This window comes from Neovison vison, chromosome 10, assembly GCF_020171115.1.
Source record: "Neovison vison isolate M4711 chromosome 10, ASM_NN_V1, whole genome shotgun sequence".
NCBI lineage: Eukaryota > Metazoa > Chordata > Mammalia > Carnivora > Mustelidae > Neogale > Neogale vison.
This window is the reverse complement of record NC_058100.1, coordinates 71,647,410-71,756,361: the sequence shown is the minus strand read 5'-3', so window position 1 is coordinate 71,756,361 and position 108,952 is coordinate 71,647,410. Positions and strand designations below refer to the sequence as shown.

Sequence of the window (108,952 nt, the reverse complement as noted above, 5' to 3'; positions counted from 1 at the left end):
ACTGAGCCGAAGGCAAAAGCCTAACAGACTGAGCCACCCAGGCATCCCAGAGTAAACTTTTCTTACCTAGTTGCCTTAAGCCAGGACAAGTGGCTTAAGTCAGTTAGGTGATTCACATACAAACCACTTGATGTCAAAGAGATCAGCTTCTTTCCTCCAAAACATAAATACAAAGATACATATTGAATTAAAAGGCTTTACAATGACAGCTGAAGGAGTTCACGGCCATAGCCATAGCCCGTTCTCCTCGGCTCCTCCTGGGTCACCTACCAATCGCAGCCGGAGGACCACTCTCCTGTAGTCCTCTGAGTTCCACAGACTTCTGGAAGAGGCAGGAGAGAGAGGAAAAGAGAGCTGGGGTGCAGAGGACCAGTCACTGCAGGCACAATGACAAGAGAGGGTGAGGTCAGCAAAGCAAGTCTTCTAGCTTTGAGCTAAGCCCCCTCTGTGATGTTACTCTTGTGTCCCCTTCACCTACAGCCCCACCATTCAGAGCAGGCACAGGACTCACCAGGGCACAGGTGTACATTTCAGAGCTGGTAGCTGGTATGATGCATTCCAAAGACCAGCACCAGCATCTTTCAACAAAGAGATGCCAAGAACTACAAACATTCCCACCACCGTGCCCTCTACTTCCCTGAACCTCAATGCCATACTCACCCCTTCTAGTGGTTGTGCCCTGACTTCCACCCCCTTCTCACCGTCTCAGATGCTTCACCCCTGCAACGAACCCTTTCTCTTCTGTGTTACTCTCTTTCTCTCTGCTCTGCCATTCCTGTCATCTTGACAAGGAGCTCTACTATATCCAGGTGGGAACGGAGGCAAAAAGCAAAATCCCTCTCAAAATTCATGGTCTCTCTGAATCCTGCCCATTCCTCTGCTACCCTAACACAGCAAAACTCCTCGAAAGCCTTGCCTCTGTTATGTCGTCCCACTTCATGTCACATTTTCTCTCTTCTTACTCAACCTCTCCGCAACTTTTCACGTGGTTGACTACTGCCTCCTCCTTGAAATACTTGCTTCCCTGACATCATTCTTGCCACACTGATTGTTCTGTTTCTTTCCTGGCTCATCCTCTTCCCAAACTGTCAATGTAGGAGTGTTCCAGGGCTCTGTCCTTGACTCTTTTCTTCCTACATGCTCTCCCTGCTGATCTTATCCAGTCCCATGGCTTTAAGTACAAAATATTATATATGTGTAACTATATATGTATATACAGTACATGTATGCATATTTATAGATGTGTATACATTATATCTACAGGCTTATATATATATAAGCCTGTGGATATATACATATATATACAGATAACCCAGAGCTGATCACATACCTTGATCAGAAAGTGATTCTGTTAGAGCTGATCTTTCTTTTTTTTTTAAATGTAATACTGTTTATTTAACTTCAAAAACATTTCAGCATTCTAAACATACAAAAAAAATAACAGAACGTTGCAAATCTTATTTAGTACAGAAGGTTCTTGAACTTTCATTGATGCAGTGGCTCTTTCGCTTTGCTGACAATGAAGAGTTCCACAGTTTGTTTCAAAACAAACAGTTTAAAACTACCGCACTTAACTAAAAAGGATCCAAACACTTCTCATGCCAGCTGACCCCTCCTTCTCCACAGCTACGAATGGCAGCAAAATGCTAGGTCACTATATACAGAAACAAGACAACCTGAAGCTAAATGGATGCCCACTGCAATGTCCACAGGTCCAGCCTCACAGTGCACGCCCTGAGCTACAGCCCCTCCAAAAGGCATCTTCCCCACAGCCTCAACGCCAAGCAAGGAGCATCAAGAGTTTGTCTCGGTTGTTTTGTTCTTTTTTTTACAAACTATAGATATGTACAGTTGATAACTCAGGATTTCTAGCCAATAACCATATAGTTAACACCACCTTACAAATCAAAAAAAGAAAATGCCAGGAACATCTTTAAATGCCTTGTCACACCAACAGCAAAGTGCACAGAGTGAGGAGAACACGAGAGCCTTTTCATTTTAAAAATGTTTGGAAATATGTACAACTTTGATACAGTTTCAGGGTGCTCTGGACACCCATGGCCACTTCATGTAAACCACTGACAATTTCTAGAGCACTTTGAGAAACTACAATATGACCATGACCCAATTGTGTGATTAAACCTAACGAGGGCAACAGACACGCCTCCAATAAGAGGGGTGTCAATGTCAATGATGGCGCTCCCTACTCTAAGGTATTCACAAGGAGACAGATCAACAGTTTCTTTTATTCATCCTCCTCCTCCTCCTCTTCCTCTTCCTCCTCCTCGTCGTCTTCATCATCTTCTTCCACCTTTTTCCGGGCAACTTTGGCGGGACCCTTCGCGCCATCAAACTTTCCTTTAGACTTCTAGTCGGCGACATCCTTCTCGTACTTCTCCTTCAGCTTCGCTGCCTTATTGTTGTAAGGTTGCTTCTCACCATCACTTAAGTTATTCCACATCTCGCCCAGCTTCTTTGCCACATCTCCAATGGAGATACCAGGGTTTGTAGATTTGATCTTGGGGCGGAATTCTGAACAGAACAGGAAGAATCCAGACGGTGGCCTTTTGGGGGCATTAGGGTCCTTCTTCTTCTTGCCTCCCTTAGCTGGTCCATAATCCTTCATTTCCCGGTCATAACGCACTTTGTCTGCCTTTGCCATTTCATCGAATTTAGATTTCTCCTTCCCAGACATAGTCTTCCACCTCTCAGAGCACTTCTTAGAAAATTCTGCAAAATTGACAGGGACTTCTGGGTTTTTCTTCTTGTGTTCCTCTCTGCATGTCTGCACGAAGAAGGCATAAGCAGACATCTTGCCCTTTGGTTTCTTGGGATCACCTTTAGCCATCCTGACTGTATTGTTCGCTAGTCTCTGTTAGAGCTGATCTTACCTGCAACCCTGACCCCTTATCCTGAGCTCCAGATTACCTGACTATTGCACACCTCCATCCGGGTGAACAAGAGGTATCTGAGCTTTAACAGAACCAAAATAGAAACACAGATTCGACAAACCTCCCCAGTGTCTTCCTCCCCAAGTTTTCTGCATCTCGTAAACAGTACTACCCTTTGCCCATTCACTCAGGGGAAGAATGTACAAGTCATCCTTGATAGCTCTCTCTAACAGTCTACATTCAGTTGAATTAGCCCTGTTACCTTTTCCTTCAAAACGTATCCCCATCATGAGCTTTTCTCACCCATCTCTACTGCTACAACGTGAGTCTGGTCCACCGTCATCGCCTGCCTGGATTATTGTAACTGCCTTCTAATTGATTTCTCACTCCATCCCCATTCTCCTGCAATCTACTCTCCATGTGGCAGAGAGATCTTTTATTTATTTGTTTGTTTTTAAAAGATTTATTTATTTTAGAGACAGTGTGGTGGGTGGGTAGGAGGGCAGAGGAAGAGGGAGAGAGAATCCCAAGCAGAGTCCCTGCTGAGCCAAGAGCATGACTTAGGGCTCTATCCTACCATCCTGAGATCATGGCCTGAGCCAAAATCAAGAGTTGGACACATAACTCATAACACATAACACATGAAGATGATGTCTATTCTTAAGAGTTTGTATGAGGATTTTAAGAGACCATTCACCCAAGCACTCCCAGAAAGACCTTTTAAAATTGTAAATCAAATGCTATCCCTTCCTGGACTACATTCTCCAAAGGCTTACCATTGGAAGATGAGATCCAAACTCCAAAATCCAAACTCCAGACCATATCCTACAAGATCGTGCCTGATCCAGCCCTCTACGTGCCTCTTTGACTCCATCTCCCTCTACCCACTGGTTTTTTCTGGGGAAGGGGCATCATCCCTTGGATAGTCTAAGCCTTTTCTCTCTGTGTATGGTACTCTTCTTCTTGGAGCTATTCTCTGTAGACTTTCCAAGAGCCATCTTCTTCCCAACATTCAAATTTGAGCCCAGATGTTTTTCTTCCTGCCTCAGGTCACTGTGCCTAAAGCAGCCACTCACTCACCAGCCTCCTATCCCTCTGTCACGTATTCTCTTTTCTTTAGCATCGGTTTCTATCAGAAACCATATGTGTTTATTGCCTGTCTCTGTCCACTGGACTAGAGCATAATCTCTTAAAGGGTAGGACTTTGTTTTATTCAATGCTATGTCTACAGTGCTTTGCTTGGTAGTTGGCCCAGAGAACATGCTCTGCAGCTAGTTATCAGCTCATTAATTATCAGGCATTATGTGATAATGGTGAATGATCATATATGTCTTCAACAGGCACTGTGCTAGGTGCTGGGACCGTGCAGTATGCCAGAGAAAGGCAATGTGTGGCCAATGGATAGAGAGAGCAGATGCTAGACTCCGCCTAGGCAGAATCTGGGTTCTGCTAAACTTATTGGCTATGTGTCCGTAGCTAAATGACTCAGCCTCTCTGAACCCCAGTTCCTCATCCAGAAAATGAAGATGATGTCTATTCTTAAGAGTTCATATGAGGATTTTAAGAGATCATTCACACAAAAATGCCTAGCATTCAGTAAATTGAACAACTATCGTTTTCACCCATGACAGCACAGTCATTATATGTTTATGTATCTACAGAGTGGGGAAAGGGCAGAGGGAGAGAGAGAATCCTAAGCAGGCTCCATGCCCAGTGCCGAGCCTGACGTGGGGCTCGATCTTACGACCAAGATCATGAACAGAGACAAAATCAAGAGTTGGATGCTTAACTGACTGAGCCCCCTAGGCATCTCAGCATGGTCCTCTTTTCTCTCACCCTTGGGAGAGCGTCTTACTTTAATTCCTAAACCTTCACCCCAGTTTTCCTTTGAGATTCTTACACTGATGCACGACACTTTGAGGACCCTTCCATGTCTTGTCATTTGATTTCCACTTCTCTGAGAGCTTTAGAGGAGACAGAAAATAGAGGGAGGGGGGAAGTAAATACTGAAAAGCACCGACACCCCCCAGGTCCCTCGTTAGCATTGCATTTATGAGGAGACCAACTCTGACACCAGGCCTGCTGCCACGGTATGTCCTGGGTGTGGGCTCCAGACTTGGCTGAAAATCAGAGTTCTCCTTTAAGCCTGGGCACGTGAGCCTGTCCCACAGGATAGGGATGGGGCAGGAGCCCACCCCCATTCCAGCATTTCTCTCTGGGTGCCTCAGTGAGTGATCCCCCTGGTAACCATTGTTCTTTCAGAAGGTCTGAAGTTCATCATCCCTCTGGCCTCTCCAGGATAGGTGGCCCCACACAGCTCACAGCAATCACACAAGCCCATTTGATTGGCCCACACACTGTTTTTTATTTTTTATTTTTTAAAAATTTTTTCAAAGATTTTATTTATTTGACAGACAGACATCACAAGTAGGCAGAGAGGCAGGGAGAGAGAGAGGAGGAAGCAGGCTCCCTGCTGAGCAGAGAGCCCAATGTGGGGCTTGATCCCAGTACCCCTGGGATCATGAACCCAGCTGAAGGCAGAGGCTTTAACCTACTGAGCCACCCAGGTGCCCCTGGCCCACACACTGTTTTTTAAAAAAATCTGTTTGAAGATTGAATATTTCAACACAAGGGGAGCTTGTATAAAAACCTAGACTTTTGGCTTCTCTTGAAAAATTGCAGCTTTCTGCCCCCCCTGGCCTGATGGGTGATGGTCCCTGGTGACTGGACATGCATTCTCCCTGTTTGAGACACCACCTGCTTGACTTTCCTGTTACTTCTGCCCCTTGAAGCATGTCTTTGGCCACTGCTCTCAGTCAGGCCTTGGGAGACTGGAAGACGATGTTAGATCCTGGTCTTATACTGGGCACCCATTTGGGATAAGGTGCTAAAAAGATGAGGCACAGAATCATCCCTGGGGTTGAAGTGCCATGGTCAAGGGTAGGAAGAAAACAAATAGAGGGTTGCAGACAAGTGAATGATAAACAATGAAAAACAAAAATGAGGAGGGAAGAGATGATGACCAATTTTGTATGTGATGTGGATAACATTCTGGAGCGCTTACAGAAGACGTGAGGTGGGGCGGGGGAAAGGGCAGTGCCCAAAATTCAATATTAGACGGGTATGGGTAGGGAAAACTCACTGCTTGATCTGTATCATCTTGAAAGCTTCCCAAACAGCAGGAAAAACAAATCGCCCTTGTTCAAATGGAGGGCCACAGTCCATTAATGGTTTATACAACCAGCTTCCGTGGATCTTAATTAGCAAGGAAGTACGTCACTGTGTGAGGGCAAGTGCTATTTTGTGAAACTTGTATTGTTTTGTGAAACTCTTGGGATATAAACAAAAGTCCTGGAGATCACAGTCAAAGTGTGAAGCCACTGTGGCTTAGGGGAGAAAATGGCTGCGTGTTGGCCCAGGAAGGGCTGGATAGGGGTGACAATCTGTGATCCCTGTCCTCAGCTTTAGAGAAATCAGCTTGGTGTTTGGGAAAGATCAAAGGCTCTAGGATCGCCATTCCTGTCCTGGCTCTGTTATTATCTGTGTGACTTTGGCTCATTAACCTTGCTGAGTCTCATTTTCCCCCTCTGAAAAGCAATGCCACTAATAGCCACCTACTTCACCTTGTTGATGTGTCTGAGAGACTCTGAATTACTCCCTGCCGCTGGCCCTGTCTCGTTCATGCTAGGGCAGAATTTCTCGCTGTTCACATATCACCACTTCCGGCCAGGGGAGAGAAGGAAGGGAATTAGCATTTAGTGTGTGAGACCCTGTGCGGGTCACTCAACAGGATTCGGCAGAACACTGCGCATTTCCAAGGAGCATGGCAGATTTGGTAGTGCTCCCTGAAGTTCTGACATAATTCCTGTAGAAGTCATCTTCTTCCTGTTGGAAGACTTTCATCCCGGATATAGGGAATTCCAAACATTCCAGCTATCCAAGGCCATACAGTGTGCTGAGAGGGACGCCTCTGTCCCCAGACCTTAGCTGGGGCAGTCTTGCTGCAGAATGAACGGAGAGGGCGTGTCCCTCTCCGCCTCTCCACTTCTCTCCTCAGCACAGGGTTGTTCCACAGGAGTCCTGGGCCTCTAAAGTGGTCCAACCAGAAAGGGAGGAAACACCCTGAAGCCCTAGTGCCAGTGACTCTGGCCCTCCCCACCCCTACGGGCAGGGCTGGCCACACCGTGGGAACTGCCCCACTTGCCAGTGTCTGTTGGAGGCTCCGTTGGGAGGGGGCCAGGAGGAGGGTCTAGCCCTTTAGGCCCCACACCCAGGCCAACCAAAACCCTGAATCCTGGATCCCCTTGGGTTGAATCAGTAGAGAAGGGATCCCAGGACTGGAGAGGAAGAGGAGGTGGGGAGGGGGAAGAGATATTTACTTATTAGGTAAATAATCCAGAATCCAGACCCAGCTTCCCAGGAAAGAAGCCCAGAGATGAGACCCTTGCCCTGGGGTGGTGAGCTGATGTGAAGAGACAGTCCCCTTAGCTGGGGGTAGGGAAGAGGATTGAGCAAAGAAGCCCCATGGGAGAGACAAGCCAGTAGAGGAAACAGTATTGCTGGTTCCAGGAAAATGAACAGGGCAGGGAATGGGGGAAATGGATTTATCCCATTATGTGGGCCCCCCCGCCCGGCACATACTGATCTATTGTGGAGGCCAGATTCTTTTCCTCTCCAGCCCAAAGTTGCATCCTCAGCCAGCAGGAGCCACAGAAGCTCAAGGCCTTTTTCCGTCCCCTTCAACAAATATTTCTGGGGTTTCTACCACGTGCCTGCTGCCAGGGCTAGCGGCTTCCAGTCTGGAGGAGAGCCATGTATAGGGGAAGAAGGCAATGTTAAAGACAATTACCGAGTTATGAGTGCAGGAAGAGAGTAGTAACGAGACGCTGTGGGAGTACACAGAATAAACAAAACAGGGAGGCCGAAGAGTCTGCAGCTCATCTCGAGATCTCAGGGTTTGTGAGTTCCCACAGGGAACATCTGACACAAAACACTCCAGGACACCCAGAGTGGGGGCGGGGGGCACAGGGAGAGAGAGGATGGCATTGAATTGGCGGAGGCGCTGAGACCGACTGTGAAGACGACTGTGAAGAGGAGGGAAGGGCCCGTGCACCGGGGAACTTGGGGGAAAGGAGAAAGAGCAGAGGATCACCAGGGCTGGGAAGGGAAGGGAAGGGTGGTGTTCGAAGAAGTGCAGCACTCGGAGGGCGCAGACACCGGAGGTCAGGGCGGAAGGCAGGCGCACCGCCGACACCCGGAGCTCTGGAAAGTGGTCGGAGGCGGCGGGCGGCAGACGGGGTGGAGAGCGGCCCCTACACGTGCGCTACGTGCTGCGCGGGCCGCCGCCCCCTCCCTGGCTGCTGGGGAGTCGGGCCGCCCCTCATCCTGGAGTCCAGTCCCCCCGCAATGAGCTGGGGACTGGCGGAGGGGGGAGGGGGTGGGGGTTGGGGAAGGAGAAAATCGCTCCCCCGGCTTGCAACCCTGGAGCTTGGCCGTCCTGTAGAAGCGACCGGAAGGAACGCGGGGAGCGCCTCATCACTAGGCGGGCGGATCTAGGGGCGAAGGCTGCAGGTCTGGGGCGCAGGCCGGGGGCGGAGTAGGATCGCGCAGGTTCGGGGAGTGAGGTCTGGAGACCAAGGGAGCCCGATGAGGATGGAGACCGTTAGGAATGTGACCGAAGCACTTGGGGCTGCACAAACAGGGGTGGTTTGGGGGACGGAGGCCCGGGTGGGGCGGAGTGTTGTCCAAGAGTAAGGAGGGGGTTCCTGGAGACGTGGCACTCCGAGCGGGGCTTGGTTCCGCTTCGGGCGCCTGGGCTCCAACCCCGCTCTCCCTCGGAAAGCCGGACCGGACCCGCCCAGGCCTCGCACCCAGGCCTCCGGGAGCTCCAGCCCTGGGACCTCCGGACCGGGGTTACCCAGGTCCGGCCTCTGGGGCGTCCGGCCAGCCCCAGACGAGACAATGCGGCCCGGGCCCCGCCCCCGGAGGCTGATGCGGACGCGGCCGCGGCCAATCAGCGCCTGTGGCTAGGCTCTTTAAAAAAAGAAGAGCCGGCCGCGGTGTGGCTGTCAGCTGGCGAGGGATCCCTCCGCCCATGTAAACACACATCATAAAGGGCAAGGGAAGCGTCTGGTGCGAGGTGGGGGAGTTGTCGCCTTGCGGGAGAGCCCTTTGGGTCCCTAGGTTCCCCTCACTACCCTGGCAACCGCCCCCTCCCTCAACGTCACATCGGGTCCGTGGGGAGCCAAACAGCTGCTGCCAGATCTGGGAGCAACAAAATCTCATCACTTAGGGTCACTACCGGAAATGGAGAGAGCTTGGGAGTTGGGAGCGTGAGGGAGTCCTAGTACACAGCCGAGGGTTGGGAAAGCTTTTCCTAGACTCCTTCCAGTGCCCCTCAGTTAAGTATTAGTCATTACTGATATGTCCCTAGAATTGTCCCCGAAGTTACACCTATCCGGATTGAAGGATGCCGTGTTAAGTGTGAAAATCGTCTTAACGCTCTCCCAGGAAAGAGCACATGACAGGAAATAACTGCAGCGAGACCCTCAAAAGCATACATACTCTCGGCAAAGAGCAACAGTGATTCTTCTCCCCCAACATTTTATTATGAAACATTTTCAAATATTCTGCAAAGTTAAAAGAATTTTGCAGCGAATTCCTCTAGACCCACTACCTAGGTTCTACCGTTAGCATTTTATTAGAACTTACTGTAGGTCGCATCTATCTTGCACTGAAGACTTTTTCTCCAGCAGGATGCCAGCTGCCCCCTGGCTTAAGTGTCTGTTGCAGAGTGGAGCCAAACAGGCTCACCTAGGTCTGAAGCCCTAGAGAGCTAAGACAAGCAGTACCTTCTGTAAAGGACCTTTCTGAACTCTTCTGGGGCCAAGTACTTCTGGGAAGAGTTTATTGAAGAGGAGTCTTCTCTCCTCCCCTCTTTTAAATTGAAGACTCCTTAAGGATAAGAGAGATTTCTTTCTTCTAATGAATCTGAAAGCAGAACTAGGACTATGTTGACCCAAACAGTACTTTCATGGGTTTGGCTGATTTCTGGATAAGAGAGATCTTTTTTTGTGTTGAGGTCCTACTGGTTGGATAAGAGAGATCTTTTTTGTGTTGACGTCCTACTTGTTGAATTTCCTCTTTTCTGGGCAGGACACTAGGCACTCAACCTGTCCCCCCACCCCGATGCCTCAAAAGTGTTCATATCTCTTAAAGTTATTTAACCTCTCTGTGCCTCCATTGCTTCCTCTGCAAAATGGACATAATAGGGGGATGCCTGGGTGGCTCAGTCAGTTAAGTGTCTGGCATCGGCTCAGGTCATGATCACAGGGTTCTGGAATCGAGTCCCACATCCGGCTCCTTGCTCAGTGGACATCCTTCTCGCTCTCGCTCTGCCGCTCCCCCTGCTCCTGTGCTCTCTGTGTCTCTCTCCCTCTCTGACAAATAAATAAAATAACATCTTTTTAAAAAATGGACATAATAGTACCAACCCAACAGAATGGTTCTGTAGATTCAATGAGCAAATATACTAACACACTCAAAGCATTTACAACAATGCTTTACACACAGTAAGCATTAGATAATGGCTATCATCATATGCAAAAACTCCAGACTTACACCTCCACTTCAGATTAATACTATTCAGCCTGTTAAATATTTCCAGCTATACCAAAGACACCTCAAACTCAACGATATCCAAAACGCATCCAGAAGTGAACATATTATCTCCCTCCTCATATTGATTTCTCCTGTATGTAATCTAGGGGAATGTCTCAGCAATGCCAATGGGCAGAGCAACCATTCAGGCACGTACCTTGGACACCTTAATCATCCTCCATACCTTACTGTCCCTCCCCAATTTATCACTGAGTCCTAATTTTGTCTCCTACATTTGCATCCCTTCTTCCTAATGAATAGCACCACTGCCTTAATTTAGGCACCATCGTTTCTCATCTAGATTATTTTTAAAGTCTTCTGCTTCTCTCACCACCGCCTCCTTGTTCTGTTGCTCAAGGATCACTCTTTTCCCTGCCTCTTTCCAAGGACAGAGTCTCTTTTCCTTATGAGCTGTATGAATTTGTGTAAACTTTGAACCTGTGCCTCACTTTCCATCTGTAAAATGGAAATAACAGTACTTACCTCATAGGGCTGCTTAAATGATTACTCAGACAAAGCACTCAGAACGGTTCCCAGGATAGCAAGTGCTCAAGAGTTGGCTTATTATTAACATTAAAACGATTGTTTTCTCCCCTCCATTTTGTTCTTGCTTTCAAGCCGCTCCCCCTACCTAGAAGATCCTTCTCCATTATGCCGGATACTTTCTGCCCCTCCCCAGGTTTTACTAAGTGTATACACTTCTATCATGGCACCTACCAGAGTATGCCGACATGATTGAATAACCCACTCAAGTGTCTGATCTTCTCCACCAGAGTATTAACTTCTTGAGGGAAGGGACTCTGGCACGTAGTAAATGGTCAATAAATGCTGGCCTGACTGGACTGTAACGATCAACTCCATCCCCAGGCTAAAGGCCCCGGCCCCGCCCGATTCAGGGGCGGGGCCGAGAGCTCGGCGCGGGGGGGTGGGGGAATGAGTGGGGGTGGGGGTGGGACTCTTTTTCCTCGCCGTGGCGGCGGAGGCGCACGGCGTGGGTTAGCGGCAAGACGTCGTCGGAGGAAGGCTGAAAAAGCCCAAGGTGCTGCCGTTGCTAGTACAAGTCGGATTTGCTGTCGCCGGAGTAGCGTCCGTACACGTCTCGGACCGAGCGCAGCCCGTCGCCGCGGTCCCGGAACCCAGCCAGTCCTCACCCGTCTCCGACCCGCGGTGATGGAGCCGGCCACCGCGCTGCCCCCGGGCCCGCGCCCGGCGCTGCCCCTCGGGGGCCCGGGCCCACTGGGCGAGTTCCTGCCTCCCCCCGAGTGCCCGGTCTTCGAGCCTAGCTGGGAAGAGTTCGCGGACCCCTTCGCTTTCATCCACAAGATCCGGCCCATAGCCGAGCAGACTGGGATCTGTAAGGTGCGGCCGCCGCCGGTGAGTCACGCCGGCACCCCAGATCCTGCTTGCGGCTGGGGGAGGGAGCGGGGACTCGCGGGCCGGGGAGGCCCGAAACGCGGTGGGGCGGGGAGCGGGGTCGCCCTAGATGCCGCGTCAAGTTTGGGGCTGCCCCAGGGTCGGAGTTGAGGCCGGGGGAGGAGGACGGGGCTTCTGCAGGATTGGAGAAGAGGAGCGTGGGAGAGCGGGCGCTTCGGTGGTGCCACCCCGAGGGCCTGGGCGACGCGCGGCCCGGGCGGACGGGTGTGCAGCCCGGCCCGGGGTTCGGGTTCGGTTCCGGATGGAGTGGCGGCCGGGGTGGGCGCGGGGGTGCTTCCTGCCGGAGGCCGGCGGCGTCGCGGGCGAGGAGGGCGGGCGCCGGGCCCGGCGCGGCTCCGCGGGCTGGGGCTCGCCTCCTCCCCCGGGGTGCGGGGGTGTGTGCTGGGTGGGGGTGGGGGACTTGCGAGTTGTCGTGCGCGGAGGAAAGTTTTCAATATGGCGGCGGGAGCCCCTGGTCCTTTGTGTGGTGGCGGCGTCGGCCCGGAGCGGCCCTCACCTGGGCGCCCCACCCTGCAGGCGGGGGCACCCCCCTGCCCCCCGGGCCCCGGGCCTCCTGCTGTCCCCTGGGCAGAGCTTGAGGAGGGGGCGTCCAGCGCTGCCGGGGGGCGGGGAGGAGCCGCGGGGCCGGCCCCGGAGCCGAGGTGGTGGTGTGGGGGGCGTAAGTGTGTGTGGGGGCGCTTGGGGCGCAGGACCGGCGGCGGAGGGCCGGGTGCCCGCCCGCGCGCCCGGCTGCGCACACACCCGACTTTGGGCCGGGCCGCTCGGCTCCCCAGGGAGGTCTGGGCTGTGTCGGTGGGGTGGGGGCGAGGTCGTGCAGTAGGGGGACGTGTCAGACCAGAAGACCTTCGGAGGCTTCACGCGCACTTCCCGCGCCCCGCAGCCCGCGGAGGTTGAAATGCAGCCCCACTTCAGCCCTCTGAGCCCCGTTTGAAGCGCTTCGGGCCTGGGGGCTGTGTGTGTGAGGGGTGGGGTGTTGCTGAAGTCATCCCTAACGGCTCCAACGTTCGCTGAGCAGAGCCGGGCCAGCCCTTCCTTGTCCCCCACCTCCGCCTCCACCCCCACCCCCACCCCCACCCGGAACTGGGTGCGCGCCTGCACCCCTGTTTTTTTGCCCACCTTGCGGCTGGTCCGAGTCCGAGTTGGCCTGAACCGTTGGGATGGGCCTGGACGGGCTGGAACCGTTGGGAAGGATGTTTAACTGCTTTTCCTACAGTTGAAGAATCTTCTCCCCACTATCCTCCCCACCCCCCCCCACCCCCACTCCTACCCCAGCTCCCACACCCGCTGGAGGAAGATTCCGCCCCCCCCCCCATTCCTTTCTTTCTTAAGCTTGCTCTTTGTAATGACATTTGGAGTTGCAGGGGTTCTGTATGTAATCCTTCTGGTTTGGAAAAGCAGTTTTGAGGGAGATCTCTGTATGTCTCCTTTCTCGGATCTCCCATCTCCTTCCCCCCAAAATTAAAACACAGACACCACACTTTGGTTTTTCTTGGACAAGTTTGAAGGTGGAGATGAGACCTATGCTTCAGAAAATAACTGCTCAGCTAGAATGGGGGAAATGTTTGAAAATAGAACCATTTGTTTCAAGAAGTGGATAAGGTGGGTTCTTGTTGCTTAAGGGAAGTGCATTTCTTCTAGAGTGCAAAGAGGCCTGCAGAAGTTATAGCCGGGGCATATTAGAGCTAAGGTTTTAATTCTTAAAGAATAGGTCATGTTTCAAACATTTAGCAGTTTGGCTTTATGTCATATGCTAGGGAGGGTGAATGTGAGTATTGTTCATTTGCATTAGTGAGATTTTATTCAGAAATCCGGCAACTTGATTAAGTTCTTGGTAACCAAAATGTGTGGAGTCGGGTTCCTAGGAGTGAGAGTTGTCCTCCATGTTGGTATTGTGGTATACTAAGGCTGGGGTAAACCCTTTATTTTACTTTATTATTCTGTGCCTTTTATAGGGCCCTTTCCCAGAAAGATAGTGTTGGCTCTGGTTAGGTTTGGCTACCCATTTCTTCATCTTGGCTAGGGTATTAATGGTAAGCTTTGCAAAATGTGTGATCATACTGCCTTTTCCCATTCTGAATGCCAGACAGACATGATGGCCACCATTTTGTAATGAGAGTAGTACATTCTACAGCCTGAGAAAGGGTGTTAAGTAGGCACAAATAATCTACAAACATCACCAGTGCTCTGTTTTGGAGACCTCCTTTGTGTGAGGGGGGCTTTCTTCCTCCTTTGTTTAACAAACTCCTGTGCCAAATGGAAAGAGTTTGTTGTTGTTATAACCACAAAAAGGGAAATCTTTCCAGAAGTTGTAGCTCTTGAAGAAGGGTCTTGTTGGAACAAAGGTTTCTTAAGGGATGTAAACAGTCTTTGTTTTAGAAACTGTTCTGTTTTAGAAAGCTGTGAACAAGTGGTTTCATATAGTTGAAATAAAGCAAAAAAAAATCCAGGAGGTATGAAATATTGTCCCTGGTATAGCTATATAATTCCTATGTTTCTAGATGGTTTTTGTTCTCTAGTTTTTTGGAATACAAGTGGCTGTATTAAAATGGAGATTGGGTCTGTTGGTATTTGTTGTTGGGAGAGTAGGGGAAGAATTATAAAGCATTTCTATTTCCTTTGTTGTTCTTTTTGTATCTTTAATTAATGTTACTTACATAGTTTCAGTTTATAGCTGCGTTCTGTGAGGGTCCTAAACTGTTTTGCTTCTGAAAGCTTGGGGTTCACAGAAATTTGTGAAATTTTAATAAATGTGATATAAGGTAATAAATTAAGAAGGCTGTTAAATCCTGAGTTAAAAGTTTAAAGAAGGAAATAAATGTCTCTCAAATGAAGTATGTAGGATAACAAGGCTTATTTCCTGGGCTTCAGTTTTTTTAACTTTACAATTAATCTGACTTCTGGTTTGCTACCTGAAAAATGCACATTTTCATTTCCTCCTTGATGTGCTTAGATGTCTTTTTAAGGGCAGATTTTCCATGTTGCTTTGTGGTATTTGGAATTGATTAATTTTAGGAGTGTTAACTATTAAGCAAAAAATAGGTTGGCTGCTCAGTGATACTTACCAAGTCTCCCAAGTTTGATTGGAATATATTTGATGGCTTTAATAACTTTGTTGCCCTCAAATGTCTAACATTTGGCCATAGATAGTCAGATTCCACATATTTTTTTGGCAGTGTCCAAAAATCAGGGATTTAAATCAAACCCCAGATGGCACAACAGACACATTTTTTTCAACTTTAACTTCCCGTGGGTCATTAGTTTGATCCCTTCATCTTTATAGGCAAAGTGTAAAACTTCTGAGTATTTTAATGCAGTCAGCATCTTTGAGTGAGCCTGCTGGTTCTACCATTAGGAGCATGGAGGAATTTAAATACACATTTCTTTGTATGGTTAGAGGTGTTAATGATATGGAGCTCATTTACTCTCATTCCAACCTATCAATCTCCCTAATTTTAGGTTTGATTGACTTTGGCCTAACTCTCTGTTTTCCCAGTTCCTTTGGTGTCTCGGAATTTTTCTCTGGTTGGGATTCTTTAGCCACCTTAGACCCCTTACCATTTGGAGAAAAGGCTTATCAATAAAAACATCCTTGAGTGAAAGAAAAACTTATAATTACTTTTTAAAAAATAACAGCTTTATTGAGATATGATTCATATATACCATGTAATTCATCAACTTAAAATGTAACACGTAGTAGTTTTAAGTAGTTTCAGGGCTCTAAGACCATCATCACAACCAATGTTAGAACATTTTCATCACTCCCAAAAGAAACTCTGTGCCCACTTGTAACTGCCTTTTAAGACAAATTTAGGACTGTACTGCTCAGAAGAAAAACTTTTTTCTCACTAAGTAGGAGACTGGATTAAGTCCTTCAGGTAGTTTGAAAGTGTCTGCCTTAACAACATAAAAACAAACTTCATTTGTTATTAGTCTTTGAATGGGTGTTTAGCTGAATTTGACTTTGCTAGTAGTAAATGTAAATTGGTTACACTGGGAGCCACGAACCTATCCACCTAGTTGTGACTTTTAGTGAACTGATCAACAAAATTGATAGATTTTTAGAATAGAATGTGAGTGGTGTTATAAATACATGAGCCAGCTCATCTTAAGATTCATACCTCACTGGAAAAATTTCCCTACCATTGATTATAGGATTTGTTTAAACATGCAACCTAAACCTTTTTCAAGAGCAAAATGAACTGAGAATTACCTTTGAAAAGTGTTAATGTTGTGTTAAAGCCGGGGTTAAAGCTTTCATTATTGAGATATACTGATAAGAAAAAATTTGGAAAAATTTATTTAGCCCTCAATTTCCAATCTTTGTCTCTGAGGTACTTAATTTTCTTTATGATGTGTTAGCCTAAGTTTAAGAGTATTTCTGTTTGATCAGCAGAACTTAATTATTTGTTTAATTTGAGGGACAGAAAATTCAGGATGTTTAGGATACTTTTTTTTTTTTTTTTAAAGACACTTCTTATCTTTTTTTTTTTTTTTTAAAGATTTTATTTATTTGACAGAGAGAGATCACAGTAGGCAGAGAGGCAGGCAGAGAGGGGGAAAGGGAAGCAGGCCCCCTGCTGAGCAGAGAGCCCGACGCGGGACTCGATCCCAGGACCCTGAGATCATGACCTGAGCCGAAGGCAGCGGCTTAACCCACTGAGCCACCCAGGCGCCCTGTTTAGGATACTTTAATATGCAGGTAGAAATCTTCCAGGGAGAGAGTTTTCTTTCAGAAAGGAAAAAAAGGGGTTCCTGGGTAGCTCAGCCTTTAAGCATTTGCCTTTGGTTCAGGCCATGATCCTAGGGTCCTGGGATGGACCCCTGCATCAGGCTTCTTGCTCAGCACGGAACCAGCTTCTCCCTCTCACTCTACCTGCTTCTGTTCCCTCTCTTGCTCTCTCTCTCTTTCTGTCAAATGAATTCTTTAAAAAAAAAAAAAAACCGTGGTGGGGTGTGGTGGGGGGGAGGTGCGCCTGGGTGGCTCAGTGGGTTAAGCCTCTGCCTTTGGCTGAGGTCATGGTCCTGGGGTCTTGGGATTGGGGCTGAGCCCTGCATTGGGCTCTCTGCTCAGCAGGGAGCCTGCTTCCTCCTCTTCTCTCTGCCTGCCTCTCTGTCTACTTACTTTCTGATCTCTGTCTGTCAAATAAATAAAATCTTAAAAAAAAAAAATCGTTGCAAACTACTGGATTAAAAAAAAATCGAATCTGGTTTATGTGCTTCTGGTTTATGTGCTGTAAATGGGATATTTTTCTAGACTTTTGTAACTTCTTGTTTTAATTGGACGATATTAAAGGTTGGCTATGGAAAGGGATAAAGGGAGAACTTATGTACACCACCCCGCCATGAAACTGCTAATTAGGTTCCTGGATTTTGGTTCCAGGAAGCCTACTTGTGTTACCTCTTTCCAAAGGCTATATACAGGCTGTATATAGGTTTAAAAAACCAGGAACCTAGAAAATCCTTGCTTTCCTCATTGTACAGATCTTTCAGCTTGATTTGTGTTAATAGTGTGATTTTTTTTCCTTCCTAAGAGAATTAGATATTCTGTAGAGATTCTGTAGAGATGCTAATAATATAATTAAAGTATAGAACAACCCCCAAAAAACCTTTTTTTTAAAAACCAATCAAAAAAAAAAAAAAAAAAGGTTAAGTGGGATAAGTGTTGGGAATTGAAAGGCTCTCTGTACTTTCTGAAATTTTGAGTCACTTGAAGAGGCATTACCAGAGGCTAACTGATGAGTTTAGGGTAAGTGGGTGAGTAGAGTGATACTTTGGGAAAACCTAACACTTGGGCTTCTCCCATTTTGTTTTATATTAAAGTTGAGAGGGGTGCCTGGGTGGTTCAGATGGTTAAGCGGCTGTCTTGGGATTAGGGTCCTGGGATGGCGGAGCCCGCTTCTCTCTCTCCCTTTGCTGTTCTTCCTGCTTGTGCGCGCGCTCTCTGTCTCTCCCTCTGAAATAAAATCTTTTAAAAAAAATAAAGTTCGAGAAACTTATGACTGGATTTTAAAATGTAATTTGTGAGAAACTTGTTGGAAACCTGAGAATTGTATGTAGCATACCAAGGACTTTTTTGTTAACTGCTGTGTCTTAGCATGGAAAAAAGTTAAATGAGATGCTACCTTCATACACCTCCAAAAATTCTTCCAAAAGTGCTGCTTTTTCTGTCATTAACTATTAGGTGATTTCTGTGGTGAATGTGCTTTTTATACAATCCCCGTGTTTATGAACCAGAGTAATGAGGAAAAGCCGCCACCAGGGCACTGAGACATTTCTGTTCCATAATTGTGCCATGTTTGGAATTTGACTAAATGCATTCTTAAAAGTCCTTTTTTTTTTTTTTAAACATTTCATTGTAGACCATTCCTCTTAAAAGTTTCTATCATTGTCTTGTTCCTTAGACACTGTCTACAGTCATCCCATCTGTTTTTTTGTGTGTGTTTTTGTTTTGTTTTGTTTTTCTCATTTACCTTTCTTTCTGGACAGAAAGATTACTTTGTTCTGCCAGAGCTATCACTTCCAGTGTATAAAGTCAAAGATTTGTATTATGAAAATACTCCACCATACACAAAAGCACAGAGAATGTAGTCCCTTTTAGCTATTTTCCTGGATATAGAAGAACAGAAAGCAGATTAGTAGCATTGGGATTGAGAGTAAACTAGTGCCTTCAGTTCGTTATAAAGAACAGTTTTGCTGGGGCGCCTGGGTGGCTCAGTGGGTTAAGCCACTGCCTTCGGCTCAGGTCATGATCTCAGGGTCCTCGGATCGAGTCCCGCATCGGGCTCTCTGCTCAGCAGGGAGCCTGCTTCCTCCTCTCTCTCTCTGCCTGCCTCTCTGCCTACTTGTGATCTCTCTCTGTCAAATAAATAAATAAATAAAATCTTTAAAAAAAAAAAAAAACAGTTTTGCTTACGTTTTGTCTTATGAAGGGTGTGAGAGAGATTTGGGCAGTTAGGAAGGGGTTTCTAGCCTTTAGTGAGTGATGGTTTCTTTACCTAATTAGAATGGGGATTGTATTTCTCAAATTTTTTTTTTAAGATTTTATTTTTAAGTAATCTCTGTATCCAGTGTGGGACTTGAACCTACAACCTAGAGATCAAGACTCTCACGCTCCACTGACTGAGCCAGCCAGGCACCCTGCATTTCTCAGTTTTAAGCAGTGGCTTTGTTGCTTTATTACACATTATTGGAACCTGTGCAGAAATTTGACCATCTTCGGTCAACTCTTGGCACCCAGAAGTGTGGTCGTGGTGGTGGTGGTGGTTGGAGTAGGTTGGAGTAGGTTGGAGGGCATTCTCTGCAAGCATCCTTCCATTCTTTCTCTGTCCATTTCTGTCTGCCAGGCTAGCTCAACTGTTCCCTCCCTTGGGGGACAAACGGTGGCAGTGTAGCTACTTCCTTATAACATGGCTTGGGATAAGCATGTTTAAAATACTATTTGCACCAATTACAATTGCTATAGTGGAAAAGAATCTGAAATTTCTCCTGGAAAAGGAGTTTTAAGAACATGAGAAGCAAAGGGGGCTAATGAGTTGTTGCTTAGGCTGTTAGGTTCACTTTTCTGTGAAGAGGGGTAGTTTGGCCTTCAGCTTCCGTGCAGTTTCTGTTTCAGCAGAATTGCTGATAAACATTTCTGTGGTGTCAAAAGTTGAAAAGGGACAGTTTGAAAATCAGGTCATTGAAAAATATTTTCTGTCATAAGCCCTTAAAATTTTATTGCTTTCCCCGTCAAAATAATAACTTAATTTCTCAGTAGGAAACTAGTTAACACCAGGCAGAAGATCACATAATTAATGTTTGTATTTATTTATTTATCTATAAAGATTTTATTTACTTGACAGAGATCACAAGTAGGCATAGAGGCAGGCAGAGAGAGAGAGGGAAGCAGGGGAGCGAGAGCCTGATGCGGGACTCAGTCCCAGGACCCTGAGACCATGACCTAGGCTGAAGGCAGAGGCTCAACTCTCTGAGCCACCCAGGTGTCCCATGAATGGTTTTTTTTTTTTTTTTAAAATATTTTATTTATTTATTTGAGAGAGAGACAGTGAGAGAGAGCATGAGCGAGGAGAAGGTCAGAGGGAGAAGCAGACTCCCCATGGAGCTGGGAGCCCGATGCGGGACTCGATCCCATGAATCCAGGATCCTGACCTGAGCCGAGGGCAGTCGTCCAACCAACTGAGCCACCCAGGCGTCCCCCATGAATGGTTTTTTAGAACTTACTGATATCATTTCACTTGGTAATATGTTATTTTACAATAGATGTAAAAATAAAGGAATATTTTGCATGGGTAAAAGTAAGCTTTATCAAGGGGAGTGTATGTGGAATTTTTCTTTTTTTTTTTTAAGGAAGATTTTTTTTTTGACAGAGAAAGACACAGTGAGAGTAGGAACACAAGCAGGGAGAGTGGGAGAGGGAGAAACAGGCTTTTTGCTGAGCAGAGGCTTGACCCTAGGAACCTGGGATCACGACCTGAGCCAAAGGCAGATGCCCAACTACTGAGCCACCCAGTGACCCTGGATTATTATTTTTTAAGTCTGTTCCTTTATTTTTTTAAAAGATTTTATTTATTTGAGAGAGAGAGTAAGAGAGAGAGAGTGAGAGAGAGAGAGTGTGTGTGTGTGAGAACGAGCAGGGGAGGGGCAGAGGGAGAGGGGAAAGCAGACTCCCTACTGAGCAGGGAGCCCAACTGGGGCTTGATACCAGGACTCCAGGACCATAGCACTTAATCAAATGAGCCACCCAGGAGCCCCTAAAGACTGTTCCTTTATTATGTAAAAGAAGGAGTCGTGTGTTTCTAGATTTTAGAGCATAGGTGGGTAGAGTTCTGAGTCTAATTCTGTCATGACCTTGGACAATGTCATTTTTCTCCAGTGTGTGCCTTCTCATCTGCTTTAAGGGGATCTGACACTGACCTAGGGCTGCTGTCCAGATTAATTAATTGATGGATTGCAAGGAGCTTAAATCCTAAAGCTTTATTTGTTCACTGCTAGGAAGAGTCTGGGAACAGATTTAGTGAGGCAAGAGTTAGTACAAATATGTATCCCTCCTATGCCCCTACAGTGAAAGAAAGGATTTTTAAAAAGTGAAACTTGAAAAGTAAAAAACCCAGCATCAAAACTATGATGTACAGAATGTAATTCTTCTTTTGGTCTAGATGAAGCTTGTCTATTCCTAGATATTTTTAAAAATTAGGTTAAAATTAGATTAAAATCATTTTTTAGGGGCACTTGGGTGGTTCAGTGGGTTAAAGCCTCTGCCTTTGGCTCAGGTCATGATCCCATAGTCCTGGGATCAAGCCTCACATCAGGCTCTATGCTCAGCAGGGAGCCTGTTTTCCTCCTCTCTCTCTGCCTGCCTCTCTGCGTACTTGTAATCTTTGTCTGTCAAATAAATGAATGAATAAAATCTTTTAAAAAATAAAATCTTTTTTTAAGTAGAACTGTTATAAACTATTTCAGAAAATTTGCAGGTGCATATGTTATGTGTGTCTTGTGTAGTATGCATATTCAGGCAAGAGTTTGTATTAGGTGAGCTTTGAGTTAAGAAATGTTTAAAATCATTTAAATCTCTCCTAGTATGAGATGGCTGTGATATTGTAAAAGCCCTGTAAATGGAGGGCATTTTATCTTACCTAACAATTTAAATAATCCCAGTTTTTCCTAAGTAGGAAATTGAGTTATTAGATTGAGTCTTTAATGTAATATTCCACAGTAATTCTTCTTGTAAAATGGGGAGAAAGAAAAGTAAAAGGCGGCAGGGAAGATGTTTATTTTGATCCTCAGGACAGAGCCAGATTGTATTTTTTTCCTTTAGTAACAGGCGAACTTAAAAAAAAAAAAAAAAGCTGCTGAGAATTCCCATACAAACCTGGATTCCCCAGTCTTTTGTCCGGATATATCTTGTTACTGGACCTCATAACATTGTCTCTCACGTAGACTCATATATACTGTTTGTACTAGTGGGTTTTTGTTTGTTTGTTTTTTTGGGTTTTTTTTGGTTTGTTTTTGTTTCAAGAGAGAAAGTGCTCAAGTGTGGGAGCGGCAGTGGGTGAGGGAGAGAAAATTTCAAGCGTACTCTGCACTGAGTGTGGAGCCTACTGTGGGCCTTGATCCCACGACCCTGAGATCACCACCTGAGCTGAAACCAAGAGTCAGAGGCTCGACAGACTGTGCCATCTAGGTGCCCGTTTCTTTTTTGTTTGTTTGTTTTTATCTTGAATCAAGCAGTTTATTCAGTATTGCTTCCTAGATGTATTAAAAACACTTTCCAGTATGTTTAAACAACTTTTAAGTCTTCAAACGTTGAGTATTTTAGTTAGGGAACATGCAGCTAGCCTAAGAGTTCTCTTCTGAGCTATGCTCCTTATGTGGCCGTAGGCAGATTTTTGTGCATTCCTGTGCTAATTCTTGCCATCTCACTGGCTTGACCAGATTGTAATGTTCAGAGAACTGAAAGTTGAAAGCTTAGTGTGTGTTGAGCACTTGGTTGGGGCTTTCATTAAGCTCATATTCCTATGTGGCATACATACTCCAGACTAGATACTGAAATGTTACCAATTTACTCTAATCTCATAACTCTGAAACAAAGAACAAATCCTTATCAAACCCACCCATTTACAAGGTCTTTTTTTTTTTTTTAAAGATTTTATTTATTTATTTGACAGACAGAGATCACAAGTAGGCAGAGAGGCAGACAGAAAGGAGGAAGCAGGCTCCCTGCTGAGCAGAGAGCCCGATGCGGGGCTTGATCCCAGGACCCTGGGATCACGACCTGAGCCGAAAGCAGAGGCTTTAACCCACTGAGCCACCCAGGCGCCCCACATTTACAAGGTCTTTAAGGCAAGATCCTCCCAGGGCACCTGGGTGGCTCAGTCGTTAAGCTTCTGCCTTCAGCTCAGGTCACGATCCCAGGGTTCTGGGATGGAGCCCACATCCGGCTCCCTGCTCAGTGGGAAACGTGTTTTTCTCCCTTTCCCACCCCCCTTGCTTGTATTCCCTCTCTCCCTGTTCCTTTCTCTCTCTGTGTCAAATAAATAAAATCTTAAAAAAAAAAAAATCCCCCCAATTTTCTGTGTGGTTGTACCAACTCATCATTTGGTGATACTTAAACCAGATGGTAATGTCTCATCTTTGCCAGTCTCTAACTTGGAGGGAAGAGATGGGGAGAGCAGGATCTCTTAGGATTTGTATTATGGTATCTTAGTTGTGGGACGGGGTGAGGGAGTGGAGATGAGAGAGGTCTACAAAGACAGACTTCGGAGTATAATTTCCATTTTGTAAAATTTCAGATATTCACATATTCAAAGCTTTTTCTTCTCCCAGAGAGGCTCTTATCCAGTGATATGATATATTATGGATAAATTGAGACTAGCCACCAGATTTTCCAGGAGGAGGCTGGCTTCAGGGATTTGTGTATGATGTGGATTTAGGGTTTTTAAAAACTGTGCTTCATGAACTTGGGTGGCTCAGTTGTTAAGCATTTGCCTTTAACTCAGGTCATGATCCCAGTGTCCTGATACCTAGCCCCATATAGGCTCCCTGCTCAGTGGGGAGCCTGCTTCTCCTTGTCCAGCTCCCCTGTGCTTGTGTTCCCTCTCTCACTATCTCTCTGTCATAAATAAATAAAATCTTTAAAAACAGAAAGAAAAATTGTCATTAAAGGAAAAATTGTACTTCATGGCAGTCCATTCTACTGGGTTCCTTTCACCCCTTTTTTTCTCTGCTAATCTGTGGCTTTTCTTAGGATCCAAGTTCATTTGTTTTTGGAGGTTGGTATTATTAGCTAGGAAGTGAAAACTTGAAGAGAGCAGATTCATGGAAAGAATACTAGAGTAGGAAACAAAACATTTGCCTTCTGGTGTGTGTTCCATTGTTAATGTGTTATCCTTGAGCTGTTAGCTTTAAGAGGATCCTGACTATTTTCAGAGTTTCTTATACCATTGAACTTGCATATAAAAGGGGATGATGCTGGCCCTGCTTTACATAGTGAGTCCTAAAAGAGGTAAGTAAACTTACTCAAAGTCACCTGACCAGTATGTGATGGAGTAAGGATTTGAACCTAGAGTTAGTGCACTTAACCACTACTTAGGGGCTCTTGGGTGGCTCAGTGGGTTAAAGCCTCTGCCCTTCGGCTCAGGTCATGATCCTGGGATTCGGGGGATCGAGCCCCGCATCAGGCTCTCTGCTCTGTGGAGAGCCTGCTTCCTCCTCTCTCTCTCTCTCTCTCTCTGCCTACTTGTGATCTCTGTTTGTCAAATAAATAAATGAAATCTTTAAAAAAAAACACCCCACTACTTATATTGCCTCATATATCCATTGTAAAGATACAGTTATGATTAGATGAGACAGTTGATGGAAAATTATGAATCTTTTATTATTTTATTATTGGCTGTTTTATTATCTGTTTGTATTATTCTTTTGCTTATACATTCCTGTCCTGGTATACGCTATCCTTTTTTTTTCCTGATGTACTCAGCAGAAAACATTTTTGTTACTTAGTTCTTTCTGCTAGCATATGACAGTTTCATAGATAAGGAAACTGCTGAGAGAAGTTAAGTGACTTGTCTAAGGTGAAAAAGCCTTTTTTTAAGGTTTTAAGTATTTGAGAGAGAGAGGGTGTGTGTGTGTGTGAGTGGAGTTGGGGCAGAGGGCGAGGGAGAATCTCATGCTGATTCCCAACCGAGTGTATTTTTTTTTTTTTAAGATTTTATTTATTTATTTGACAGACCGAGGTCACAAGTAGGCAGAGAGGCAGGCAGGGAGAGAGAGGAGGAAGCAGGCTCCCTGCTGATCAGAGAGCCCTATGCGGGGCTCGATCCTAGGACCCCAGGATCATGACCCGAGCCAAAGGCAGAGAGGCTTTAACCCCACTGAGCCACCCAGGCGCCCCCGACTGAGTGTAGAAGCCAATGCTGGACTCGATCGATCTCAGGATCCTGAGATCATGACCTAAGCCAAAATCAAGAGTCAGATGGTCAATCAAATGAGCCACCCAGGTGTACCCCCTAAGGTGACACAGCTTTTAAAGGACAGATTAGAAACTTCCAAACCATGGCTTTACTTCCAAGTTCACTGTTCTTCCTTATTATATACAGTGGCTCCCTTAATAAGTCCCACGAATTAGCTAGCTCTTCTCATTTCCTCTCATAGGCTTTTTGGGGAGAAGAGTGGTTTTCCCTAGCTTCCTTCTCACCATCCAAACACAACTGAAGGGACATCAGTGAAATTAGTAGTGATACCAAATGATACTAAAATACCATTTCATTTTTAGTCTGTCTCTCAAATTTGTTTATGAAAATTTAAATAAATTCTGTATTCTTATTCTTTGTTTTAATCTTCATTTAGTTTATTAATATGTATGAGCTTTGTACTTCATATACTATCGGTTTTTAAGCTCATTTGTATGGAAACTCCTGGCTCATCAATTTCAGTAACCACCCAGGTTTAATGGAAGAGTATCCATTAAGCCTTAGGCACCCTGAATGTAGCCCTAACTCCCATCAAAATCATCCTGGACTCCACTGCAGAATTGAATTAGAATCTCATGGGATGCCCACGTTTGAATTTTAAGGCATTCCTCTGGCCTCGGGTCATATTTACTTGTTTATTTATTAAAAGATTTTACTTATTTTTGGGAGAGAGAAAAAATGGCGGGGCGGGGGCATGGCTGTGTTAGAGGGAGAAGCGGACTTCCCACTGAACAGGGATCCTGGGAGAAGGGGTCGACTCATTCCCAGGAGCTTGGATTCATGACCTGAGCAGATGCTTGACTGACTGAGCCACTCAGGCGCCCTCCTCTGGTCATTTTAAAAGCCTTGGGGGGTGGGTGTGGGGGGGTGGGGTGTGTGTGTGTGTGTGTGTGTGTGTGTGTGTGTGTGACAGGGAGAGGGAGAGAACACAAGTAGGCAGCGCGGCATGTAGAGGGAGAGGGAGAAGCAGCCTCTCCACTGAGCAGGGACCCCAATGTGGGACTCGATCCCAGGACCCTTGAGAAGATGATGTGAGCTGAAGCCAGATGCTTAACCGACTGAGTCACCCAGGTGCCCCCCCATCTAGGTTTAAGAAATGATTTTAGATAGTTCCCTGATAAGGTTTAGGCAGCTGTTAATATAAGGAATTCTCTATCTGTTGACTTTGAATTAGCAGGATTTCTCAACTATAGGACCAGAAACTAGGGACTCCTTTTTTTTCAGCTCTGGTGAATGAAGAAATGAATTGGGTCCACAGCTGCAAAATCCTTTATTTAAAACCTGCAAAAATAGAAGAGCTTTATGGAGTTTGTCCCTTTGATACCCGGTAGCCATTCAGATGAGGACCAATTTTATTAGGCTGCAATTTCTGAGTATTTTACATTAAAGTGGGTTTCTTGTAAATCAAATTATTATTAAATGTGGCAGTAAATGTGAAATAAATAAGGCCATTGATGGTGCTGTCTCTACAATAATACCAGCATGGTTTGAGATATATCCCAGGATAAATTTAAGACCTTTGGAGGTAAGACCTGTTTATCTGCCATTTTAAGTTGAGCATGCCTATGTGTTAGTGCATCTTTCTCTCTTTCAAATAGGAGATCTAGCTAGCCTTGAAACATGGTCAGAATTATAGCATATTGAGTAGAATTGCATGTTGCCCTAAAAATACTAAGTGATCTGGCAGTGGGATGTATAGAGCAGCTTCCTATCAATTCCTGTTCAAGTCCAGACTTCAGTCTTTTACTTCAGATGTGGCTGTTAGGGATCATACAGGTTCTAAAATTATTTCTACTTTTTTTTTTTTAAGATTTTATTTATTTATTTGACAGAGAGAGATCACAAGTAGGCAGAGAGGCAGGCAGAGAGAAAGGGGAGAAAGCAGGCTCCCTGCCAAGCAGAGAGCCCGATGTGGGACTCGATCCCAGGACTCTGAGATCATGACCTGAGCCAAAGGCAGAGGCTTAACCCACTGAGCCACCCAGGCGCCCCTTATTTCTACTTTTAACGTTAGGCTTGCAGCTAATTGTAGCTGGGCTAAATAACTGTTAAATATTTGCATCTAGTGAAATGAATGGCGTATTATTTATGTTTCTCTTTTTTAGTACGATTGCCAAATATGTCTTGATGTGGAACATCAAGCAAAAACAAAGATTTTGTAGTCTTTTAGTATCTTCTTAGAGACCTAGGCCATTTGGTAGTGTAGTTACTGTCCCTTTCATGACCTTGATTTTGAATCTTGGAGTGTCCAGTTTGTAAAGTACTAAAGTTGTAGAACATATGTTTACAGATACAGCAAGGCCTTCAAGGTAGGGTGTGGGCTGTTTACCTTTCCCTCCCCTCCGTATCCAGGTGGGTTTGGGTGTTGCTGAGGGGAAGGTTGTAGGGGCCGAGTCCAACCTTTTTCCTCAAGCCCTTCCCCTCACAGATCATTTCTGGAACCTTTCTCTGAAGCATGTTATTTTTTCTTAACCTTGGTAGCCTCAATTTTCTCTCAGAATTTGTCTTTTCCTCACTGGGATCCTACTTGGGAAAAAAAAGAAAAACAGAATCAAAACTACTTAATTAAATTTCCTTGGCGGAGAAACTCTGGCAGTATAGCTACTTGATTGTATTGAAGCAATATTTATGCCAGTTATAATTGCTGTAGGGGAGAAGAATCTGACATTTCTTCTGGTTTTATTTGGTGACTTTTGTGTCATGAGGTGTCAATGAATGATCCAAGAGAAATAATGCTCTCCTCTTAAATTTTCATGAGTGATCTATCATGTCAACCTATTTGAGTGGAAGATGATTTATACTAGGGATTTAGCTTTCTTATGATCCTTCCGGGTGATTTTTAAAAGGATGCTTCTAAATAGAAGCATATAAATAAGACTTTTGGGAATATGCCAAAAATTTGTATGAATCACCTCAGTACGTAACTTTTTGGTAGGGGTAGACATCTGTTAGGGACTTTTTTTTTTTAAGATTTTATTTATTTATTTGACAGAGACACAGAGAGCACAAGTAAGCAGAGTGGCAGGCAGAGGGAGAGAGAGAAGCAGACTCTCTGCTGAGCAGGGAGCCCGATGTGGGGCTCAATCCCAAGACCCTGGGATCATGACCTGAGCTGAAGGCAGCTGCTTAATCGACTGAGCCACCAGGCGCCTCTGTTAGGGACGTTTTGAAAGAGTAAGGTCTTGACGTGATCTTGTTATTCTATTGCTCTTACTGTTTATAAACAAGGTGGTACTTACTTAGCTTGCTCCTGTAACTGGCCAGGAAAGGAAACCATCTTTTTGAAGTTTTGGAAGGACTATTTTCCATGGTATTTCCACATGGTTTTGACAATAATAAATTTAAGTCATTTAGGGGTCCTACAAATACAGATCATTGTTACCAAGTTTTATTATAAGTGGTCAAGATGGGGTACCTGGGTGGCTCAGTCGTTAAGACTCTACCTTCAGCTCAGGTCATGTTCTCATGATCTTGGGATCTAGTTCCGCATTAGACTCCCTGCCCCATGGGAGGCCTGCTTCTGCCTCTCCAACTCCCCCTACTTCTGTTCTCTCTCTCTGTATATAAATAAATAAATCTATAAATAAATAAAATCTTAAAAAAAAAAAAAGTGGTGGACGAGAGGGGCACCTGGGTGGCTCAGTCGGCTAAGATCTACCTTTGGTTTTCATTTGCATCATGATCCCAGAGTCCTGGGAGTGTGGGCTCCCTGCTCAGTGGGCAGTCCACTTCTCCCTCTGTCCCTCTGCCCCAACACATGCTCTCTCTCTCTTCTCTCCCTCTCCTGAATAAATAAATAAAATTTTTAAAAAGTGGTGAAAGAGGACCTTATTGGGACTGATGCTTAAAAAGTACATGGGGTGTCCCTTTTATACCAGTGTGTTTTCATTTACTAATAAATTCTCCTCCATAGAAATAGTGCTTGGACACTTAATATTCTTGTAAAGAGTCTGTGAAGATGTCTGTAAAATGTAAATTGACAGCTTTTACCAGGTCCTGTCAATTATAGGCATTATAATTTTAACAAAGGTCCTTAATATTTTAGTACAAGTGGTGTTTTTTGTTTTTAGTTTATTCATTTGAGAGAGAATGGGCAAGAAAGAACACTAGCAGGAGTAAGGACAGAGTGAGAGCAAACTCCCGTACTGAGCAGGGAGCCCAACTGGGGGCTGCATCCTAAGACCCTGGGATCATGACCTGAGCTGAAAGCAGACCCTTAACTGACTGAGCCACCCTGGTGCCCCTTTAGTACCTCCGTTAATCGTTTCTTTATGTTTGCATATGATTAAGTTGGTAGTTTCAGGATCTTTTCGGTGGTGGGGTTTTTAGGGAAGACTGGGCTGACACTGGTATACCTTTTCTAAAAAGGTTGGCAGTACACATATAGGTCAAGAAATCATTGCTAGTGAATAGAGAAAACACTTAAAGGGACCATTTTAAAAATCTGGATGGATAGAGTTCCTTGGAGGGACAGACTGTTGGGAATTCTGCCCTGCTGAGCAGAGAGCCTGATGCGGGACTCGATCCGAGGACCCTGAGATCATGACCTGAGCCGAAGGCAGCGGCTTAATCCACTGAGCCACCCAGGCGCCCCAAGATTTTATTTATTTGACGGAGATCACAAGTAGGCAGAGAGGCAGGCAGGAGAGAGGGGGAAGCAGGCTACCCACTGAGCAGAGAGCCCCCTGCAGGGCTCGACCCCAGGGCCCTGAAATCCTGACCCAAGCCAAATGCAGAGGCTTAACCCACTGAGCTACCCGCGTGCCCCTGTTTCCAGGGTTTGGATTGAGGAAATGACTCTTGGAGTGTTCTTGAGACCTTTTCAGCAGGTCCAAAAGAACTACCTCTTTTCAACTAAATATATGTAACCAGATTTTCTTAATAGGCTTTAAACCAAAACAATATACTACAGCTGATTGACTATAGAAGAAAATATGACTAGCTTTTTTTTTTTTTTTTTAGTATTTTATTTATTTGACTGGGACAGCCTCTCTCAGAGGAACACAAGCAGGGGGAGTGGGAAGGCACACACCCAACGACTTACTTCAATTAGCCAGACATTAAAGAGACTTGTAAAATATATGCAACATAAAACAATGCCATTCTTTTACTTTTTGATTATTATTAAATGAATTTTTTGAAACTTTTTTTTTTTTTAAGTTTTAATTTATTTGAGTAATCTCTACACCCAAAGTAGGGCTCAAACTCTGGACCCCAAGATCGAGAGTAGCATGCTCTTCCAAATGAGCCAGCCAGGTGCACATAAAATATTTTAAATTTCTGTTGCCACCAGAGTGAATAGATACAAGCTAAATAGACTAAAGCTCTTTGAGGGCCTCAGTTTCTAAGAGTTTTCAGAGGTCCATGGGACACTTGGGTGGCTCAGTAGGTGAAGCATCTGCCTTCAGCTCAGGTCATGCTCCCAGGGTCCTGGGATCGAGTCCCACATCAGGCTTTTTGATCAGCTGGGAACCTGCCTTTCTCTCTTTCTCTCTCTCTCTCTCTGACAAATAAATGAATAAAAGCTTTTTAAAAAAATAGGGGCGTCCTAAGACCAAAAGTTTGAGAGTTGTAGTCATAAGAGAAACAGTTCTGCAAAGGCCTGACTCAGGAGAACTAAATCTAGGATCTGTGCATGTGTAAGACGTACACTGGTTGCAAAGGACATTTAAACCAGTAGTAAGAGGGTTTGGTAAGAACTTCAACTATCTGTGCTTCTGTGAAGTGAAATGAAAATTTAAATGTGTTTCCTAAAGGGAAAACAATAAACTTCCCTTATAGTATCAACTAAAATGTGAGAAAGTGGGCCTTGTTGGTCTTATTTTGTCATTTTATTAGGTTTTTTTTTTAAGATTTAAATTAAGATTTAAGATTTTATTTATTCATTTGACAGAGAGAGAGATATCACAAGTAGGCAGAGAAGCAAGCAGAGAGGGGGAGGCAGGCTCGATGAGCAGAGACCCCCCAACGCGGGGCTCAATTCCAGGACCCTGGGATAATGACCTGAGCTGAAGGTAGAGGCTTTAACCCACTGAGCCACCCAGGTGCCCCTGACTTGGTATTTTATTTTTATTTTTTATTTTTTAAAGATTTTATTTATTTATTTGTCAGAGAGAGAGAGGGAGAGAGAGCGAGCACAGGCAGACAGAATGGCAGGCAGAGACAGAGGGAGAAGCACGTTCCCTGCCCAGCAAGGAGCCCGATGTGGGACTTGATCCCAGGATGCCGGGATCATGACCTGACCCAAAGGCAGCTGCTTAACCAACTGAGTGAGCCACCCAGGCGTCCCTGACTTGGTATTTTAAAGAACTATTAGACTTATAGAAAAATTGTGTAGAGTTCCCATGTATTCCTTCACCTAGTTTTCTCTTTTATTAATACCTTACATTATTATGACATCTTTGCTATAATTAATGAATGGACATTGTTATTAACTAAAGTCCATGCATTTTATTTATATTTCCTTAGTTTTATAGCTAATACCCTTCTTTTGTTTCAGGATCTCATCCAGGGTACCACATGCTTGGCTGTCATGTCTCTTTAGGCTCCCCCCCCAAAGATTTTATTTATTTATTTGGCAGAGAGAGAGAGGTCAAGTAGGCCGAGAGGTAGGGAGAGAGGGTGGAGGAAGCAGGCTCCCTGCTGAGAGAGAGCCTGATGGCGGGCTCGATCCCAGGACCGTGAGATCATGACCAGAGCCGAAGGCAGAGGCTTAACTCACTGAACGACCCAGGCACCCCTCTTTAGGCTTTTTTAAGCTGTTGCAGTTTCTCAGACTATTTCTGATGAACTTGACGATTTTGAGGAGTACTGACTGGGAATTTTGTAGGCTGTCCCACTATTGGAATTTATCTCTTGTTTTTCTCATGGTAAGACTACGTATATTGGCAACTCATTTTTTTAAAAAAAATATTGTTTATTTATTTTTAAGATTTTATTTTTCAGTAATCTCTGCACTCAGTGTGGGGCTCAAACTCACGACCCTGAGATCAAGAGTCGCATGCTCCAATGGCTGAGCCAGACAGGCACCTCTGATTTTTTTTTTTTTTTTTAAAGGGGATACCTATTCTTGCAGTCTTGTCTATGGAAGGACTTAAAACTGAGAATTTTTGTATCATCATAATGAGCATAAACCCTGTGCCACAACATGAGCCTCACCTCCCTTGATAGACTAACCCATATCTCAGTAAGGAGCAGATGTGTTTTTACAAAACTGTTTTCTTCGTTTACGAAGTCTTGTCATCAAGTTTTCTTCATTGGCATTTTTTTACCAGTCAGACCTTTTGATTTTATACCTTTTAGCTTTGTAGAAATGTTAGCACTAACTTTCATGACTGGAATTTTTACTTGTTCAATAGCATTTGTTGAACATCCTCAGTACTGTTCTGTGAAGGTAGTCTTAATTTTAAATTAAATAATTAAATAATTTTAATACTTAGATTTAGCTGATAATCTGTAGAGCCAGAATAACTGTCATTTTTTTTTTAAAGTTTTATTCATTTATTTGAGAGAAAGAGAGAGCGTGCGCACACGCAAGTGAGCACGAGCAAGGGGAGAGGCAGACTCAATGTGGGACTCTATCCCAGGACCCTGGAATCATGACCTGAGCCAAAGGCAGATGCTTAACTGACTGAGTGAGCCACCCGGGCGAGCTCCTCTTTTAGCAGATCCATTAAGTGCCTCTACCCTTGAATTACATACCTAAAACAATCTTAGAAAAAGCTCTTTTTAAGCATGGAAACCTAACAGTATATTCTCGTTTAAGAATCAAGGTTTCAGGGGCACCTGGGTGACTCAGTGGGTTAAAGCCTCTGCCTTCGGCTCAGGTCATGATCCCAGGGTTCTGGGATTGAGCCCCGCGTAGGGCTCTCTGCTCAGTGGGGAGCCTACTCCCTCCTCTCTCTCTCTGCCTGCCTCTCTGCCTACTTGTGATCTCTGTCAAATAAGTAAATAAAATCTTAAAAAAAAAAAAAAAGAAGAAGAAGAAGAAGAAGCAAGATTACATAGGGGTTCCTGGGTGGCTCAGTCAGTTAGATGTCTGCTTACCGTGGGGGTTGTTATCCCAACCAGGACCTGTTATCCCAAGGTCCTGGTATCAAGCCCCACACCCAGCTCCCTGCTCAGCTAGATGTCTGCCTCTCCCTCTGCCCTCTCTGCCCTCTGCTTGTGCATTCTCTCTCTCTCAAATAAATAAGACCTTAAGAAAAAAAAAGCACAATTGTATATATTTCAATAAAGCTGAAAAAAATCCAGCAAAAAATTAGACTAATGGGCCTTGAATATTATATATTAATTTTTTAAAAAAGTATTTATTTATTTAAAGATTTTATTTATTTATTTGACAGACAGAGATCTGAAGTAGGCAGAGAGGCAGGCAGAGAGAGGGAGGAGGAAGCAGGCTCCCCACTGAGCAGAGAACCCGATGCGGGGCTCAATCCCAGGACTCTGGGATCATGACCAGAGCCGAAGGCAGAGGCTTTAACCCACTGAGCCACACTATATATTAATTTTTGAATGCCATTTTATATAATTCTGTGATCAAGATTTGAGAATTGAAGCCATTGTGTTAAACATAACCAATCATAAAACACAGTTGTTTTAGGCTTCCTGGGAACTAAAGCTTTGCAGCATAAACATTTCCTCATGACTAACATGTTTTTTTCTTTTTTTTAAAGATTTTATTTATTTATTTGACAGACAGAGATTACAAATAGGCAGAGATGCAGGCAGAGAGGAGGAAGCAGGCTCACTGCTGAGCAGAGAGCCCGATGCGGGGCTCAATCCCAGGGCACACTGGGATCATGACCTGAGCCGAAGGCAGAGACTTTAACCTACTGAGCCACCCAGGCGCCCCCTAACATTTTTTTTTTTTAAAAGGTTCTTTTTTTTTCTTAAGATTTTATTTATTTATTTGACAGATCACAAGTAGGCAGAGAGGCAGGCAGAGAGAGAGAGAGAGGATGAAGCAGGCTCCCCACTGAGCAGAGAGCCCTATTCAGGGCTCAATCCCAGGACCCTGGGATCATGACCTGAGCGGAAGGCAGAGGCTTTAACCCACTGAGTCACCCAGGCGTCCCGTGACTAACATTTTTGACCATTTACTTTGTAAATACCAGGACCTGTCTAAAGGCTTTTTACGTGTATTTAAGCCTCATAGTTTCCCCTTTATACATGCACCTGAGCTACAGGGAGATTAGTACAAAGCCACACGGTCAGGATTTGAACCCAGGCATTGTGACTCCAGAGTGTATCCTCTTTCACATCTATTTTACTCTACAAGGATAAAGGAAATGATGTAATTGTGTTTAAAAAATGAGCATTGAAGAAGTAACTGGGTGGCGGTGGAAATATAAGGTAGTCTTTTAACCTGGGTTGAAATTTCCCTGATGCCCACTAGAGTTAGGCTGGAAGGATAAAGTCCTTAAAGATAAAGCTTAGATGTCTGATGGTCCTTGAAAGTTGAGACTGCAGTGACTTTTTTTTTTAAGATTTTATTTATTTATTTGACAGATCACAAGTAGGCAGAGAGGCAGGCACAGAGAGAGAGGGAGAAGCAGGCTTCCTGCTGAGCAGAAAGCCGGATTCGGGGCTTTATCCCAAGTCCCTGGGACCATGACCTCAGCCGAAGGTAGAGGCCTTAACCCACTGAGCCACCCAGGAGCCCCTGCAGTGACTTTTTTTTTTAAAGATTTTTTTTATTTATTTGACAGATGGAGGTCACAAGTGGGCAGAGAGGGAAACAAAGAGAGAGGCAAAGCTGGCTCCCCGCCGAGCAGAGAGCTCGATGCAGGGCTCGAGCCCATGACCCTGGGATCATGACCCGAACCGAAGGCAGAGGCTTTAACCCACTGAGCCACCCAGGTGCCCCCCTGCAGTGACTTTTTGCTAGAAGAAATGATATTTCAGTGATCAGAACTTAATGTAAATATAGTACTTTCTATTTTTGTTTTAACAATAAACAGTGCTTTATATTTGTCGTTTTAATTTTCGCCATAGTTCTGAAGGTGGCTCTTGTTTGTACATTTCAAATTGAAAAGTTAAGATCCTTCTAGTGGCGTTTAAAGAACCAAAATGCAAATCCAGGTCTTCTGACTTCTAAATGCATTGCTCTTTGTGTCCTGTACTATAATATCTACAACCTCCTGACATTCTGAGGAGCCACGCATCTTACCCATTATCATGTCTTGGTTAAGTACAAGAAGGGACTGAAAAAAGTAAGTTGGGGTAGTGAGAAAGAACTTGGAGGTACAAAAATTTATGAAAGCCAAACATACTCCCAGGACTTTTTTTCTTTCTTTTTTGAGGTTACATACCCCTTTGAAACCCTGGTGAAAGCTGTGAACTGGCTGGCAAAAATCCACATACACTCAATTCTATACAATGTAAGAACCTCTGATTTAAGGAAGAAAGTGTGATTCTAAAGTCTAAAAAGAAAATTCTCAGTGTTTTTGTTTTTTATTAGTGGCTCACTAAGGATGGGAGGTCTTAAACAGACTTTGAACAAATGGGTGGCTAGCTAAAGCTGCTTAGTGCCAAGCCTATCCAGAAGGAATTAAGAAAAAAGGGAGAAGTTAGTCATATCTAACACCTTTTATTTCTTTTGGGAAGACACCGAAGTCTTGTATTACAGAACTTTCCTGGTAGACTGCCCATCAGTGAGTGGTCAGTGGATTCCACTGAGGGACTCACAAATAGTAACTCTGCTTGTTTTTTAATTTATAAATGGGGATTTATAATGATTATGCTCTTCCCAGTTCTTCCTCCTTGAATTTGTCTTAAGGACATCGTGTTGACATAAAACGTTTAATGTATGAGAAAGTAGTCTTTTAAATTGTACTTCATACATACTTCCATATGTGCTACTCAGATTTTTATTAAGTTTGAAGGGCGCCTGGGGGCCCTTAAGGGGCCAAGGGGGGGGCCCTTGGCTTAACCAGCTGAGCCCCTGGATTTCTGCTGGGGTCAATTCCTTTGGGATTGTGGGATTGAGCCCCATGTTGGGCTTCATGCTGTGTGCTGCATGTGGTGCCTGCTTGGGATTCTCTGTCTCCCTCTCCTCCTCTGCTTCCTCAACAACACCATTCCTCCCACCACTGAGCTCTCAAATAAACAGCTCAAAAAAATCTTTATTCAGGTTGATAAATCTTGGTGGCTTAACTGAAAAATTTTCTGACTTGACTTAAAACACTAACAGATTCTTTGTTCAGTTCCTTAAAATTTTGCACTATCATTTTGTGTTACTGTGTGGATAACCTAGAAACAGACTCTGGATTCAGGCACAAAGTTTAGCTCTGCTGCACTGGATTAAAAATCCTTTGAATGCGTTTATTCTGTCATGACTGGCTTTCATAGAACACATGCAGTTATAAAATACAGTGGTCCTTAGTTAATGTTACTCTTTGTGAACTAACCAGAATGAGCTTTTGACATTGATTTTTTTTTTTAAGATTTTATTTATATATTTGAGAGTGAGAGCGCAAACCGGAGCAGGGGGAGGGGCAGAGGCAGGAGGAAGAAGCAGACTCCCTGCTGTGTAGGGGGCCTGATATGGGACTTGATCCCATCCCAGGACCCTGAGATCATGACCTGAGCTGAAGACAGATGTCCAGCGGACTGAGCCACTCAGGCGCCCTTTGACATTAATTTTTAAAAGTTCGTTTGTCTGCCAGAGTCTGAGAACCAACTTCTGGAAAAGCCTCTTGTAAAGTATGTACTTTCTAATTTTTCTTAGTGTTAGATCTCAAAATGGTGATAGCTTCTCTGTATTTAGAAAGATTAAGACAGTATTCTGGTATGTGGATGCTAGTTGGGGATGATTCGCAGAGTGAATTTTCATGGAGTTTTTGAAAAATTCTTAGCATCCTATGAAAGTTAAGTTAATCTCCCACTGGTCAATTTTATTGCACATTTCTCAGTTAAATGTACTGTAAGTTGTTGCTCAGTTAATGCTGAGACTAAGGAAAATGTTTTGCTTGATGTGTCCCAGGCCTCTGACGATTTTGAAGCTTCAACTTCCTATTTAATTGCCTTGCAAGGAATATATTTTTTTAGTGCTTAGGAAAATAATTGAACGTTTAAATAATAGTTAAATAATAATAATTAATAATAATAATAAATAAGCCTTTCAAAATGAAGGCTTTAAAAAGACTTATTTATTTCAGTGAGAGAGAGAGAGAGAGAGAGAGAGAGAGAGAGAGGGCTGAGGAAGAAGGAGAGAGAAACTCAAGCAAGACTTTGCACTGAGTTTGGAGCCTGACATGGGGCTCAATCCCATGACCCTGAGATCATGACCTGAGCCTAAATCAAGAGTTGTTCCCTTAACTGACTGAGCCACCCAGGCACCTCTAAAAGACATTTGAAGTTTTAAAAGTGAGTGAATCTTAGCAGGAAATTTATATGGGATGCCTTGCAATCTATGAACCCTTAGAACACCTAGTTAGTATGGAAATACTCTTTTTATGCTAGAAAAATATTTGTGAATCATTTTATTGTTCGGGACTAAAAGTTTTGGTTAGATTATATGGTATCCCCTTTAGATACTTAAGTGTCAAACCCAAAATTATCACACTGTTATTTAATGGTTTCTTTCCTTCTTTGCTGGCTTTTTTTCCCCATTTAAAAATTAGAGCTCATTGAGGTGAGACTCAGCCAATGATATTTCAATGTGAGCATTGCAAATAATATGTAATTCTTTTATTGTAGTAAAGCTTTGCAGCTGACAGTGAAAGTCTTGAAACTAAATGGCATCCCATTTTCCCTCATTCTCTGTAACTAGAAGAAGTGATAGTTTTCAGCGATCTGTATTTAATGAAGGAATGATCTTCTGAGTTTTAGTTTTTAGCTTATTATCCCTGCTGTGTGAACTTCCTTAGTGATAGATATGTTCTGTTTTCCTCCTGATGCTTTATTTTTAGGATTCATTTTATTTGAAAAAGCTTCAGTATAGAATAAGTATATATTATATAATACATACATATATATATATATACATACATACGTACATACGTACATACAAAGACATAACTCACTATAGTATTAAAATTTTAATATATAGATAAGATGAAATTAATTTCCTGTCATTGTGTTTGGGATTAGAAGGCCTATTTGGAAAAGAAAAAAGCCAACTTGATTAATCAGGGGATGTCCTACATTACCCATAAGTCTTAGTTTATAAAATTTTTAGGCCATGTGGACAGTATGTTAATCATTTACTTGTATATTCTTACATATTATCTTGGATACGTTTTTGGTGTAACCTTCAACCCAGATCAGTTCATTTCAGAAAGCCTACAGCTTTTATGAGATATTAGAGAGCAAAGCTCTGAACAACATGAAGTCTTCCTCTTAGCCTGTGATAGGATATTGAGCAATGTGATTGTTTTCCACTACATTGTGTTCTATATAATTAAACACGTTGCTTTCTTTATCTTTAGTTATCAAGCCAAACAAAAATAAATGAGTTGCACCTTTCCAACCCAGGTTGTAGTAGGTAATATTTTTCTTTTTCTTTCTTTTTTTTTTTTTAGATTTTATTTATTTATTTCACAGAGAGAGATCACAAGTAGACAGAGAGGCAGGCAGAGAGAGAGAGAGAGAGAGAGAGAGAAGCAGGCTCCCTGCTGAGCAGAGAGCCCGATGTGGGACTCGATCCCAGGACCCTGAGATCATGACCTGAGCCGAAGGCAGCGGCTTAACACACTGAGCCACCCAGGCACCCAGAGTAGGTAATATTTTTAAGTTGATTAACAAAGTATAGTATTTCTTTAAATGACAGCTGACATTGAAACAAGAGCCATAGTCTTTGTGGAAGAGGCAGTGTGACAACATAAAATACTTGAAATCCTTATCTGTGATGACCTTTTTAAACACGTAGTGCTTCCACTTTTGTTTTTTTTTTTTACTTTTTCCTTTCCTTTCTTTCTTTCTTTTTTTTTTTCTTTTTAAAGATTTTATTTATTTATTTGACATAGACACAGCGAGAGAGGGAACACAAGCAGGGGGAGTGGAAGAGGGAGAAACAGGCCTCTGGCAGAACAGGAACACCCCCCCCCCCCCCCCCCCACCACCCCCACCCCCCGCCCTGGACTCCATCCCAGGACCCTGGGATCATGACCCAAGTTGGAGGCAGACGCCTAACAACTGAGCCACCCAGGCCCCCCTCTTTTTGGTATTCTAATAGTAAATAGCTTTGTACCAATTTCTGATCTGCATTTTCCTTATTAAAAGAAATTGTGGTAAGATGTAATCTTTTTAACATAATAGTTTATCAGGCATCGCTGGTGGGCACTTTACTGAAGGCTTCTAATCACTAAAACAAAACCTTCTTTTACTTATTTATTTATTTATTTTTTGTCTAAAGTAAGCTCTGTGCCCATTGTGGGATCTGAATTAAGGACCCAAAGATCAAGAATTGTATTCTCCACGAACTGAGGCAGAATCAGCCAGGTGCACCAGACCCTTGTTTTACTTGTGAAGATTTTATTTATTTATTTATTTATTTGACAGACAGAGATCACAAGTAGGCAGAGAGGCAGGCAGTGAGAGAGAGAGGGGGAAGCAGGCTCCCCGCTGAGCAGAGAGCCCAATGCGGGCCTGGATCCCAGGACCCTGGGATCATGACCTGAGCTGAAGGCAGAGGCTTAACCCACTGAGCCACCCATTCACTCCCCTTGTTTTATACTTTTAAACTAAAACTAACCAATAGTAATAAAAATTCTAATAATATAGATTTGAAATAATAATAATAATCTCTTTTGGGGTGCCTGGGTGGCTTAGTGGGTTAAAGCCTCTGCCTTCAGCTCAGGTCATGATGCCAGAGTCCTGGGATCGAGCCCCACATTGGGCTCGCTGCTCAGCAGGGAGCCTGCTTCCTCCTCTCTCTCTCTCTCTCTCTCTCTCTGACTGCCTCTCTGCCCAATTGTGATCTGTGTGTCAAATAATCTCTTTCCCCCTCCTATTATGAAAGTCTTTAAAATTTACATACATGTAATACTGTTTGCATGATTTTACATGTTTGAGGGTTTTTTACTCATTCAGTCTTGGCTGTCTACATGTATTTAGAACATGTAGATTTTTTTTCTTATTGCAGTTGCAGAGTATTTTATTGCTATTTACAGATGTGTCAACATTTACTTACCTTATTCTTCACTGATAGATACTACGGTTTGTTTGTTTGGTTTTCTTTTTAGGTTTTTTTTTTTTTAAGTACTCTCCACACCCAATGTGGGCTCAAACTGAGATCAAGAGCCTCATGTTCCACCCACTGAGCCAGCCAGATTCCCCATTAGTAAGGTCTTAAGTTAAAACAATTCTGCAGTTAATTTTTTTTTCTCTATTTTGGTGTTGTGAATGTTAACAAATATTTGTAAATTCTAATCTGAGGAATTGCTGGGTCAATAGACCTTTAAAAATTTGATGTTTCTAATTGACCTCCAGAAACAGAATACTAGGGACACCTGGGTGGCTCAGTGGGTTAAAGCCTCTGCCTTTGGCTCAGGTCCTGATCCCAGGATCCTGGGATCCAGCCCGGAATGGGGCGCTCTGCTCAGCAGGGAGCCTGCTTCCCCCACTCTCTGCCTGCCTCTCTGCCTACTTGTGATTTCTGTTTGTCAAATAAATAGGTGAAATCTTTTAAAAAATAAATAAATAAAAATTAAAAACAGAAACAGCGTACTAATCACCAGGATTCACATTTCCTCACATATTGCTAATACTGGTGGTGTGTATATTTTAAATCATTGGTAACCTCGTAGGTAAAAACATGAGAATCTTGTGTATTTTTAAAATTTTTTTTAAAAATATTATTTATTTATTTATTTGACAGAGAGAGAGAGAGATCACAAATAGGCAGAGAGGCAGGCAGAAAGAGAGAGGAGGAAGCAGGCTCCCTGCTGAGCAGGGAGCCCAATGCGGGACTCGATCCCAGGACCCTGAGATCATGACCTGAGCCGAAGGCAGCGGCTTAACCCACTGAGCCACCCAGGCGCCCGTATTTTTAAAATTTTGAGTAAAGTTGGACAACAGTCTTTTTAAAGCTAGCCATTTTTTCTTGGTAATTACTAACACAATTTGTCCATTTTTCTGTTTCCTTATTTATTGGTATGAGTTCTTCATAAATCTAGAATTTTAAAATGCTGTATAATATTCAGTGTTGTTATATATCAGTCATCTTTCTAACATTATACTGTAGTTAATTTCATGTATGTTGATTCCGGGTGAATTATTTAATTAGAACAAACTTCTGGGTATGAAATAGGGTAAAAAGACTGTGAACTTCCTTGTATTGTTTTCTTAATCCAAAGTAATTTAATATGTAAGAAATGTTATTTAATGTATGTAACATATTTCAGATTGTATTTGAAATGGCTAACGAAGTAAAAGAAAATCATCTGTAATCCTACCACCAAAGACAACCACTACTAATTGTTTTTGCTGTATATCTTTCCAATGTTATACTTTTATATTGCATAGTCTGTACTTCTTTTCCTCCTTAACAAATATAAGGAACATCTTTCAGTGTCAATAAATAGAGCTCTACCACTGCATAATTTTTTGTCTTTTTGCTTTTTTAAATGTGTTAAAATATTATAATATGCATAATAAAGAATTTACCATTGTAATAATTTTAAGGGTACAGTTCATTAACGCCAGGCACCTGAGTGGCTCAGTTGTTAAGAGTCTGCCTTTAGCTCAGATCATGATCCAGGGGTCCTGGGATTGAGCCCTGCATCCAGCTCCTTGCTTTGTGGGAAGCCTGCTTCTCCCTCTCCCACTCCCCCGCTTGTGGGCGCTCTCCCCGCCCTCCCCCCCACTGTCTCTCTCTCTGTCAAATAAATAAATAAAATCTTTTAAAAAAATAACTATTTACACTAATATATCTTCAGAACTTGTTCATTATTCCAAACTGAACTCTGTACTCATTAATGCCACATAATTTTTTTCTTTTCTTTTTTAAAGATTTTGTTTATTGGGGCGCCTGGGTGGCTCAGTGGGTTAAAGCCTCTGCCTTTGGCTCAGGTCATGATCCCAGGGTCCTGGGATTGAGCCCCACATTGGGCTCTCTGCTCAGCAGGGAGCCTGCTTCCTCCTCTCCCTCTGCCTGCTTCTCTGCCTACTTGTGATCTCTGTCTGTCAAATAAATAAATAAAATCTTAAAAAAAAAAAAAAGATTTTGTTTATTTGACAGAGATCACAAGTAGACAGAGAGAGGCAGGCAGAGGGTGAGGGGGGAGGCAGGCTCCCTGCCAAGCGGAGAGCCCAATGTGGGACTTGGTGCCAGGACCCTGAGATCATGACCTGAGCTGAAAGCAGAGACACAACCCACTGAGCCACCCAGGTGCCCCATAATTTTTCTTTTTAAAGATTTATTTATATACTTATTAGAGAGAGAGTGTGTGCGCATGTCGGAACACAAAGGGGGAGCAGCAGGCAAAGGGAGAGGGAGCAAGGAGCCAGATGTGGGACCACTGAGATTGTGACCTGAGCCGAAGGCAGCTGCTTAACCAACTGCGCCACCCAAGCGCCCCCATTAATACAGCATAATTTTTATTCCTTTAAATATTCTCCTACTGTGGACATTTAAGTTGTTTGCAGTTTTCTCTACTTAGAGGTAGCATAATACTTTTCCTTGTCTGATTATTTCCTCATGATAGCAGTTCTTCTAAGAATCTGTGGCAGTAGATATGTTAAGGACGATTTTTTTAGTATATGTGCTGCTGAAGCGAGCACTAAGGACGATTTTTAAAAATTAGTCTTGAATGGCAGTCTTCAACACCACCCCCAAACTTAACTTTAATTTTATAATAAAAGTTAAGGTAGCTAGGAAGTTACATATAAAAATTTAGTTTATGGATGTTTTGACGTTAATACAGCTATTTTGTAAAAAGATAGCTTTTATGGAATAGAGGAATTTTGATTTTTTTCAAAGTCAGTGATTTTTGCAGGGGGCTCCTGTCTGTCTCAGTCCAAAAAGCCCATGTGATTCTTGATCTTGGGGTGGTGAGTTGGAGCCCTATGTTGGGTGTAGAGATTACTAAAAATAAATGAACTTTATTTTATTTATTTAATTTTAAAAAATAACTTGTTTTTGTCTTTTTTTTTTTTCCTTTAATTTAATTTATTTGTTTGACAGAGAGAGACACAGCGAGAGAGGGAACACAAACAGGGGAAGTGGGAGAAGGGGAAGCAGGCTTCTCGTCAAGCAGGGAGCCTGATGCAGGGCTCATTGCAGGACTTGATCCCAGGACCCTGGGATCATGACCCAAGCTGAAGGCAGCTGCTTAAGGACTGAGCTACCCAGGGGCGCCATGAATAAACTTTAAAGGCAGGGGTTTTTCAACAGCTTGCGGTTAAGTAACTACTCATTTGAAAGGTGTGAAGAGGGGTGTGCACAGGCTGCATCATTTGTATGGGGAAGGGTAATCATACATATTCTGCTGTTCTGGTGGAAAAAAGGTTAAGCTATTATCCATGTTCTGTTTTATTTAACTGGTTAGACATAGTGTGTTTTACTCACCTGGGGTTTTAACAGAATTTTTAAAAAATGTCAGAATGACAAATTCTTCTAATCAAAGCGTTTGCTTCTCCCCTAGGATTGGCAGCCACCATTTGCATGTGATGTTGACAAACTTCATTTTACTCCACGTATCCAGAGGCTGAATGAATTGGAGGTAATATCTTAACTGTTGTTCTGGTGGACTCTATACCAGAGGGACTTTCTTTGAAGAATCTCTGTCACAAATCTGGTGGTTTTAGTGAAGCTAAATTATGGCCAATCATTGATAATCATGGTAAAACAAATGGCAGTAAGGCCCTTGTAGCAATCAAGATTTCATTAAAAACACCAATTTTAGTCTGTCATTGTTGGCCTCTTAATTCATACACATCTTTCTAAATTTAGGTGACAGCCACAAGAATTTAGATTTTGAAAGGAATGTACTTTGGAACCATCTAATGGAAAAGATTTCCAGCTCTAATTTTCTTCCAAATACACATCTTTACTTAGACTTAATAACACACTTTAATTTCCTAAGAAGGGATGAGGAATACTTATTTGGGTATTCTCTAGAGAAGAGATGATGTTTCTTCAATCTCTTTGCTACTGAAACCCTAAAGTATGGGGTGGATGAGAGTTGGGTGTTGATAACCCAGAAATAATGTTTCATTAACCTTTTTCTAATCTGATTTTTTTAAAAAAGATTTTTATTTATTTGAGAGAGAGCATGAGGGGGGGGTAGGTCAGAGGGAGAAACAGACTCCCTGTGGAGCCGGGAGCCCGATGCAGGACTTGATCTTGAAACCCTGGCTGGGGTCATGACTGGAGCCGAAGGCAGCCGTCCAACCAACTGAGCCATCCAGGTGCCTTCTAATCTGATTTTAACATTGAATCATGTTTTGCTTTTTTATTAGAAAAACCAAGCCTTTTTAACTTAAATGGAGCTCATGTTTGCTGGGATTCTGTGGTAGTGGCATGGATTTGGTGGTAGTAGAATCTAGTGTCTGTATTTTTAAGTTGAGCTCCAAAGATAGGAAATGGGTACTAATTCTGAGGTCTTGGACTGTGTTTGGGAACATCTGAACATTCATCTCAGTTTTGCCCTTGAGCAAGATAAAACTCCTAAAACTGTCTGACTTAAACTTCATTTATTTTCAAGGAGGAGAAAGAAAAATGACAAAAAAAATTTTTAATAACTTACAGACAACAGTAATAAAAATAATTAAGAAAGTGTCTCCTGGGGCACCTTGGTGGCTCAGTTGGTTAAGGGTCTGCTTTCAGCTCAGGTCATGGTCCCAGGGTCCTGTGATCGAGTCCCGAATTGGGCCCCTTGCTCCGCGGGGAGCCTGCTTCATAAAAATCTTTAAAAAAACATTTTTTTTAAGTTTAAAAAAGAAAAAAGTGTCTCCTTGGAGCGCCTGGTGGCTCAGTTGGTTAAGCAGCTGCCTTCAAGCTCAGGTCATGATCTCAGGGTCCTGGGATCAAGGCCCACATCAGGCTCTCTGCTCAACAGGGAGCATGCTTCTCCCTCTCTCTCTGCTTGCCTCTCTGCCTACATATGCCTACTTGTGATTTTTCTGTCAAATAAATAAATAAATCTTAAAAAAATTGTCTCCTAGTTTTCTGTTACCTTATCAGGACTCATTAAAATTGATATGGAATCACTGTTGTAAAATCTGTTTTTAGATTTGTGTTTGAGAAAATAAGAAAATTTGTGCTTGGAAAGAACAGACCTTCAAAATACCCCAATTAAGGTGCCTCCTTAGCACAGTAGGCAGTGTGTCAAGTCTCATAAAATACCCAAATTATAAAAAGACCTAGAGGGGCATATAGAAACTTACTTGTCATATAATTTTAACCAATAACAAAACTGTGCTTTAGTCCTCCATAAGTGAAGCCCTTTTCAGAGTGCCTACTTAAGGGAGGCTTGCTTTGTTTAATTCTTTGCTTACACATGGTAGGCACTGAATTAAATTTTTGTCGAGTTAATGTATAATTATTCAACCAGCTTTATTTAGTATATTTTTTTGCAGTTTCTCTATTGGATTTAGGAGTGATACTTTACTTAAATATCTTTTTTTTTTTTTTTTTAAGATTTTTTTGTTTTAGAGAGAGAAAGACAGCATGAGTAGGGACACAGAGGGAGAGAGTTCAAGCAGTCTCTGCACTGAGCACAGAGACCCATGTGGGGTTCAGTCTCAGGACCCTGAAATGACCTGAGCCGGAAGGAGAAGTTGGAGGCTCAACCCACAGTGCCACCCAGGCACACCTCACTTAACTATTCTAACAGTGAAAATACCACACACAGGATTTTTAAAATAAGCTAGGTGAGATTAAAATTCATTTCTTTGTCATTTAGGCTCAAACTCGAGTAAAACTGAATTTCTTGGACCAGATTGCAAAGTACTGGGAGTTACAGGGAAGTACTCTGAAAATTCCACATGTGGAGAGGAAGATCTTGGACTTGTTTCAGCTCAATAAGGTAAGAGGCCAACGGCAGTCTCCCTCATTTTAGTGCTTTTCTGCCAGCTTGATCTTCCTAATCTTAAAAAAAAAAAGTTATTGTTTGAATTGTAAAATGAAATTCTCCGTTCCCTTGAGTGATAATTAGGCTCTATTTGTCAGGTCTGAAAGCCTTGTGAAATATTTTCCTGCCACCTTTTGTGGGTATCATTTTAAAACTTAACAATATTTCTGTAAGATATTCCTTTCTGTTTTATTATAGTTAAAAGAACTGGGGCTTAGGGAGAAAATTGACTGAGCTCCAAAGGCTGATACCTGAAATTCAGGTTTACTTCAGCGTAAAGCCTATGTTCTTTTCCCCAAAATGGTGCCATCTCTCCCACTCCTTAGTTTATGGAGAATTTTGAGGGTCTCTGCGTTAGACCAAGTGCTAGGATTTGTTCTTTGTTACAGATTTAATTGTTGAACTAGTTCTTCCTCCCAGAAAGTCTAGACTGCTCTGGGGAGCTGAGAAGTAGCTTTTGAGGGGTACAAAATGTTTATGGACTGTATTGTCAAAAGTGATTTTCTAATTTTCCAGCTTGAAGTAAGTAGTGCATATATATTTTCGTCTGACTTGGGAAATGTTTTTTTAAAAATTACCACAGCCAAGAACATTCTGTTCTTGGAGTTGTACCTAGGTAAGAGGGAATTAGAAGTGATTTCTATATAGACATTTCTGATTTCTTTTGCTGTTAACAGTTAGTTGCAGAAGAAGGTGGATTTACAGTTGTTTGCAAGGACAGAAAATGGACCAAAATTGCCACCAAGATGGGATTTGCTCCTGGCAAAGCTGTGGGGTCCCATATCAGAGGGCATTATGAACGCATCCTCAATCCCTACAACTTGTTCCTGTCAGGAGATAGTTTGAGGGTGAGTATTCAGGTCAACTTTAACCTGGTGTTTTTGTTTTTGTTTTTTTGTTTTTTTAAGATTTTATTTATTTGACAGAGAGAGAGATCACAAGTAGGGAGAAAGGCAGGCAGAGAGAGATGGGGAAGCAGGCTCCCTGCTGAGCAGAGAGTCCGATGCAGGCCTCGATCCCAGGACCCTGAGATCATGATCTGAGCCAAAGGCAGAGGCCTAACCCACTGAGCCACCCAGGCACCTCAAATTTAACCTGTTTATTTCACAGCTTATTGGTATGTTGTCTTTCAGGGTGAATGAAGAGGCCTTATTTAATTCTCTGTGGAAGACTTTGTTTTGTGAATTGTTGAGAAGATTTTGTTTTGTGAATTTTTCCTCCAGTGTTTGTGGTGTTCTGTTTTGAGAGCAGCCATACTTAGAAGTTTGTTTCTGGAATGGATATGTTTGTGGAGGAAATAGCCTTTTGCTGTTCGAGGCTGAAGTCTGTGTTTAACTTAACAAAAACTGTGTCTTCCTTATGACAGGTTGATTATTATCTTGTTATGGTTCATGCTTTTGCATTCACTTATGTTGGCGATCGTATTCCTAATTGTCACATGAAAGTACGACCTGTGAAATAACTTGCCTACTTGTTATCTGGTCAGCCGAAATCTCCAAGGAGATTTTCAGATACAGTGCAGATGCGGTAAAAGGTAGGGGACTTAATAATGGCTAGATAGCTAATGGATCCCTCTTCTAATAGTTCCTGGGTATCCATGTTTGTTCTTACAAAGATGATATCTGCCAACTTATTGAAATAGGAACTTTTTGTTGTAATTAAAGTATAACTGTATTATAAAATCTTTCTACTTATTTCAAGACACTGATGGAAAGAGTAGTGTCATAATCTGTTTATACCCTTTGAGTTATTATAAGGCAAGAACTGTAAGCCCTGTAATTTTAAGAATTGTTACTGTGCTGTAGTGAAGTTAGAAAGTTAATAACATAGTTTCAGAGGGTAAACTACTTATCAGAACTCTGTCTTGATATTATAGAGGTACCATCTGTAATGTTCAAATCCTATAGATTTTTATAGCATTGCATTTTTCTTTCCTTTCTCCCTTCTCCATTCCAGGAGAGCTTTCTTTTCAGCTTAGAAGAACATGATCAATTTGATATTCAGAAAGTTGTTGTTTTTAAATATACACATGTGAATGTTTAATGAATCCAGGGATGAAATTATTTAGAACGTTGTATTTGGAATCTATGTCTCTGTTTTATTGTCCGATCTATATACAGTTGCCTACAGTAGATTTTCTCCTTCATAACCTTTCTGTTTCAGTGTGGAAGTCACAATGAGTAAGAGGAAAGAGACTGCCTGCTTTATGGGTTGGCAACATTTTAAGAATATCTGTAAACTTTTAGGTAGTGTAAGTTTCGTAGTTGAAAAGCATGTAAGCATTTATTCAGTTGTAGTTTGAAGGGGAGTGGGTATTTAAAGATCCCTTTTACAAACATTACGTTTACAACACAGATAAATACTTATTGAGGGGCCCGTTGTGTGCCAGGTGTGTTCTAGTCACTGAAAGGTGTCCATTGCAGAAAGCTTAAAAACAAAGGAAAGTGCGATAAAAGTAAAATCACTCTTTAATCCTTTCACTTGTTTTTTCTTTCAAGGCTCTTTTTATGCATATATATACACACACTGGGATAGTATTTTTCATTTACAATATTATAATCTGCTTTTCCTCTGCTTAATATATCATGAGCATTTGCCATGTCCTTGAATATTTTTGAAAGTCTAGTTGAATGTCTCTGGCATTCCATTTTTGTAGCTAGACTTGATTTCTCTATTATTGAATGTTATATTATACCGAGATGGCCAGTTTTTGTACCTAATTTTTGGCTCATTTCTGATTTTTAAAAATAATTCTTAGAAAAAGGATGAATAGAATACATATATTTTAAAAGAATGGAGAAAGCAGTAGCACAACACACCTATTAGAATGGCCAAATTCAGAACACTGACAGCACAAAGGCTGGCAAAGACAACAGAAGTTTTCATTCATTGCTGGCTGGAATGTTAAAATGACACAGCCATTCTGGAAGACACTTGACCATTTCTTAGGCAACTAAACATACTTTGTTACCGTACAGTCCAGCAGTCATGTTCTTTGGTATTTACAAAAAGGAGTTGAAAACTTATGTCCACACAAAACCTGCATATAGATGTGTTTTAGCAACTTTATTACTCTTAAGTGCCAAGAGTTGAATGCAGCCAAGAGTTGAATGTAGTCCTTCAGTAGGTAAGTGGATAAATGAATGATGGTGTATCCGGACGATGGAGTATTATATTATTAGGCATTAAAAGGAGATGTAAAAAGAAAGAAAAAAGAAAAAGATCTCAAGCCATGATAAGACAAGGAGAGGAGGCTTAAATATATATCACTAAGTGAATGAACCAACATGAGAAGACTACATATATTGTGTGATTCCAAACACAGTATTTTAGAAAAGGCAAAACTATAGAAACAGTAAAAAGATCAGTGGTCGCCAGGGGTTTTGGGGCAAGAGGGAGGGCAGGGGTGGGGGAATATTCAGAGCCCAGAGGATTGTTAGAGCAATAAAAATATCCTCCTTGGCATTATACATTTGTCCAAACCTGTAAAATGTACACCACAAGTGAACCCTAATGTCACCTATGGACATCATAGGTTCATCACTTGTAACAAATGTACCACTACTCTGGTGGGGGTGGGGACCATGGGGGAGGCTGTGTGGCGGGGGGGAGCGGGGTGTATAGTAAATTTCCACCTTCATCTCAACTATGCTATAAACCTAAAACTTCTCTAAAAAAAAAAAATAAATAAAGGCTCAATATTAAGAGAAAAAAATGATGCCCAACAAAGGAATTGTTGCAAAAGGGTGAACCGAAGCAAGTTTTGGGAAACTTAAGAAAAGTTGAGTAGAGATGTACTGGTGCAGTGGCGCAGAGGCTCCACTCCTGTAGTCCTGTTTTCTTCTGTTTCTCATTTTCTTTTTTTTTTTTTTTTTTTAAGATTTTATTTATTTATTTGACAGAGAGAGATCACAAGCAGGCTCCCTGCTGAGCAGAGAGCCCGATGCAGGACTCAATCCCAGGATCCTGAGATCATGACCTGAGCCGAAGGCAGCGGTTTAACCCACTGAGCCACCCAGGCGCCCTCTCATTTTCATTTTCACTTTCTTTTCTTTCCTTTCCTTTCCTTTCCTCTTTCTTTCTTTCAAGGCCTATTTATTTTAGAGAGAGAGAAGTGGGAGAGAGAGAAGGAAAGAGAAACTCTAAGACTCTGCCCTGAGCATGGAGCCCAATGCCAGGCTTGATCTCACGACCATGAGGTCACAACCTGAGCCAAAAGCAAGAGTTGGATGTTGAACCGACTGTGCCACCCGGGTGCCCCTCTTGTATTTCTGTGTTTTGTAAATGTCTCTGACTCTGTAGCATGGTGTCCTCATGCTATGGTATCAGTCACCTCTCAGTCCCGCTTTCTCAAAGGTTAAAATTAGTCTGATGTACTAGCAGTGGATACAGAGCATATACACATCAGTTGTGTGTTGGGAATTGTGGTTTGGAACAAAATAATAAAACTCTTTGGGTACCTGGATGACTCTGTCGGTTAAGGATCTGCCTTCAGCTCAGGTATGATCCCCGGGTCCAGAAATCGAGTCCCACCTAGGACTCCCTGCTCAGCGGGGAGTCTGCTTGTCTCTCTTCCTTTGCCCCTCCGCTAGCTTATGCTCTTTCTTGCTCACTCTCTCTCAAATAAATAAAATATTTAAAAGGGATACCTCAGGGCGCCTGCGTGGCTCAGTGGGTTAAAGCCACTGCCTTCGGCTCAGGTCATGATCCCAGGGTCCTGGGATCGAGGCCTGCATCGGACTCTCTGCTCAGCGGGGAGCCTGCTTCCCTTCCTCTCTCTCTGCCTGCCTCTCTGCCTACTTGTGATCTCTGTCTGTCAAATAAATAAATAAATAAAACCTTTAAAAAAAAAGGGGGATACCTCAGTGGCTCAGTTGGCTGAGTTGAGTGCCTGCCTTTGGCTCAGGTCTGCTTCTCCTCTCTGCCTCCTGTTCCCTCTGCTTGTGCTCTCTCTGTCAAGTAAGTCTTATAAAATATATAAAAATAAAACCTTAAAAAAATAATAAGGATCTTCATATATATTCTGAAAATTTCAGAGCTTGATTTTACCTTCAATCTCTGAAGTCCTTATAGAACAAAACAGACCATTGTTTATGGGACTATATAGACTTTGTGAGAGATAGGGACCACATTTATAATCTCTTAATTTCCTTTAAAAAAAAAAAGATTGATTTATTTTCGGGAGAGAGAGAGCATGTGAGTGGGGAAGGGGAGAGGGAAAGAAACAGACTCCCTGCTGAGTGTGGAGCCCTATGTGGGGCTCAGTCTCAGGACCCTGAGGTCATGACCTGAGCTGAAATCTCCCAGGTGCTCCTAATCTCTGAGTATCTGATCATCTACTTTATAAAAGTTCCTTGATTTAGTTCAGTTTGTTACCTGGATGATCACATGTACGGTTAGGTATCACATAGAAAGTTTATAAAATACGTAAAAGGTTAATTTAGATGATAGGTTTTATTCCCATCTGCATGCTTGCATTAAATATACTCTTAAGTACTTACTTTGAGAACTTGCTATGGAATGGAGGGTGGTAGTCCATACAAATTTTGTTAACATTTCCAGACAAGTCAATATATTAGTTTAATAAAAATGAGCATTCGTATATATATATACATACACACACACACATATACATGTATATATACACACACGCATATATATGTTTGTTGTATCTGTGGTAGATTATTTACTTGTTTAGAATATCAAGAAATCTGTATCAGCTTTTTTATAGTGTATTATATTTTTAAAATATTTTTAAAATAAGTTTTGTTAGATGATTCTTCAGCTTTTGTTATTCTTTTTTTTTTTTTTTTAAAGATTTTATTTATTTATTTGACAGACAGAGATCACAAGCAGGCAGAGATGCAGGCAGAGAGAGAGGAGAAAGCAGGCTCCCCCATGGAACAGAGAGCCCGATTTGGGGCTCAATCCCAGGACCCTGGGATCATGACCTGAGCTGAAGGCAGAGGCTTTAACCCACTGAGCCATCCAGGCTCCCCAACTTTTGTTATTCTTGTACTTCCCACCATTCACTGAATTCTTTCTGCAAACATTAGGAGGAAGGAGCCAATAGTGAGACTGTATAGTAGTAATGTACCCATGGAGCCAGGAGTTCTGGAAGAGTATTAATTTACTGTGTCTTACACTAGCATAGATGATATACCTAAAGTGGTTACAATTTGGAACCTGCTTTTTAAAGTGCTTCTTGTGATACTCGTGGGTCCTATTACAAAGGAGTGTTACTTGAAATTCATATTAGATTTCGTGGTAATATTTTGATGTTACTGTGTTTTGTTGTGTTGGCATTAAATACCCTCCATCAGCAAGTTTAGAAACAAACTAAAAAACAATCAAAGCAAGAAGAAACTCTTGTCTGATCAGAACCAGAAGTTATTGCTGTGAGCTACCTATTAGCCTTTGTCTTGGGAGTTAGACCTTGTAGGATATGTTGAAGTAAGTAAAACTACTAATAAGGGAGAACATTTCAGTCTTACTGCCTGTTTTTTTCAGTTCAGGTGATATCTTTGATCACAACATTGTTAGTTATATTTGAAACTGCAGGATTCTAAAATGTAGAAAACCTATTAGGTTCCATATTTTATGACTCTAAACACTATAAAAAATCAAATATTCTTAATATGGAAAGTTATTTTGGAAACTTAAAAGAAGCCTATCTAACAGTTTGAGCCTTCAATTAATTGACAGTTGCAAGCAGGGATAATTGCAATGGTTCATTGGGAATGCCTTGAGCCTGCTGTGGCCTGGTATAACCTGATGTCATGAGCAGTTACATGAGTTAAAGCAACACCATTCACCTACTAAATTTTTTTTAAAGCTCTTACGTGTGTGTGTGTATATGATTGTAACTGCAGACTTGTGTTTGTTTAGATCTTAAAAATTGCAGACTTTTTATGTATCTATGCAAACAACTATAAAATATGCCTTGCAAAAATACATTGAAATTCTTAAAAAAGGAGGGGAAATTCATTAATAAATTGTGTTTTATTTCTAGTGTCTGCAGAAGCCAAACCTGAGCACAGACACAAAGGACAAGGAATACAAACCTCATGACATTCCCCAGAGGCAGTCTGTGCAGCCCTCAGAAACATGCCCCCCAGCCCGACGAGCAAAACGCATGAGAGCAGAGGTGAGAGCCTCATGAGGTCGATCAGACAGAATTCTTGAGCCCTTGTACCAATGTCTGTCTGACACTGGATTTCTCTCATGCGTGTGCTCTTCATAGTTTTGAACCTTGTTAACCTCAGAGAAGGATGCTGTTTGTATTCTAGGTTTTACACTTGGGGAGACTGTACTGTCAAAGCGATAAGGGATTGAAGAATTTCTTTCTGGGTTTCTTTTTTTTTTTTATTTTTTTCCCCCAATTTATTTATTTTCAGAAAAACAGTATTCATTATTTTTTCACCACACCCAGTGCTCCATGCAAGTTGTGCCCTCTATAATACCCACCACCTGGTACCCCAACCTCCCACCCACCCGCCACTTCAAACCCCTCAGATTGTTTTTCAGAGTCCATAGTCTCTCATGGTTCATCTCCCCTTCCAATTTACCCAAAAGCACATACCCTCCCCAATGTCCATAACCCTACCCCCCTTCTCCCAACCCTCTTTCTGGGTTTCTGCTGCCTGAACAGACAGCTGCTTTATTGACAGAGTTTGGAAGAATAGGCGTTCATTGTGATGGTGTTTGGTTTGCCTGTTACCGTGATGAAATTAGGCAGTGTTTATTGAGGTTTGAGACTAGGGAATAGATAACTGGAAACTTTCCTTTTTTCTTGAACAGAGAGGTTAGAGGATAGTGAAAACTGTTTTTCTCAGGCTTCCTGAAAAGGAGTATGGAATCTATGGGAGACACTTACACTAATACAGGAAATAATTAGGCAGCATGGGGGTGGAGGCTTTGACTATATAAGATGAAAGAACGTGAGGGATGATCAGGAGGAATGAATGGATAAGAAAGCCAGTTTGCGTCGATATTTTTCTGCTATGAAAGGTATATTTTGCTGGTTACCTTATTTCCATACAGAGGTGTGAAGGTTAAGGGTTTTTGCCTACCTTAATTGGACATGTAAATGTTAGGAATCAGTGATAATGTATTAGGAACATCTTAGAACTGGGAAGCCTTGTTGCATTAATCAGGTATTTAAATCAGTCCCTGGTTATTAGTAATTATTGGTCAAGATGGGAAAAAAAAAAGGAAAAAGAAAATACCTATTTTCTTTCTTGAAGAAATGGATATAAATAAGGGGATTGTTTTTAACTTAGGTAAGTTAGAGATAGGAAAAAATTTAGTAACTCCATTTTTCTGAATTAAGATTGCCTCAGAATAGGAAAATAGGGTAATTTGAAACCCGTAAACATGCTTACATTTCATTAGTCTAAAATATTCTTGTTTGAGCACGTCTTGATCATTAAATATAGAAGACATGCCCTAGTGCTGTGGGTGTCTAGGTTTGCCTTGATGAGAGATGCAGAGGGTGGTAATAGCACCCTGGGAGGAATTTGGTCAGCAGTGGACACCCTGAGTACATAGAAATGAACACGGGCAAAAATGATCAAGTGTAGTTCTGCAAACTTCACAAAAGTTGTTTTGCTTTATTAGTAAGTCTTACCACTTTGGGAAACGTTGGAAATTTAGACTGACTTAATGATAGGGGAATCCTTAATACTTTAGTGATGTTAGAAGAGTAGCTTGTGTTAACGCTTTAACAGAAGAATTTATAGAAAATTATTATGGAAGCCGTTTTCTGTAAATGCGAGCCAGCTTTGGAAGAAGCCAGCAAACTTTTCAAGGCTAAATGAAATTATATGATATTTATATAACTAATAAGGATTTGGCTTAGTGATGACTGAATCAAGCATAAGGTGAGTAGATAAGAACTGGGAAGCTTCTAGGCGGAAAATCAGAGCTGATCCCAGTGGGGTAATCATTCTCCCCCGAATTTGTTCCTGATCCTTTGATTCTTCCCTATTTTTATCTTTCCCTATTCTTTTCTGACCTGTCAAAGTGTAGATACTCTTCTAACTTACTAGATTTTTTCCTTTCCTTAAATAATTGTAATTTTAAGGGTACATCACACCTCTGTGGGGAGAAAGAAGCAGGTTTTGAATGTCTGTTTATAAGATTATAGTCACCTGGAGATTTCAGTTGAATTTTAGATTTGTTTTTTAAAAGGAAATATTTATGTATGTGACAACTTTTTTAAAGGCCATGAATATTAAAATAGAACCAGAAGAGACAGCAGAAGCCAGAACTCATAACCTGAGACGACGAATGGGCTGTCCAACTCCAAAATGTGAAAATGGTAAGAAAGTTTATCCACGAGTAGGAAAGAAGTAAAAAGTAAATTAGTAAAAATAAGTATTCCTTTTTTTTTTTTTTTAAAGATTTTATGTATTTATTTGACAGAGAGAAATCACAAGTAGATGGAGAGGCAGGCAGAGAGGGAAGCAGGCTCCCTGCTGAGCAGAGAGCCCGATGCGGGACTCGATCCCAGGACCCTGAGATCATGACCTGAGCCGAAGGCAGCGGCTTAACCCACTGAGCCACCCAGGCGCCCCAAGTATTCCTTTTTTAAGAAAACATTACAACAACTGTTGAATACTAGTCAGTGGGTTGGGTCTTGAAATAAAATCTTAGTACGTTAATGTCCCAGTTCTCATAGTGACCAGTAGAAGTAAACAGATCTGCATATTAGAAATACGACTGAGTTTCTCAGCTGTCACTAATTGTTACTTTGGAATTAGGTTAAATGGCATTCATTGAAAAAAGTGATTTATGCGTAGCATAGGTGCTTTTGACTGGATATCTGGTAAGTTTATTTCAGGCATGGCAGGCAGACATGGTTTTTAAATCTGAATTTTAGTTGATAATTGCTTAGCTGGCTGTTGCTTGATGTTACTCACTGAGAGGTAAGTTCAAGACTCTAGAAAGAGAAGTCCTCAACCCTATATGGGCAGGCACATACAAATGAAGAAGTTAATAAAATTGCTGCTTCTTAGTGATTGGTGAATTTATTTATTTATTTTTTAAAAGATTTTATTTATTCATTTGACAGAGATAGATCACAAGTAGGCAGAGAGGCAGGCAGAGAGAGAGAGAGGGAAGCAGGCTCCCCGCTGAGCAGAGAACCCGATGCAGGACTCGATCCCAGGACCCTGAGATCATGACCTGAGCCGAAGGCAGCAGCTTAACCCACTGAGCCACCCAGGTGCCCACCCCCCCCGTGATTGGTGAATTTAGTGGAAAGGCTGCACATTGTAGTGGAAAGTAGATGGATTTTTAAAAATACAGATCTGAATCTGAATCCTGGCCTAACCAATAAGTATGGCTGTAGATATTTCTTGATTTTTTTTTAATGTCCCTTTTCTTGTCTTTGAAATGGATTTGTTGCAAAAGGTAATCTATGGATAGCATATAGCACAGCACCTACCTATGATAGGATAGTTCATTAATTGATAGTTAACTTTTATAGCTGAAATTGTCAGTCTTTGGAAGCAGGATATTCGGGTAGTAAGTAAATAGTCATAGGTTATGGAGGGATACTCTGTAATGTGGAGGAGGTACAGTTAAGGTCAGGAGGAACCTGCTTTCATCAATATATGTCATGCTAAGTATATATGTCAGTATAATATATGTTGGTAACATGTTAAGAAGACTGTATCTTCAGCTCGTATTTTATTAAAAGCCTACAGACCTGAGCAACATCTCCAGAAGTACTCATATCTATATTTATTACCACATTTAAATGGTGTGAGAGTTTTCATTTTATCACAAGGGATCAGCACCTAGCCCTTGAACATGGTAACATTGGGTGCTGCTCCTGCACTGAAAAGAAACAAGGAAATAGTGTTTGTGTCCTGTGTGTGCTTGGGGGAGGGAGAAGTGAGGGAACAAGGTGAGCCAAGTGTAGTACATGAAGCTCTAACTCAGATTGCCTCTTACAGAGAAAGAAATGAAAGGCATCGTCAAGCAAGAAACCATTGAGAAGAAAGAATACATTGTAGAAAACGAGAAGGAAAAACCCAAAAGCCGATCTAAAAAAGCCACCAATGCTGTGAGTTGACATGTTTAAACACTTTAACCACTTTTGTGCCTTACTTAGGACTGCTAGTTTAGAGTGTGACAATTAAAAGAACTTTTCCTGTCCATTTATATTATCAGTTTTTAATTGAAGAAATACACAAATGCATTGTGAAGATAATAGTAACATACGGGGGAGGAGGACATTCACAGCCATTTTTCTGGAGTACATGCAGTTTAAAGACAAATAATGTGAGCTGGATTGTATATGGAATGTTCCTAAGTCACTAGATCACGTCCAGATGATCTGAGAGCTAGATCAGAAATCGGGTTGATGTTTTCCAACTTTACAACAGGGTAGGAAGAGAAAAGGAAAGGAGTTGGGGGAATAGGACTTGAGCATCCAACAAGAATTGTAGGACTAGGTAGCCACTTACTCAAATGGAAACTTAAAGCTTGAGGACTTTACAGAGGATCTGGTTGCTTTTCTTCTTCTCTGCCCCTTCTGAGAGCTCAGTGAATAGCTTGACTACAGTGCTTTTTATCTTGGAATTTGAAATTATTCTAATTACGTGTTTTTCTATTCATAAATATCATCCCCACCCTACCACCAAAAGAAAAAAAAAATACAATCAGAAAATGATCAGAGCCCAGGTTTTTATTTGCTACAACAGAAAGACTGAGAAGATTCCCTGAGTAGTTGAATTCTTAGCTTTCCGTATTACTGGGTGATGTATTAGTTTTTAGGGGCTGTGGTAGCAAAGTATCACAAACTGGCCTAAACAACAATTTATTTTCTCATGGTTCTGGTGGCTGGAAGTCTAAGATCAATTTGTCTAGAGGGTTGGTTTTTCTGAGGCCCCTCTCCTTGGCTTGTAGATGGTTGTCTCCTTCTTGTCTTCACATGGCTTTCCTCTGTACCTGTCTATGCCCTAATTTCTTCTTGAATACTAGTCATACTGAATTAGAGCCCACTCATTATGAATTCATTTTATCTTAACCTCTTTATAAAGACCCATTTCCAAATATAGTCATATTCTGAGGTACTGGGGGTTAAAACATCAAGATACAGGAAAAAAAAAAAAGACATCAAGATATGAATTTTGGGGCTCAGTCCATTAACAGATAATAACTATGTATTTTTATCACTGTGTTTGGGGGGAACTTCTTAACCATGAATCCTTAATTAGAATATACAGTGATGTATTTTATTCATTTTTTTACTTTTATTTTTATTTATTTATTTATTTTATTTAACAGAGATCACAAGTAGGCAGAGAGGCAAGCAGAGGGGGCAGGGTGGGGAAGCACGCTTTCTACTGAGCAGAGCCCAATGTGGGGCTCGATCCCAAGACCCTGAGATCATGACCTGAGCCGAAGGCAGAGGTTTTAATCCACTGAGCCACCCAGGCACCCAATTTATTTATTTATTTATTTATTTTAATTTTATTTATTTGACAGAGAGATCACAAGTAGGCAGAGAGGCAGGCAGAGTGGGCGGGGCGGGGGTGGGGGAAGCAGGCTTCCCGCTGAGCAGAGAGCCCGATACAGGGCTCGATCCCATGACCCTGAAATCCTGACTTGACCTGAAGGCAGAGGCTTAACCCACTGAGCCACCTGGGCACCCCAATATAAAGCAATTTAATGTGGTTAATGAACTTAAACATTTTTCTTTTCTTTTAAGCATGGCAAAATGGAAATTTTTTTTTTAATTCTATTTTTGGTTAAGCTGATAATTCATTACTGAACATGTTCTTCTTCTAGAAGATTAGCATTCTCTAAGCCACTGGAAGCTAGATATCCTAGTAATAAACTTTAAAACACACAGCTGAGGGGTACCTGGGCAGCATAGTCGGTTGAGTGTCTGACTCTTTTTAAAGATTTTATTTATTTATTTGACAGCGAACGATCACAAGTAGGCAAAGAGGCAGGCAGAGAGAGAGGAGGAAGCAGGCTCCCTGCCGAGCAGAGAGCCCGATGCGGGACTCGATCCCATGACCTGAGCCGAAGGCAGCGGCCCAACCCACTGAGCCACCCAGGCACCCGAGTGTCTGACTCTTGATTTTGGCTCGGGTCATGATCTCATGGGCTGTGGGATGGATCTCCACTTCTGGCTCCCTGCCCAGCCAGAGTCTGCTGGGGATTTTCTCTTCTTTGCCTCTGCCCTTCCCATGTCTCAAATAAATAAATCTATTTTTATTTTATTTTATTTATTTTTTTCAAAAAAAGGGAAAGGGGCATGAGATCTGAGAACATGATCTGAGCCAAAATCAAGAGTTGGATGCTTAACTGACTGAGCCACCCAGGTGCCCTAAATTTAAAAAAAAAACTTTAGGGAGCCTGGGTGGCTCAGTGGGTTAAGCCGCTGCCTTCGGCTCAGGTCATGATCTCAGGGTCCTGGGATCGAGTCCCGCATCGGGCTCTCTGCTCAGCAGGGAGCCTGCTTCCCTCTCTCTCTCTCTGTGACTGCCTCTCTCTCTGTCTACTTGTGATCTCTCTCTGTCAAATGAATAAATAAAATCTTTAAAAAAAAATATTATTTATTTATTTATTTATTTATTTTTAGTTTATTTATTTTTTAAGATTTTATTTATTTATTTGACAACACAAGCAGGGGGAGCAGCAGGGAGAGGTAGAGGGAGAAGCAGGCTCCCTACTGAGCAGGAAGCCCAGCCTGATGAGGGGCTTGATCGCAGAACCCTGGGATCATGACTTGAGCTGAAGGCAGAGGCCTAAACGAATGAGCCACCTGGGCACCACAGAGAAATCTTTAGAAACACACACACACACACACACCTGAAAAAGTTCTGACATTAGATTTTAGTGTTGAGAATGCATTAAGCATTATAAAACATCTCTTATAAAAAAGGTGAAGTATTTTTATTTAAAATACCTCTCATGGGAGGTGAATCATTTTCATTTGAAGGACAGGAATACTAGATTACGCCGCTATCCATTTTCTTAGAATTTCACAAAATCAAATGTAGCTCATGCTCCTTTGTTCTATGCCTGTTTGCACTGCTGCAGGTGGATCTATATGTCTGCCTCTTATGTGGCAGTGGCAATGATGAAGACCGGCTGCTTTTGTGTGACGGGTGTGACGACAGTTACCACACCTTTTGCTTGATCCCCCCTCTCCATGATGTTCCCAAGGGAGACTGGAGGTGTCCTAAGTGTTTGGCTCAGGTAAGAATTAATAGCAGAGATAGTATTAGAAAATTTCCTTCACAGTAATTTTTTTGTTTGCTTTTGGGTTTTAGATTTAGCAGTTGATAACAGTGAGCCTCATGATAAAGAGTGGGCTGGACCTGACTAGGAAGGAGGTCTTGGCAGTGTGTCCCACAGCAATGCAACAAGCTAAGAGGCAGAAAAAATTTTCTAACTACACTTAAAATTCTTTTTTTCCATTTAAAAAAGCATTACATGTTCTTTGCAAAAATTCTTAAGAGAGTATGATTTCGCAGTTGATAGACAAGTTATTTTGTTGTATATCCATCCAGACTTTTTTTATATTTTAAACACTACATAAGTAATTTTACTGATCTGTTTTTAAAAAATAAATAAATAAAATATAACTGTGTGTATATAAATAAAAATATTCTTTTTTACCTTTTTTATTTTTGGCAGGAGTGTAGCAAGCCACAAGAAGCATTTGGCTTTGAACAAGCAGCCAGGGACTATACCCTCCGTACTTTTGGGGAAATGGCAGATGCATTCAAATCTGATTATTTCAACATGCCAGTCCATGTATGTACATACATACTTCTTTGATTTGGAATTTTAATAACTGTTATAAAAAAGTGTATCAAGACCATTTCACTTGGCATTTATTTTTAACTTGTTTGATGGTGTTAAAAATGATACTAAAAATTAAAATGTTAAAATGCATTCTCATTTTTCACTTGATTTCTCTACAGGTAGTCTTTTTCCACACACATCATACAGTAGCAGTAACAGGATGTTAATAAAGGAAATTATCAGGAATCCTTTCAGTTCAACAAATGTAACTTAAAGAAAATTTCATAATTTATTGAATGACTCTTATGTGCCAGTCATCATGCTCTGCATTGGGAACACATTTATATATTGTTATGTTGTAAGTTAGTATCGTAAACTTTAGGATGAGTTCATTTATGCTCTTAGAAGCATAAGCATATTTCATTCAGCATTTAACATTCTGTCAAGGAGTGCAGCAGAATTAAATGGTTTTCTGCCCTAATTCTGGACACTTGAGCTGTGTTTTTCTCACTTATCAACAAAGTGCTGTACCAGACACTTCACACATCTATATCTCTCTAGTTGGATTATTTTCTTGGGGTTCTTACTGAGGTCAAATGAGAATATTTATCCATCTCCCCCGCCCCCTTTAACGGCTGTATCATTTATGGGAACCCAGCAACGTGTGTGTGAACTTGTTTTTCTCTGATAGCACTAGCATAAGCTGTTAGTTACTTAAAATGTTTGCTTACTTGAAGGGCTTATAAATTCAAGTTATACTCCATTTGAGTTTCAGTTCTTTTGACGTCTCATAACGTTGTATGATGTCCCGGTATGTTTGCTTAGCCAGTCTTGGTGGTGCGCAAATTTAAGGCATTTAAGTTACCTTTCTCTAGATTTGCATCAGATTAACAACAGATCCTGGACACGCTGTCTGGTGGCTCTTTGTACTGCTGGAGGCTTCTGCAAAGGAATTGTTCTTTCTGTTCATATTTTGCACTCTGTCTTTTTCATCATGGTTGTCTGCTTTACTCTCAGCCAGGTCAAGGGCAAGGAGTGAAATGATGGACTCAGGTAGTGTGTTTGAACACGTCTGGAAGGATGAAGCGTCATTCAGACACAGCAGTTCGTAGTGTATAATGGTCTACCAAGTTATAGGTTACATTTCTCACACACAAAAACATCTCCATTTTGATTCAGAATTTTGCTTTCCTTGACTTCCTTTTAGTATAGTGGCCAGATCAGTGATAGAGGAACATGAATTGTTAATCAGTACTTACTTTTTTAGTTACAAAAGTGCTTTTAGAAAATAGTCTGTGTCTAAACTTCTCGGGATCGATTGTGGAATATTATGGGTGTGATTTTCCTTAGGGTGTGTTGTCCTGTGACTCCTGTCACTTAGCTAATCTCTTCAGATTGGTCATGGGTAGTTAGTGAGTGTCTGAAAATTCAGTTTTTTGTCTTCCTCATTGTTCTGCTTCCAGATGGTTCCCACAGAGCTAGTAGAGAAAGAATTTTGGCGACTGGTAAGCACTATTGAAGAGGATGTCACAGTAGAATATGGAGCCGATATTGCCTCTAAGGAATTTGGCAGTGGCTTCCCTGTCCGAGATGGAAAAATCAAACTTTCGCCTGAGGAGGAGGTAGGCTCTCACCAGGAGGCACTTCTAGTTCAAGCAGAGACCTGTGTTTAAACCTAATAGTAACGCGTATCCTTATGTAAAGTGCTTAATACAGGATTAATTGCCTTAGTGCAAACATGCATGTATTTGGAACTTGAATTATTAATTAAAATTCTGTTAGGTTTGCTTAAAATAATTTATGATCACTTTCAGTACATTTTTGATTACCAGATTTTTAAAAATATTTATTTGAGAGAGAGTGAGTAAGCGTGAGCTGGGAGAGAGGCAGAGGGAGAAAGATAATCAGACTCCCTGCTGAGCAGGGAGGCCTGACATGACTCTTGTCAGGATCCCAGGACCCTGAGATCATGACCTGAGCCAAAACAAGTGCCAGACACTTAACCGAATGAGCCACACAGGCACCCATGATTATTAGATTTTTTTTAAAAAATATTTTATTTATTAATTTGACAGAAATCACAAGTAGGCGGAGAGGCAGGCAGAGAGAGAGAGCAGGAAGCGGGCTCCCCGCTGAGCGGAGAGCCCGACACAGGGCTCAATCCCAGAACTCTGGGATCATGACCTGAGCCGAAGGCAGAGGCTTTAACCCACTGAGCCACCCAGGTGCCCCTAGATTTTTTTTTTTAAAGATTTTATTTATTTATTTGACACACAAAGATCACAAGTAGGCAGAGAGACCTGCAGAGAGAGAGGGGGAAGCAGGTTCCCTGCTGAGCAGAGATCCCGATTCGGGGCTCGATCCCAGTACCCTAAGATCATGACCTGAGCCGAAGGCAGAGGCTTAACCCACTGAGCCACCCAGGCACCCTGATTACTAGATTTTTAATGATTTCAAGAAAAGCAGAAAGAGCCCATAGAGGAATTCTAGTCCCAGCTGTTCAAGTACATTGTGATTATACGGGAAGATTACTTAACCTCCCTTTGCCTTCAGTCTATAACTATGATACTACCTTCTGAAGAAAATGTGAGGTATTGGGACCAGACCTCAATTTATCTTTGAACTTTAGTGTTTATGAGTCTATTATTTTCCACAATAGCAAACGTCTAGGAGGGTTTCTATTCCTATTCTAGTAGGAATAGTAGATTTTTAAAGATTTTATTTATTTGGCAGATATCACAAGTAGGCAGAGAAGCAGACAGAAAGAGAGAGAGGGAATTAGGTCCCCTGCTGAGCAGAGAGCCTGATGCAGGCTCGATCCCAAGACCCTGGGATCATTACCTGAGCTGAAGGCAGAGGCTTGACCCACTGAACCACCCAGGTGCCCGGAAGTCAGATTTTTAAAAATATTTTTCAAATGTAACATACACACAGGAAAGTACATAATCATATGCACACTGAATTTTCACAAATTGAGTACATGCTTGTAACTAGCACTAGAACAGGAATTAGGACATAACCAGTTATTACCAGTTATTACCAGACCTTACCCCAGAAGTTCCCCTTTTGTCCTCCCTCTTTCGCTACCTTCCCTGTCTCAGGTAAACCACTTCTCCCACCCTCAGGACAATCACTATCCTGAGTTACAACACCATAAGTTAGTTTGCCTGTTTTTGGACTTGATATAAACAGACTCATTACTATCTTATTTCCTCTATAGCCAACACAAGGGGGTGGCTATACAGATACAGAAGTATATACTATGTGAATCTATTTATATTAAGCTCAAAACTGAGCAGAAGTGGGCATCTAAGAAGTTAGCATAGTGGTCTCCCCTCCTTTTCTCCAACCCTTACCCTTTAATTTTGAGGGAGACTATTTTCAGCCAGCTTTTTGAAACATTGAGAATCTAAAATGTTTAGCATGCATAGCTAATCCTTTATACCTTTTTTGTTTCCTTTTTAGGAGTACCTTGATAGTGGCTGGAATTTGAATAATATGCCGGTGATGGAGCAGTCTGTCCTTGCTCACATTACTGCTGATATATGTGGCATGAAACTTCCTTGGTTGTATGTAGGAATGTGCTTTTCTTCATTCTGTTGGCATATTGAAGATCACTGGAGCTATTCAATTAACTACCTGCACTGGTAAGAAGTTCCACATAACCTTTGAATCCTATGTGAGCTAGGCTGGAAACTTTTTAAAATGTGTCTGAACAGTAACGAACTATTTTTTCACTTTTGTTGAATCCAGACATCTTAATAAGGCAGTGGTTCTTAATGATCCTAGGAAATCTAATCAATCCCCTGAAATGGCATATATACTATTTTTCAAGTATAACATGTTTCTGGGGAGGGGATAAACAGCTGTTAGTGAAAGCTTTTGCTCATGGAAAGATTAAAAAGCACTGAACATTACTTTTCCTATGGAGAAATCCCATTCTGTGGCAGGGACAGCCCAGATATCCTTTGGGTAGTGGAATATAGGTCCCAAAGTGCCCTCCAGCTCCTTGGGCCTGCCAGCTTCTGTTTTGTTGCACTGAGTTTTGGCATCATTACAAACAGTAGAATGGACTTCATCAGTGCACGATCGCGTGGAGGCGGGGTGCAGATACTCAGACATTTTTTACTTTTTATTTTAAACTCTTCTTCCAAAGCCGTGTCTTTTTTCACATCTGTTTTTACCCTCCCCGTTTCCTTTGCTTTTCTAAGTACAGAAATATCTGAAGCTCTGTAACTCACTTAAATCCCCACACGAGGAATTTGAGTATGTACCACAAAAAAGAGAGAGTTGGGAAATAAATGTGGAGCATCAGTTCTGCCTCCCTAGGCAATTGCTCCCAGCTGTAAAATGAAGATTGTATTTACCATATCTCACAGGGATGTTACAGATTAATTGGTTGACAGTTTAAAGTGCTTTGAAGAATAAGAGCTCTTTGGAAATGCTAATTGCCTTATTAGTGTTTGATTTACCCTCGCCTGTCAGAATGGACAAGGGAAAAGGAAGATGGAGAGTTGCCATCCCTTGTCAGTTGCTGTAAGAGACTGTGGTAACCACATATCCTGTAGCTAACATATGATGCCTCGTATTTTTAGAAATTCTAGATACTTACATTTTCTAAAGAGTCAGATAAAAATGGGAGGGAGGAGGGGAGCCTCAGATGGAAAGTCTCTCATTTAAACTCTTTATGTGAAGGGGGAAAATGCATCACATATGTTCAGATACCATTTCTAATGACACTCAGTTTGAACATTTTCTTTGTGGCATAATCTTACAAAGCAGGGTCTGAAAAACATGACTTGTTAACCATTTTGTTTGTGTTAGTGCTGCAGACTGATTTTTTTCTAATGAAATTTGATGTTTATGTATTTCTTGAGATTGATTTATTTTTACAATCTGTTTCCAGGGGTGAGCCAAAAACCTGGTATGGAGTCCCGGGGTATGCTGCGGAGCAGCTAGAAAATGTAATGAAGAAACTAGCTCCAGAGCTCTTTGTGTCCCAGCCAGATCTTCTCCATCAGCTTGTGACCATCATGAACCCCAATACCCTGATGACTCACGAAGTGCCTGTACGTTCTGGGTCAATTCTCCTGTACTTAGGCTTAACCCACCACTTCTCTTCCCTGTTACTCAGTTTTTTTTATGAAGTTGATTTAGTTATGTGTGTTCCATACTATAACTGGATAGAAAAAATAGCTGTTTGGTGGAATTTGATACTATATTGCAATAAGCCAGTAGGACTGGATCCTCAGACAACATAAAAACTAATTTGTTGCAGCTAATAACTAGGTTGCTAGCAGCCATATTTTGCAACTAATAAGTATGGTGCTTTCTTTTTTATTCAGTGTCTATTTTAGGGTTTCTAAACTATAATTTTTCCATAGAACTTCTGTCTTTAAATGCAACAAAACAAAAACCTTAATGTTATTTGTCTGTATAAATTACCGTGAAAATGTCTGGGTTCTGTTACAATTAGATCTAAACTCTAGTGTCAGAATCCTTCATACTCTATCCATACTTATAAAAAATAATGTATGAAATTTACATGAACTTAATTCTAAATGATAAACTGAAATAATTTACATGCTCAGTAGATATTAAACCTCCACCCCTAATTAAGCTTGCTTGCTTGGTTATTTAATTTTTAAGATTTTATTTCTTTGAGAGAGAGCTCATGCACAAGTTGGGGGGAAAGGGCAGTGGGAGAGGGAGAAACAGACTCCTGATGAGTGGGGAGCCCCAACATGGGGGCTCCATCCTAGGACCCTGAGACTGACGTACCCAGGTGCCCCTCAAGAAAAAATTAATTTTAAGCTCCTGGGCTTGGATTTAAGGGTGTCTCTTCTAGACTGAAAGTTGTTGTTGGTGATACTACCTCTGCAGTTGATATACAAAGTGACACTTACTTATATACTGATTTCCTGCTGGAGAATGCTCTGAAGATATGTTGGGAGGCCAGATTTGAAATGTATGAAATTGAGGGGGTCCATCTTAGTTTGCTAAGTCATATGTAAATGATATATTTACTGTGCTAACGTGAATTCCTAATGCTGCTGTGACCTAAATTTCATGCTTTTGGGGTTCACAGGCTAGTAAATGGGGGCAGATGGAAAGGATTTTTCTTTGAGGGATTATAAATTATTCATGGACAATAGCTTAGAAAATTATGACCAGTAAAATGCTGGTCTCCTCATTGGTATTTTCCACATTGATTTTTTTCCCCCTCATATTGATTGATCTTTCTGATTTGTTATAAGTAACTTGCCCTAAATGGGACTTCTGGCCATGGTTCTCGGTTATTAAATTGAAGAACACTTGAGACTTGATTCTGGACCACAGAGATGGATGAGCGATCTGTGCATTTGGGGACTCAGAGAGCCTGATGCGGGGCTGGATACCAGGACCCTGGAATCATAACCTATCAGAAAAGGCAGATAGTGTTTACACAGATAATGGCATTGTGGTGTGGTTTGATGGTGGTGTCGAGGAGGCTGACCCATTAACTCTATAGAGAATTAGAAAGGACCCAAAATGACCATTTGAACTAAAACTTGGATCTCTGAGAAGGAATATTTTTGTCAGATTTGGGGTGGAGGGAAGGAAGTACTAGCAGTAAGAGGGATTGTGTTCATGTGGTGGGTAGTGGTCTTCAAACTGCTAACTATATTTGAACCCTGAATGGCAGGTTACAGTACACATGGCGAGGGGCGCCTGGGTGGCTCAGTGGGTCAGGCCTCTGCCTTTGGCTCAGGTTGTGATCTCAGGGTCCTGGGATCAAGCCCCGCATCGGGCTCTCTGCTCAGCGGGGAGCCTGCTTTTCCCCCTGCCTCTCTGCCTACTTGTGATCTCTGTCAAATAAATAAATAAAATGTTTAAAAAATATATATACACCTTAGCTTTAAAAAAAAAAAAAATACACATGGCTGATCCTCACCCCCAGTTTCTTGTTCTGCTGGTCTGGGTGGTGCTCAAGAATTTACATTTTCAACAAGTTCCCCTTTCAGTCCAGGAACTACATTTTGGACAACCACTGATGGAGAAAGATACATTGAAAAGCTATTTAATTTTCTTATTTTGTAAGTTCAGTCTGAGGGTTTGGTGCCTAGAGCAATATAGGTTTTTTAAATTAAAACTTTATTGAAGGGGGTGCCAGGGTGTCTCAGTCATTAAGCGTCTGCCTTCCGCTCAGGTCATGATCCCAGGGTCCTGGGATCGAGCCCCGCATTGGGCTCCCTGCTTGGCAGGGAGCCTGCCTCTCCCTCTCCTGCTTCCCCTGCTTGTGTTCTCTCTCGGGCGGTGTTTCTGTCAAATAAATAAAACCTTAAAAAAAAAACTTAATTGAAGTTTAGTTGATACATCATTAGTTTCAGTTGTACATCATAGTGTTCTGACAGTTCTATACATGGCAAAATGCTCACCACAGTAATTGTAGTTACCATTTGTCACCATACAGAGTTATTATTGATTATATTCCCTATGCTGTGCTTTCATCCTTGCGACTTACTTATTTTTATTATTTTTTATAACCGGAAGTTTGTACCTCTTAATTCCCTTCTGCCTATGCCCCCACCCCCCTACCCTCTGACAACCACCAGTTTATTCTGTGTCTGTTTCTGGTTTTATTTTTGTCTTTTAGATTCCACATAAAAATGACATCATTGTATTTTTCTTTCTCTGACTTATTTCACTTAGCATAATATTCTCTGAGTCCATCCATGTTGTTGTGAATGGCAAGATTATGGTCGAGTAATATTCCATTCTGTATTTATACCACATCATTATTCATTCATCTATTGATGGTCACTTAACGTTGCTTCTGTATCTTGACCATTATAAGTAATGCTGTATTGAACACAGAGGTTCACATACTTCCACGGTGGCTGCACCGATTTCCATTCCAAAGGTTCCCTTTTCTCCACATCCTTGCCAAGACTTCTTATTTCTTTGTCTTTTTGATATTAGCCATTCTAATAGATGTGAAATGATCTCTCATTGTGGTTTTGATTTGCATATTCCTGATGGTTAGTGATGTTGAGCCTCTTTTCATGTACCTGTTGGCCATCTGTATATCTTCTTTGGCAAAATATATATTCAGGTCTATTTTTTAATTGTATTATTGTTATTATTTGGTATGAAGTTGTAGGAGTTCTTTATATATCCTGGATATTAACCCCTTATTGGATGCATCATTTGCAGATGTCTTCTTCCACTGAGTAGCTTGCCTTTTCATTTTTATTGATGGTTTCCTTTGCTGTTCAACAGCTTTTTAGCTTGCTGTAGTCTCAGTAGTGTATTTTTACTTACTTCCCTTACCTGAGACCTATCCAGAAAAACGTTGCTAAGGCTCGTGTCCAGGAGATTGCTACCTTACTACAGGTGGTTTTTGAGTGGGTGGTGGGAAAAGGGAAATTGTTGGAGGGAGATGTGTGAGGCCTAAATCAAGATCTCTTTATGGGATGAGATACTTGAAAAATAATGCAATTTCATTAATTGGTGACAGGAGAGTCTATATTGGTATAATAATAATAGAATATTCTTTTTTTTTTTTTTTAAGATTTTATTTATTTATTTGACAGAGAACACAAGTAGGCAGAGAGAGGGAAGCAGCTCCCTGCTGAGCAGAGCCTGACGCGGGACTGGATCCCAGGGCCCTGGGATCATGACCTGAGCCAAAGGCACTGAGCCACCCAGGCGCCCCTAGAATATTCTTTTTTTTTTTCTTTTTTTTTCTTTTTTTTAATTTTATTTATTTTTTTGACAGAGATCACAAGTAGGCGGAGAGGCAGGCAGAAGAGGGGTTCTGCCAGGGAAAATAGAGTCCCTGCTGAGCAGAGAGCCAGGTGCGGGATCATGACCTGAGCCAAAGGCAGAAACTTAACCAACTGAGCCACCCAGGTGCCCCTACCCCTAGAATATTCTTAATTGTAGTTCTATTTAGGTATGTCCTAATCCTGGATGTAGCTAAATTTTTGTAGTCAAAGCCTAGTGAAAGCTATGTTTTCCTTTCAGATACTAATCAGCCCTCATAATCTGGGATACTACTCCCATCTTGTGGCAGAATTGAGTATCTCTCTGATTATTTTACCGTAATTCTTTCTGTTACATTCTGTTGTGGTGTTTTTTTGGGTTCTGTTTTTTGGTTTTTGTTTTGGAAAAAAGCCTCCCTTTCTGGAGAATCATCTGATAGTCTGTGTCCAGATTATCTTTCATGATTGTCACTAAAAATCCCCAATTTCTGTCTCTCTAGGTTTACCGAACTAATCAGTGTGCTGGGGAGTTTGTGATTACATTTCCAAGAGCCTACCACAGTGGTTTTAATCAAGGTTTTAATTTTGCTGAGGCCGTTAACTTCTGTACTGTTGATTGGGTATGTAATCATGATGTAGTGCGCCTTTTCAAATGTATCGTTTTCCTGCAGAAATGGCATATAATACTTAAGAAGCTTTCAGGTGTGGTTGCTTAAACCTGTTGCTCCTCAAATGGCTGGTCTTACAAATTATTTACCATCCACAGTGGGATAAAGCATTTGGCACCACACTGTAAACCAAGCCTTTACTAACTCAACACACTGCTCAGTTCAGCTGACAAGTTTTTCTTCTGTAAAAGTGAGGCTTGATGAATAAATGAGTGTTGATTTACACTGGGGGCAAAATTCAGTCTCAGTGCAAACTCCTAACAAAGAGTTCTGTCTTAAGACTATACAACGCTATCTTAGATCGTCTACAACACAACTTTTTTTAATGATGCACTTGCTTTCAGTTTAAAGTAGAATTTTTATATTAGTATTAATACTTTTCATTTACGTAAAAAGATCTCGTTTAAAGTATGTGATGTTAAATCTAATAAAGAGCCTTGTTTCTGTGCTTTACTGAGTAATAGTACTACCTATATCTAAAATTATTTTCCATTTTGTAGTTTGGAGCATCATTTTCCCTGAAGTAGGTTTAACCACACCAGTTCGGCATAGTTGTTTCAGGGAATGTGTAAATTCACATGTCCATTTAGATTGTACATTGTTCTGGACATTAACTACATTGTTAATACGTTGGGCTTTTTTAAATGTGTCTTTAATTAATCTCTGTACCCAACATGGGGCTGGAACTCACGACCCCACGATGAAGAGTTGCATGCTCTTTTGCCCGAGCTGGCCAGGTACCACTGTATGTTGGCTTTTTCAAACTGCTTTTTAATTAAGGTATCTAATATGCCTGATCTTTAAGATGCAAAGATTAAGAAAGGCCCAAGGCCTCTTAGAGTCTGGCTGTAGGGTTGATGTATGTATTATGACCTGGAATATGATCTTTGGTAATTTGATAATGGTCAGAAGTCTTTGTAAATAGGAAGGAAAAAGATGAATGTCACATATAATCCTCTGTCTTTTGACACAGCTGCCATTAGGCCGACAGTGTGTGGAGCATTACCGCTTGCTTCACCGCTACTGTGTATTTTCCCATGATGAGATGATTTGCAAGATGGCTTCCAAGGCTGATGTACTAGATGTTGTGGTCGCTTCAACTGTTCAGAAAGACATGGCCATTATGATTGAGGATGAGAAGGCTTTAAGAGAAACTGTCCGTAAATTGGTAAGGTTTCTGGAATCCCAATTGCATGGCTCTGGGTATAACTTAGTAAAATTCTTACATGTTAATACCATTTTAAGAAGTCTTTTCTTAGGCTACTTTCCTCTAAGACCCATTCTGATAGATGTGTATTAATATCTCATTGTGGTTTTAATTTTCTCTAATGGCCATTGATTTACTGAACATCCTATCGTGTATAAACATATTTATTCTTTGTATATTATCTCCTTGGTTAACTGTTCAGATATTTTCCCCCCACCCCTTTTTTTATTGGATTGTTGTGAGATATCCATTCATCCTATATATCAGTCCTTTATCAGATAAGTGTTCTGCAAATATTTTTTCCAGTCAGTGGCTTAACTTTTCATTCTCAGAGCACTTTCTAAAGCAGAAGTTTATTATTTTGATGAAGTTAAGCAGTTGTTTCTTTTATGGATCTTTTTGGCAAGGGTGGGAAGGGCAGAGGGAAAGGGAGAGAATCTGAAGCAGATTCCCCACTGAGGTGGGCCTCGAGCTCACCACCCTGAGATCACAACCTGAGCCTACCAGAGCTGAAATCAAGAGTCAAATGCTTGGGCACCTGGGTGGCTCAGTGGGTTAAGCCACTGCCTTAGGCTCAGGTCATGATCTCAGGGTCCTGGGATCGAGTCCCGAATCGGGCTCTCTGCTCAGCAGGGGGCCTGCTTCCCTTCCTCTCTCTCTGCCTGCCTCTCTGCCTACCTGTGACCTCTCTCTGTCAAATAAATAAATAAAATCTTTAAAAAAAAAAAAAAAAGAGTCAAATGCTTAACCGACTTAAGCCACCCCTTATCTTTTTTTATGTCTTTAAGAAATCTTACCTGGGGCGCCTGGATGGCTCAGTGGGTTAAGCCGCTGCCTTCAGCTCAGGTCATGATCTCAGGGTCCTGGGATCGAGTCCCACATCGGGCTCTCTGCTCAGAAGGAAGCCTGCTTCCCTCTCTCTCTCTCTGCCTGCCTCTCCGTCTACTTGTGATTTCTTCTCGGCCTTTTGGCTAAGATCAAGTGTAGTATCTGTTCTTATCAGTTTAATAAAATCTTTAAAAAAAAAAAAAAAAAAAAAAAAAAGAAAAGAAATCTTACCTAACCCAAAGTCATAAAGGCCTTTTCCTGTTAGTCATCTAGAATTTTTAGTTTTTTTTTTTTTTCCAATTTATTTATTTTCAGAAAAACAGTATTCATTATTTTTTCACCACACCCAGTGCTCCATGCAAGCTGTGCCCTCTATAATACCCACCACCTGGTACCCCAACCTCCCAACCCCCCGCCACTTCAAACCCCTCAGATTGTTTTTCAGAGTCCATAGTCTCTCATGGTTCATCTCCCCTTCCTAGAATTTTTAGTTTTAGGTTTTACAAGTAAATCTCTAATCCATCTCAAGTAATTTTTATTTATGGTACAAGGTGTAGGTTGAAATTACCCTTTTTTACATATGGATTTCTCATCATTTCAGCACCATTTCTTGCATATACCTTTCCTTTTCTGTTGAAATGCCCTGGCACCTTTGTTTTGAAATCAGTTTGTATGTGGGTCTATTGCTAGACTGTTTAACTCTCTTAACCTATGCATTTATTCTCTTGCTATTACCATATGGTCTTGATTACTGTAACTTTGTAATAAGTCTTGAAATTAAGTAGTGTGAGTCCTCCAGCTTTGTTCATTTTAAAAACTGGTTTGGCTGTTTTAGTTCCTTTGCTTTCCATATGTATTTGAGAATTGGCTTATTGATTTCTACCAAAAATCCTGTGATGGTTTCATTAGGACTCCATTAAATCCTTTAATATAGTTGGGAGAATTGATATCTTTAACAATGTTGAGTCTTCCAATTCATGGATATAGTAGATCCACCATTTATTTAACTCTTTTTTTTTTTTTTTTCCATTTATTTAACTCTTGAGTTCTTTCTTATTTTGCAGATTGCAACACATATCTTTCACATATTTTCTTGGGTTTAAAAATCACATACTTGGGCTTCTGGGTGGCTCAGTTGGTTAAGTGACTGCCTTTAGCTGAGGTCATGATCCCAGCATCCTGGGATCAGGCCCTGAATTGGACTCCCTGCTCTTTGGGGAGCCCTGTTTCTCCTTCTCCTTCTCCCTCTCTGCTGCTCTGCCTTCTTGAGCTCTCTTCAAATGTCAAATAAATAAATAAAATCTTTTTTTTTTTTTTTTTTTTTTTTTTTTTTTTAGATTTTTTCTTTATTTATCTGACAGAGATCACAAGTAGGCAGAGAGGCAGGCAGAGAGAGAGGAGGAAGCAGGCTCCCTGCAAAGCAGAGAGCCCAACGCAGGGCTCGATCCCAGGACCCTGGGATCATGACCTGAGCCGAAGGCAGAGGCCCAACCCACTGAGCCACCCAGGCACCCCAAATAAATAAATAAAATCTTAAAAAAAAAAATCACGTACATTATGTTTTTTGGTACTATTATAAATGATGCCTTAAAATTTTTTTATTTCAGACAGTTTATTGGTAGCATTTATAAATGTAATTGACTTGTATATTGACTTTCTATGTTCTGCAACCTTGCTAAACTCAATAATAGTTCTGTTGGCTTTTTTTAATAGATTGTTTTGGAATCTACAAATAGAGTCACACTGATTTTTTTTTTTTAATACTTTTCAGATAGAATCCTTGAATGTTGGCTCTCTGAAGCCTGTTATGTACCAAGTTTATTCACCTTCCTCTGATATTTTATAGGTTACAGAAACAATGCCCAGAGGGTTTAAGTGCCTTACTAATGTCTTACATCAAAAATGGTAACTCATTTGAGGAACTTTGAGAACTTACAAGTTTTTCCAGATGGGGAAATTGACAAGTTAAAATTGAGTGAACTGTATATCATTCGTTCTTAACTAAAATCCATAAAGTTGGTCCTTAAGCTTATTTTAAATAAAAATTGCAACCATTTTTTAATCTTGTAATCCTTCTTAATTAGTTCCAGTTAATTTTTTTATTTTTATTTTTTAGATTTTATTTATTTGTCAGAGAGAGAGAGAGATAGAGAGTGAGAGAGCCCAAATGGGAGGAGCAGCAGGTTGAGGGAGAGGGAGAAGCAGGCTCCCTGCTGAGCAGAAAGCCCAATGCCGGATTCAGTCCCAGAACCTGGGATCATGACCTGAGCCAAAGGCAGGGGCTTAACCAGCTGAGCCACTCAGGCATCCCTGATCAGTTCCAATTAAAACTGAAATTCACTCATTAGCCGTTTCTTTACTCTGTTTTTGTTGGTCCATGTAATCAGTACGAAGGGATCAAAAGGTTAAAATATAGAATAAAACAGTAAAAAGGAGCTTGATGGTTTGTAAATTGACTTAATCGGATTCTGGCATGATCATGGTTGGATTTGGATCCTGGTTCTGATAGGAAGAAAAAGTGGTCAAAGCTTGATCTTTCAGTGACAAAAGGTATATCGTAGGGAGGACTCTCTAGGTGTTACAAAACTGCAGTTAAAATTAATTGGTTTAAGGGCACCTGGGTGGCTCAGTGGGTTAAAGCCTCTGCCTTCGGCTCAGGTCATGATCCCAGGGTCCTGGGATCGAGCCCCACATCGGGCTCTCTGCTCAGCAGGGAGCCTGCTTCCTCCTCTCTCTCTGCCTGCCTCTCTGCCTACTTGTGATCTGTCTGTCAAATAAATAAATAAAATCTTAAAAAAAAAAATTAATTGGTTTAAGACCTCATTTTACTTGATACTGTTTCAGTTAGGAAATGATTTATTATGACTTTAGTGTCTTGTACATATTTCTAAAATTTTAGATAAATACTATCCCTTTAGGTAACTTTGCCTGTGAAAGCTAATTGACTGACCACTCAGCATCTTCTCATTAGTCATTGCTTCATGATAGTCTTTTCTTCTTCCTTTTATTTACATTTGTTCTTTTTATGGATTCTCTAGCAGTATTACTCTGACGTTCTGTATATATAATAATTCCTCTGAAGTAGGAAACATAAACATTTCTTTTGCTCTTATCATCTATACCCAAACTGTGGATAGAGCCAGCTTGGAGTAGAATAAAGAGCAAATCTCAATAGTCTATAGTCCTATTAATAACTGTTTTCATGCTCTGATCAAAATGGCCAAACATGGGGCGCCTGGGTGGCACAGTGGGTTAAAGCCTCTGCTTTCAGCTCAGGTCATGATCCCAGGGTCCTGGGATCGAGCCCCACATCGGGCTCTCTGCTCAGCAGGGAGCCTGCTTCCTCCTCTCTCTCTGCCTACTTGTGATCTCTGTCTGTCAAATAAATAAATAAATAAATAAAATCTTTTTAAAAAATGGCCAAACATAAGGACCTATCTTGTCCAGAAAGACATTCTTCCCAAATAAGTGAGGTAGTTTACCCTTGCCCATATTTGCTAGGCCGTTGTTACTTTGTATTCCACACATTTTTAATCATGCACTCCTATTTTGGTGAGGCTCCCCCTACTCCCTTTTTAAAAAAATTTTTTAAATTCACCTATTGCGTGTTTGTCTTGGGGGCTGGGGGATTATATATTCCTTTGGAGATCTCTAAAGTACACTTTATTCTAGGGAGTAATTGATTCAGAAAGAATGGATTTTGAGCTGTTGCCAGATGATGAGCGTCAGTGTATAAAATGTAAAACCACATGCTTCATGTCTGCCATCTCCTGTTCTTGTAAACCTGGCCTGCTTGTTTGCCTGCATCATGTAAAAGAATTGTGTTCCTGTCCTCCTTACAAATATAAACTGAGGTGAGTAGGAAGAATGGTATTTTTCTGTGGAAAACCCTAAATCCTTAATGAAAGTGATCTTTCTGTTCCAGGATTGAAATACTGAACATAAAATGTATGATTTTCTCCAAACCCAAATATGTCAAAACTAAGTCTGCTATTTTGTGTCCAGGTATAGATACACTCTGGATGATCTCTACCCCATGATGAATGCACTGAAGCTTCGAGCAGAATCTTACAATGAATGGGCCGTGAATGTGAATGAAGCTTTGGAGGCAAAGATTAACAAAAAGAAAAGTACGTGGTATACAAAGTGTGTCTTGGTGATTGACAAATTGGGACTAATTCTAATGTAGCCAATGTGGTTATCAACAGATTACTTGAAACAACCTGACTTTGTCCTTGTGCAGTTCCCCTTTTTATTTTTATTTATTTTTATTTTTTTAATGATTTTTATTTATTTATTTGACAGAGAGAGAGATCACAAGTAGGCAGAGAGGCAGGCAGAGAGAGAGGGGGATGCAGATTCCCTGCTGAACAGAGAGCCCGATGCAGGGCTGGATCCCGGGACCCTGAGATCATGACCTGAGCGGAATGCAGACGCTTTAACACGCTGAGCCACCCACATGCCCCTGAAGTTCCCCTTTTTAGCCAGGTTTATGGAGTGTAAGCATACAAAGTTTTAAGCCACAAGATTTGGCAGAGGAAAATCTTGATAGATGAATTAATGTATAAGATCATGTTTTTAACAATGATCGTATTATTAGGAAAGGAATAACCTTTTACACCTCTTGTCTCAGAAACAAAAATATCTCACATTTTATATGGAACCCTAGGAAAACATTTTAAAAAACTAGAGCTGAAGACAAAGGAAGTATGTTATATATATATTTTTAAAGATTTTATTTACTTATTTGTGAGATAGAGCGAGAGAGCAAAAGAGTGAGCACAGCCAGGCAGAATGGCAGGCAGAGGCAGAGGGAGAAGCAGGCTTCCCCGGCAAGCAAGGAGCCGGATTAGGAGTTTCTGGTTTACCATTTTTCAGTGCTAATCAAAGTCACAGTTTCTGTCTCTTATTACCTTGAAAGTCACGACTTTCCCATCACTTACAGAGTGTAGGAGAAAGGACTGGTCATGCAACAATGGGAAATCTACATTTGCCTTGTTTTGACAAGTCCATTGTCTTCCATCTCTGAAACATTTGCACATTGAAGAGCCAACTCTAGGCACTTGTTTAAAACACTCTAAACAGGCTCCTGGCTGGCTCAGTTAAAAACCATGCAGCTCTTGATCTTAGGGTCATGAATTCGATTCCCACATTGGGTACAGAAATTACTTAAAAATAAATAAATAGGTCTTTGGTGGGGGAGGAGTCAAGTTGGTGAAGTAGCTGGCTGAGACGACATGGGGTAGCAGGAGATCAGCTATATAGCTTATCAGTCCATTACAGACACCTACAAATCCAACAGGAGATCGAAGAGAAGAAGAGCAACAATTCTAGAAATAGAAAATCGACCACTTTCCGAAAGGTAGGACCTGCAGAGAAGTGAATCTAAAGCAACGGGAAGATAGACCGCAGGGGTAGCGGCCGATTCTCGGCTACGGGAGGAGCAACAGAGCACAAAATCAGGACTTTTAAAAGTCGGCTTCACTGAGGGACATCACTCCAGAGGTTAAACCGGGGTGAAGCCCACGTAGGGACAACATGGCCCCAGGTCCCGCGGGGTCACAGAAGGATCTGGGGTGTCTGAGTGTCGCAGACCTTGCAGGTACTAGAGCAGGGAAGCTGGCTACCAACAGAGCCAAGGAGTGAGCTCTCAGCTCGGTGTTACCTTGAACCGTAATCCGTGGCACAGGCCACTGCTCTGTGAGTGGGGACCCCACAAGATCAGGGGAGACCCCCCCCGCCAAGAGCTTAGGAATCTGCGGGGTTCCGAGACTTCAGGTGGAGCTGCGTGCCAGAGACAGAGACACTTGGTCACAGGCTGGGTGAGTTCGGAGTGTGGCCGGCGGCCAGGGAGACGGAGTGATTGAGCGCTTTTCTCTGAGGGCACACTGAGGAGAGGGGCCCTGAGCTCTTGGCTCCTCTGAGCCGGAGATTGGGAGGCGCCATTTTCATTCCCGTTCTCCGGGAACCGAAAGCAAACCCCAGCAGATTACTTAGTCCAGCCCCTGGTAAGGGCGGTGCAATTCCACCTAGGGCAAAGACACTTGAGAATCACTACAACAGGCCCGTCCCCTAGAAGATCAACGAGAAATCCAGCCAAGACCAAGTTCACTTACCAAGGAGAACAGCGGAATTCCAGAGGAGGAGAAAGCAAAGCATGGAATTCTTGGCTTTCTCCCCATGAATCTTTAGTCTTGCAAAGTTAATTAACTTTTTAAATTTTTTTTTCTCTTCTGCTAAATTTTTTTAAACTTTTGTCCTTTCCTCTTTTAACGTTTTTTAACTATTTTATCTTAACAATACATTTCATTAAAAAAAACCTTCTTAAACCTTCATTATTATAGTCATATTTTATCCTTCATTGTATCTAACTTTATTTTTTGTATACACATAGTATTTTTTCTTCTAAAAAATTTGGGATACAACTTCTTCTAATAGATCAAAATACACCCTAAATCTAGCACCAGGCTTGTTCTAGTCTCCAGCCCGAGCAAATTCTCTCCACTTCCTTTTTCTTTATTCTCCCAACCAATTTACCTTATCAACTCCTTTTTTTAGAAATTAAAAAAAATTTTTTTTTTCATCTTTACAGTCATATTCCATTGCTTCATTGTATTTACCCTTATATATGGTTATCATTCTTTAGAATTTTGGGAGGTAGTTTCTTCTGAGAGACCAAAATACTCCCAAAATTAAGTGGGTGACCCTGTTCTAGTCACCAGTCTAATTTTTCTTTATTTGTTTTCTTTTTAAAAATTTTTTTTCCCTGAACTTCTTTTTACCTCCTTTCTTCCCCCCCCACAATTTGGGGTCTCTTCTGATTTGGTTAAAGCACATTTTCATGGGGTCTTTGCCACCCTTTTAGTATTTTATTTGCTCCTTCATATATATTCTTATCTGAACAAAATGACAAGGCAGAAATACTCACCACAAAAAAAAAGAACAAGAGGCAGTACTGAAGGCTAGGGACCTAATCAATATGGGCATTGGCAATATGTCAGATCTAGAGTTCAGGATGACGATTCTCAAGATTCTAGCCAGGCTCAAAAAAGGCATGGAAGATATTAGAGAAATCCTGTCCGGAGAAATAAAAGCCCTTTCTGGAGAAATAACTAAAATCTAACCAAGTTGAAATAAAAAAAGCTATTAATGAGGTGCATTAAAAAATGGAGGCTCTTACTACTAAGATAAATGAGGCAGAAGAAAGAATTGGTGATACAGAAGACCAAATGACAGAGAATAAAGAAGCTGAGCAAAAGAGAGACAACTACTGGACCACGAGGGGAGAATTCGAGAGAGAAGTGATACTGTAAGATAAAACAACATTAGAATAATTGGGATTCCAGAAGAAGAAGAAAGAGAGGGGAGCAGAAGTTATATTGGAGAGAATTATTATAGAGAATTTGCCTAATATGGCAAAGGGAACAAGCATCAAAATCTAGAAGGGGCAGAGAACCCCCCTCAGAATCAGTAAGAATAGGTCCACACCCTGTCATCTAATAGTAAAATTAATAAGTCTTAGTGACAAAGAGAAAATCCTGAAAGCAGCCCGGGACAAGAAGTCTGTAATATACAATGGTAAAAGTATTAGATTGGCAGCAGACGTACCCACAGAGAACTGGCAGGCCAGAAAGAACTGGCATGATATATTCAGTGCACTAAATGAGAAAAACATGCAGCCAGGAATACTGTATCCAGCGAGGCTATCATTGAAAATAGAAGGAGAGATAAAAAGCTTTCAGGACAAACAAAAACTGAAAGGATTTGCAAACACCAAACCAGCTCTACAGGAAATACTGAAAGGGTACCTCTAAGCAAAAAGAGAGCCTACAAGTGGTAGATCAGAAAGGAACAGAGACAATATACAGTAACAGTCACCTTACAGGCAATACAGTGGTACTAAATTTATCTCTCTCAATAGTTAACCTGAATGTAAATGGGCTAAATGCCCCAATCAAAAGACACAGGGTATCAGAATGGATAAAAAAAAAACAAAACCCATCAATATGCTGCCTACGAGAACTCATTTTAGACCCGAAGACCCCTCCATATTTAAAGTGAGGGGGTGGAAAACTATTTACCATACTAATGGACATCAAAAGAAAGCTGGGGTGGGCGCCTGGGTGGCTCAGTGGGTTAAGCCGCTGCCTTCGGCTCAGGTCATGATCTCACGGTCCTGGGATCGAGTCCCACATCGGGCTCTGTGCTCAGCAGGGGGCCTGCTTCCCTCCCTCTCTCTCTGCCTGCCTCTCCGTCTACTTGTGATCTCTCTCTGTCAAATAAAATCTTAAAAAAAAAAAAAAAAAAAAAGAAAGAAAAGAAAGCTGGGGTGACAATCCTTAGATCAGATCAATTAGATTTTACGCCAAAGACTATATAATAAGAGATGAGGAAGGACACTATATCATACTCAAAGGATCTGTCCAACAAGAAGATCTAACAATTTTAAATATCTATGCCCCTAACATGGGAGCAGCCAACTATGTAAACCAATTAATAACAAAAGCAAAGAAACATATTGACAATAATGCAATAATAGTAGGGGTCTTTAACACTCCCCTCATTGAAATGGACAGATCATCCAAGCAAAATATCAACAAGGAAATAAAGGTCTTAAATGACACACTGGACCAGATGGACATCACAGATGTATTCAGAACATTCCATCCCAAAGCAACAGAATACACATTATTCTCTAGTGCACATGGAACATTCTCCAGAATAGATCACATCCTGGGTCCTAAATCAGGTCTCAACTGGTATCAAAAGATTGGGATCATTCCCTGCATATTTTCAGACCACAATGCTGTGAAGCTAGAAAGGAAATTTGGAAAGAACCCAAATACATGGAGACTAAACAGCATCCTTCTAAAGAATGAATGGGTCAGCCAGGAAATTAAAGAAGAATAGGAAAAAATTCATGGAAACAAATGATAATGAAAACAACAGTTCAAAATCTGTGGGGCACAGCAAAGGCAGTCCTGAGAGGAAAATATATAGCAATACAAGCCTTTCTTAAGAAACAAGAAAGGTCTCAAATACACAACCTAACCCTATACCTAAAGGAGCTGGAGAAAGAACAAGAAAGAAACCCTAAACCCAGCAGGAGAAGAGAAATCATAAAGATCAGAGCAGAAATCAGTGAAATAGAAACAACAAAAAAAAAACCAATAGAACAAATCAACGAAACTAGAAGCTGGTTCTTTGAAAGAATAAGATTGATAAACCCCTGGCCAGACTTACCAAAAAGAAATGAGAAAGGACCCAAATAAATAAAATCATGAATGAAAGTGGAGAAATCACAACCAACACCAGAGAAATACAAACAATTATAAGAACAGACTGCAAGCAACTCTACGCCAACAAATTTGATAATCTAGAAGAAAGGGATGCATTTCTAGAGACATATAAACTACCACAATTGAACCAGGAAGAAATAGAAAACCTAAACAGATTTGTAACCAGTAAGGAGATTGAAACGGTCATCAAAAATCTCCAAACAAAAGCCCAGGACCAGATGACTTCCCAGGGAAATTCTAGCAAACATTTAAAGAAGAATTAATTCCTATTCTCCTGAAACTGTTCAAAAAAATAGAAATGGAAGAAAAACTTACAAACTCTTTTTATGAGGCCACCATCACCTTGATCCCAAAACCAGACAAGGATCCCATCAAAAAGAATTACAGACCAATATCCTTGATGAACACAGATGCGAAAATTCTCACCAAAATACTGGCCAGTAGGATCCAAAGTACATTAAAAGGACTATTCACGACCAAATGGGATTTATTCCAGGGCTGCAGGGTTGGTTCTACATCTGCAAATCAATCAATGTGATCCAATACATTAATAAACGAAAGAACAAAAACCATATGATACCCTCAGTAGATGCTGGAAAAGCATTTGACAAAGTACAGCATCCCTTCCTGATCAGAACTCTTCAAAGTGTAGGAATAGAGGGCACATACCTCAATATTGTCAAAGCCATCTATGAAAAACCCACCGCAAATATCATTCTCACTGGAGAAAAACTGAGAGCTTTTCTGCAAAGGTCAGAAACACAGCAGGGATGTCCATTTTCACCACTGCTATTCAACATAGTACTAGAAGTCCTAGCCTCAGCAGTCAGACAACAAAAATTAAAGGCATCTAGATTGGTAAAGAAGGAGTCAAACTATCACTCTTTGCAGATGATATAGTACTACATGTGGAAATCCCAAAAGACTCCACTCCAAATCTGCTAGAACTTGTACAGGAATTCAGTAAAGTGTCAGGATATAAAATCAGTGCACAGAAATCGGTTGCATTTCTTTACACCAACAACAAGACAGGAGAAAGAGAAATTAAGGAATCAATCCCATTTACAATTGCACCCAAAACCGTAAGATACCTAGGAATAAACCTAACCGAAGAGGCAAAGAATCTATACTCAGAAAACTATAAAGTACTCATGAACAAAATTAAGACAAAGAAATGGAAAAATGTTCCATGCTCATGGATTGGAGGAACAAATACTGTGAAATATTTGTGCTACCTAAAGCAATCTACACATTTTAATGCAATCCCTATCAAAGTACCATCCATTTTTTTCTTTCCTTTTTTTTTTTTTAAAGATTTTATTTATTTATTTGACAGAGAGAGAGATCACGAGCAGGCGGAGAGTCAGGCAGAGAGAGAGAGAGGGAGAGAGAAGCAGGCTCCCGCCAAGCAGAGCCCGATGCGGGGCTCGATCCCAGGACACTGAGGTCATGACCTGAGCCGAAGGCAGCAGCTTAATCCACTGAGCCACCCAGGCGCCCCCCATCCATTTTTTTCAAAGAAATGGAACAAATAATCCCAAAATTTATATGGAACCAGAAAAGACCTCGAATAGCCAAAGGAATATTGAAAAAGAAAGCCAGTGTTGTTGGCCTCACAATTCCAGACTTCAAGCTCTATTACAAAGCTGTCATCATCAAGACAGTATGGTACTGGCACAAAAACAGACACATAGATCAATGGAACAGAATAGAGAGCCCAGAAATAGACCCTCAACTCTGTGCTCAACTAATCTTCAACAAAGCAGGAAAGAATGTCCAACGGAAAAAAGATAGCCTCTTCAACAAATGGTGTTGGCAAAATTGGACAGCCACATGCAGAAAAATGAAATTGGACCCTTTCCTTACACCACACATGGAAATAGACTCAAAATGGATGAAGGACCTCAATGTGAGAAAGAAATCCATCAAAATCCTTGAGGAGAACACAGGCACCAACCTCTTCGACGTCAGCCATAGCAACTTCTAGGAACGTTTCCAAAGACAAGGGAAGCAAGGGCAAAATTGAACTATTGGGATTTCATCAAGGTTAAAAGCTTTTGCACGGCAAAGGAAACAGTTAACAAAACCAAAAGACAGTTGACAGAATGGGAGAAGATATTTGCAAACGACATATTAGATAAAGAGCTAGTATCCAAAATCTATAAAGAGCTGATCAAACAAATACAAACCCAAAGAACAAATAATCCAAGAAATGGGCAGAGGACATGAACAGACATTTCTGCAAAGAAGACAACTAGATGGCCAACAGACACATGAAAAGTGCTCCACAGCACTTGGTATCAGGGAAATACAAATCAAAACCACAATGAGATACCACCTCACACCGGTCAGAATGGCTAAAATTAACAAGTCAGGCAATGACAGATGCTGGTGAGGATGCAGAGAAAGGAACCCTCCTACACTGTTGGTGGGAATGCAAGCTGGTGCAACCACTCTGGAAAACCGCATGGAGGTTCCTCAAAAAGTTGAAAATAGAACTACTTTATGATCTAGCAATTGCACTACTGGGTATTTACCCTAAAAATACAAACTTAGTGGTCCGAAGGGGCACTTGCACCCAAATGTTTATAGCAACAGTGTCCACAGTAGCCAGTGTATGGAAAGAACCTAGATGTCCATCAACAGATGAATGGATAAAGAAGAGGTGGTATATATATACACAATGGAATACTATGGAGCCATCAAAAGAAATGAAATCTTGCTATTGGCGATGACATGGATGGAACTTGAGGGTATTATGCTGAGTGAAATAAGTCATTCGGAGAAAGACAATTATCATATGATCTCCCCGATATGAGGAAGTGGAGATGCAATGTTGGGGATTCGAGGGTAGGAAAAGAATAAGTGAAACAAGATGGGATCGGGAGGGAGATAAATCATGAGACTCTTAATGTCACAAAACAAACTGAGGGGGGTTGGGGGTAGGGAGAGGGTGGGGGGGTTATGGACATTGGAGAGGGTATGTGCTATGGTGAGTACTGTGAAGTGTGTAAACCTGGCGATTCACAGACCTATACCCCTGGGGCTAATAATACATTATAGGTTTATAAAAAATATATAAAATTAATAGTGCCAGGGAACAATTTAAATAAATAAATAAATAAAACTTAAATAAATAAAAACACTCCACCCTTAGCCAAAAAATAAAAATTAAATGACAAACTCTCCTATATTTCATATCACTCGTAATAAACAATAATGATCACAGATAAAAAATGACCTTTTTTTATTCCTAGGTCTTGTCAGCTTTAAGGCTTTAATTGAAGAATCTGAAATGAAGAAATTCCCAGACAATGATCTTTTGCGTCACCTTCGCTTAGTCACGCAGGATGCAGAGAAGTGTGCCTCTGTCGCACAGCAGCTGCTTAATGGCAAAAGACAGACTAGGTATATACTTCTGCTTGAGTTTGGACTCTTGTGGCTAAACTTGGAAACCTATTGTAACTAGTTTTTCCTTCCATCCTGTATTCCTGTGATACTGAATCTGAGAATGGTGAATGTATCATGTGCTCATGGCTTCTTGGGCCTTTGTCTTTATAGATACCGATCTGGTGGTGGAAAATCCCAAAATCAATTGACAGTGAATGAGCTCCGGCAGTTTGTGACACAGCTGTATGCGCTTCCATGTGTCCTCAGTCAAACACCTTTGCTAAAGGTAACTCTTAGAGATGTGTGGGGAAGTACTTTGTAATCCTCTGTTTTGTAAATCAATTCAACTGACATGATTAAGTCATCGTGGGTGGTTAATTTGTACATTTATTTGCAGATTTTATTTTTGTTTTTTAAGATTTTATGTATTTGAGAGAGAGCGCGAGCACAAGAGGGTGGGGAGGGTCAGAGAGAAAAGCAGACTCCTGCTGATCAGGGAGCCAGCCAGATGCGGTACTAGATCTTGGGGCTGTGGGGCTTGATTGTGGGGCCAAGGGATCATGACCTGAGCTGAAGGCAGTTGCTCAACCAACCGAGCCACCCAGGCACCCTATTTGCAGATGTTTTTAATAACCTGCTGAGTGTTTTGTGTGTGTGTATAAAGAGATTATAACAGGTCTGCAAAGGAGAGGTAAAGTTGGAAATTTTTACCTTAAAAGTAACCATCTGCTACTCTTTGCAGTAGGTAAAAGGTCTGTTATAGTCAGTTCTTTCACTTGTCATTTGGCTTATATATTCTCTCATTTACCCGTACTATTGATAAAATCCTATGAGATGGAAGAGTCCATTTAATATGATTTGAAGATTCTAAGTACGAAAGAATCCAATTACTAAAATTGCTATTTTGATACAACAACCTGTGTTTTTTTTAGGATCTCTTGAATCGTGTAGAAGATTTCCAACAGCACAGCCAGAAATTGCTCTCTGAGGAAATGCCCAGTGCTGCAGAGCTGCAAGACTTGCTGGATGTCAGCTTTGAATTTGACGTTGAACTTCCACAGCTTGCTGAGATGCGTATCCGTCTGGAGCAGGCCCGTTGGCTAGAAGAGGTGCAGCAAGCTTGCCTAGACCCTAGCTCCCTTACATTAGATGATATGAGACGTCTCATAGACCTAGGGGTGGGTCTGGCCCCATATTCAGCAGTGGAGAAAGCAATGGCCCGGCTTCAGGAACTGCTCACAGTGTCAGAGCACTGGGATGACAAAGCCAAGAGTCTTCTCAAGGCCAGGTAAAAAAGCAAACCCACCTCTTTCTCTGGGGAAGGTTGGGTAATACGTCCCATCTTAGAGCAGTAGAGCATACCAGTGTTCAGAAGCTGCAGATAATAGGTGTAGAATACATGTAGAAATATCTGAGATGTTTGGGGTTGCTTTGGAACTCGAGTAAAGGAATATTAATTTTTTTTCTTCCTTTCCTGATTGTGAAATGAATGGTTCAAAGGGGAATTGCCATTCCTAAAGTTGTTTGAAATTTCTTTGGACCCCTATGATACCATCCATCTTCAAGAGAAGAAAAAGTTTTACAAATAAGTAGCAAACTGTTGAAACCCACAGATAGTAAGTTCCCAAAGAGTCTTGAAATGTTTGAGTTGAAGACATTTACTTGCTGGCACTGTTTGGTAAAATGAAGGTAGTGCCAGTAATTGCCTGCAGGAGTAGGAATGTACTTTTTTGCTGTTGGGTAGTAACATGGAACATCTTACCTGTGTTAGAGAGATTTGATTAGACTCAGGTAAACCATCTGAGAGAAAGATCAGGACCTCCCTAGTTTTGCTTTCTGTCTGACAGATCTTCACTGGTCTAACTGATGACATAAAGTACCCAAAAAATGCATGGTTACAGACATTCTTCTGTAATCCTAAAATAGTAGTCTTTGAGTAGAGAGCACATTTTTTGATACTATGTTTTTGGTATGTTGATACCTTAGAGAATTTAAATTTTCTTAGTGAAACTGTATGAATCTTAACAGTGTATGTAATTCAACACAGTAAATGATCTTTAAGTTACCTTCTGCAAATGAAAAGTTTGTGGTTATAGCAGCATAAATTCAGGAATAGGTAGAACTTAAATGCTTTATATTGGTTATTTCCTTTATCTTTGATGCTCTAAAGTTTTATGCAGACATTTGAAACTCGTTATTTGGATATCTAGTAGTTTCTGACACTTGAAAAAAAATTATTTGCTATCCTGAATTTCTTTTGAAATGGCTTTTCTAGTTTCTTTTGTAAACCTTAAGAAAAACGAACCACAGGGGGAAAAAAAGAAAGAAGATAAAAATGAACCACAATATAAAATGTTAAATAGTTCTTACATGTCATATTTTAGACCTCGGCATTCATTGAACAGCCTTGCTACGGCAGTTAAGGAGATTGAGGAGATCCCTGCATATCTGCCAAATGGTGCAGCTCTCAAAGACTCGGTGCAGAGAGCCAGGGACTGGCTTCAGGATGTGGAGGCCCTGCAGGTTGGTGTAAGAAAAAAATGTCTTGGGGTGCCTAGGTGGCTCAGTGGTTGAGTGTCTGCCTTCGGCTCAGGTCATGATCCCAGGGTTCTAGGATCTAGCCCAAATTGGACTCCCTGCTCAGCAGAGAGTCTGCTTCTTCTCCCTCTGCCTGCCACGTCCCCTGCTTACCCTCTCTTTCTCACTCTGTCAAATTTTAAAAGAAAAAAAAAAAAGACCTTGCATGTATAGGTGCATCTATGAAGAGTAATAATTTAAAAATTTTAAAAGGTACTGTGTTGAATCTCACCATATAGATTGTTTTCAGTTGGCCAGATTAATAATTTTTTCTATTCAGCCTTACCTAGACCTACTTACCCACCTGTTATCCTGACCATTTGGCTTAAATATTTAAAGTTTAGATAATTCAACCAACTTTTTTTGGGAGCTTGGGATCCTGACAAACTTAAGTACCTGGTTAAGGTTAGAAGAAAAAGCTAAAAATGAAAGTGGGAGAAAGGTAGTTTCTGTTCTTTGAGTACAGTTGTCTCTTGTTGACTTGTTAACAACCTAGAGTACAGACAAGAGTAGCAGATTTAGTGAGTCTGGTTATATGATTACAAGGCAAAAGTAAGCTACAAGGCCTGGCATTTTTCACCAAGTAGTGACTTTTTTTCTTTTTAAGATTTTATTTGTGAGAGAGAGAATGAGAGACCGGGGAGTGCATGAGAAAGCAGATGAGAGAGCACATGAGAAGGGGGCATGAGAGGAGGGGAGGGTCAGAGGGAGAAGCAGGCTCCCTGCTCAGTAAGTAGCCTGATGCAGGACTCGATCCTGGGGACTCCAGGATCATGACCAGAGCCGAAGGCAGTCACTTAACCAACTGAGCCACCCCAGTACCCCTCACTAAGTAGTGACTTAAAGAACAGTGCCAGGGTGCCTGGGTGGCTCAGTGGGTTAAAGCCTCTGCCTTCGGCTTGGGTCATGATCTCAGGGTCCTGGGATTGAGCCCTGCATCAGACTCTCTACAGGGAGCCTGCTTCCTTTACTCTTTCTCCGCCTGCCCCTCTGCCTACTTGTGATCTCTGTCTGTCAAATAAATAAATAAAATCTTTAAAAAAAAAAAAAAAGAACAGTGCCTCCCCACCCCACAAAAGAAATGAAACTTAACAAGTTCCAAAGTAATTAGCACTAAGTGTACATGCTAGATGTCATACTTAAATGACTTGCCTATATTTCAGAAAAGCGTTAAATTCACTTGTAGCATTATTAAGGTACAGACAAAATGCATTCTGTGATTTACCCAGTTTCAGTTGGATTGCTTCATTTGAAAAGTGATTGGTGGATAGTGTCTTGCTTTTGTCTTTGTAATTGTCGTAGGTCAGTCTTACGGACCTATTGAGGGAAAAAAGATCTTTGAATTCTTCAATAAGCTAGGTTTTTAAAAATTTATCTCATTCTGAGTCTCGAGTTCTGTTTTGTTAAAGCCATTGGATTCTAAAAATAAAAAATACTCTCTGGTTTTCTGAATATTTTTCTCATTTTAAGTAGTGCTAATTGATAAATTTTGCTAACAAGAAATGCCAAATCAGACAGTTTTAGCCAGATGTTTGCAACAAAACATCTGGTCATCTATTCTAGTTGAAAGGGAAGAGAGAAGACATTATTGCTTGATAGATATTATTAGCTAATTAAGGGGTGACCCCAGCTAGCCAAAGGAAAAAAATTTATATACTGTGTACATAAACTTCCTTAATGGGAGTTTTAGGTGCAAGCTCTTGATAATGATGGAGATATTGTTGATTAGGTTTAGTCGCGGTCCCCTTTTTACTTACAGTTGGTGGCAACCAGAATGGCAGGGTGAGGTCATTGCAGTAAGGAGAGATGAACATGTGGAATCAGGAGGAGGACGTACTACATACTACTTAGTACTGTGTTTTCCATAGTGCCCACAAGGGCAAAAAGCAAGTCTTGCTCCATTCCTAAAATAACAGCCTGGCCTTTACTTGTACTATGTACTTAAGGACTAACGGAGGGACGTGATGAACAGCACAGAGCCTCTTCATACCTAGTGGGTTGTGTACTTTCAATGTTAATCAGTACTCTACACATAGGAAGCACTCCGTTTATTTATTTATTTGCTTACTTATTTATTTATTTAGATTTTATTTATTTGACAGAGATCACAAGTAGGCAGAGGGGCAGGCAGAGAGAGAGGAAGGGAAGCAGGCTCCCTGCTGGGCAGAGAACCCGATGCAATGCGGAGCTTGATCCCAGGGTCCTGGGATCATGACCTGAGCCAAAGGCAGAGGCTTAACACACTGAGCCACTTAGGCGCCCCTCCATTTAGTTCTAATTTAAATACTAAAGACAGCATGTGATTTGTGAGTCACTGCTTTTAAGTGTCTAGTAGAACATTTATGCCCTTACAGTTCCAGCCTGTAAGAATAAATATCAAAAGCAATGAAACAGCAAGTTCCTAGTCTATGTTCAGTTTTCCTCAGTTTCCCCAAAAATGTCCCTTCTGGTTGTTTATCTCGTCTACCACCACATGTTGCGCCTAACTGACATATGGCTTTAAGTTGCTCTGAGTCTCGTGGTGTTTTCTTCTTGAGCCTTCTTTCTTTCATGTCACTGTCTAGAATAGTCACCCTGTGGTGAGTTCTGCCTCCGGGATTTGTCTCTTTATTTGTTTTTTGTTGTTGTTGTTTTGTTTTTGTTTTTAAATTTTATTTATTTATTTGACAGAGATCACAAGTAGGCACAGAGGCAGGCAGAGAGAAAAGTAGAAGCAGGCTCCCCACTGAGCAGAGAGCCTGATGCGGGGCTCGATCCCAGGACCCTGGGATCATGACCTGAGCTGAAGGCAGAGGCTTTAACCCACTGAGCCACCCAGGCGCCCTTGTCTCATTTCTTTATGGTGTGTTCTAGCTTTGGTATTTCCTCTAAACTGGAAATTAGTTTCAAAGAGTTGATGGGTTGAAGTTAAATATTTTTTACTTAGAGTAATCAGGTGATACTGTATACTTTGTATTGCATCACGTCAGGAGACATATTTGGGTGACTACTTAGTGAGGCTAGAATTTACCATTGTATTAGAACAAGCACACCAGTGCTCCCTACCCCCAGCCTCATGTTTTTATTCTTCTCCTGTTTGGGTCTCTCACTCTCAAGGTGGTCCCAAGGGGCGCCTAGATGGCTCAGTCAGTTAAGCATCTACCTTTGACTCAGGTCATGATCCCACAATCCTAGGATAGAGCCCCGCATTGGGCTTCCTGCTCGGTGGGAAATCTGCTTCTCTCTGACACTCTCACTTTGCCCCTCTCCCTGCTCGTGCTCACTCACTTACTCAGATTAATAAATAAAATCTTAAATGTGGTCTCAGTATCAAGAGCATCAGCATCATCTGGAAACATATGAAGAAATGCAAATTCAAAAACAAAAAAAAAAAGAAAGAAATGCAAATTCATGGGCTCTTTGCTGGTGACCTGAATCAGAATATCTGCGGATGGGGCCCGGGAAACTTACTTTAAAAAGCTTCCTCTTGATTCTTAATGCATATGAACATTTGAGTACCATGGGACTTTTTGCCTTCTTTTAGTCTTCTGAATAATTTATACTGAGCTGCTTCATCATTGGGTGGATTGGAGTAAAATACTGTTGGTTTTATCAACGTAAGTCTGTGTAAAAACCTTTTGAGTTATTGCAAATCTGCATTTCTCTTGAATTTTTTTCAGGCAGTCTGTAGGGACCAAGATGACAATTAAATTTAGAAGGGCATTAAAAGTCAGGACGCCTGGGTGGCTCAGTTGGTTAAGCAGCTGCCTTCGGCTCAGGTCATGATCCCAGCGTCCTGGGATTGAGTCCCACATCGGGCTCCTTGCTCGGCGGGGAGCCTGCTTCTCCCTCTGCCTCTGCCTGCCATTCTGTCTGCCTGTGCTCGCTCTCTCCCCCTCTCTCTCTCTGATAAATAAATTTTTAAAAATCTTTAAAAAAAAAAAAAGTCAACAAGAGGGGCGCCTGGGTGGCTCAGTGGGTTAAAGCTTCTGCCTTTTGCTCGAGCCATGATCCCAGGGTTCTGGGATTGAGTCCTACATCGGGCTCTCGGCTCAGTGGGGAGCCTGCTTGCTCCTCTCTCTCTGCCTGCCTGCTTGTGATCTCTGTCAAATAAATAAATAAAGTCTTAAATAAAAAAGTCAACAAGAGATTACAGTGTATGTCATGTTCATAGTTGTATCCTTGGCGACTAGTACAAACTAGGTTCTTTTAAAGTATTAAGTGAAGGAACACATGTCACCCACACCCCCACTGCCATTGGTCAGCTGGCAAATTTTGCCCATCTCTGTGAAATTAACATGTTGAAATCATGGAGTAGCTCTATTCTGAATTGTGCTTTTCCCACTTTGCAGAGAAGTATTCTTTTTCCTGAGTTGCTACAATTTTTCTTGACTCACTAGGTTGGAGGACGTGTGCCAGTATTAGACACACTCATAGAACTTGTTACCAGAGGCCGATCTATCCCGGTACATCTGAATTCTTTACCAAGACTGGAATTACTAGTAGCTGAGGTTCAGGCTTGGAAAGAATGTGCTGCTAATACATTCTTGACTGAGAATTCTCCATATTCTCTCTTAGAGGTAAGTTTGCAACCAGCCCACCTACAAGACCTTTGATCTCGTAGCTTAGAGAACATGTAGTCCCTTCCCTTACAAAGGTGGTATCACTGACTGGTCTATATATTGGGAGTTACTTTTTCAATAGAGCCAGGGAGATTCTTCTAAACTTCCAGTGAAATAACCTTTAAATGCCATCTGGATATACTTAGGGATAACATTCAGTGTCTAAAGAAGAACATTTTTCTCATTGAAGTTCCTCAATCTGGGTTGAAATTGGACTTCTAATTTTGGCCATGCGGTACCATTTGCATTTAATAAGCCTGGTAAATGGTCTCATCCACTGCTCATGAAGTGCAGGAGTTGCACTTGTATTTTTTGTAGCTGATACTGATGGTACATTATGACTAGAATTGGTAAATATCATGTTGAACTTAACTACTGTTTCATCCAATCTATAATCAAAGTCAGTCTATTTTGTGAAATTCATTCCCTCCCTCCTCGGCCCTCTCTTTGTAGAGGAGAGTTTTCTGACTTTAGGGCGGCATGTGACAGAGGAAATGTTAGATAAGTTTCCATCCTAACCACTGCTTAGGCTTTTATTGTGGGGCTTATTCCTAAGGCTTAATCTGAAATCTGCGCTTTGCCCCACCTTAGGTGCTGTGTCCTCGATGTGACATTGGCCTTTGGGGATTGAAGAGGAAGCAGAGGAAGTTTAAGGAGCCCTCACCAAGTGGAAAGAAGAAAAGCACCAAACTAGAGAGTCTGAGTGACCTGGAGAGAGCTTTAAGTGAAAGCAAGGAGACTGCTTCCGCTGTACGTAGTGGGCTTTTTCTTCTTTCTCTGTCGCCTAGGGAGGAGGATTTCTAACCCCTTCTTGTTCACAGGGATATTGGTAAAGCATGTAAAAGGATAGCCTTAAAAGTACTCCATTTTACCAGAAAGACTGTCTGAAAATTGTCAAAGGTGAATGTGAGTTCAAGCCCCATGTTGGGTGTAGAGCTTACTAAGTAAAAATAAATAAATACACAAAAACACATGCTTAAAAAAGAAAAGTGTATTGGATACCTTTGCATCCGACTGCATTTCGTAAGCGCTGTTGATTCAAAGATGATATCATAAGGAGCTGAAGCAGCGTCTAGCTCATGTTTAGTGAGCCATAGTATTAGGACAAAAGAAGATAGGTGATTTAGATGTTTAGTGGTGTTTTTTTTCTTTTTTTTTTTTCTTTTATAGACCCGTAATTGACATATAACATTGTTAGTTTCAGGTGTACATAGTTACGGACTTTTTCTTTTTTAATGATAAGAACTTTAAGGATGGGGCACCTGGGTGGCTCAGTGGTTTGCGCCTCTGCCTTCGGCTCAGGTCATGATCTTGGGGTTCTGGGATCGAGCCCCACATCGGGCTCTCTGCTCAGCGGGGAGCCTGCTTCCCCCTCTCTCTCTGCCTGCCTTCTGCCTACTTGTGATCTCTCTCTCTATCAAATAAATAAATAAATAAAATATTTTTAAAAAAAGAACTTTAAAGATCTATTCTCTTGGGGTGCCTGGGTGACTCAGTTGGTTAAATGCTGCCTTCAGCTCAGGTCATGATCCCAGGGTCTTGGGGTCGAGCCCCGCATCTGGCTCACTGCTTTTAACGGGGAGCCTGCTTCTCCGTCTGTCTCTCCCTGGCACTCTGCCTACTTGTGCACTCCTAAAGATTTAAAAATTTAAAAAATAAAAAATAAAAATATTTATGTCATAAAGATTTAAAAAATCTACTCTCAGCAACATCCAATACTACAGTATTATCTGTAGTCAACATGCTATACCTTATATACTCAGAACTTCTTTTATAACAGGAAATTTGTACTTTAGACTGCCTTTACCCAGTTAGCCCACTCCCTACCCCTGGCCTCTGGCAGCCACAAATTTGTTCTCTATATCCGTGGGTTTGGGGTTTTTTTGTTTTTTGTTTTTTGGGTTTGGTATTTTTTTCCTCAGTTCATACAGTGTTTGTCTTTGACTTACTGCGCTTAGCCTAACGCAGTTACATTCCATCTGTATTGGTGCAAGTGGCAAGATTTCTTTTCTTTCTTTTTTTAAAATGGCTGAGTAGGGGCGCCTGGGTGGCTCAGTGGGTTGAGCCGCTGCCTTCGGCTCAGGTCATGATCTCAGGGTCCTGGGATCGAGTTCCGCATTGGGCTCTCTGCTCAGCAGGGAGCCTGCTTCCCTTCCTCTCTCTCTGTCTGCCTCTCTGCCTACTTGTGATCTCTTGCTGTCAAATAAATAAATAAAATCTTTAAAAAAATAAAATAAAATGGCTGAGTAATAGTCCATTATATATACATACACCACATTTTTTTTTTTAAAGATTTTAATTATTTATTTGACAGAGATCACAAGTAGGCAAAGTGGCAGGCAGAGAGAGAGGGGAAAGCAGGCTCCCCCCTGAGCAGAGAGCCCGATGCGGGGCTCGATCCCAGGGTCCTGGGATCATGACCTGAGCCGAAGGCAGAGGCTTAACCCACTGAGCCACCCAGGCACCTCTGTACACCACATCTTTATCCATTTATCCACTGATGGACACTTAAGCTGCTTCCATGTTTTAGCTACTGGAAATAATGTTGAAGTGAACATGGGGGGTGCAGGTTAGTTAACACTAACCTTTAAGTTAGTTTTTTTCTTTAGATAAATACCCAGAAGTGGAATTGCTAGATCATTTGGTAGTTCTATTTTTAATTTTTTGAGGAGCCTCCTTATTATTTTCCAAGATGGCTGGACTGATTTACGTTCCTACCAACAGTGCGTCAGGGTTCGCTTTTTTCCACATCCTCACCAACATGTGTTACTTCTTGGCATTTTTTATAATAGCCATTCTGCTAGGTGTGAATTGATCTTGCATTGTGGTTCTGATTTACAATTTCTTTTCTTTCTTTTTTTTTTTTAAGATTTTATTTATTTATTTGACAGAGAGAGATCACAAGTAGGCAGAGAGGCAGACAGAGAGAGAGGAAGGGAAGCAGGCTCCCTGCTGAGCAGAGAGCCTGATGCGGGACTCGATCCCAGGACCCTGAGATCATGACCTGAGCCGAAGGCAGCGGCTCAACCCACTGAGCCACCCAGGCGCCCCTGATTTACAATTTCATGGTTGACCACCTTTTCATGTACCTGTGTCCTCTTTGTTTGTCTTCTTTAGAAAAATACTCCTATCCTCTGCCTATGTTTGTATTCTACTATTAAGTTGTATGTGTTCTTTATGAATTTTGTATATTAACCCCTTATCAGTATGTGCTTTGTCAGTATTTTCTTCTGTTCTATAGGTCAGCTTTTAATTCTGTTTTCAGAAGCTTTTAGTTGGATGTAGTCCCGTGTGGATGCTGTAAGTGGCACAAAATTTAAAATATTCCTTGCTTGGGGCGCCTGGGTGGCTCAGTGGGTTAAAGCCTCTGTCTTCGGCTCGGGTCATGATCCCAGGACCCTGGGATCGAACCCCGCGTCGGGCTTTCTGCTCTGCAGGGAGCCTGCTTCCCTTCCCCTCTCTCTGCCTGCCTCTCTGCCTGCTTGTGATCTCTGTCTGTCAAATAAATAAATAAAATCTTAAAAAAAAAAAAAATGTTCCCCGCTCTTCCAGTTTCATCCCAGTCCATTCCTTTGTAGCTGTCTGACCTCTCTGGTGATTGACATGGGATTGCCTTGATTTATATATTTTGACACAGATTTCCTTAGGGCATATTTGTATATTGAGTCAGATTTTAATCAGATTCTGCTGCTTGAGCATGATTCTGTGTTTGTTTGTTTGTTTTTTAAGATTTTATTTATTTATTTGACAGAGAGAGATCACAAGTAGGCAGAGAGGCAGGCAGAGAAGGGGGAGGGATGTAGGCTCCCTGCTGAGCAGAGAGCCCAATGCAGGGCTCAGTCCCAGGACCCCGAGATCACAACCTGAGCCAAAGGCAGCCACTTAACCCACTGAGCCACCCAAGCGCCCCTCATTCTGGTTTTTTTAAGGTGCTGCTTTCCACTGTTACTTCTGTGGTCTATTTTTGTAAAGCCATTTTCTTAAACTTTGCATGCTCTTTCAGAGTCTAGTCTCTCCCCATCTAGTGTATGAAGCCGTGGCTTAAGAACTCAGGCATTACTTGTTGACTTCATTTAAAACTCTGAAAAACAAGCTGTCGGCTCTCCATTTGTGAGTTCTAGGAAGGCATCTTATCATATAAGATGTATATATTGCCTGTACATTGTTTTTGTCTACAGAAACAGTGGAGTTTTTAAAAATACGCCAAAGGTTTTTCCCTAATTTACTTCTAGATCTTTTTGTTTCTTCCTATTCATTAAAATTTTTTTTCCCCCCGTTCCATAAAGATAATGGAGAGTTCATTTTGGCCTTATGACTCAGGGCACCTCATCTGGTAAATCATAATGGGTCTGATGGTGGGTGGATGTGATAACTGTGAGTGGTTTTAACTAACAGGTTAACATTTTAAGTATTTGTAAATAGAATTGGGGAAAGGAATGGTTCCCACAGCCTGTAGCTTCTGTTTCTAGAGGTAAGAGCTCAGTTTTAAAAGTCTACACTTTCTCCTCCATTTATCTATATTTCTGTATCAATGAAGTGCTGTTGGAGGACTACGGTGGTCCAGCCTTTTATAGGGGAAACTGGGTATTAAGTTCAAGGTGGTAGTAGCTAACTCTTAACGTAGCCAGTAATTTTAGTTTATCACATTTAAATAGCTTTAACTTCATGGTGCATAATGGATAAATCTGTAATGCCTAGACCTGTTTATGTATTGGATAGCTTATATAGTTCATTAGTCCGTTCATATAAAGGTTCTAATTATGGACATCTTGTAAATACTGTTCAGGGATATGTTCAGTGTCACCTCAGGTTTTTACTGTGAAGTTGCTTCTGTTCATGAGTTATTTTCAAGTCATTTATACAGGTTGACTGATCTCCCCACTGTTCTGGGACATGTCTCGTGTATTCATAGGGAGGAAAGATTCTCAATTTGAATATACCTGCCACAGTCTGCACAAAAGCAACTTGCTTTTGTTTGTGCCCCAATTAGCTTATTTTCTAGCATGGACATGTGCGTGTGTACATGTGTGTAAGTGAAGTCTGATAAAGTGTTCTCTGTTTAATTCTTTCATGAGGTATGAGGTTCATTATCTACAGTGGCTGTGTTGAGCACACACAGAGGCCTCAATGTTAAAGATTGTAGGAGGCATAAACTACCAGTCGTGTAGTGGCTGCTTGAGACTTTTCTATCCAAAGTGCCTTTCTAAAAGAATAGGAGCTAATGGAACTACGAAAACATGGAGAACCCCGGGAATTAGAGCATGCAGATGTGTGAGAAGCTGCTTCTTTTTTTTTTTTTTTTAAGATTTTATTTATTTATTTGACAGGCAGAGATCACAAGTAGGCTGAGAGGTAGGCAGAGAGAGAGGAGAAAGCAGGCTCCCTGCAGAGCAGAGTGCCTGATGCGGGGCTCGATCCCAGGACCCTGGGACCATGACCTGAGCCAAAGGCAGAGGCTTTAACCCACTGAGCCACCCAGGCGCCCTGAAGCTGCTTCTTTTAAGAGAAGCAAATGTGCAAGGAAGTTAGACTTTAAGTAGTAGCGTGTGCTCAGTTATTGCTCACATTGTTCACTGTGTGCCAGGCACAGCGGCTGCCCTGCAATCATCCCTGCAGGCCTGGGAGGTGGGCTCCGCTGTGAACCCCATTTTATACATGTGAACATTGAGCTGCAGTGGAATGTGCTGCCCAGGGCCACTCACACAGCTCAGTGAGATGGAGCCAGGATTCAAACGTAGATCATCTACTCTGGGACCTGGGGTTTAGGAGAGGGCTCAATTCTCTCTGACGTTGTCCTTGATTGGTAACTCCTTTTTAGATGGCAACACTTGGGGAAGCTCGCCTAAGGGAAATGGAAGCCTTGCAGTCTCTCAGGCTAGCCAATGAAGGGAAGCTGCTGTCACCTATCCAAGATGTGGAGCTGAGAGTCTGCCTGTGTCAGAAGGCCCCAGCTGCCCCCATGATCCAGTGTGAACTCTGCAGGGATGCTTTCCACACGAGCTGTGTGGCGGTACCCAGTATTTCACAAGGCCCCCGAATCTGGCTTTGTCCTCATTGTCGGAGATCAGAAAAGCCTCCATTAGAGAAAATTCTGCCCCTGCTGGCCTCCCTGCAGCGTATCCGCGTTCGCCTTCCTGAGGGAGATGCACTTCGATACATGATCGAAAGAACGGTGAACTGGCAGCACAGAGCCCAGCAGCTGCTCTCATCAGGGACCCTCAAGTCTGTGCAGGACCGAGTGGGATCGGGACTGTGGTACAGCAGATGGCAGGCCTCAGCGGGACAGGTGGCCGAGACAAATAAGGTGAGTCTGGACTTGTCTCTGCCGGTTCCTGGGATCTCCGAGCTCTGTCCCTTTCCCCTACACGTTTGCCCTGGGACGGCTGCTGCTCCTGGCGATGGCTCGACTGGTACCTGTGCTGACTGCGCAGCTCTCCACTTCGAGGGCTCTGGGTCCCTGCCGTGTTGTTTTCGTTTCCTCTGCTCCCGGCACTGGGAAGATGTCTCTCAGGCAGTCTACTTCTGGAGAGCAGTTTTCACCTTTTCATAGATAACGTAGCTATCTACGTTTTCCCATTCTGTGGGATATATACTTAACGTACGTCAATTTTTGGAATTTTTGCTTGACTGTTTATTGCCCCCTGCTTCCTCTCGTGTGAGTCACTGACTAGAGGGGAAGGTGCTTTCTGCCTTGTGTCTCTTACTGCCCCTTGAGGAAGGAGTAGGTTTTGAAGTGTCTGAGTACTGTGCTGCTTCAGAGGAAAGGCAGTGGGTTTCATACCAGCCGTGATCTTTCTGCTATAAAAGCCAGATTCTCCTGACATCACTGGGGTGGGCAGAGTGTTTTGTCTTCTTCCGTAGAAGGTGGCTGCAGCAAAAGAATGTGAAATAGCAGAAAAGTAGAGTCAGGAGGGTCATATTCAGTTGTCTTATGAGTTTGACCTGATATTCAGATCTCGTACAGATTTTTCTAGCTGAGATCTCATAGCTTGCTTATGCTATACTAACACAGACAGTGAATTATGAGTTAAATTGTTCAGCCGACCAAAGATAAAAGATAAAAAAATTGATTTCTATCATATATGTTTCCTTGTTTTCTTTTACATTTCTTTCCAGGCTTGTGAAATACAGGCAGTCCCTGGCATTTAGCAAATGATGAATTAAATTCTTGTTGCATAGGGTGAGTTGTGGTCATTTAGGTAGCCTACAGGGGAAACATTATGTTCTTTACATAAGATAGGCTAGAAGTTTACTTCTATTGATAAAAGGAGAGGACATAACTCTTTTAACTTATTTACTAGTTCATAGTCAAAGGAGTGTTTCTCCTAGCACTTTTTAATAAACACTGAGGAAGGGAAGAAGGTGGACATGCATGAGATCTGGCAGTTCCTCACTTGCTTTGCTCAAAGGGGCGCATGTCTGTGTTCATTGTATTACAGCCTTCATTAGGAGAATTACATAGGGAATACAAGGCTGTATGATCTATTCTCATGCAAAGAAAATGCCTTATCTCCCAATGGTGTCTTGATCTCTGTGGAATCAGTCCAGGTAAAACCAGGAAGATTAAAGGCTTGTTGGATGTGAGTTGATTTAGCTTGATCTAAAATAATTACAGACTTCTTTCAGTTGGGAATTGAAATCCTTCTTTCCTGTTTGCCTGCTTGATAACCCAGACTACATTCCCTGGATTAGTAGGAGAATTTTTAATCCTGAAAAGGTTTCTATAAAATGTTTTCCTTCCATTAGGTGTCTCAGCCTACTGGCACAACATCCTTCTCCTTGCCTGATGACTGGGACAACAAAGCCTCATATGTACACTCTTCCTTCTCCACTGGCCGAAGTTGTATCCCCCTCCATGGTTTGTATTTATGATGAGGAGGAGCGGGGAGGGCTGGGTGAGAACAAGTAATCTTGCAATAGGGTTTTGTTGTTCAGGTCCATAGAAAGACTTTATCTTCAGATTTCGGATATGGGTTACTGTGTATTTGCAAGGTAGGAGAATGATCATGCTTGAAGGTTTATAAATGCAAAACAAATAGAGAAAGGCTTTAACACATTGCTTTCAGAGACAAAGGGTTAATCCTGTGCCACCTGACATTTAAATACCAGTCATTTCAGTCAGATGCCAAGTCATGGGTTCTGTTGGGATCTTCGACATAATCTATACCTGAAACCTACCTCCTTTTTTTTTCCTATGTTGACTCTTGAACAACACAGGTCCACTTAAACACAGATTTTTCTCAATAAATACGTGACTGTAAATGTCTATTTTCTCGTCCTTGTGATTTTCTGAACAGTTTTTTCTCCTTAGCTTACTTTATTCTGGAAATAGTATATAATACATGAATATACAAAATGTGTCAATCAGCTTTATTGGTAAGGCTTCCAGTCAACAGTAGGCTGTTAGCATGAAGTTTTGGGGAGTTGAAAGTAACATGGATTTTCAGCTGTGCAGGAACACAGCTCCCCTGACTCCGTTGTTCAGGGGTCTGCTGTGCTTGTGTGTACATGGCTGTCCCAGGAGTTCGCCACAACGGGAGTTCTGACCCTTAGTCAGGCCCTAGTAGTATTTGTTTGGTAATGGGGTTGGAGCTACTCAGTTCACCCAGACTGCCCACGTCTTGCCCTGTTCCCTGCTTTCTGTTGAAGGCAGAAGCTATCCAGGCAGATGTACGGCCTCCTCCGTGTTAGCAGTAATTGAAAGTAAAGAAGGGATTCCGTGTAGAATTAGTACTTCCCCAGTAATCAGAGCCTGAGAAAATCTTGTTTGGGCTCTTACTATATTATGGCTTTAAACACATTATGTGAACCTGACTGCAACTGGATATAATTTCCCAAGGAGAGAGTGACAGTGGTTTGAGGGCTAATCCTGCTTTGCTTGCATGTCCGTGTCCATGTGAAACACCCTCCATTTGTCGTCATTACACTTTGGTGTGTTCTTCGACAGGTGTTAGTCCAGAAGTGAATGAACTGTTGATGGAAGCCCAGTTGCTCCAGGTATCTCTTCCTGAAATTCAGGAACTTTACCAGACGTTACTTGCAAAGCCAGCCCCTGCTCCGCAAACTGATCGGAGCTCACCAGCTAGACCCAGCAGTGAGAAGGTGAGTGTCCACCAGGCAGCCGGGGAGGACAGCCTGGCGTGGGGGGCATGATGCTTAGTGTCCTCCCATCTAATTAGTTCAGTGAATGGGATTCTGTTTTCGATCCAGAAAAGGATGCAGACTTCTACCTCACAGCCTCATTTCCTAAGGCTCTGATAAACAGAAGGGTGCTAGGCATCACTCTGGCCTCACATCCTGGAGTTTGGTGCTGTTTTTTAAGTGACTGTGAATTTTTTTTTTCCTTTTAGCATGGTGCTTTTCATCATTTCCATATGATAATAGCTAGAAGTAGAATTTCTTTTCTGTAAGAGAAAGACTGTAGAGATGAAAATATAATTATAGCTGGGAAGGCTTTGGTATAAAGCTTTCAAAACTTAAAGAATATCTTGGAGTTAATGTTTAACAAATGTTTTAACTGCTCTAACCCTAACAGGACAGCTGGTGTGAGGACTGGGTCATCAGACTGAGGGTGCCCGTTTTGAGTGCTGACTTACTTGAAGGGGATAGATACCATGTATGTCCTACGTCTTAGCTTAAAGATGCTGCTACTCTTATGTTAGTGAGCTAGCTGACCTATAACATTGAAAACTCCTGATGAGAATGTAGTCAGGGTGGGGAGAAGAATCTCCTTATCAACTATCATTTAGAATTTTATTTTTATATTTTTAAATTTAAAAAAGATTTATTTATTTGTTTGAGAGAGAGAATGTAGAGGGAAAGGGAAAGCAGACTCCCCACTGAGCATGGAGCCTGACATGGAGCTCGATCTCAGGACTCAGATCATGACCTGAGCCTAAAACAAGAGTCAGACGCTCAACCAACTGAGCCACCCAGGTGCCCCTAGAATTTTATTTTTCATTATGATACCAAATAGTAGTGTAGCACCATTATTGATGATGTTCAGTTAAGGCACTTTATTTCTTTAAGGGGTCGGGATGTATGTCCTTAAAGAAGGCGTGTCAGTACGGTTCCTTAGAAGTCCGTAGGTAAGAGGATAAGCATACACACTTAGGTAGGAACTACATGGTAGTCTTCTACTCCTGTAGTTGGTGAAGAGAAGAATGGCATCTCCCCATCTTCTGCTGCTAATTTGAAAGCTAATCATGTCTTTAACATTTCCTTTTTCTACTCTTTCTTTTGATAGCACTAGCAGTTAGGTTAGCAAAACCCAAATAGGTTGTCCTGTAGGACGTGAGAGGACTTGGTGGCAGGGGTGTTAGTATGCGGGTTTGGGGTTTTTTGGTTTGTTTTGTTTTGTTTTTAGTAAGTCTTCTCTACACCTGATGTGGGGCTCGAACTCACCCCCAGATAGTGTCCAGTGCTCTTCCCCGACTGAGCCAGCGAGGCGCTCCGGATTGCAGGCTTTTTTTTTTTTTTTTTTTTTTTTTTAATGTTGATGAGAGATCATCGGGTTTCTCATACAGTTAATACTTCACTAGTTTGAGTAACAGGCCGAGGGACGGCTAAAATCCAATTTGCCTGTCTTCTACCCAGAATGAGTGCTGCCGTGGGAAGCGAGACGGAATCAACAGTCTTGAGAGAAAACTGAAGAGACGCCTGGAAAGAGAAGGCCTCTCCAGTGACCGATGGGATCGAGTTAAAAAAATGCGGACCCCCAAAAAGAAGAAAATTAAACTGAGCCACTCCAAGGACATGAACAGTTTCAAGTTAGAGAGAGAGCGTAGCTATGAGTTAGTCCGTTCTGCCGAAACTCATTCCCTTCCCTCAGACACATCCTATTCGGAACAGGAGGACTCTGAGGATGAAGATGCCATCTGCCCAGCTGTGAGCTGCCTGCAGCCAGAAGGAGATGAGGTCAGTGAGGTTTGGGCCATAGAGGACGTGCTTTCCCTTAACTCAGAAACCCTGTAAGCTACACCTCATCTCGCTGGGTCTTTCTCTCCTGCTTATCTGCTTTGAGCTGATCTGAATGGATTGCTCAGCCCTCCCCCACTGATATCTCTGCTCTTACATCGTTCCTGGGTCTTCTCCCTTCTCTTGAAGAAACTCTTATTCTTCCCTTTTTCCTTTTCCTGCTCTTCCAGCTTTCACCTCCCGGCGCTAAGAAGGTGGGAGGGATGCTGATGTAATGCCCTTTTGCTTACTTATCACAGGGCGGCGCTGTCTTAACCCCAAAGCAGTCACGACTTGAAGAATGGCTTTGACTTGGTTGCTTTGGCTGGTGGGCCAGCTACACTCGTGTGGCATAGCTGTTGTGCCGGAGGTCCCAGTGGTGGGACGGTGGCCGTTGGTGGCAAACGGCCTGAATATCTTGAGGCTGGCCTGCCCAATTTCGAATCACATTTTTTCCTCTGAAAACCCCGTCTCCCTGCTCTTTGTAACCAGGTGGACTGGGTCCAGTGTGATGGCAGCTGCAATCAGTGGTTTCACCAGGTCTGTGTTGGTGTTTCTCCAGAGATGGCAGAGAAAGAAGACTACATCTGTGTGCGCTGTACTGTGAAGGACGCACCAAGCCGAAAATAAAAAACACAAACACAAACACCCCCCACCCCCAACCACTTAATGTAATTCAGGACTCCAACCGAGAAGATTTCTTCAATTTCTCAGCAAAGCTACAGGACTGGTATTCAGGCCAGCCTGTAAACGGTGCTATTTCTATTCCTTACGGGATCATTTTTCCAGAACTCTTTGAAAAAAAGAAAAAACAACTAAAAAATTTTTTGACACTTTTGTATTTTTTTCCTTAAGAGCTGTTTGTGGTTGTTGAGGTGTGAAATGCTGACTGGTTTTTTTGCAGGGGTTTCCAGCAATTTGGAAGGCATTGGAGCTTTCACCTTTTCATGTACAGCATTAAAGTCTTACCTCTGTCTGGGATTTACCGGCTTAAGAGTCCAACTCAGTTCCAGTGCCCAGAAGGGCTCCAGAGATTCCAGTAAATCCTCATTTGAGGAATTTCTCTCTTGTTTACTCTGTTACCATATTGGGGAACTTAAGTTTTTCACTTTTGGGGTTTTTGTTTGTTTCTTTATCCACTTTTCTTTTTCCTGGTAGACTAGGTTTATTTATCAAAGCAATAACTTCTATGTTGGTTTCAGTGGCTGGAATTAAAACAAAACAAAACAAACTTCCAAACAGTGTGTTGGTGCTTTAGCATTTGGTTGATGTACAGAACACAAATGTCTAGTTTCTAGTGTCACTGATGAACTAGTGATGTAGAAAAGAGACTGCTCTGTAAGTAATTGCCACAGCTGTATTTTGGCTTTTCCCCTGCCCCTTCCTTCCTCTCCTATTTTTTTGGTAGCTTGTATCAAATGTTGCAGTTTATATTGTGGAATAAATCCTTGGTCCTAATTTAACACTAAATGCTGGTTATTTAGAGCCATTAGACTACAGCTTCATACTCCCCTCTACTTTGTGGGCTTGGAAGAGCAAGAGGGGGGTTGCTTGCTTTTGCCTCTGCCCAACTAGACTACAGCAGTGGTGGATGGTTCTTCTGTATCCTGTTCTGTTTGGTGGGCCATATGCCTCCCGTCTCTACTAATAAAGAACCTCACCTAGTCTTCAAGGAGTAGAACTTGTCTTTAAAGCCATGATGCTTTTCAGTAAGCTTTTCAGAATGGTGGCAAATCATTCCAATCCTCAATTCAGTCCTCGTGAGAATGATGTCTTCATTATATTGGAATTGACAGGAAAACCTGGTTTAGGGTTAAGATGTCAAAAGGAAATCTAAGAAGATGGTCCTTGCAGAGGGCTGGGAAAGTGTGGGTCGAGGGACAGCTTGTAAACATGCAGGCTCTGCCTCCGACACTTCCTTCCCTGTGTCTGACTCTAGCTGTGGTTACTGGTTGTCCATAGTCCACAGTCTTTCTCCTTCTCTCTTTTTTAAAAGGTTCTGTTCTGCAGTGAAGAAGGCCTTCTGCTGAACAGAACAGACGCTTGCTTGGGTTTTCATCTTCTGTTGGTAATACTTATCCACCACCGCCACCCCCCGTTCTATAGCCATAAACCAGGAGATGGGTAGAACTAGTGGGTCTTGAATGAAAGAAAACAAAAACAGCAGTTTGTGATGTAGCAGAGATTTAAATGAACTATATCCCCTTTGATGCAATTCAAATAATTAAATCTCTTTAAGAATGACTTGCAATTGTCTGCAGTTTTCCCGCAGTTGTTGTGATGTTTGTCCTCGTCTGTTGAGAGTTCTGGGGCCAAAAGGGAAGAAGAGTCTCCAGAGGACAATCTGGAATAATCGTGCTTTGGCCTTTTTAAGTATCCGAATTCTTAGAACCCCTGACACTGGGACAGGATGCCAGCTGTCCCAGTTCCATTGAGATTATAAGCTAAAAGGATACACTGCAGTTAAAGCTTTTGCCCATCTGGTATGTATCTCCTGTGCCCCCTCCTCATTTTTCTTCCTCACGTATGGGTTGTCCACAGTCCCTGACGACAGCGTTCCCAGTGAGGTAGCTTCTCTGCCTCTCTGAGTCGGGGGAAGGGCAAGAATGTGTGTATTTACTACCCCCTTTCCCAGGAGAGAGCCTCTGATGTTTTCACATAACGATGATACTGAAGTTGGAGAGAGCTGTCACCTGCCCACTGTTAAGAACCCAGATCTCAACTGCAGAGTGGTATTATCTAAAAACTTGTTTACGGGGTGTTAGCTGTGAAGCCGGCCTGTGTCCTAGAAAAACTTCTGCACCTGAGAAAGAGGAGAAAACACAGAGAAACTGATGCTTCGTCTCCATAGCCCTGCAGCGGCATGAGGTGTGAGAAGGAAGAGCCTGAGTCTGAGCCGGGAGAGGGAAGGAGTCTAGTGAACTCAGCGCCAGAGGGCGGATGAGTGCCCCTGCTTCATGCCGGTGGCTCTTGTGTTTTTGTTTTTCCTTCTTCCAAATCAGACTGGAGGATTTCTTATGTGGACTCAAGAAAGGGCTTATTTCTTAATGTAGGCTCTAGGCTGGAGAAAGGTGTAATTTAGACTAGCTGTAAAGGAGTTAGACTTCTTTTCACAATTTCGTTTCAGCATCGTGGGAGGTGGAACTTAATTTCTTCTATTTCAAGGTTAGCCTAAAGCCAGAGATGCTGTCCATGGTGGTAAAGGTTGGTAAAAGCCTGCATTTCCGTGCTTCATTCTGCCATACAGAGCTTCAAAAAATGCTGTATAAAGATCTTGAGACTTCAGGTCTTCCGTTTTGACAGAAGTATCTGGGATTCACTTAATTTGCTGTTAAAATTAACCTGACCCTTCGGGTATTTATGCAGGATAACCGTGAGAACAAAGTGGAGTCCTACCTGGAAAGGGGGTAAAACTTGGTGTTGCATTGTACATTTTGTTGAACTCAAGACCCTTTTGTAATGGGTTTCTGCCTCTTCTGTTTTTTTCATAATCTTGCTGGGTATTTGGCACTGTATTAAGACCTGCTTCTGGCTTGGATCAGGCACTGAGTGATATTTTGTGCTCCTGGGTGTTCTGGGCTTAGTCCTGCCTAGATTTCTTGCCACATAGCACAGACTGGAATGGGTTATAGATGCTATTATATACCTGTAACAGGAGATAGAATTGAACGACAGATACTTCAAGTCATTAACCATCACCATTCAATATCTGACTGTGCTAGTCTATGATAGGTATCTACCTGTATTAAGAGGCCTTTCGTTGCCATATTGATGTAGAAAACACAGTCCTCTTCTGATGAAAGTTTACCTGTTGGGAAGAAGAGCTGAGGAAAACAGTGAAGATCCCAGTGCCTTGATTTAGCTCCATATGAGAGTCGGAGTCCTTTCTCAGCTCCTATTTGGGCACCAGAGCGATGGCCTCACACCTTTTGCCCCTGTCATCAGCCCTTTGCATGTAGCTCCTCAGGCTTCCCAACTTTCTGAGAGGTTCCGTGTGTAACTAACTTGTAATAGAAATGTTACTGAAAAGCTGCCTAAACAAAATATTGTATAAAGTAGGAACTTGTGTAAAGTAATACTGTTGTAAATCCATTTTGAAAGTATAAAGAATCAATTTGTAAAGTGTATATTTCACGTCTTCCAAATTTATGTAAAGTTTTCATGTTCTCATGATTGCTTACATAGGAATACATCTTTACATTTTTGTCAGTATGAACGGAACCCAGCAACAGGCCATCCAGCTTCCTGTCCTGGCTCTGGGTTAATTGTAAATAATGGAGGGCTGGGACATGGTGGGTTTGGACATGTCTTTTATTTTCAGGACAACTGCTGCATTGCCATCGAGGGATGGAATTGTGATGTCATTTGATCTGTTCCAGGTGAGTGGAGGCCAAAGGACTATTCTTTGTTTCCCCTTGGATGGAAAAACAGAGAAATTAAAAAGTTGCCTTTCTGGGGAAACAAAAGTGATTAAAAAAAAAAAAATGCCCAAAAGCACCCTCTCCAAAAAAAAAGAAAAGAAAATCCAGCTCCCAGCAGTCTCCTCCCCGCTCAAAGTTAGAGAGGAGTGCACTTTCTAGCACTGATTCCTCCTCTTGTCCCCTGCCAGTGGTTTCTCGCCATAATTTTAGCGGGAATTTAAACAAAAGCCGCTTTTACATGTGATTGGGATGGGTAGTTTGACAGTTAAAAAGTCAGTTGAGTGTGAAAAAGTTGTACATTTAAGTTAGCCATACAGCACAGTTACCATACGTATGCTTACTAATAAACTCTAAAAGTGAGGAAAATTATGGTTAGAAGGCAAGGGACCTTCATTCACAATAATCATAATGAATGATCTATGATTTTCAGCTTGGACTTCTTTAAAGTGAACCCTACTCTAACATGGGGCTCAAATTCCGCACCCCAAGATCAAGAGTCGGCGTGCCGTACTGACAGAGCCAGCCAGGAGCCCTAGTTTGGACTTCATTTTAAATGGATAAGGAATTTAGACATTGTGCAGGAACTGGACTTCAGGATTCTAGATAATTTACTCATTTCTCCAATCTATAGTTTGACCTAAATCTAATTTAATAGCAAGTTTTATAAGCATCTCAATATTCACGTCACTTGTATGCCTAATGTGGGACTTGAACTCACAACCCTGAGGTAGAGAGTCACATGCTCTACTGAGTCAGCCAGTTACGTGCTCTACTGACTCCCCCAATCTAGTTTTTATACAGGTTCTTTTCACACATTTCGTTGATTGTGTAGTAATGAGAACATAATTACTTGCACAGATGAACTAGTGTAGGATGAGGAACAAATGCGGCTCCACAGGTGATCAGAAGGGAGCAAATTACCAGCGCTCCTCAGGCCAAGACCACCACTGCCTTTTACAGAAAGTACAAGCTTAGCTTAAGCTAGACTTGGTCTGGCGGAGTGTCTCCTGTGTTCGAAGTCACTTGGTCCAGCTCTCGTGAGGCTTTCTCAGCCGCTCGGAGGAGGCTGTTGTTAGAGATGACCTGTATGTAGCCTCTGGAGCTGGTCCTACACACTGACCAGTTAAAGCGCAGAGAATTCTGTTCCTTTAATGCTAAAGGAGTCTCTGTCACGGTCACTGTTCTTTAGGGTGATGTCTGAAGGTGTGGGTAGCAAGTATCCGTATTTCACAGGTGTGAAAACTAAAGCAAGCCAGTCCTAGGTCAGGTGGGCTTAGGAATGTGAGGAGACTGATCTGGAAGAACCAATCCCTCTGTTGTTTGTTGGTTTCTGGTCTGGGGCTCTTTGAGTTTCAAAGGACTCAGCATATTGGCTCCTGGCATTGGTGACCCTGCTTCACCCTCTGCCCCAGCCCCCACCTTCCTCTTGTCTCCACAGACAGTAGGCGAGGAGTGGGCAAGTACGACCGAGGGTCGTAGTCCCCAGTGGGCCATTTGTTCTGTTGTGA

The 108,952-nt window shown here is 41.8% G+C and overlaps 2 protein-coding genes and 1 pseudogene across 2 annotated transcripts; 2 read left to right on the top strand and 1 right to left on the bottom strand.

Moving 5' to 3' along the window:
• Positions 1 to 1,467: 1,467 nt before the first annotated feature.
• Positions 1,468 to 2,866, bottom strand: LOC122918183 (high mobility group protein B3). Its single transcript, XM_044266334.1, has one exon. The coding sequence runs from the start codon at positions 2,846 to 2,848 to the stop codon at positions 2,369 to 2,371; it is 480 nt and encodes a 159-aa protein (XP_044122269.1). The 5' UTR covers positions 2,849 to 2,866; the 3' UTR covers positions 1,468 to 2,368.
• An 8,713-nt stretch (positions 2,867 to 11,579) lies between these two features.
• Positions 11,580 to 107,150, top strand: KDM5B (lysine demethylase 5B). Its single transcript, XM_044267622.1, has 27 exons — positions 11,580 to 11,924; positions 43,543 to 43,620; positions 45,805 to 45,927; positions 46,650 to 46,820; positions 52,985 to 53,119; positions 55,198 to 55,294; positions 56,937 to 57,046; positions 60,040 to 60,198; positions 60,640 to 60,759; positions 62,214 to 62,372; positions 64,216 to 64,397; positions 65,657 to 65,819; positions 69,998 to 70,117; positions 71,139 to 71,333; positions 75,873 to 76,054; positions 76,206 to 76,330; positions 84,757 to 84,907; positions 85,061 to 85,175; positions 85,822 to 86,177; positions 87,274 to 87,412; positions 91,846 to 92,025; positions 92,659 to 92,817; positions 97,886 to 98,371; positions 99,814 to 99,925; positions 101,015 to 101,169; positions 102,664 to 102,984; positions 103,516 to 107,150. The coding sequence occupies exons 1-27, from the start codon at positions 11,721 to 11,723 to the stop codon at positions 103,651 to 103,653; spliced, it is 4,635 nt and encodes a 1,544-aa protein (XP_044123557.1). The 5' UTR covers positions 11,580 to 11,720; the 3' UTR covers positions 103,654 to 107,150.
• Positions 72,324 to 72,404, top strand: LOC122918955 (annotated as a pseudogene).
• Positions 107,151 to 108,952: the final 1,802 nt, after the last annotated feature.

Bases quoted from the DNA above. Each gene is read 5' to 3' on its own strand.
- LOC122918183 (XM_044266334.1), bottom strand. From the start codon at position 2,848: ATGGCTAAAGGTGATCCCAAGAAACCAAAGGGCAAGATGTCTGCTTAT.
- KDM5B (XM_044267622.1), top strand. From the start codon at position 11,721: ATGGAGCCGGCCACCGCGCTGCCCCCGGGCCCGCGCCCGGCGCTGCCC. The intron at 86,178-87,273 runs GTAAAAAAGCAA...GTCATATTTTAG, and splicing joins AAGAGTCTTCTCAAGGCCAG to ACCTCGGCATTCATTGAACA. The intron at 99,926-101,014 runs GTTTGTATTTAT...GTTCTTCGACAG, and splicing joins AAGTTGTATCCCCCTCCATG to GTGTTAGTCCAGAAGTGAAT.